Source organism: Balaenoptera musculus, chromosome 19 (genome assembly GCF_009873245.2).
Source record: "Balaenoptera musculus isolate JJ_BM4_2016_0621 chromosome 19, mBalMus1.pri.v3, whole genome shotgun sequence".
In the NCBI taxonomy this organism is placed as follows: domain Eukaryota; kingdom Metazoa; phylum Chordata; class Mammalia; order Artiodactyla; family Balaenopteridae; genus Balaenoptera; species Balaenoptera musculus.
This window is the reverse complement of record NC_045803.1, coordinates 19,540,503-19,684,681: the sequence shown is the minus strand read 5'-3', so window position 1 is coordinate 19,684,681 and position 144,179 is coordinate 19,540,503. Positions and strand designations below refer to the sequence as shown.

Genomic DNA, 144,179 nt, shown 5'->3' with positions numbered 1-144,179 from the left:
TAAATAAACTTCTGAAAGTGAAAGACGAAGACAAAATCTTGAAAGCAGCCAGAGAAAAACAATATGTTAATACTGGGGGAAAGCAATGAGAATAATAGTAGATTTCTCATCAGAAACTATGGAGGCCAGTGGAAGTGACACAATGTTCTTCAAGTGCTGAAAAAAAGGCTGCCTAACCCAAAATTTTATACCCAGCAAAAATGCCCTTCATTAATTAAAGGGAAATGAAGACATTCTCCAGTGAAAATAAACTAAGAGAACTTGTCCCCAGCAGACCTACCCTAAAAGAAAGGCTTAAAAATTTCTGTAAACAGAAAGGATGCTATTAAAGAAAAAAAACCTTCGAACATGAGGAAAGAAGAAAGAATACAATGAGCAAAAATGTGGATAAATACTATAAGTTTCCCTTCTCTTGAGTTTTCCAAACATGTTTGATGATCAAAGCAAAAATTACAACACTGTTTGATGTAGTTCTAAATGTACGTAGAGAAAATATTTTAAACAACAATATTATAAGTGGGGAAAATAAAGGTAGTTAAAGGGAGGTAATGTTTCTATACTTTATTCAAACTGGTGAAATGATGATACCAGTAGACTCTGATAAGTTATATATCAAGAATGTAATGCCTAGAGCAACCACTAAAAAAGTTACACAAAGAGATACACTCAAAAAGATTACAGATAAATCAAAGTGGAATTTTTTAAATGTTCAAAGTAACCCACAGGCACACAGGAAAAAGAAAACAGAGAAACAAACCACAGAAAACAAATGAAAGACAATGGCGGAATTAAGCTCTAATATATCAATAATTATATTAAATATAAATGGTCTAAGTATACCAATTAAAAGAGGTGGCAGAAATGGATTAACAAACATGACCCAACTACATGTTGTCAACAAGAAACTCATTTCAAATACAACAACATAGGCAGGTTGAAAGCAAAGGGATGGAAAAAAATATATCATGCAAACATTAAATAAATAAAAGGAGAATATTAATATCAGATTACATAGACTTCAGAGAAAATTACTATAGATAGAAAAGGATAATAGTGATAAAATGATCAGTCCACCAAGAATGCATTCTTTTTTTGTTTTTTGTTTTTTTTTTGGCTGTGTGGCACAGCATGTGGGATCCTAGTTCCCTGACCAGGGATTGAACCAGTGGGCTCTGCAGTGGAAGAGTGGAATCTTAACCACTGGACCACCAGGGAAGTCCCAAGAATGCATTCTTATATACATTATTCTTGTATACTTGCATATACACTTAGAATATGTATATATCCTAAATGTGTTTATACCAAACAAAAGAGTTGCAAAATATAAGAAGTAAAAACTGACAAAACTGAAAGGAAAAAGATATAAATCCACAATTATAGTTGAGTGCTTTAAGTCTCCTCTCTCAGAAACTAGACAGAAAAGCAACAAGGATATGGAAGAGCTCAACACCATCAACCAAGAATGAATTGACATTTAAAGAACAAACCACACAACAGCAGAATACACATTTCTTTCAAGTGTCCATGGAACATATACAAAAATAAGGTATATCCTAGGCCATGAAAAATATCTCAACAAATTTGAAGGAATTTAAGTCATTCAGAGTGTGCTCTTCAACCACAATAAAGCCAAATGGAAATCAATAACAGAAAGATAACAGAAAATTTTCCAAACACTTGGAAACTAAACAACACACTTCTAAACAACCCATGGATTAAGAAAAAAGTCTCAAGGGAAATTTTTTTAATGAAACAATGAAAATGAGAATACAACAATCAGAAGTTGTAGGACACAGCTAAAGCAGTGCTGAGAGGGAAATTTATAGTACTACATGCATACATTAGAAAAGAGGAAAGGTCTCAAATAAATAATCTAAGCCCCCACATATAAAAGAAGAGCAGAATAAACCCAGAGGAAACATACAGATGGAAGGAAATAATAAGGTAAGAACAGAAATAAATGAAATTAAAACAGAAAAACAATAGAGAAGATCAATGAAACAAAAAACTACTTCTTTGGAAAGATAAATAAAATTGACAAATCTCTGGCAAACTGACCAAAAAAAAAAAAAAAAAAAAAAAAATTAGGAAAACACAAATTGTCCTAATAGGAATAAAACAGAGGATATCACCACAAACTCTGCAGATATAAAAAGAATGATAAGGCAATACTGTAAATAACTCTATACCCATAAATATGACAACTAAAACAAAGTGGGTTGATTCCTCAAAAAACGCAAGCTACCATAATTCACCCAATATGAAAACAAGAATGTGAATAGCCCTATAATGATTAAGAAATTTGAATTTGTTATTTAAAATTTCCAAAAAGGAAACCTCCAGGCCCAGATAGTGTTACTGATGAATCCTATCAAGTGTTTAAAGAAAAATTAATGCTATTCTATAGGATTTCTTCCAGAAAATAAAGAGAAGGGAACACTTCCCAATTCATATGATGAAGCTTGTATTACTCTGATGCCAAAACCAAAGACTGTGAAAGAAAGAAAGAGAGGAGGGAGGGAGGGAGGGGGGGGGAGGGAGGGAGAGAGAGGGGAAAGGAGGGAGTGAGAAGGGGAGAGAGGGAGAGAGGGAGGAAGGAAAGAAAGAAACTACATGAATGTAGATGCAAAAGTCCTTCACAAATATTAGCAAATAGAATTCAGCAATATATATAAAGAATTACACACAGTAACCAAGTGGGATATGTTCCATGGATGCAAAGCTGGTTCAGTATTAACAAGCTAAAAAATAAAAATCATATGATGATATTAATTGATGTTGAAAGAGTATTTGATAAAATTCAACATCTATTTATGATATTTTAAAAAAGAATGATGCTCTCAAAAAACTAGGAATAGTGGGGAACTTACTTGACTTGATAAAGGGCATCTATAAACAACCTACAGCTAACATTGCAGTTAATGGTGAAAGACTGAATGTTTTTCCCCTGAAATCTGGAACAAGGCAAGGTGTCACTCTCACCACTCTTATTTAACATATTGGTGAAAGTTCTAGCTAGTGCAATAATGTAACAAAAAGGGAAATAAAAGACTGCAAATCAGAAGAGAAGAAACAAAACTGTTTCTATTAGTATTTGTAGATGACATGATTATCTATGTAGAAATCTACAAAAATTCTCTTAAAAATAACAAGTGAATTCAGCAAGGTTGCAAGATACAAGAAAACATGCAAAAATTAGCTGCATTTCTATATACTAGCAGTAAACATGTGAACACCAAAATTTTTAATATAATACATTTATAATTGCTCAGAAATAACATATTAAGATGTAAATCAAACAAAACATGTGCAAGGCTTGTGCAGACAACTACACAATGCTGATGAAAGAAATCAAAGAAGATCTAAATAATCGTTCAAGGATTAGAAGACTCAACAAAGAGATCAATTCTCCTCAAATTGATACACAGTTTTAATGCAATTTCTATCAAAATTCTAGAAAGACAAAGACATATATAATACACACACAATGGCATTCTAAAATTAATTTCAAAAGCAAAGGAATTAGCATAGCTAAAACAATTTTGGAAAAAAGGAATAAAGTGAATGGAATTGGTCTACCCAAGTTCAACATTATTATACAGCTACAGTGATAATATGGTGTATTGGCAGAGAGATAGAACTGTATATCAATGGAATAGAATAGAGAGTCCAAAAGTAACTCACACAAATATGCCCAGCTGATTTTTTTTATTGAAATATAGTTGATGCACAATATTATATGTTACAGGTTTTCAATGTGGTGACTTGCAATTATTAAAGGTTATACTCCATTTATAGCTATTATAAAATATTGGCTGTATTCCCTATATTGTACAATATATCATTGTAGCTTATTTTATACATAATAGTTTGTAACTCTTAATCCGTTACCCCAGAGTCCCTCTCCCATTCCCTCTTCCCACTAATTAGTAGTGACCACTAATTTGTTCTCCGTATCTGTGAGTCTGTTTCTTTTTTGTTATATTCACTAGTTTGTTGTATTTTTTAGATTCCACATATAAGTGATAACATACGGTATTTGTCTTTCTCTGTCTGACTTATTTCACTTAGCATAATACCCTCCAAGTCCATCCATTGTTGCAAATGGCAAGGTTTCATTCTTTTTTATTGCTGAGTAGTATTCCATTGCATATATATATATACCACATCTTCTTTTTCCATTCATCTGTTGATGGGCACTTAGGTTGCTTCCATATCTTGTATGCGCAGCTGATTTTTTACAAAGGCACAAAAGCAATCTAATGAAGGAAAGATACAGCCTTTTCAATCAGTGGTTCTGGAGCAACTGGACATCCATAGGCAAAAACAAAAAACAACAAAAAAAAGAACATTGATCTAAGTTTAACACTTATAAAATAAACTCAAATTGATCACAGACTTAAATGTAAAATGTAAAACTACAAAACTAGTAAAAGGCATGGGGAAAAAAATCTTAGAATCTAGGGCTAGGCATAGAGTCCTTAGACTTGATAGGAAATCATAATCCATAAAAGGAAAAATTGATAAAGTATACTTCATCAAAATTAAAAGGTTTTGCTCTTCAAAAGACCATGTGAAGAAGATGAAAAGACAAGTTCCAGAAAATATTGTATATCTTAAAAAAGACTAGTATCTAGACTATAGAAAGAACTCTCAAAACTCATCAGTTTAAAAAAAAAATCAGTCGAATTTTTTAAATGGGCAAAACCCAAAATATCATTATATGTGCATATTCATTTGCTTATCAAATAACAAGGTCTAATGACAGATCCAATAATTTCTAAATAGAGATGAATACAAATTATAGTTCGAGGCACCTACAATAGCTATAATGCTACATGGAAATATCTCTGGTTTCTATTGGTGACAAAGTCACAGGATATACAAGAGACATAGGAACATAAGTGACCCAAAAACAAAGCAATCAGCAAAATCAAGTCTGTAGGAAATAGTACAATTCATCCAGTTCCTTCAATAAATTCCAAGGGTAAAAAAATAAAAATAAAAATAAATTCCAAGGAAAAAAGAGAAAGAGAAGGTGGGGACTTAGAGATGAAAAAAGATGAGTTATGTCAACCAATTGCAATGGATGGAAATTATCTGATTCAAACCCCCCAAAAAACAGCTTAAAAGAAAAAAAAAAGATTATGAGACAAAACTGACCATTGCCTGGATGTTTGACAATATGAAGGAATTTTTGTTAAAGTGAGATAAAGTTATTGTGCTTATGTTTTTCTAAGGAGTCCTTATCTGTTAGAGATGCATTCTGAATCATCGATGGAGGAAGTAACCTGAGATTTGCTTCAGTAAACCAGGGGACAGGAGGGGGCCCGGGAGTTGGATCTGGGGAATGGGTACATGGGGGTCTGTTTTTCTGTTCATGCTACTTTTGTACATTTTTTAGTTTTCTATAATAAAAAGTCAAAAATAAAGTTGCAGTAAACATCATTGTACATGATTCTTTGTTTTCATTTAAGATTATTCCCCGCAGACATTTCCTAAAAGTAGAATTGTGGCATTCAAGGCTGTGCACACCAAAATGCTTTTGAAATGCACTGCTTGAGTGAATTAGCGGAACATGAAAAACCAGGAGTAGCCCAGGACCACTCCCTGCAGGGAACCAGGGAACAATCTCAGAGGTGACGATTGCCTTCCTCCGCCCTACCTCTCCTCATTGCCCGGATGTGTCCTTTCTCTATGAAAGAAACCAAATTTTAGTCAGCTCTTGACTCCTGGTTCTCACCATTCCAGCTTCCCTGGCTCCTGCACCCATCTGCTGCATTTAAATCATTCATTCATCTAGTCTGGTGGTTAAACATATATGTTTCATCAGTACCTTTCTTTTATACTAGATGCTGTAACAACACACCTATAGTAAATTGCTATGCTCATTTGTAATAATGTCCTCAGGATAAACCCCTAGAGGGGTCTCCCTAGGTCAGAAGAAAGCGTACTTTACCCTCCTGGTAACTTCTCCTGTTCCTCCCCCACCCCCGGCAGCCAGCAGTGCTGCTGGTTCCTTGCCTCTGACAAGTCCACAAACAACACTGACAAATTTGGTGGGTTAAAATAAGACCACTTTGCTGTTAACATTAGCATCTTTTATTACTGGGAGGTTGAATCTTCTAATTGTGGTAAACCCTTAGGGGCACCGGAGAAAATTTAATTCCTTAGACTCCCGAGGAAAATAAGGTCTAGCATGGATCCTTCCTCTGGAGAGTGGATTTTCTCTTACCAACCCCTCCACAGCCAAAGCCCCCATGTTCCCTGAGCTGTGATCCCAGCGTGGGTCCCCAGCCCCTGGCATGGGAACCGCTGGAGAGGAGGTCCCCAGGGAAAACTCCAGGAGCAGAGCCTTTGGGAGTGGAGACCGAGCATCTACTGAGGAACTCTGATGAAGACTTCTGACCAGCGCCACATCCCTAAAAACTTAGCGGGGCGCTCTTTCCCAGGAGGCAGCCAGAAACACTTCTTACTAAATGAACCAACAAGGAATTAGAGAAGGAAGGAAGGGAGGGAGGGAGGGAGGGAATTGCTAAATTAACTGACCAATAAATTCATTAATGAACAAATGAGTTGATTCATTAACAAATGAATAAATGAGGGAGTTGGTGGGCTAATAAATGAACATCTATGAGAGAGTTGGGGAACCCGGCAGAGATGGAAGGCTGCCAGCCTGCCCTCTGTCACAGGCAGCCAGGTTGGAGGAAGAGCCAACAGTCCACCACCAACCTCCCTTTAGGCACCCGGGGATGCCTACTGGTGCGCCCCAGGACCAGAGCACCAAACTGCACCCATGATGCTTCTCATAAAATGACAGAGGTTTACGTTTTCTACACACTTTTTCAAGGAAATTTTGTATGTGTCCTCACTACTAATGAAATAATTATTTCGGGGCGAGGGGGGAGGAAAACTTTCAATACCTGAAATAAAATAACACAAGCTGCTGAGAAAATGAACACTTGCCTTCTGAGTAAGCAGAATGGATTCTCCAAATTTCCACCAGGGAAAAGAGATCTGAGCAGCTTGGGAGCTGGAAGCTCCTCTCTCCCTTCTCTCCTGCCTAGCCCCCACCTCCACCTTTTCCTTCTTTGTCTTCCTAAGAAGGATTAGCACAGGTGAGAATAAAGCTGCTCAACTTCCCCTAGGGCTCCCCGATCCCCTCCATGCAGCGTGCAAGAGGCAGGCCTGCACCCCTTGCGAATCCCCGCCCAGAGGCCAGAGGAACAAGGACATGTCTGAGGTCCCAGGGCAGCTCACAGGCACTGAGGTCTGGGGTCTCTGCTGTCTGTGTTCAAAACCTGACCCCAGCTTCTTCAGGGACCCACAGGCACCTGGGGTGGGGTGAGACCCCAGACTCGGGAATGAGGGATAGGCCAATGGCCACGGGCGGGCAGGGCATACACTGCTTCATGTTTTCAGCAGCCCTTGGCTAGAGCAGACTGCTCTCCATAGAAAACCCAGGAATTACTCATTTTTATTGCTTGTTCCTCCAAGTTCTTGAAAATGAGTGGCCCAAAACTTGGGCAGGTTTTCCCAAGGGGTTTCTTTTGCTCCTCTGCTCTGCCTTCTGGAATACACCTCCTCCCCCTCCTAGCAAAGCAGTGGGGCCTCTGCACCCTGGGAAAGCAAGAAAGGCTCAGCCAGTGCTTCATTGCTATTTCCATAGTCTGAGCACCACCACCTTTGGGTGCATCACTGTCTACTTCTGTGGCAAAGACTACACCTGCCCCTGTCTCCACCCCGGGAGGCGAGCCAGGGTGGCAAAGGTGAGGCTCTCCCCCTCGGCGCCCAGGATGCTCATCGCCTCTCAGCCCCGCTGTCCCCACTCCAGCCTCTGCCTTTGCTGCCTCCCTCACCTTCAGGGGACCCGTCCGGCCATGCACCTCTTCCCTCCAATGTTACTTCAACTTCTCATCATAAAACGAAATGATTCCACTGTTTGTGCTGTTAGCTACATTTATCTCTAAGAGCAAAATGTTGAGTTTAGTTTAATGATGAAAAAAACCTTTCAAAGGATAACTCATTGGAACTCATTATGTACCATAAAGGCCACTATTGAAAGATTCAGTAATTCCAGTGATGATCTTTTTAAAGCAGATTTATAGCAGAAAATAGTTAGATTCTTTGACTTCGGTTATAATTTTCCATTTTGTAATTTAATACTCCTTTAGTTTATATTTGCACATTAAAAATATAGCATCTAAAAGTCCATCATTAAATACTTTTAATAAGTGCAATAAATAAGTTTTACAGTGTGCATAAATCTAAAAACAAAACCCAACATAAATTGTTAATCTTACACTTTTTCTCATTAATTGCAATACGTAAACATATGTTTTATACAAAGATATTTGCTACAAAATAAGTATAATAAATACAGTTTACCACACGTATTAATCTTAATAGTTACAAGCTGTTAATCTTATATATTAGGTAATAATTTGCAATAAATAATTGTTTATTATCTTGATGTTTGCTTGTCTTGGGTTTTAGCAAGATGCAATAAAGAAATGCAATTTTGAATAATTTGATCGTAAGAGTGCTGGGGAAATACTGTATGTTATAATTAGCTGGGAGACGATTCTGTTCACAAGAAGAACAGTGGAAATGGGGTGAAATAACCAAAACATACGTTAGTGAGTCCATAAATAATTTAAGAAAAGTTCAGTTTCAAATAATATATTATTTTGAACACTTACATGCAAATGCAATTAGTGAAACATGTCACATTCTTTCGTGCTTTCATCCTTACATATTCAAGGAAGATGGAGAAAGTGGTAAGCCTCATGGAAACTGCCCAGTTCCAAGCTGGGATGCAAGTACGGTTGCCTTTGGTGAAAAGAGCGAACTGCCCGCCCCAGCGGCCAGAGGCTCCCCGCAGCCTGTAAATGCAGCTTCTGGAACAGCCCGCAGAGCATGCACAGATGCAGCACCCTCCAGACCCAACCTTCCACCAGCACTTGTCCAATTCCACGTGAAAACCACACACCCATTTTCAGGGAGGGGTTGTCACCTTTACCGAACTTAACAGAAACGGTTCATCTTATATGTAAAGGTAATAATTTGTCATAAATAATTGTTCATTATCTGGGTATTTGCTTATCTTGGAGTTTAGCAATGTGCCATAAAGCTGTGCAATTTTGAGTAATTTGATTGTAAGACTGCTGGGAAAATGAGGTGGATTGTAATGAGCTGAGGGAGGGTCCTGTGGGTGAGAGACATCAAGACAGAACCAGACCACTGTCTACCAGCGAATGTAAAATCAGGGTCCTCGCCGATGACAACCTGGGGTCTTTGCATATTCACTCAAAGACAGAGAGTGAATCAGTTTCCCTTTCTTCCCTTTTGGAGGCAACCAGCTCTGGCTGAATGAAGACTTGATCCCTCAGTGATGATGCAGAGATAGCCCCAGGGATACTCAGGTCCTACTTACGGGTGCTGGGGGTGCAGCTGCAGAGGTATGCCTTGGCCAAGGCCCCACAAGGCCCTTGTGCTGGCCAGTTGGTGTCAAAGGCTCACCTGTTGGTCTGGTGCTTCTCACTGCAGCACCCACACACTGTCACACCCCTGCAGGCACAGAGCCAGAGGGGTCCCAGCCACGAGGAGGCTGTACTGGCCGGGCGCTAAGACCCTGCGAGCTCTGCCCTCATGGGATCCCAAGGGCACAGTCACTTTAGGAAAACCTCCCCCAGCCAAGAAAGGAAAGGAGGAAGGGAGGAGGGAAGGGAGGGAGGAAGGGAGGAAAGAAGGGAGGGAGGGAGGAAACGGAGAAAAAGAAAGAAACAGAATCCCAGATCCCTTATAACCATGAACAACTTTTCCAACTGTAGACAATATTAGCAACCCCACAAAGACACACACACACACACATACACGCACACGCACGCACGTGCATCAAGTGATGCAAAAGTCTCCACATCAAAGCTCACTAGTAATGTGCTCATGTCAGTAGTTCCTGTGGCTTTAACACCTCCTTCTTCTACGCTTCTGTTACTACGGGTCCCTGGTACAGCCAGCCTGGCTTCTTTTTTTACACCCAGCTCCTTGGACAGCCCTCCCGGCCTCACCTGGAGGGCAAGCCCCTGGCACCCTCTGGCCAGGCTGGGTGTGGCCCACAGGCTGCGAGGAGGCTATTCATCAGGGCGACAGATCAGCTCAGTCCCTGGACGTTCCTGCCTCCGGTAGGGCTTCAGGCAGAGCTGGTTCCAGGTTCCTAGGAGCAAGTTCCATGAGCCTGAGACTCAAGGGATCTGAAGACATCACAGACTCACTGACTTGTCCTCTCCTTGGTCACAGCCAGCAGCTTCCATCCCGCCGCCCTGCTCTCTGCTGGACAGGGAGGAAGCCTACCCCACCCCCAACCGTCCCACCTCCGCCCAGGCACAGTCCTCAGTTCTCAGGTGTCACTACCCCAGGCTCCCCAGCCTCCACGCTGGATATGAGATAACAGGTCTCAGGATGCAGCTAGCACTATGGGGGCAGGGACTGGCCCACTCCCACCCCATCCCCCCATACCATGACTTTGGAGAGACTTCCTAAGGTTCGTGAGGGGTCGGCAGAGCCGCACCCCAGCTCGTTGAGGGGAAGGAATTTTAGAACATCCCTGGATAGTCGGAAAATCCTGACTAATCTGGACTTCTGGTGGAGGGCCCGGCTTGAAGTGGGGACCACTCTGATACCCCAGAAGATGATGTGAGAGCCCCAAAGGGGGGAACCTTGGGCTCCTCTCAAACTCAAGCGGAAGGAAAAGGAGTCAGGAAAAGTCTGCTGCTCAGAGGCAACTGCCTCTAAAACCCAAGATGACGAACACTAAAGCTCGTTTCGGCAGATGGAAACGCGCCTGCCTCCTCGCCTGAAGATGCGAAAAGCAATCCGAGTCCCTGGGCGGCGCAGGGCAACTGCGGAAATCTCGCAGCCAGATGAAGCTCATAAATTTCCCCTATGAACAATTGTTTTCATTTCCCTCCCATGCCACTAGATATTATAAGTGGAAAGCAAAACACAAGTAAATATGTTCATTCCACTCTTGTGATCAGTGATAAACGAGAGGCCGCCGAGGCTGACAAAGGTCAGCGGGCCGCGCGCTGGGTCTGCGGGCAGACACTGCCACCCTCCGGCCGCGTGCGGGACTGCACTTGTCGGCGCCGCCCGACTCGCCTGCCTGCCCGCCAGAGCCGCAAGCGCGGTCTGCAGGCTCACTTCCCATAAACGTTCATTTTGCTCGTTAGGGCATCAATACATACGAAGTGCAGAAAAGTGAGAAAGTACAGAAAACCCCAAATTAAGAATAGACATCATCCATAACCCTTCTCCTAAATCTAACCGCTCCTATTAACATTTTAGTACATTTTTCTCTTATTCTGTGACCATCCTACAAGGCATGTAGAAGCTATACATATAACATTTTAAAGTGTCCATATAATGTTCATTCCTGATTTTCTATGTAACGTTTCAACTAGAACAATTTCCATAAATATCTCATGAATATCTTTTTAGGGGCTGCATAGTATTTCAACTTGTGACTGTATGAAAAGTTATTTAACCATCCCCCAATTATTGCTCATTTTAAATGTTTCTGATTTTAAATCTTTGTAGATAATGCTGTGACTGAAATCTTTATGCACAGACTTTTGTTCACATTGTTAAGACTGATCACTAAAGGTGGAATTATTAAGGGAATTAATTTTTAAGGCTCTTAATGACATTATTTCTAGACGTGTAATACCTGTATGAAGAATATTACAGGAAATGATGGGTGAGCATAAAACAGTGCCCAAGTGAATAATGAAAGGTGATACACTAGCTCCTGGACAGAAAGGCTCTGTACTGTCAACAATGTCGATCTTCCCCCACCTAATCTTGCAATTTAATGCAAGTCCAATCCAAATTCCATCAAAACTTTTTTGAGATTTTGTCACAATGATTTCCAATTTCATTTGAAAGCATGAATAAGTAAAAAAAACTGTCCAGGAAACATTTTTTTTAAAAAAAGGAAAAGAGAGATGGAGAAATGAAAAGAAAGTTTCTCAACCAGGTATTAAAATATGTTGCAGGAAACAACAATAATTAAAATAGCGAACAAATATGCGTACATTTATAAAGGTATTTATATCAGTGAGAAAAGGATGGCTAATTGATGAAGTTGTAAGTACATTCTACCACTCATTCAAAAATCAAACTAAATCAGTGCCCTGCTTCACACCACATATCAAAACAGATCCTATAAGAATTAAAGATTTTAATTTTTAAGTGAAACTACAGAAGTATCATTTATATACATTGTAATGGGGAAGCTCTTTCTAAGACCAATTCCAAAGGCAGAAACTAGAAAGATAAAAGATAGCTAGATTTGAATTGTGCATTTAAAATATCCATATGTGAAAAATGCAACTTTGAAATTGAAAGGTAAACCAAAACCAGGAAAAAAATATTTTCAACATATATAACAGAGAGAAGTTTAATGATGCCCCTAATGTAGAAAGCTTTCTCACAAATGAATAACAAAGACCAATATTTCAACAGGAAAAAAATGTATGGAGGACATGAGCAGCAATTCACAAAAGAATAAATACAAACGACAAACACATAAAAGATATTCAGCCTTATTAGTAATCAAAGACATTGCATATTGAAACAAAAATGAGAGATCATTTTTGCTCCTATATTGGTAAAGATAAAAACAATTGATAATATATGGTGTTTTCAACGAGGGAAGAAATGACTCGTTTCAACACCACTGATGATAGGGTAAATTGGGTAACCTTTATGAAGGGTAATTTGGTAATACTATCAAAACCCTTAAAAGTGCATGACCCAAAGAGTCTACTTCCAAAGGAGTCAATTATGGATGTGTATAAAGATTTAGCTGTAAGTTGTTCATTGCTATTGGAAACAAATCCAACGCCCAACAATGGACGAGTAGAGAATTATATATATTCTCCATACAATAGAGTGCTTAAAAATAATGTTATACAAATGTACCTAATAACATTTAGGGATGTTCATAACATAATGCTAAGTAATAAAAAGCAAGTTACAAACAATGTAACTATGTTTTCTACACACATAGGAAAACAACTATAGGGGTGTACCTCCAAAAAATAATGGCAGGTGAGACTACAAGTAATTTTTTTTTGCATCCATAGTACTGAATTTGTGTGGATAATCGATACAGATAAACAGGTATACCTCATATACAGTTACCAATACTTTTTTTTTGTTTTATTGAAGTATAGTTCATTTACAATGTTGTGTTAATGTCTGCTGTACAGCAAAGTGATTCAGTTATACATATATATGTCCTTTTTCATATTCTTTTCCATTATGGTTTATCACAGGATATTGAATATAGTTCCCTTTGCTATACAGGAGGACCTTGTTGTTTATCCATCCTATACATACTAGTTTGCATCTGCTAGTTTGAGAGTTTGAGATTAGCAGATGCAAACCAATACTTCCTTATACAGTTCATGTTTCAGTACTTCGACACTATTCTATTCACACTCTGTTTATGCACGTTAGAGTCTTTCTAAAGTCAGTGCATTGTCAACACATTTTATACAGTAATTTATGAGGCGAATGTAGTTAATAGTTAATTTCATATATAAGTAATTTTTAATATTTTTTGCTGATTGGTATTTGCTAATTTTCTCCATTTAACGATTTCTTATCGATCGTTAATGAGAAAAACCGTTTTTAGGGATTTCTAGAAAGGTCAGAGAAGAATCTGTGATCTCCATCATCCTCACCCAAAGTTGGATCTGCCTGCTCTGTATCTAGAGGACCATGTGCTCGGGATAGGGGCAGGGGAGTTCTTTTGTGCAAGGCAGATCAGGAGTTCAATCAGCGCCCTAATGCCCAGAGGCATCACCTGGTTGAGTAGATGCAAAGGCACCAGAGAAGGAGGTGCCTGTGTGGACACAGATACTGGGACTCTAGTTTGGGGTCCCCTCAACCACTTAACTGTAATCCATCTGTCCCAAGTAAGGTATGTGCTAAGAGAAGGGCATCCCCCAAAGAGTCCCCTGGGCGCAGTGCTATGAGAACCCACTGCATTGGCATGGAAAGGTCTCCTAGGAAGTGACACACAGAGCCCACCACGGACATCTTAGGACCAGCAGTCTCTGACATGTCCCAAGGTATCACAATTGACCAAAAGCCACAGCCCAGCCTGGACGACATCACCACACCCAGGCAGCCACGGCATGAAGTCAGAAGGCCTTTCCTTTCCACTCGGGCTGCATCAACAAAGGAGCTCACCTAAAAGACGCCTTAAGAACACACATTTCATCTGTGAGCATCTCAATCCACTGCTCGGCCCCGGCGCTCAGTGCAATGCCTGGCACATGGTAGACGCTGAACAAGTGTTTACTAAACATAGGAAGGCACAGGGGAGAGTGGAAGGGAGGTGCAAACACAATCCAATGGCTTGTTTCTCTCCCAGTTTCGTATCCAAAGGCAACACTGCACTTCCGGGTCGAATTCAAGTGCCGTCATCAATTTCATACTGAGCATCTGCTGTGAAAGAGAAGACCATGCCCACAGTCTGGGTGGCTCTTACCTCCATGACAAATCACCTTGCGAAAGACACTCCCCAAGTGCTGCTGGGGAAAAACATGACAGAGTCAGAGGCTGCCCTCGGGGACGGCTGCAGCGCAGAGGCAGGTGGGCGGGAAGTTGAGCACATGCTACTCACCTGGCAGTGGGGAAACTTGGACAAAGCTGGGTCTCTGCTTCCCCATCTGTGAGAGGGTGTTAATTACCCAGGCTTGTCCCAAGACTCTAATGACGTAATGAGCACAAAAGCCCCTCATTAACCAGGGCTAAAGACATCGCTGTGCCCTGTTTGAGAGAAGCTCTGTTTGCCACTGGCCAGAGCAGGAAGGGGGACGAAGGGGTGAGTACCCCTATCTGCAACACACTGAGCCCAGAATTTTAGCCCTGGGGCTCCTGCCCCTCCTTTTGGGGACCAGAACTGCCTGATGGCCGAGTCCCTGCTGAATGCTCAGGTGTACGTCACTCTGCCCTGGAGGATGGGGAGGGCTCACGGTTGGGGGGCAAGGGAAGGCAGCCCCCCATTTAAGGGTCTGTGCTCCAAGTACCTCCTTTCCCTTGTGCAAGGAGGCGGGGGTGGGAGCATAGGGTGGGTACAAGGCTGCCCCCAGTTCGAAAGGCCTCTCCACTGGCTCATCCCAGGGTCCTCGCAGGGAGCCCACGGGTCCCCACACAGCGCTCAGGCGGCTCCACCATCACCGGACGTGGCAATAGAATGTCCAGCAGGTAGGATGGATAAACAACAGGGACCTACTGTATAGCACAGGGAACTATATTCAATATCCTAGGATAAACCATCATGGAAAAGAATATTAAAAAAAGAATGTCTGTATGCGCATAACTGGGTCACTTGCTGTACAGCAGAGATTGGCACACCACTGTAAATCAACTATATTTCAATCAAATAAAATTAAATTAAAAAAAAAAAAGAATGTCCAGCAAGGACTCCTCAACTCTCTCTGTCTCAAAATGGCTAAGGGATGAGAGGTGACACAGATTAGGAAGTAGATAAGCACATTTAATGGACACTGAGATGATAGACTCATATTTTTTTTTACCCCGGCGTGAGATTCCTAAACCGACACAGCCACGCCCACTCGCCAGGATTAGTGTAGGATGTTCCCACCAGGCCACGTGCTCTGGGAAGGGTCTGCGTCCTGCTGCTTCCACGACCAGGGACGAGCCCCCAAGCTGGAAACACAAGGATGAGGCCTGCACCAACACTAAGCCTGCCAAAAAACCACAAAGGCGGTGCCCCTCCTGCAGCCACTGCCATGAGGGTGCCCCTGCAGTGACCTTCACCACACTCGGGCTCACCGAGGAGACACGCACGTTTTAATCCAGAACGCTCCCCTTCAAGCTGTTCCACTAAAGGACCCAAGGACAAAACCGGGAAGCTGGAGATTGGCAGGTGTATCCAGACAGCCTGCAGCACCCTCACCCTCCTCAGGCCTGAGGAGGTCACCAGAAAAGGAAAAGAGGCAGTTCCGGCCCGGGGAGTTCACAGTGCGCCCGGGGAAGAAGACCCGAGCTAGGAGGCAACACCGGAGGATGCCTCAAGCGGGGCACCGCCCCGCGCTGTGTAGCTCCACGCAGACCAGCAGAGCTGAGCGGGCAGCAGAGGCCCACCCAGACTGGGCAGTCAGGGCCTCTCCCAAGCAGTGTCAGGTCAAAAGTGGGCTTGGAGGAACGTGCTTAATTGGACTCCCTGGCCTGGACGTGCCTGGTGGCCCAGAGGAGCTGGCTGGGCCTCTCCGTGTCTGTCCTCGCATGGGGACCACAGAGCAGATCTTGTTTTGTGCAAGGCCACACCTGCTGCCCAGCACGTTCTACTCATACCTCCAAAGACCAGGCATCGGTGAGGGACGAGGGGCAGTGTGTCACTCACAGGAAGCCACGGACAGAGGGCACAGGGCATTTTGCTGGGAGGTAAGTACCCTGAAAGTCTGGGGGCTCACCCAGCCCCCCATTCTGCCTTTGCTTCCACCTCACATTGAGCACACCAAGCCCTCTTCCATCTACAACTGAGTGCATGTGTCCCGTCTCTCTGGAATGTTCTCCTTGGTCACGTGATAGCCATGCGTCTGGTTGCAGGTCAACCCCCCTTCCTCGGGGGCACCTTCTCCACCCACCCCAGGCCTGGTCTAGTCGCCCCGATTCACAGGGACAGGGACAGGGTGAGGAGAGTAAGGCACTCACCTCAGAGTTTAAGGGGGCACCAGAACATGCAACAATTAGGGTAAGTACAATATTCTGAAAAATCAAAATTAATGAGAAAAAATCCATATGAGCACAATCGCAAATTCTAAAATAAAGATGACCCCGCCTCAGCGGCCTCCCCCTGGCCCCAGCCCTGCCGTTTCACATGTCACAATGCCCAGTGCTTTGTCCTCATTGCCCTCACCACGGCCATAAGTCAGTATTCACAGGGTGACAGCTGGATTCATCTCTGATCCCACATGGGCAAGGGCAGCGTGCTTCACCAACCCTGGTGTCCCAGGCACCCAGCTGAGAGCTTGGCACATAGTAAAGACGTACCTGGGAATCCCAGAGTGAACATCACAGGTGGAAAAGAGCCCTGACAGCTGTGTGGCATCTGCTCAGATGCCACGACCCGCTAGAGGCTTCGTCCCCCAGCCCTGGGAGACTCCCCTGCTGGACCAGTCACTGCCACCCAACAAGCCCCTATCTTCCCGCAGGAAGGAGCCGGGGCTGGGCTCTGACAACCACTTTGCTGTCATTTGTGAAATGACACATTAAGGGCAGAGCCGATGGGATGCAAAAGCCGGTAAGACTCGCAAAACAATCAGGCAGATCCTGAGAAAATAGATCACCTATTCATTCCCTACGGATCCCGTGACTTTTTTCCACCTTTCTCCCGAGGGCCACCACGAAATGGCGTAGGAGGGTGTGTCCTGCCGGTCCAGGCACTTGGGTACCTGGGCTTCCGCTGCTGGGGACCCAGGTTGGCTCCATTCCAAGGCAGTTGCTCCCTGTCCTCTTCTTCACAGAGAACATTTCTATTCTGAAGAAGCGTAATTTGAGGCCGGCCGGAATCACAGTGGATAGGTTTGCCTGAAACATGCTAAAATGCAGGCAACTGCTAAATAAAAATCCCCAAATAACCATGCTCTATTTTTGTGCTTTTATAAATTCTTTGAAAGGAAAAAGAGAAAGATATTAAGAAATGCAGCATTTTTCCATTTTCTTACCTGATGTCCCAGTTGCAGGAAAAATCGGAAGTGGTGGGGGGGGGGGCGAAAGCAGGGGAGGTCCCACATGGGCCGGCACTCCTGCTCTGCGGGTGGGCACTGCCTCAGCCCTCCGGATGCACCTGCCTTGTCCCTCTGGTTTGGAGGGGCGACTGTGCTGAGGATAGAAAAGGGGAGAAGAACCCTAATTTTTATCATTCGCTCCCAAGTTCCTCAAAAGATGCCCAGCTGGAGAGGTGCCCGTGCACAGCCCCCAATGCCAGCTCCTGGGGACCCAGGCCAAGCCAGAGACCAGCCTGGGCTCATTGTTGAGGAGACATGGATGAAGAGGGAAAAGCAACACGCTGTTTTGATTCTTTGTTAAAAACTCACAAGCCCTGGCGAAGGGTCAGTCTCGCTTTCAGAAAGGACATTAGGTGCCGTTTTCCTCCTGGAAGCCCCATAAATCCCCACGTCTCCTCAATATACAATGCAAAAAAGGCCTCAGAACTGCCACTGCTGTCATGCTAAGCACTGGAAAGTTCTGCTTGACCTTTTATTAACATTTTTCTAAACCAATATGCTTTTTTTTTTTTTGCTACAGGCACCCTGAGGAATTATGAAAAATACTTTTTTCTGTAGTTTATCCCATATGCACTTAATAGGCTCACAAATATAATACCATTATAAAAAAGAAAAACTGCCAACTCTGCTAAAAAAATTGTCATAACACTAAATTATTATATAAATATAAAAAGAGTGTGTCTGTAAAATATTCACTCAATGAACATCCCAAGGTGATGGTTTTGCTATGTTGTTTTTATTCCTGAGAGATCCATAACGCATTTGGATATGCCACATGTCACCACATGAATCAGGCAGTTAATGCATGTGCTTTTTAGAAGCAGGGATGTCTTCCCAATAGAATGTGCTATAAAAAAATGTAGAGATCCGGCTGCTTTGTCTGATAGGCATAATTTAATGTCTTGCTTATAATACTGCATCTTAAGGAAAAATACACACTGTCCTATGTAGTTATTTACAATATATTGCTAAGTCTATGCAAATATGTTTCCCCGAGCCCGGGATTATATAACAAAGGTCAACAATGTTTGAAATATTTTGAAGCATATTCCCAATATGCTTAGTGTATGGTGCTAATGTCCAATATATGCACATATATCTTAATATATTTCCAGATATTTCTGTTCATTGTTCTCGCCGTAGATTCCCACAGAATACTATTAGAGGAAGGTTTTCTTCTGAAGAAAGCCAAACATCGCCTATCCATCTTGGAAAAATTTATTAAGGTGGCTAATTATGCGGTCCTTAATATTGCATTAGTATGGAGGTTGCTCAGTGCCACTGCGGGAGAGAAAAAGAAGCCAGTTCGATAATTCTGGAACCAGAGATTCAACGTATGCAGAACAAGCACACACCTATGTGATCCTATTTTTCGGTCACAAATTTCCAAATCTGGCAATTACACAGAGGCATCACACTCATGCATACACACATACAAACACACACACAAACACACACACACACACACATTCGTGTTTGTGATTTGGTGTACACAAAACAAAGATGACAAGTCACACAGTCTAAATCTCATTTCTAAATATTGCAAATTCTGTCCTTATTTTTCTGAGGGGAATTTTGTGATCACTTGTAAATTTCATTCAGATCACTTTCTTAAGGAAAGAAAGTCTGATTAGTTGCACAAAGGTAAGGGAAGGAGTTGCAAAAACCATACTTCCAGTATCCAAGCTATGCCCAGAAGAGATTTGTATCAAAGGTATCTGAGATCTGGGCCCTCAACTCCATCCTCCGTTCCAAACATGCTGTTCTCTTACCATTCCCCAATCACTGGGGGATTTTTTTCGGCCGCGCCCACGTCTTTCGGGATCTTAGTTCCCCAACCAGGGATTGAACCTGGGCCACGGCAATGAAAGCCCTGAGTCCTAGCCACTGGACTGCCAGGGAACTCCCTGGACCAAATTTTAAAAACCTACACAGTCACCCAGACACCAAAACAAGCAGCTGGTGCCTTTAAGAAGAAGTCAATTCTAGGAAGATCCTCATCCCCTGTGTCAGTGGGCTTCTCATTTCTACGCTGTTGTGACACTGTGCAGCTGTCACCAACCCTGGGCCACGTCACTGCAGAGGTTCACTCTGCCAGCTTCACACCCCCTTAGTCCTTAAGGTCCTCAAAATCCCCAAGGTAAAACCCTTCCAAACAATCCACCATTTAAGAAACTACAAACATTACCTGCTTCCAAGGACTATGAAATATGTCTAAGATGCTTTATTAGAATCCTTTTCCATATGATCAATCCAGCCAACCACACAGCCCACCTGATGAGGCCTCCGAAAAGGGCCAAAGCTATGAAATTAGCTTTCCTCCACCCAAAGCTTTGCATCCCCACCATCAGCAGAAATGAGTAACCCAGAGTGGCCTTGAGCATGGAGTTCTCACAGGAGCTCAATCACAGACACAGCGCAGGCTCCTGGTGAGAAGGCACTCTCTCCTTTTTCTCCAGAAGGAAACTTCATTAACAGACTTTGTTCCAGATGACCTTCTTGTCTGACTCTGGCCATGGGATCCCCTGCACCCCAGTAGTGATCCCACTTGTGTGGGGGAGATTGGAAGATAGGACAACATGCAAACACATGTGTGCCAAGGACAGCCCCTAGCCCTGCTAAACCGTACACTGGTTTCATGGAGCATTCCAGAAGGTTTTCAGGAAGAGTCTCACAAAGGCCAAGAGAGCTGTGAGCATCTTTGTCCTCCCACTGGAAGCTCAACTGTATATAAGGAAGAGCAAATGTTAAATCATTTAAAGAGAGCTATTTTTCATAGTTTCCAGTACATAAATGTGTTTCAGGACATGTTATTGTAAAATAGTGTTTCTACTTACGTTCTTATATATCTGTTGTGTTTACTCATGCTCTAGTTCTGACTTTTAGAAATAGCAATAAATCTATTTTTTAATCCCCTCTCCTGATGACTGATTATTCATCGCTGAAAGGGATGGAGGGAGGCCCGTGTGAGGAGTGGTCCACCCTCTGGAGCAAGCTCCACTTTCGCAAGATAAACAGGGTCCAGGGAGATTCCTCTTCTGTCCTGGGTAGTTTATGCAAACGAAATAAGGAGTTGGTGGCAGCTCACATAAATATAAATTACCCTCTGGTGGGAACTCCAACCACTTGTTTCAGTCAGTTTCAGCAAGGAGGAGCCAATGGTGACATCTACACAAGCAATACAATTCATTTTTATACCGCGTCCCTAATACAAAGATCACAAATGGCTTCGTGGAAAGTCAGTCATCCCTGAGCGAAAGCGAAGAGGATGGGAAGCCAACCAGGTAGAGGCAGGAGGAAGGGGAGCCTCCACTTCTGCGCCCTGAGAAGAGGGGAGGAGTTGCCAAAGCCAGTGCCTAGAGAGCTCTGTAAGCCAGGATAGGATAGGCTTGTGCTGCTGTAACAAACAACCCACAAAGCTCAGTAGCTTAACACAACAATGGTACTTTCTTGCTCTCACAAAACCCGCTGAGCTTCTGGGAGGCTCACAGGACAGCTGTCTACATTCCACGTGACTCAGGGATCCAGGTTGTATTGATCCTGTGGCTCCCACCTCTTAACAGAGGCCTACGTGAGCAGAGGAAGTGAGCCATGGGTAGCCAGACAGGCACTTCGATGCTTTCACCTGGAAGATGCCCTTTGACCAGAATAAGGCGCACCCTCTGTATTTGCAAGGAAGCTGGGAAATTTGGCAGAACAGAGGGGAATGTTTGGTGAACACCCCTATCTCTGCCACTGGTGACAAACCATTCCACAGAGAGTCAATCACGGCAGAAGGAAGTCAGTTCCCAAGCAGGACACATAATAAAGGACGTTCCAAGCACTTTTGCTAAAAAACTGTTTTCTCCCTTTGTCTCTAACTAAACTGTGCTTTGTTTAACTGGATCTCTTGGGCTAAGAGATCAAAGAAATGTAATTTCCTCATCTGTAAAATGCGGGTACCAATGCCAGTCTAACAGGTTATTATAAAGTATAAGACTTCATGTATTTGTAAAGCTCACTCTGTTAGTGTACACATGTGGGTTAGTAGAAGTAACAACTATAGCCATTTGGCCAGCATTTCAGCATGTTAGAACATGCTCTGGTTCAATGGCTAGAACCGTGGCATCCAGAGTGGTCACCAAATGGTGACACCCATCTGGTTCTATGTGATGTTTAGCCTTCGGCTTTTCATGCCTTTCATTGTCATATTTGCTTTAACACCTCTGCCAAGAATATACACTTCCATATTTTTTGTATACACATTCCTATCAAGTGTCAGAAGTTCACGGTTCCATGTACTTGATCCCACAGCAGAATGCCTAGATTACTGGCTAGAATTTTGTTTTTTTAAATGAATTCCAAATATGTCCCAGGATATCTAGCAGGTTCCTGGATTTGCACTTAGTACATGCTTAATCTTGTCAGTTTTCCCACACTGGAAATTTAATTCTAATGGATATATGAGGGGGTTGTGGACCCAGGTATTTTTCCAATGGTCTCATACTGATTTTCTTGGTTTTTGGTTAGATATATATTGCAAACTATTCTTCCTAAAAGCTTCTTGACACCTTCTCATCTCTGAGTCACATATGAAATGACCAACTGCAGACAAAACCACCTTGAGACTTGACAAGAGGGAAGAGATGAGGTGGAATCTTTCTCACTGGGCTCAGCAGAGATGGCATGGCATGGTAAAGTGGAAGAATCTTGACCCTGAACTTGGGTTCCAATCTCAACTCTGCCATTTGCTAACTTGGCCTTGAGCAGATGGGATCCTCTCTTTGGCCTCTGCTGGCAGGAGAGGAGGGCAATACAAGGTGGATTCAATAAGACAACATGCCCAAGACTGTGGTTTGGGGAGTGCTGAGTGCTCAGGGAAGTCTAGTCCTTTTCCTCAAACCTCTGGTGACACCGTCATTGCTGGGCATCCAAAGTGCAGTAAGACTCTGGCCACGTAGGTGTCATGAGCACACTGGTTCAGGGAGTGCATGGGAATAGTCTCCTCTTTATAACTCTGCTGGTAAAATGGAGCCACTTCCAGAAAGTAGCATGTGAGACCCTCCTCGTGGCTTGAACTGGGATCCCCTAGAAGCCCCCAATAATGCGGCCATCCAACCATGGGTTTTCCTACTCAAACTCACAGGGCAGAGTCTAACCTTTGCCATTGCCGCCGCCTCCAACATCATGGATTGGAATTCGCGTTGAAATTATCTGTCCGTTCTCAGACTGCACCAACCCATGCCCAGTTCAGCTTTCTTAACCAATCTATTGGCTATTTCAACCAGATTACCAAAACACAAAGATAAAATAATCAGAAATGCTAATTCGTTGCTGAAAATCTGGCCAGCAGGGCCTAGATGGTGCAAGCAGTTTTAATATTATACTTTTGTGCTTTCCTAAACTAATTTAGCCTACTAATTTTCTATAATTACCTGAATGCTCTTAGGTTCCGCTGGTCAGATGAGTTCTGAGACACTTATATAACCAGCATTAAAAAGATGCATTTAGCAGCTCGGATTGTTAAAGTAACAAAGCCTATAGAATCCGGAGGTTATTGTATTCTCCCAAAAGTACTTAAATAATAGCCTAAAATCTGAAGAATTACTTTAATACTTCAATAAAAATAACCCAATTCAAAACATTTTCAAGGAAACAGAGTTCTTTGCTCTAGGCTACCAAGTAATGGCTGAGAGAAAGTATATAGCCTGTCACTTCTGATTAGAGAACTGTGCCTCTGTGCTTTGAATGAGGGGCATGTCTGGTAATAGGAAGTGCAGATATTAAAGTTAATAAAATAATGTGGAATACGATATATATGAAACTTGACCAAGTATAGCACAGAATATAACATACATTACCCTGTTCAGTCAACTCCTGTGGCCCGGCATCTAATGACAAGCTTAATTTCTGTTTCCAGTGAGAGTACAGCTAAAAATACAATTTCCAGATTAGACAAATATTTTATCCGACTCCCTAACAAATGTAACCAAGGATGGCTGACATGTCTACACAGATGCCCGGCGACCATGAGAGGGAATTACTAGGATTGCAAACTGCTCAGCCTGAAAAGTCCATGAAACCTCATCAACTTTGAGGTCATTGTAAATAATTAGTTGCAAACCTGGCAACGTCGAAGCTTCACCGCTGGAAAAGGACTGGGGCGCCTCCATTTCTCTCCTACCCTGCGAGACTCCCGGCTCCCTCTCGGCACAATTAGGCCTCCCCGGACAACTCGGCATCAAGGCCCCTGCACACCCGTTATTGCATCTTTAATCTAAAACCCCAACGCCAACCGTAATGGTTTTGTTTTTCGATACATTAACCTTCAACTCGTATTTTCACTATTAAATAACCAGCTTGAGAACCTCCTAGAATTTTTTTTTCCCCCAGTCACCTACATGAAACCATATGGTACCCATGATGTGACCCTCTTAAGGGATTTAAAAGCAATTCAATGAGCTAATCTCGGTAAGCCCAGAATCAAAGTTCTTGTTTCCATATTTCACTTTCAAAATATTTAGAACTTTGACAGATATGACATTATGTTTTCATTAAAACAGCTGATTTCAAAATGCTGCACTGTGCAGAAACGCCATAAACAGTTTATGATGAACTGCCACGCTCTTAATTAAAACAATAAATCCAGCACACAATATTTGTGCAGCCTCCGGTCTGACCTTTGCCTCTTGCTATCCACCACCAAGCCGCGGCTGCGTTCCCAACGCCAGACGGGGAAGGTTTTAAAACATGATCTGAAAGGCACTAAAGATAAAATAAGAGAAAACGTACCATTAGTCTTCGCCGTTATGATTAATTCAGTTCATATTTTACAATCTGGTTATGGAGTAAAACTGCAGACTTTACATCAAGTATTTGCCATTCACTATACCTAATGTATAAAAATGCTTGATATTTTAGAAAATGGCACCAAGCTAATTCACCACAACCCCACGAAGGACAGGAATTGAAATCATAGACACAGAGAGTGATTAGCTGTCCGTCTGAAGTGACGAGCAGAACTCGCTCTTTGGATGGTCAGCCTCGGACGATAAATATGTCGATTGCAGCCCAGCCTCACCACGCCACTCTTATCTCTCTGCCGCTAGATTTCAGATTAAAATATTCCCTTAAATCTCTCTCACGTCGGCTGCTGGAGCAGGCAGCAAGAGTGTTAATTACCAAGCAGGAATAACAGTAAATTTGTTGTACTGGCCCAGAGTCACCTAGTTAACCTGGGTCCCTGCCAGCTTGGGGTGGAAACTGTTCTGAGCTGGGTCTCACATGCACCCAGCATTAAGAGGGCAGCAGGTGGCTAGAAGAGTCCATTCTGCAGCCTCTGACTTAATGGACAGACAGACAGACAGCAGCTGTGCTCTGGAAGAAACGGCTCCAGCCATGGGAGAAGCAGACTTCCTGCAGGAAGGGGAGAGGGTGGCCAAGCTCCTTTGGGGGAATGGGAACCAACTCCACGGTGCCTGCAGCAGACTGGTCCCCAGGTACCTCCCATCACACCTGATGTGAGCGTATGTGTCCAGGCCTTTCCTCTGGGCTTGGTCCCAGCTCCAATTTCCTGTCTTTCCAACCCTCCGTCATCCCCCTCCCGCCCACTGCACATTCACGCGACATGCTCACAGCACTTGGCCATGCTGACAGCTGCAGACAGCAAAGCCTCAGAGGCTGGAGAACTGGAGGGTGACAGCGAGAGGCGGGACACCCCCTTCAGGTCCTTGTTGGAGCTGCAGGCAGAGCCCACCAGAGTTCCAGAAGACGGAGGAGGGGGAAGAAGTGCCCGTCACAGGAGGCCAGGCAGGCTCTCCGTTCAGGACCTGCATCCCTCCTATCCACGCTGGGAAGAGTGGAACGCAAGGGGACCACCTCCCACTGCGAGGGCAAGACCCCCACCTTAGCCTACCTGGCTCTGGCCTTCACTCATCTCTGCAGCCTCATCTTGCCTTGTTCGCTCCCCACTCCAGGCACCTGACTTAACTCCAAGGGCTCCTCCCAATCCACGCAGCTGTGAACTCACAGCTCTCACCCGTGTCCAGGTCCTGGAGGAGACTGCTTTCCCTTGCATGTCATGGGGCCTCCAAAGGTGGCCTCCAGGGAGAGATGCGTAGCTGAGCCCCCGGAGCCTTCCTTCTGCCCTAAAGACAGGCCTCAACCCTTGTTTAGTTGGGGAATTCTGTCCCAGGTTATCCTAGCAAGGAACGCCCCCTCCAGGAAGGCTGGGCTCTGGGGTCTCTGAGCACCACGCAGGCTTCCTGTGCCCACCCAGCATGGTCCTCTGCAGGAGCCATCACTCAGTGTCCTCGCCCTTAAAGTCAAACATCATAGTTGGGATACATTCCATTCACCTCCCCCTCATCACAGAAGAAGGCGCCCCAACGGGAGTCAGACCCCCTGCCCCCTCCAGCTGTTCCCCTTGCCAGACCCTGGGACGGGAGGACCAGCCCCCGGCACTGCACACCTGTGGTCCCCTCCACAGTGCCCCGTACCACACCGTCCACTGGTGTACCCCACCCTGGCTGACAAAGGTCACTCTAATGTGTCCTTGGGGTCACATTTGCCCCCTCCCCGCCATTTTGTGCGTACCACTATTTTTCAGAAAACTGAGAACCAGAGGATTGAAGTTTCAATCCTGAAGTCACCCAGCCAGTGAACGGCCCCACGAAATTAAAATCCACTCCCTCTATCTTTGAGGCTAGTGTTCCCTCATGGTAACGACCCTCCTTTAGGCAAACTCTGAGACTCCCAAACTGAGGTCCGTGGATATAGTCTCAAGGGTCCATAACTCTTTTTGGTAATTTTTATTTATTTATTTATTTATTAGTATTTTCACATCAGCGAAAATCCATCTAAAAGACACAATGAAAATATCCTATGATAAACCATAATGGAAAAGAATATTTTATTTTTTAACACTTTTATTTTATACTATTTATCACAGAAATAATTATTAGTTTTGTTAACATTGTTATTGTCTAGAGACTGTAAATTTTTTTTTTTTGGCCACACCACGTGGCATGTGGGACTTAGTCCTCCTACCAGGGATGGAACCCGTGCCCCGTGCCGAGGAAGTGTGGAAGCTTGACCACTGGACCGCCAGGGAATTCCCAAGAATGTATATAGATGTATAACTGAATCACTTTGCTGTACAGCAGTAATTAACACAACACTGTAAATCAACCATATTTCAATTAAACAAAAAAAGACACAATGAATACATATTCTGGATCATCTGGGGAACCAACTATCGTATGATTTCCATCCCAAGTTTGTGTTTTCCATTGTGGGTGTAGAAAAGCACACTCTTCAAATCAGCAAAGACTAAAAAGTGGGGGCAGAGTGAATGGGTCCTGGGGCTGAGGGAAGGCCAAAAAGAATTATAGGATTCTGTTCATGGAAGTGTCAGCCTTGTGTTACTCCAAACACGGAGTGGGGAGGGGGACGTGTGCCCTGAAAGACTGACCTGGGACCCATCAGAAGAGTAGAGAAGATAGCATATTACACGTCCACTCTTTTCTCCACTGAGTCACCCCTCAGTCCATACGGCGTCCACCCAGGTGGACACCTGGAGTATTCACCTTCTGTTCTTCTCTCTTCTCTCCTACTTTCTTGGTCTCTTTCCATCCCTATCTCTTCCCTCTGGATCCACATCCCATGCTGGAGGAGCGGGGTCACATCTTCAGATTCCGTATTGCCGTGAAATTTTAGATATCTCAGGTTCTTCAGACTGTATCAATGACATTTTCTTGTTAAGCTCGACAGCTCCTCAAGCTTAACTTTCATGTATTGTTGTGAAATTATCTTGTCTTAACTAGTTCTTTAGCAAGGAATGAGGGAGGTCGAGGAAGAAGGGAGCAAGGAAAGAAGAACCCCCTGACCAGTCACCAGTGATGCTTCAAGCAGAACACAAGTGGTAGAAAAACTGAATCAGCGATGTCCCCACCCCATCCCACCCTCAATATATGTAATCTTAACAATCTGGGAAAAATCTGGGTCACATTTTCAGTTCCATAATCATGTTATAAGCTGTGATTTCATTTCAGCAAAACAATATTATCCTTTCCATTAAAGAATATTTCTATTTTAAAATTTGTTGGTTTTATAATTTTGTTTGTATTTAATTTGTAAATGAGACCTGGTTTTAGAGTTGTCTAAAAGCTATAAGGACGAGGAGTTTAAATCTACTTTTGTAAGATCTTTAGTCAAGAATATTACTATCTTTCTCCTTGAGTGGTTATAAGGATAAAAGAAATCACGCAGGGAACATGGTTACCGCAGTGCCTGGCATATGGGAAGAACTTAGTGTTATTAAATTTTTTAATTAAAGTATCGTTGATGTACAATACTGTATTATGTAAATTACAGGTGTACAGTATAGTGATTCACAATTTTTAAAGGTTATACTCCATTTATAGTTATCATAAAACATTTGCTTTGTTCCCAGTGTTGTACAATATATCCTTGTAGCTTATTTTATCCCTAATAGTTTGTACCTCTTACTCCCCTACCCCTATATTGCCCCTCCCCACTCCCCACTGGCAACCACTAGTTTGTTCTCTATATCTGTGAGTCTGCTTCTTTTCTGTTATATTCACTAGATTTTGTATTTTTTAGATTCCACATGTAAGTGATATCATACAATATTTTTCTTCCTTTGTCTGACTTATTTCAGTAAGCATAATGCCCTCCAGATCCATCCATGTTGCTGCAAATAGCAAAATGTCATTCTTTTTTATGGCTGAGTACTATTCCATTGTTATATATAGACCACATCTTCTTTATCATTCATCTGTTGATGGACACTTAGGTTGCTTCCATATCTTAGCAATTGTAAATAATGCTGCTATGAACATGGGAGTGCATGTATCTTTTCAAATTAGTGTTTTTGGTTTTTTCAGATATATACCCAGCAGTGGAATTGCTGGATCATATGGTAGTTCTATTTTTACTTTTTTAAGAAACCTCCATACTGTTTCCCACAGTGGCTGCACGAATTTACACTCCCACCAACAGTGTACAAGGGTTCCCTTTTCTCCACATAAGTGTTAATAAATTTTGTTATTTTATAGTAATAAATATTACAGCAAAAATAAATCAAGTTACTATTAAGGGTTTCCAATATTTTTTTCTTAATAAGCTACATCAATCAAGCTTTTTGTACCTCTCAAAATTCATATGTTGAAGTCCTAACCCCCAGTACCTCAGAATGTGACTATTTAGAGAAAGGGCCTTTAAAGAGGTAATTAAGTTAAAATGAGCTCATTAGGGTGGACCCTAATCCAATATGACTGGAATCCTTATAGGAAGAGATTAGGACTCAGATACACACTGAGGGAAGACCATGTGAGGACACAGGGAGAGGATGACCATCTACAAGCCAAGGAGAGAGGCCTCAGAAGAAACCAACCCCTTGATGTTGGACTTCCAGCCTCCAGAATTGTGAGGAAATAAATTTCTGTTGTTTAAGCCCCCTAGTCAGTGATATTTTGTTATGGCAGCCCAAGCGAACTAATAGACATTTGAACGTCGAATGTCAGGAACAGACTTACGTTTCCCTGTGCTCTGCTGGGCCATCACTTCCACAAGAAGAATCCTGTCCAGTCAGTGTGAAGAAGGTGGGGAAAACGATGAATATGAGAGCTTGATTCCACACCCCAGCCGCCATCCCCCCCCCACTAGGCTTGCCTGCCAGGCCATGAGACCCTGAGCTGAGCTATGTCTTGTCCACCAGGGTCTCCCCTCAGGGCCAGTGTCAGCAGGAAGGAGCCTGTGGTCCCCCACCATCTGCACCAAATTGGACACTTCTTGGCATGCATCTCACTGGCCCTGTGCCTCCTGGCGGCAGGGTGGGGAGTGGAGAGCGGCAGGGAGCAGTGCTGGGGGATGGCCCCTGGGTGGATGCAAGTTCATACAGGGTGGCCGCCCCCAGGCTCTGGGGCCCCGGGAGCAGCCTGGCATGCTTCTCACTGCTCCCCATACATCCTAGGGGCACCCCGCAGGGCGGGAGGGCCAGAGACACAGGCAGGGCCACAGAGGGCTCCCAGGACTCAACTCAGCTTTACAAGGGGACAAATGGACTGTTTCATTTCTCAAAATAGCTTTCCAGGAACACTTCCATCCAGGGCGATAAAAGAAGATTTCGAACCAAGAACTTTCACAGGTTTGTTTTTTTTTTTATCTCCGTGAGTGTCTATTGAGTTTTACACCCCTTCAGGGTATCCGTTGGCTGTGGGCAGAGTAGGAAAAGGCCTTTCATCAAGTGCAGGAAGGAAGGACAGTCAGAAACAAGTTGGACTCTTCGCTCTCTGGTTTTAAGGTAATTCTTCTAAAACCCCACGTTCACGCCTGAGCTCGCATCTGAGAGCAGCCCGCGGACTGAAAGGTAGCGCCCTCTGGTGGTTGGTTGCATTCTGCGTCCTAGCCTGAGGTCCAGTGGAGCCATGGTCAAGGGCTAGCTCAGCATGCAAGCCTCCTGAGGGCGACCAGGGCCAGGGATCATGAGGGACAGCTGAGCCGCCAGACAGGGAGTGTCCAGGTACCCACGTCCACTGGGCCCTGGAGCAGAGGGGCAGCCAGCTACACGATGTGCCCAAGGAGTCCTCAGGTCTCCCTGCATGTCATGACCCACCTCAGAACATCCCATCCTGCCATCGGGAATCTCAGCGCTGCAGGGTTAGCCTGTGCGTTAGAGACAAACTGTGGGCTCCAAGGCCCCAGGTGAAGGAAGCAAGGAAAGGCTTAAAGAGGCAAGGGCAGGCCAAGGAGTCACCAGGTCTGCATGCCCCCCATCACACCTGCTGGAGCAAGGAATAGAGCATGCTGTTGGTAACACGGGCTTGAGAGGTCTTACGCCAGCTCCAGCACTGCTGGCTAACTGAATCTAAGCCTCAGCTTACTCATCTGTACAATGGCAGATTCACAGAACTTGTTCCAAGAGTAAAGGACACACTGCACAGAAATGCTGAGCACCAGCCTGGCCCAGAACATGGCTCTCAATGTAAACCGTACTCATCTTTACCAAGATCATGGCCATTACCTTCTTACTAACACTACATAGCCTAGCCAATATAAACAACGGCCAGGAGACCCACAAGGGACCCAGACCTTCCCCAGAGGCAACACTCTATATTTTCCACCAACTCGTGGAGAAAGGGGGTGGCAGAAACTTTGGCCTAGGATCACCTACATATCCCCCAGCCCCAGGACTCAAGCAGCATCAGACACTGGCCCCTGTCTCTCTGTGAGTCTTACCTGTTCCTTCTCTCACTCCAAACACCTGCTGCCCAGCTTCACCATCAGATAACAATGGAGGCCAAGACAGCCAGAGCTGAGCTCAAGGAAAAGTTCAAGGGTGACTAGGAAGGACACTGGCGTCCCCAAGTCTATTTCCATCTCGAGACTCAAAGATTCTCCAGACACCCTTGGATCTGCCGTGAAGGCAGGTCTCTGCCAGAACTGCACCCACATCCACTGCTCCCCAAACCCTACGTCCAAAGCACCCAGCAAACGCAGGTTGTAACTTTAAAAGTATGAAAATCAGGAAACAGAACATTGCTAATTCTCACGGCAGCATTAACTCATTCGCTTGCACATATGGGGTATTTGGATCCCAGTAGGTCTTCTATATATATAACTTATTATACAGTAGGTGCAACTTGGAGAATTAATGTTGCTATAGGAACATTCGGATCAAGGCTGGCTTCCAGAGTGAAGAGAGAAAAAATAAGTTTTCCTCCACAGTGTACTTCTCTGTTTTGAGTTTCAAAGAGGAAGAAGCAATGTAATCGAGTCAAATGAGGCGAGGAGGGGCTTCCCCTAGTGGTTTGGGGAAGGTGAGAATTCCTGGAAGCAGCTCACTGAGGAGAGAAGGGGGAGGCTCAGGCTGGGCCCAGTGCCCACGTGGCTGGGAGGGCTGGAGAGAGAGACACCTCGGGGGCGGGGGGCGGGGGGGGACGAGGTAAACACCTGCTCTGGCCAGGAGCAAGACCGGTGCCAAAGCTGGAGCATTGCCTTGGGGTGATTCCAGAAACTCCCCTGAGGAAGGTAGAAAGCCCTATAAACCCTAGAACATGATGTGCTCGCCTCCCCCAGCCCCATGCCCCTGTGTCCTATTCCTACAACTTTCCATCCTTCCAGGGGATAAGGTCAAGCGAAAGGGGAGATCATGGGTGAGCTTAGTGGTCTGCACTGGTCCCTGCATGGACACTGCAGAGACCCAACTCTGGCTGAACTATGCTGGAACTTTGTGTCAACCATGGTATGAGAACTCCGATCTCTTGTTTGGACCTTGTGTCCACCCACAAATCCCCTTCCTAAACTAAACTCTATCTGTTAAAAATCTGAGCCTTTGGCTCACCCATTACAGGTTTTCCTGACTAGTAAATCTGGATATGCACTGAATCCCCTAAGTGCTCCAAAATGTGTAAGCCTACTGTCTCCTTTGGGGAGAGGCAGGGGTCCTAAATATCCCTCCCCACTACCTTTCCTACCCTATCTGGGGGGTCTTAGCAGCCCACAGCCACAGAGACAGAGCCAGAAATTCTACCCATGGTGAGGGCAGCCCCAGGACACCCCAACACACACACCCAGGTTGACCGCATCACCCAGCCTCAGCATCTGGCAACGTGCTGGGCACAGAGAGGCAGCCCAGAAATGCGCTGGCTGAGGAGTATATGCTGAGTCCAAGATGGCAGCAAAGCAAAGAGGGAAAGAGGAAAGAAAAGAGGTCAGCATTCCCAACATCACTTCCAACTCCATGTTCTGCAGGTGCCCACAGATAGTGCCAGGCACTAAATTATGCCCAGGGGATACCCAGGTAAATAAGACATTACCTCTGCCCTCAAGATGCTCACAGCCCACCTAGGGGAGGGTGACAGAGAGACATGGAAATAAACAGCAAAGGACCATGTCTCACTTCTGGTCTCCCCAGGAACTGTGCACAGGCACTTGCAAGTGCCCGTGGGATGAACGTGGAGATGGCAGAGTGGCAGGGACCCGCCCTAGGAGAAGCATCAAGTGTCCAAAGGGGCCCAGAGTGAGGGAGATTCATTCCAGACAAGGAGGTAGCAGCCCACAGGCTGATAAAACCCTCCAAGTCCACTGGTGACTAAGGCCTCTCTTTCCATTAGGTATTTCAGACACGTTCCAAATACTGGGACAGGGAAAAGAGGCTGCCGCTACCCTGAGCTGCTGTTTTGCATTTCATTTGAAGCTGTGTCTACTTTTAAATATATATGTAAGAGTCAAGTGGAATATCTAAATGCTTCCCGGTCCACTCCACTTGGAACTTCGTGCTGAACATCTTAACCAGTGGGAGGGGCTGAGTCCTAGAGACGAAGGGGAAACCGGAGCACCTCCGTCCTCAGGGAAGGCAGGCGGAACAGGCAACAGCATTCCCCTCCCTGCCCTCTCACATCTTCTACACGGTTAAAATAAATGTGGATTTGCAGCATCCCCGAGTCAACAATTGGCCAAATTTCACATGACAGACCAGCAAGGGAAAAGATGAGTAAAATACACCCGAAGATATTGGTTACTCTAAGATGAGGGTGGGCAAGCGGTTAAGGGTTATCTGTTTGTTTAATAGACCCAGTAGGCCTCCCGGGCATCACTGAGAGAGACCCTGTTCCAGGGATCCCAGGGCCCACAGAGCTTCCTACATATTGTCACTCTGTTCTGTGTCGAAAATGCTTCTCTTTGTTCCTTTAGCTCACTTTAACTCAAGTGTCGTGTTTTTAATTCTGTCTGTGGCATGATTCTGAAATTAAGCAGTTTGGGTGCTGACAGCTGGTGTTACAACTGGCCTATTCCTTTCCACCCCCATAAGAGCCAACTCAGTGGGTGTGCAGTCTCGGAGGAGCTCACACACGTCCCAATGCCCACCTTCTCTCTCGGGGAGGGGGGAGAGCGCTGGGGACCCAAAATGCCAACAACCTCGCACAGCCCTGGGTGCATCCTGGGGTGGCACGGGACGCACCCCTAAAACATTACCCCCACTTTCCAACACAGCTTTGGGACACTGTCAGGGTCCAAAACACGCTCTACAACAACAGAGGCCTTCCAGCACCTCACAGGTCAGGCCACAGGCCCAGGCTAAGTGTCTGTGCCACTAAAGCATAGGAAGGTGTACATCCCCCGCCTGTTACAGGTGAGAATTTTGGGCACACGGTATGCCTTGAGAGCCCTTTATATTCGTTACTCTTGTCCTTTTGTCTCGACACAGCCCTAAGACTGCTATTAGCCAGGCTACCCGAGACAGGTGGGGGGAGCGAGTTCCCAGGAGGTGGGCGTTTGCAAAATTTTGCTTAGTTCAAGGTGCTAAGAAATGGTCCCCAAACACAGAAGCAAATTTGAGAAGGCGACCCCACAAAGACCCAGTAACCATGTGCACTTCCAAACCTCATCTGTGCCAACCTGCTGTCCACAGCCAGACCCCCCTCCCACACTCCACCTCCCACCTCAGCCTTAACCCTCCCCCATGTGCACAGCAGGTCCTAGCATTAGACATCAACCAACAGAAGCAGTCCAGCCCCTGATTCCTGTGCCCACGAAACCTCAGGCCTCGGCCATCCTTGACGTCATCTAACTTATAGGAGGCTGCCAGAGCTGCTTTTTCATTTTCCTCCAGGCATCTGTATCTCCCTCATAACTTAGACCATTTTGCATAACATGAAATTATTAACCTCTAGAAAGTGAAATTTCTAGAGTGATTTTTTTAAGTACGGAGTATTCTAGACCTCAGGATCTGTAAATAAGTCAACAGCTAATCTAAGTATCCAACTTCCTCTTCACATGAATGCAGAGTTGAGATTTCTGTAAAACAAAGAATGTGATGCTGTTCCTTGCAAAGTTCAGTAAGTGGTTCACAAGGTCCTTCATCCTCTGAAACCTTTCACTGGCCCCTGCCGTTCTCAGGATAAAGTCCCAACTGCCACCAAGACCCACAAAGCCTGCCTGCTTGGTCCATGCCTCCCACCAGCCACGTCTGCTGTCCTATGCCTCAAACACGCCAAGCGCCTTCCACTCCAAGGCTGGTCCCCGAGCCCATGCCTCTTTCTCTGTCTGGCCAACTCTTCCTCATTCTTCTCATTCTATGTAAATGATGCTTTTATCAGAGAAGCAGGTCTTTTCAGACTCTGTTTCATCCTCTCCGAATCCCTACTCTTTTTTTTTTTGAGAGCATTTTTCCCCAGTACAATTATATAAGTACTTGTGAAATTATATTTTTACTATATATCTAACTGCATACAAGCAAGCACAGTACATTTTTCTCACCACAGTATCTCCCACCCTAAACAAGTGCTTGGGGCTTATTCGGTCCTCAGGAAATATATATATTTTAATGAAGCATTGATTCTCATTATTAAGTCACACATACAGTTAGGTTTAAAAGAAAAGTACTTGAAATTGACAAATTGGACCTCATCAAAATTAAAAATTTTGGAGTCTGCAAAAGCCATGTGAAAGATGATTAAAAAGAGAAGCTACACATTAGGAGAAAAATAGTTGCCAACCACATACCCAACAAAGGACTAGGATCTAGAACATATAAAGAATCCTCAAAACCCAACAGTTAAAAGAATACAATCCAATCTGAAAATGGGCAAAAAACAAACAAACAAACAAAAAACATTAGCAGACACTTCACTGACAAGAACATACAAATGGCAAATAATCACATGAAAAGTAAAGTGGATGTGTCAACAGGCTTTGAAGGGCCCCTTTCCTTATGTCCAGAGAGTCTATTTCTAGGGATTTCTCCAAAGGAAATAGAAATGTGCAAAGGATGTCAGGATCCAGAATGCTGGTTGCAGCATTATTTACTTACAATAACAAAAAATTTTGAACCCTGTAAATCTCCAACCACAAAGGATTAGTTGAATGGTTGTGCTTCTTCCAAACGTATCAGAATGTAAACTCCTCCAGGCTGGGGTGTTTGTTTGAGCACCGGCATATCTCAAATGCATAGAATGAGCTTCAATAAATAGTATCAGACTGACTTGAACTCAAAAGTGAAACACCTGGCACCACAGAAAATTGTGACATGGGAAAATGTATGTGAAAAAAGAGAAACAGATTGACAGACTATACGTACACTGTAACCATAGTTTTGTTTAAAGGAAAAGAAATTTATGTATGTTTGCATGCCTAAAGACAAAAGGAAAATAAAGCAAGACATTAGCAATGGCTGTCTCTGGCAAATGGGCTCTTAGGGGATTTTTCCCTTCCTTACTTTCCCTTCTTTTATTTCCTTTGTATTTTGTGTGTGTGTTTTCTATATATTCCAAATTTTCTACAAAGAATATTGATTCCTTTTTCAAACCGAAAATAAGACAGTGGTATTTTTAAAGTAGTTTTGAATCTGCACTGACTTACAGTGAATTCTGGTGCAATGATAGAGTTCCAGGGGGGCGGTACCCCGCCCTTTTGCCACCAGCACCTCACAGTAATATGGCAGTTTCCCAGACTACTACCATTCACATGACACCTTCAGGATATTCCCCATAAACCAGCATCACTTGGATTCGTATATACTTAATGTAATTCTTAAATAAACTCTTGTTATTTAAAGAAACATATTTAGAAGGAATCTTTATCATTACCACAAAGGGAAATCAGTATCTTTTGTCACGCATGGAACATAACTATAAAATAAATAACATTTTTTTCAAAGTGGCATTTTTTAGCTGCAGCTGGATACTGTCCCATGAAGAATTTTCTGAGTCCAAGGCCCGTTCTCCTTTTTTTCGTAAAAGGAGGTTAGCAAATATAAGAGAGTCAGGTATTAAAGACATTTTCACACCAAATAAGCCTTTCTCTTTGACATAATCAGAAACCTTGAAAATGGGTTGAAAGAGGAATGATATTTGGTTCAATATCAGTTATTGCCATGTCTCTGTAGCAACCAAAATATGTCACATACCACTAGCGGTCCCCATCCCACTCCGGAGGGCACTGGGCTTCGCTGATGAGCCCAAACGAAGCCCTGGAGCAACCCAGCTCTGTTAGCCCTTTGGGCTCCAAGCCAGCCTTCCCCAGATGTGGGTCAGAGGAAGGAGAGCAGTGCAGGCCCAGAGACTAATGAGGGACCCTGGCCTTCGTCAGGCCCTGGGGGGCTCAGCAGGCCACTCTTAGACCTCAGGGAGGGTCTTCTCCCACCCAGGGAGGAGTCGTGGGTAGGGGAAGCAGGAGCGCCTCTCTCCAGCCCAGTAAATCTATGAGATGTACTCTTCTGGGACGCCAGACAGGAAGAACTGGAGTGAATGATCTGCAGTCAAGTTTGCTGGTTACAGAGCTAGGAAAAATGATCTTTTTTCTGCCCAGAGCATTATCAAGTGAACTGCACCAGCTTTATTAGTGTTGGAAGCAACCATATGAAATTATGGAACTCATGATGGCTTTGTCGGGGAAACTGCTCATTTCTGATCAGAAGTTCTATTACACATGAATTTAATTCTAAACAGTGTTACCAACAGATCTAAATGATTTACATTTTAAGCAATCTTCCTTCATTATCTCATACCTTGTCGGATAGCAAAAGATGGATTTTTATGAGCTTCTATGATGAGAAATGATGAATGCCCCTAAATGGGAGTCTTTCAGACTCCGGCTGTTCTGGTGTGGGATCGCATCCCTCAGTCCTGCTTCAGTGGGCCCATCTGAGAACTGAGATCAAAGAAAGGGCATGCAGAAGCTGCATCCCAAACTTTCCTTAAGTTGGATCTAAACAAGGTAAATGTTTCCAGGTAGGGCATCGAACACCATTTGGTACCAAATATTCTCTTCCATTCAGAGAGAAGGAAAGAGAGAGAAAAGGAGAGGGGGGTATCCACTAGTAATGTCAAAAACTGTTACACAAGCTTGAACATTTATAAAAGAAATAACATGGTTTTAACCTGCCAGGACATGGCTATGTGAGTGGGGAAAGTGGACATTGATTCCCAAACAGAAGCAAATGGGGAATTTTGAATCTCGTTGGTGCTTTGAGTCATCTCAGTGCTAGAGGATAAATGAGGCAAGCTGGGTCTCTTGCTTGCTTTGCATTTGCCTTTGCGTTCATTCCATCCAGGGGAGACCTGGACAACCAGCCCAGAGACACCGTGAAGATGGGATGAAGATGAGGTTGCTGAGTGAACTTTTCTAGAAACTTCTGTCCACACGCCAGATTCAGATGAGACATTCCTTGAGGGGCAGATTCTCTTCCCCAGTTTCCTGCAGTTAATTCCTCCCCCACCTTTGGTCCAAGGAAGGGTCCTCTGACTCTGAATGGCTTGGGTGAGCCCTTTGGATTCAATGGTTGAATTAGAGGCGGCGTCACCTGGAAGGAAAACAGAATGAGGTATGCCTGGGGCTGCCCCACAGCTAAGTGGCAACTTCAGACTTCACCCTAATCATAGCACAAGTTTAAACCCAGAAGTTTAAAAAGTGAACAAAATAAAATGCAAGCAACTCCAAGCTCTGATTTCCAAATTTTAGAAAATATGCAAAAAAAGCCTCTGAGAAATCATCTTTGCATCTTTGGGAATCCTGCTGCCCTCTGGGCTTGGGTAACCTCAGAAGACTACTCCAAAATGACCAACAACAAATAGAGGGGCAGGAAAGCAAACTGCACGACAAAACGTGAACTACCCTCCACTCGGGGAAGGGGTCATATCCTTGAAGCAGGGCCCACGGTTACCCGGAGCCCCCTAGAAAGTCTCCCCTTCCCCCTACCATTCATGGTATCTTTAGAATCAAGGCTACACACTGCATGAATAGCGAGTAATTCAATTAACTCTATAGTCTGAGATGAAAAAAGGGCCATTTTGCTAGCTCGAGTGGAGCACAAGTTTAACCCTGGTGCTCAGGAAATTCCCAGGCCAGGCAGCATATTAAACCAGCTCTTCAACTTAAGAACAATTACTGTCATTTATCAGCCTGAAGAGCAATAATGCACAAATCGACAGCTTTCAGGAGGCAAGAAGCTAGCTAGGTATAATGATATGCAAAGCCACAGCACTCTACATTTTGAACTGTCTCCATCCCATCAATACATCTCCTACCACCTACAATTTATCAATACAAATGTGGTGCCCAATGAAGGCAAGACCAAGAAGATAAATATGAATGGGGTGAGGGAAAAAAAGGCTCAGGGATGTTTGAATTTTAAAATGATGAAGTACAGATCACGTTCTTAAAGCCTTTTACATGCAATGACCCGATCACATCAAGTTCTCTTCTGAAAGAGGAAAGAGAATAAGGAGATTTTTCTACTCCAAAGTTGCAGGTAGATGCAGCTTTTATCTTCTCTTTCTGTTCCCAGATCATGTCTTGAACAGAAGGGTGTGATCATTTAGGGACCTAATATTAAAAGGAATAGTGAGAATGCTAGTCACAGTGGTGAATTTGCATAGAACCTTTTTCCTGATTCCTTTCACATCTATCATTTCAATTTTATAATGTCTGTAAGAGGTAAGAAGATAAATATAATTATATCCCTTTTGAAAGAAGGGGGAACTGAGGCATGGTGTGAGTTTGAGATAGCCTCCACATCACTCACTCAGGGCTAGAATCAGGGTCTGAACTCCCAGCCCACCCTTGTGAAGTCACAGCACACCCAGGGCAAGACCAGTCTGCCCAGAAGTGATGGGGAGGGTTCGAGAACTCTAGCACCCAAAGAGAGCAGATGCCGATAGAAGTGGGAGCCGTGGAGGTGGGCAGGGTAAAGATGAACAGAATTTCAAATTTCAAAACCAGACAAGTGGAATCCCAGGGCTGCAGCACACAGTGATTGAGCCCCTACTCTGTGCCAGGCCTCGGGGGGTGGTAGGAACAAGGCCACTGCTGACCCAGGCCTTGCTTGTGGCCCCTGCTGCCCCCACAGCCACCACACACTGATTTTTTGTTGAACAGCATCACTTAACCTGATAGAATAAATTTACCTTATGTCTAGAGAAGCCGGGGAGGGTGGTCCCCAAGGTGGACAACATGCCTACAAAGACGATGGGGGCCGTTTCCCCCGGGGAGCTTTGGATGCAAGTCAGGCAAGTAAGGCCCACCTAGCCCTGTGCCGGGGAAGTTCTGGGGGTTGTTTACCGCTGTAGCCACTTTCACCCTTCACTTTCCAATTATTCCACAGACGCATCCAAGCCTCCCAGTGGCCCCATCACAGGTGCTCATCATCTCAGCCCTACTATTGTGCAACGGCCTCTAACTCTGGCATGCAAACTCTTGGCCTTTAGGTAATAGTTTTAACCAATTTAAAAGGGGAAAAAGTGATTGGTGATAAGATTTAAGGGATTTGTTTGCTTGGTTGTTTGTTTGAAAGGTTGGGTTTTTTATTCTGGTTATCTTTCTTTCCTAATGTAATACCTACCTAATTTAAACTCCCACTCAGAAATAAAATGATCATCTCTTATAAAACACTGAGATAATCATTTGGTGAAATGACATATTATGTCTTAATTTTTAAAAGGGTGGCAAAAATCTTGAACAGTCTAATATTCTGACATCAAATAAGCATGCGGGTGCATTTCCCTCCCTTTATAAGAAATTACACCTTGCTCTTACTATTAAATTAGAATCTCCTCTCCTCTCTCTGAAATTTGGCTGCTTTACAATAAATACATAAATCAAAAAGGCATGGGATCCAGATGCCAATTTGCAGACGGCACTATGATATAAGCACCGGGACACGGGCGTGCGGAAGTGTTACAACCTGTTCCAATCTGCTCCCTGTTCTTCCTCATAACAAAAGAGGAAGAGAGTCCAAACCCTCCTACATGTGCATGTACACACACACACACACACACACACACACACACACACAGAGCAAAGTTTGGGAGGCTTAAATAGAGCTAAGCCTGCTAAGAAGAGCCACCCAACTGGTTGGGACATGGGTTTCTCACTCTTACTGCCGAGCTGCAATATTTGCCACATCTTGCCAACAGAAGATGGTGTGAACTTGCCATGTGACTGCTGAGAAGTTTGGAAAAGCCTGGGGTTTTGCCAATATTGTTATCACCATTGTCGTTGTTGTCTTCAGGCCAAAGAAATTTTCCAAGCACTTGAGCTTAGGATTGTTCTCAACAGCCATGAGAGGGTGATCAGGAGAATTATTTCTATCATTCCTGTGACAAAACCCATCCAGAGAGAATAAAGTGGGCGTAGCAATTAGGACACCTTTGGTGGCCAGTGACAGAAAATCCAACCCAAATTGACTTGAAACAAAAGAGAATGCATTGGCTCACATGAGTGAAAAGTCCAAAGGGTGAGTTGGCTTTGGGCAGGAATGAATCAGAGACCTACCACTCCCAACTTCCACCTCTGCTTCCTGGGGTAACCTTCTTCCCCAGCTCAGTGGAGTACCCTGGCAGCCTAAGGCTCAGGTCTACATAACACAATGGCCTACAGATGAGTCCAAACCAAAGCTCAGAACTGAAACTGATTGGTCCAGATTGACTTCGGTCCTGTGCACATGCCTGAGCCAATCACTGCAGCCAGAGGGATGGAGCGCACTGATTGGCTTAGACAGGGTCACATGCCTCTCCCTTGGCAAAAGCTTCACCAAATCATGTGGACTCAGAGAAGTGAAGTGGGAGCCCCACCCAGTAAAACCAGGGGAAGTGGATGTTGGGAGGTAAAATGCAGCAAATGTCCACTTCAAAGCATCATGAAATTCAATCTCTGGTTGGACCAAAAATCTCCAATTCCAATGACCAAGACATGATGCCCAGAGTTCACTAACAGCTTGAGTAGAGAGTATAGCCACTTACCTATGTCAAATGCCTTGTTTCTTTCAGCATCCAGACTACATATGGCCACTGCATCTCCAGAACCTGATAGGTTCACAAAAAGGATTCCTAGAGGTGAGTTTTTCATACACTAGTGTCCAGAATTTTAATAATTGCCACTCTCAAGTTATAAAGCTTACACCAGATGATTAAAAACCCCCTAGTTAAGAACTAGAGCAATGAGGTGAACTGCAGGACCAAGTCACTTGTGCTTTATATATTTTCTAAAATTTTAATTAAGATTACAAGTCAGATTAAGTAATTGCTTTCTATAAGATAGATAAACCCAGAAAGGCATCTACACCAAGATTTTTTTAAAGAAACCATTTAGTTTCAACTTTGATATCTTCTTTTTTTGTGTTCATTAAACTCCCTTTGTTGAAATACAACATACATATGGGACTTCCCTGGTGGCGCAGTGGTTAAGAATCTGCCTGCCAATGCGGGGGACACGGGTTCGAGTCCTGGTCCGGGAAGATCCCACGTGCCGTGGAGCAACTAAGCCCATGAGCCACAACTACTGAGCCCACATGCCACGACTACTGAAGCCCAAGCACCTAGAGCCCGTGCTTCGCAACAAGAGAAGTCACTGCCATGAGAAGCCCGCACACCGCAACGAAGAGTAGCCCCCGCTCGCCGCAACTAGGGAAAGCCCGCATGCAGCAACAAAGACCCAATACAGCCAAAATAAATAAATAAAATAATTTTTTTTAAAAAATACATAAGGACAAATGCACAAGTCATCAGTGTACACCTCAATTCATTATCCCAAAGTAAACTTACATTCAAGCAACTACTACTGAGGTCAAGAAAGCCCCAGAAGCCCCGTTTGGGCCCCTTACCAGTCAGTACCTCACCCTTCCACCAAAAGGTAACTACTGTCTGATGTCTAACAACATAGATAATATTTGCCTATTTCTTGAACTTTATATAAATGGAGTCATACAGTGTGTACTCTTTTGTGCCTGGATTCTTTCTTTCAAAAGAGAGTCACCCAGAGAAAGATAAATACTGTATGATATCACTTATATGTGGAACCTAAAAAATACAACAAACTAGTGAATAAAACAAAAAAGAAGCAGACTCACAGATAGAGAGAACAAACTAGTGGTTACCAGTGGGGAGAGGAAAGCGAGATAGGGCAATATAGAGGTGGGGATTTAAAAAAGGGTTACTATGGGATTATATGAAATCATGCTTTACTTCTGAAAATCGTAAAGCACTATAGGATTTTTTAAACATAAAAGAAAATAATAAAATAAAAAATTTTTAATTAAAAAACAGTCACCCAAGGTGTTACAAGTAATAGTAGTTCATTCACTTTTCTTCCTGTTTAATAACCCATTATATGAATATTCTGCAATCTATGTGCAATGGACTAAATGTTTACATCCCCCCAAAACTCCTATGTTGAAATCCTAACACCCAAAGCGATGGTATTAAGAAGTGGGGACTTTCAGAGGTAATTAAGTCATGAGGTGGAACCCTCATGAATGGGATCAGTGCCTTTTTAAAAGGGACTCCAGAGAGTTTTCTTGCCCTCTTTCACCATGTAAAAACATAACTGGAAGTTGGCAGTCTGCAATCTGGAAAAGGGCTCTCACCAGAACCTGACCATGCTCACACCCTGATCTCAGACTTCCAGCCTCCAGAACTGTGAGAGATAAATTTTTGTCATTTATGAGCCATCCAGTCTATGGTAATTTGTTACAGCAGTTCAAACTAATATGCTATGTATTCAATCTATTCATGGTGGTCATTTTGGTTACTGTTGTGCACGTTCTTATGCATATACAGACATTTTTGTTGGGTTTATATCTAGGAGAGGAACTGTTAGGTTACATGTTCATCTTTAGTAGATAAAGGCAAACAGTCTTCCAAAGTGGATGTACCAATTTACTCTCCCAGAAGCAGTAATACCTCCTGAACACCTTCGACCAGTCGTTATTACTGCCTTGATCAGTTCAGCTCTGTTCCTAACCATGACCCAACTAAAGGAGATCATATGTAGAGCTTGGGAGGCAGCCAGAGCTCAATTTAAATCCTGGCTTCACCACTTACTGAACAATGAGTGTTTCTTTGGAGAATTTCACTTAGCCTCAGATTCCTGATTTGTGAAGGGACCATAATCATAATGTTCTTGTAAAAATCAAATTGCATTTTATACACAAAATTGCTTTGCCAACTGTAAAACTATATACCTATGTTAGGGATTAGAAAGAAGCTGTGGGTTCTTTCAGCTAATATTATAGTCAACTGGTATCAAAACAGAAATCCCCCAGTAGTATTAGGAGAGCAGTGGTTAGCAAGTTAGAAAAACCTGGGTTAAAATCCTGTCCACAGCACTTACCACGTGACCTTCAAGGAGTTGCTAAATCCCCCTGATCCTCGGGTTTTTCATCCATGAAATAAGAACAGTAAGACTTCCCTGATAGTTGTTATGAGGGAAAAAAGGACCTAAAGTATCCCCAAAAAAGTGAGAGTGAGAGCAAGATTGAAAGAAAGAGAGAATCTAAGTATTGATTCCAGCTCCTGGAACACAACAGGTGCTCAAAAAATGACAACCATCACTCGTTAAAGGTTTAGAAAATATGGTAGACATCTGGTTCCATGAATCCTTTTTATTGATGCTCTTATCTTTCATAATGAAGGTTGGTTTATGCAAAATTGTCAATTGATAAAATTTGGCTTTTCTACCTCAAGAGCCACTTTTTTTGTTTTTTGCCTGTTCCAAACATTCGGGGGCTCAGTATACCCAGGATCTCTGCCATCCATCCCGCTAAGAAAAGCTTGCTATCAGGAAAGAGTGAAATTTCAGAATTCTATATGACAGTCCCAAGATATCAGAGCTAGAAGGGACCTGAAGGCATACAACTCACTCAATTCATTTTACAGATAGGGGCACTGAGGCCAGAAATCCAAGGTAACACCTCTGGATAGTGGCAAAGCCAGGGAAAAGGCTCAGCTTTCCTGACAACCCACCCAGGGCTCACTCTTTAATAGCTTAATATAAATGTTAATCTGTATCTCCAATGGTAAATAAAAGAGTTGGTTCTTTATTAAAGGCCTTTCAAGTATCAGAGAAAGAGTTAAGTCACATCTAATCTATTCATAAATTAAACAGGCCCTGCTAAAATTTAAAGCACTGACATAGACAAAAACCAGCAGCATTTATATTTTAAATAACTCTTCTCTTTTAAAAAAAATTGGAGAACTTCTGCTTCTAACCATGACAGAATAACTGATATGAGACATGCCCTCCTGCCAAAAAACAACTATAAAACTAGACAAATATATGAGGCAACTGTTTTCAGACATTGTACAACAGACAGTGCAGGACTGTAATTTTGAGAAAAGGCATACACACGAGGTGAATCCCATTATTTCTCTGGCTTTTTGCCTGGGAGTACCTTTCTGCCATGGCACAAGGATGAGTGGTACAAATGGAACAGTAGTTGCACTAGCCTAAGGAGGTAGAGATCAGAGTTCTAGGCTGTTGAAGTGGCTGAATAGTGTAGAGCAGAATAATAGAAAAGAGGGTGCTTCACAAAGAGAGGTCCTGTAAATCTAGTGGAGGGTTCACCATGGGACCTTGGCTGAGGGCTGTAATGTGATTGCACAGGGTGACATTCCAGGAAGCCTAGCAGATGTCTCCTGTTATGGAGCTGAGAGTGGTATGGTGATACTAGAAGTTGTGCACCGCTGTAGGATATTAAAGTTTCAGCCAAGCCAAGGTAGAGAAACTTCACTGAATACTCCAAGCCTCCAGCTGAGATCTTTCAAAGCTCATGTCTTTCAATTAAGGAACACAATCCAAAGTGAAGGCAAGTTCAAAATTAAAATAGATCCTAATAACAAGTTAAACCAACTCTAATGGGCAGAAAGGATCCACTTGCAATGTTACTACCTGACAGAAAAAGCTAAAACTCTTTAACAAAAGATGACATAATCTGGAATCCCAACAGTGTACCATTCACAATGTCCACTATTCACTCAAAAATTACTAGACATGGAAAGAAGCAGCAAAATGTGTCCATAATTTTAAAATAATACTACTAATAATAATTCAATAGAAACTGACCCAAGGATGACACACAGGTTAAAATTAACAGGAAAAAGTCTTTCAAGAAACTTTATAAATATGTGTTCAGGAACTTAAAAGAAAAGATAATCATAATGAGTGAATAGCAGATATATCCCCCCAAAATTATATGTGTGTGTGTGTGTGTGTATGTACCAAAACAAGCCAAATGAAAATTTTGGAAATGAAAAATACAATGACTGAAATGAAAGCTCTGTTGGTATAAGCTTAACAGAAAATTGGAGGTTGCAGACAAGTTAGTAAACTTGAAGACAGATCAATAGAAAGTATTCAATCTGAGAACAGAGAGAAAAATATTTGGGGGAAAAATGAATGAAGCTTCAAGGACTTGTGGCAAAAATGTCAAGTAGTCCAACATATATGTAATCAGAGTCCAAGGTGGAAAGGCAGGGGATAGAAAACTGTATGAAAGAATAACAACCAAATTTTTCACAAATTTTGTGGCAAGTGTGAGCTTAAAGAGCCAAGAAGCTCAGTGAATCCCAAATGGCATAAATACAAGGAGAACTACACCTAGATCAGATCAAAGTAAAACTGCTAAAAACTAAAGATAAAGAGTCAGTCTTAAAGCAGCCAATTAATAAAGGCTCACGGCATACAGAGGAGCAATGATATATATGAATGACAGCTGACTTCTCATCAGATTGGAACTCAGATCTACAAGAAAGAATGAACAACATCAGAATGGTAAATATGTGGGTAAGTATAAAAGACTTTTTATTCCTCTTTTAATTTATTTGTAAGACAACTCTCTAAGCAAAAAAAAAAATAGTAACACAAGGTTGGGGGTTTATTAAGTATTATTAAAAATATGACACTAGGATTTCCCTGTAGGTTCAGTGGTTAAGACTCCACACTTCCACAGCAGGGGGCATAGGTTCGATCCCTGGTCTGGGAACTAAGATCCCACATACTGTGGCGCAGCCAAAAAATATATATATAAAAATGATATTAATAGCACAAAGGATGGTGGAGTAAGTGGACTTTACTGTTATTAAAGTCTTACACTTCACATGAAGAGGTACAAGATTAATTCAAAATAGACTGTGGTGAGTTAAGAATGCACAGTGTAATTGCTAGCTTGGTCAATTAACACAAAACAAAACAAACAAAGAGATAGGTTTCTTTGTATTAAAATGTATAAAAAGAAGAATTAAAATGCAATGCTAAAAAATAGTACAATAATGCAAAGGTATCCAGGAAAGAAAGAACAAATAAATACAAGTTAGATGGAACAACTAGAAACAAATTGCAAGATGGCAGACTTGCAGACTATTGATCATTAAATTAAATATAATGGACTAAACTCTCTAATCAAAAAGAACAGATGGGATTCAAAAATCAAGATCCAGCTATATACTATCTATAAGAGACATTGTCAATGAAAAGAAATAGCTAGGTTAAATGTGAAAGGACGGGAAAATGACAATAAATCAACTGGAAAGGTAATTTGACTATATTAATATCAGTCAAATAGACCTCAAAATAAAGAATATAACCACAGATAAGGATCTTTCACAGTGATAAAGAGACAATTTATCAGAAAAACATAACAATCCAAAGTATGAGGGAATTCCCTCACGGTCCAGTGGTTAGGACTCGGCACTTTCACTGCCATGGCCTGAGTTCAATCCCTGGTTGGGGAACTAAGATCCCACAAGCTGCATGGCGTGGCCAAAGAAAAAACAAAAAACAAAAAAAAAAACTGAGTGTAATAAATACCAGGGCTTCAAAATACATGAAGCAAAACTCAACTAAACTAAAAGAAGAGTAGAGAAATCCATAATCATTACTGGAGATTTTAACATCCATTTTTTGGTAATTGATAAAACAACTAGACAAAAAAATCAACAAATATATAGAATATGTGAAAAACAATTATCAACAAACTTAACCTAATTGACATTTTTAGAACATGGTGCCCAACAACTGTAGAATGCACATCGTTTTCAAGTGTACCTGGAATGTTCACCAAGATAAATCATACGTTAGGTCAAATTCAAGTGTCAATACATTTCAAAATATTGAAATTTTAAACAGTGTATTTTCTGACCACAGTGGAAAAGCTGCAAATATTTGGAAATTCACAACACACATCTAAATAATCCTTGGGTTAAAGAAAAAATTAAAACAGAAATTGCAAACTATTTTAAACTAAATGATAATAAAAACACAATGTATCAGAATTTGTGGGATGCAGCTAGAGCAGTACTTTGAGAGGATTTTTAGCTTTTAATGGGTATGTTAGAAGGAAAAAAGATTTAAAATCAATGATTAAAGTTTCCATCTTAAGAGGCTAGAAAAATTAAATCAAATTTAACCTAATGTAATTATAAGGAAGGCAGTAATAAAGATGAGACATTGATGAAATAAAAAACAGACAAATAATTGGGAAACTAACAAAACCAAAATTTATATTTTAAGAAGATTAACAAAGTTGATGTTAGAAAGACTAAGAAAGAAAAAACAGAGTAAACACAAGTTATCAATATCAGAATTGAAAAGGGGGACATCACTACAGTTTCTACAGACTCTAAAATGATAACAAGGCAGTATTATGAACAATTTTACTGCAAGAAAATTTGACAGCTTATATGAAATGGACAAATTCCTTGAAAGCTTCTACTTACCGAAACTGATATTAGAAGAAATAGAAAATCTGCAAAGTCTTACTCCCATTAAAGAAGTTGAATTCATAATGAAAAACAAACTTGAGGCCAAATGGTTTCACTGTGAATTCTATCCAATATTTAAGACAAGGACAATAATCAACCTTACATAAACTCTCTCAGAAAATAGAGCATAAGAGAATATCTCATAACTAGTTTTATAAAGACAGAAAAACACTGATTCTAAATCTGAAAGAGAAAAGAAGGAAAATTACCAATCAATATCCTTCATGAACTAACACAAAAATTGTTCACAAAATATTAGCAAATAAAATCCAGTAATATATTAAAAAATAATACATCATGACCAAGTAGACTTTTTCACAGAATGCTGTTTGGTTCAATAGTCATAAATAAATCAGTATAATGCACTATATTAACAGAAATAGGGAACTAAAACTATCATCTAAGTACATATGCAAAAAAAATTTATGAAGATTCTACACCCATTTTTACAAGAAAAAATTTTAAACCAGGAATAAAAAGGAACTTCATCAATCTGGTAAAAGGCCTCTATGAAAAATCTACAGCTAACATCATACTTACTGGTAAAATATTTAATGCTTCCCCCTAATATTGGAAACAAGGCAAGGAAGTCCTCTCTCAGCATATCTATTCAGCATCCTGGATATCCTAGCCAATATAATAAGACGAAAAAAGCAGAGATCAAAGAAGAAGGAATAAGATTGGATGCATTTAGAGATAGTAGGGTGGTTTATATTATAAAACCTAAGGAATCTACAGAGAAATTGCTAGAACATAAGTAAATTTAGCAAGGTTGCAGTATAAGTCAGTATACAAAAATAAATGGTATTTCTGTATACTGGCAGCAGCAAAAAATTGGAAATAAAAAATTTTAAATGCTATTTAAAATATAAACAGCATCAAAAATATAAAACACTTAGAAATACATTAACAGAGCACACGCAAGATCCTTTCTCTGAAAACCTCTACAACAGAAATTAAAGACCTAAGTAAATGGAAAAGTATACCATGTTCGTGGGTTGAAAGATTCAATACTGATTGATTTCTAATACTAGAAGACTCAATATTGAAGACTAGGTATTGATCCATAGATTCAATACAGTCTCATTCAAAATCCACACTTTTTGTAGGACTTTATAAATTCTAAAAATTTTATGGGAATGAAAAGAACCTATAAAAAGCCAAAACAATATTAAAAAAGAATAACAACGTTGGAAGACTCATGTTACCTAACTAATGGTTAAGCTAGAGCAGTCAAGACCTAATTTGATATTAATTAGGATCATAATCGACAATTAGACCAATGAGACGGAATAGAGTCCAAAAATAGACCCACACATATTGATTTTCAATAAAGGCACCAATGTAATTCAATTGGGGAAATAAAAGCCTTTCCAACAAATAGTGCTGGAAGAACTGAATAAACATATGGGGGGAAATGAACCTCAATTCCTATCTCAAGCTATACAAAAAATTAACTTGACATAGATCATAGACCTAACTATAAAAGCTAACACTATAAAACTTCCAGAAGAAAACATAGAAGAATATCTTCATGACCTCTGGTAGGTAAAGGTCTCTACAAAAAGCACTCCCTCTGGAAGAAAAATGATTGATAAATTGGGCTTCATCAAAGTTAAAAATTCCCACTCATCAAAAGTCACTGTTAAGAAAATGAAAAGACAAGCTACACACTGGAAGAAAATATTCACAATTCATATGTCTGACAAAGTACTTGCATACAAAATACATAAAGAACTCATATAAATCAACAATGAAAAGTTAAATAATTCTATTTTTAGAATGAACAAAAGACTTGAATAGACTTTTCACAAAAGACTGGCCAAAAAAAACACATGTGAGGTACTCAAAACCATGAACCATCAGGAAACACAAATTAAAATCACAATGAGATACCACTTCACAACCAATAGAGTGGCTACAATTTAGAAAACTAACACCACCAAATGCTGGTGAGGATGTAAAACAACATACATTGCTTGTGGGGGTTAAAAAGGTACAATCACTTCTGAAAACTAGCAGTTTCGTAGGAACGTAAACGTACACTTTCTATATGACCCAGCAACTCCACTTTCAGATTTTTACCCAAGAGAAATGAAATTTATGTCCACACAAAACTTGTCCACAAATGTTCATAGCATCTTTATTCATAATAGCTAAAAGCTAAGTGCAACCCCAAATATTCACCAACAGAAGAATGGATAAACGAACTGTTTACACAATGTTATACAATGGAATACTAATTCACCAACACATACAATAAAGTGAATGAATCTCAAAAACATGTTGAATGAAAGATGCCAGACACAAAAGTGTACATTCTATATGATTTTTTTTTTTGAAGTGTAAGATCAAATTAATCTACAGTGATAGAAATCCGAGCAATATTTGGCTATGAATGGTGAAGATTCACTGCAATGGGACACAAGGGAACTTTCTGGGGTAATGGAAATGTTCCATATCTTGACTGTGGTGTTGGTTCCAGGTGTATATTTTTGTCAAAACTTACAGAATGGTACACTGAAGACATGTGCATTTCACTGAATGCAAGTCTTACCCCAATTTTTTTGATGTAAATAGAGATACCATTTTCACTGAATCTTGCTAATGTAGTACTCCAGAACCTTCCTAAGTCTCCCCAACTTTTTCTGAAGTTCCCACAGAGTACATGTGTGCTCATCAACAAGTCTGTTTGGCTTCCTTGCAGCACCTGTTAACCGTTATTGTGGTTTTGCAGGCTCTGGGGCTCCCCAAGCATCCCTGCCTGTCCTGGGTTTGCTCTCTTTCCCTCCCTCCCACTGCAGTCTCCCACTGTGTGTTGGATCCCTACACACTGCCTGGCCCCTCGAGCTGTGAAAACTGTGTGGTTATCTGTGGTGATGACCCCTATCTGGTAACTCATCAGTAGAAGGCTCCAGAACAGTGCTGCCTGGGGAGTGCTACCACAATGTCCTCTGAGGTTTCTTTGTTGTTTAGGCCCCAGTGATTTTGCTCTTTTACAGGTTTCGCCATTGTTAGTGTTGTTTTCCTGAAAAACTCTTCTTTCAGGTCTTGCTTAGATCCACCTTCCTCCCTACAACGTATGGGAGCTGGACCAGGACCAAATCTGAGCAGGAGATAACCTACTGTCCTTGGGAGCACATCTCCCTCCAGAGACTACAAGAGCTCATGTGACCTTGTTCTCAGCCTTCCAAGGTCTTCTTTTGCTACGATATCCATGCCCTGCCCCCATCTCATGAGAAGTCAGGCAATCCTGGATCCTTCCCTCCTCCCATGTTAGGCTGTGGACATCCAGGGAGAGCTGACATGTTCTTATCCGGTGTTTGTTGCCTTTTCCACTGGCCATTGCCATGAGCTTCTCTGTTCTTGCCTAAGGAACTCTTATGTTCCCTCCTATTGTCCCCAGTTTTTACTAGTTTATTAAACACTAAGTCCAGGTTGGTAGGGCCTCGGGAACTGAAGGAAGGGCTGGAGCCCCTTCATTCCCAGCCCACTTTGCCCCAGGTGTGGACTCCAGCCCTCACCTCATTCTCAAAGCTCTACTCACCAGAACTTAGTGTTTAACAAACTTTCTAAAGACTGGAGATAACAGGAAGAAATGGAAGGAAGAAAAAAAAAATTTAACCCTGGAATCTCTTAATTCCCTCAGCCAAATCCCTTCCCTAGGAGCCCCTGGCTCCCAGACTGATAGCACACTGCTAAGACTCTCTGTAATCCTCTCTCTCCCCTGCCCCTAGGTCCGGTTAGAGGGATCAGAAAGTAATAATCTTATAAATAAATAAATAAGTAAAAAAGTAAATATATAAAATATATATATGTAAATAAATCATTTACTCTCGCGGTAATCTCAGTAAGAGGGGGCCCAGTCTGAAGTCGGTGCATCTCAGTTAAACTCAGTGCTTAGAACCACCTCCTGGACAAATCTCTGCCTTGGCGTCACAGATGCAAGCTGCTAGGAGGCGTACATAGACACACCCACACTGAGTCTCCTCCCCACTTCTCTAAGTCCTCACCTCAACAGCAGGGTGGGGGACCAGGGTCCTCTCAGACCCCACTCTCAACCTACCACCTGCACTTAGTTCCCCAAGTCAGACAGGCAGGCAGAGCTGCACTACCTCCCCTCTCAGTGATTCTTCTCCAGGGGAACCCCTCACTCCAAGCTGCCCAGACTTCTTCAGCTCAACCTCGGACAACCAGCGTCCAATTACAATAACCAGTTGGTCGGTGGTTGGGCTATTCTTGCTGTTTTCATTCTCAATCCACTTAAGATAATTGCAACGCCGGAACCAAAGCAGATGATTTTTTTTTTTTTCTTTTGGCTGTGCCGCGGGCGTGCGGGATCTTAGTTCCCCGACCAGAGATCGAACCCGTGCCCCCTGCAGTGGGCACGTGGAGTCTTAACCCCTGGACCACCAGGGAAGTCCCCCAAAGCAAATGATTTGAACTAGACTCAGAGTTAGAAACTTGCTTTGGGTTCTGGAATTATCATCAATAGTTGGGTTTCCACTTAATAGCTAGGTGACCTTGGGCAAGTTACTGCAAGTTACCTTGACATTACTTGGACAGGTGACCTCTCTGTGCCTCATTTTTCTCTTTGAAAAATAGGGTTAATAACAGGACCTACATGGGAAAGGCTTAGAACAGTGCCTGGACCAAAGTAAGTACTACTGAAATGTTAAACCAGTTATAAACAATTATATAAAATTGTCCTTATGGACTTCAAAAGGAGGACATTACCTAGGGGGAGAAAATTAGTCGAAGAAGCCAAAACTCATGCACATTTCTTTAAAGTACACCACTCGTGCAACATTTTTAATTCAGCTGAGGGGGAAACTATATACATATATACAAAGGTTGGTTTTAGCTTAGTCAACAAGGGCAGAATCTTCAACATGGCAACATAAAATAACTTCAAAGATAATGTTGAAAGAAAGGTGGATGATAAAATTGGGGTCAAGCAGTCTTAAATTGAGGGCAATTTCTTGGCTCAACTTCCCTCACAGTAAGAAATACAGCTGGAGGACGGTGGCCCCGGAGCTGCCTGAGTGGTCCAAGCAAAGACACTGCCAAGGCTGGCTTGTAGGCAGCTGCTCTGCGGTCTGCACAGGGCAGGGCAGGAGAGGGACCTTCGTTGGTGTCATCTCATGAGGCAGAGAGGACCAGACTATCCATCACAGAATCATAATGCAGCATGAAGTCATCAAGTCAGCTGCTGCCACCAGCTCACACTCTCCCTCCACATCCCCCAATTGCTCCCAGCTCAATGACGGAGGCAGGAGGCCCTGTGTTCTTCAGATCTTTACTCTTTAGCCCTGTCACTAGCAGGAGAAACCTCCTGTGGATGGGCTGTCTATCCTGCCTGCCTGACAAGGCTACAAGGGCCAGAGCACGGCAGTGTTATTCATTCATTCATTCATTCATTCATTCAACAAACATTGAGTACCTACCACGTGTTGAGCCCTGCCCTAGGCACTGCAGACATCAGAGGATCAAACCAAGGAAGATCGCTGCCATAGTGGTGTTGACTTTCCAGTGAAGGGAGCCAGACAAGAGCAATAAATATAATAAATATTATATAGTCTGCTAAAAGATGCTGAGTGCTTTGGAAAACACAGAGCTGAGGAAGGGGAGCAGGATTGCCAGGTGGGGGAGAGAATGGGCTGCAGAATTTAAAAGGATAACAGTAGGGAAGGGCAGGGACTAAGGCGAGGAGAGCAAGGAGGTGCCCAGGATACAGCATCTAAGGAGGTCTCACTCTCTGGGACATGCAAGTGCAGGGTCGGCATCTGAGAGTGAGCACCTCCTTATATTTTGTGCCCTAGGCACCTCTTTACTCACCCTTGTTCAGGCTCTGAGTATAGCCCTCTTTGAGAAGGTGAGGCATTAGCCAAAACAACCTTGAAAAAGAGGAACAAAGTTGGAGGTCTCTCACTCCCTGATTTCAAAACTTACTACAAAGCTACACTAATCAAAAGAGTGTGGTGCTGGCGTAAAGACAGACATATAGGCCAATGGAATAGAAAAGAGAGCCCAGAAATAAACCCTCGTATATATGGTCAAATGATTTTCAACAAGGGTGCCAAAACATTCAATGGGAAAAGGGTGGTTTTTTCAACAAACGGTGCTGGGAAAACTGGATAGCCACATGCAAAAGAATGACATTGGGCCCTTACTTTACACCACATACAAGAAATAACTCCAAATGGACCAAATACGTAATCATAAGACCTAAAACTAAAAAATATCTTAGAAGAAAACATAGGAAAAATTTTATGACATTTGATTTGGCAATGATTTCTTGGATATGACACCAAAACTCTAGGTAACAAAAGAAAAAGTAGATAAATTGTACAACATCAGATTTAAAACTTCAGTTCATCTATGGATACAATCAACAGAATGAAAAAGCAACCCATGGAACGGGGGAAAATATTTGAAAATCATATATCTGATAAGGGGTTAATACCTAGAATAAACAAAGACCTCCTACAACTCAACAACAAAGAAACAAATCCAATTTTAAAAATAGGCAAAGGACTCAAATAGACCTTCCTTTCAAAGAAGCTATACAAATGATCAATAAGAACATGAAAAGATGCTCAATATCACTAATAATTAACAAAATGCAAATCAAAACCACAGTGAAATACCACTTCACACCCAGGAGGATGGCTACTATGGAAAAAAAAAAAAACCAGAAAGTAACAAGTATTGGAACATGTAGAGAAAAGGAATCTTGTGCACTGCTGGTGGGAATGAAAACTGGTGCAGCTACTATGGAAAAGTGTACAAACGTCCAGTACAGAGGTTTAATTTAAAAATTAAAAATTAAATTGCCATATGATCCAGCAATTCCACATGTATGATTCCACTTATATGGGATACCTACAGTAGTCAAATTCATAGAGACAGAAGGTAGAATGGAAGTCATCAGGGGCGAGGGGAGGGAATGGGGAATTGCTGTTTGATGGGCACAGTTTCAGTTTTGCAAGGTGAAAAGAGTTCTGCAGATGATGGTGGTGATGGTTGCACAACAATGTGAATGTATTTAATGCCGCTGAACAGCAGACTTAAAACCGGTTAAGATGACAAATTTTATGTTATGTGTATTTTACCAAAATTAAAAATAATTACAAAAAAACTAGGCAAGGTTTGAGCATGCACTGGAAATTGGTGAGGAATTTAGCCAAGTGGACACCTGGGGGAAGAACAGACCTGGCAGAGGGCAACACAGAGGCAACAGCCCTGGTGGGAGAGGGTACTTGGCGTGGTTGAATCATAGCCTCCCCCAGACCTCATGCCCATGGGTGACGTTGTACGTGACCAATAATGTCTTCAAACTTCGTTCCTTGTGAGCAGGACTCAGTTTACTGCCTGCGTGTTTAAGCCCCTGCCAGTCAGGTTTTTGGGCATAAGCACCTTGTGAAGGGCTTTCTTCTGGGTAACACATGTGTCTGCAGATGACGTCGTAGACCACAAGCCCCACGAGGCACCCTGGGAACACTGAGCTGGCCCCAGATTGAGCTGCTTGTTGATAAGCTACATGCTGGAGACAAGAGCACGAGGAGGGGGAGAGAGAATGGCATTTCATGCTCCACAGAGGACTAAGGACCTCGAGATATCAGACCCCGGAGGCTTAATGGGTATGTTGATTCACCAGCTTTGGCGATAAATAAACTTCATCATTCCCCGGTCTGCTGATAATTAGCTCTCAGACAAATCAGTGATCAAACTTAAAAAGGTGGTCTGTGAACCACTAATCTCACAGAAGAACAATTGCACAAAAGTTTACTGTAGCCATATGAAGGGAATTTTTATGAACCTTTTAAATCTGCTGATATACTTGGGGAGTGAGTGCATCAGTGGTGCATTTAAAAGTCTATGTGGAAGTAAACATTTTACTGCATGTTTGGGAAGAAGGGAAAAGTTAGCCAAGATTCATATTTTTCTAGGGCAAATGAGGTCATGCACTGGTTTGCAGCTGGTTTTTCCTTCCACCAGGTCTGTAAAGATTCAAGAAGGCCCCAAGCACTGCTGCTCTGTTATTCCTAGAGATTTATAGGGTTTTAATTAAATGCAATAGTAAACATTCTACCCAAGATTACCACGAGGCAACAGCTGGAAGATGGCATCGTGGCCCCACCAGCCAAGACAACAGTGCCCACCCACGTCCTCCCACGGCCTGAGGATGGGGACCCAGGAGCTGGGGCAGACATGTCCAGGACCAGACTGGGCCTTCACCCCTGACCTGGGCCCAGGGGAGGACAAAAGAGAGGCCCCTTCTTCTCCTCCTGCTCCCCAGGCCCTTCTGGAGCTCACAGCAGGGGTGTGATGGAGGAGTGACCCAGTGGCCCTGGGTTTCTCAGCAGGAAGGGGCGGTTGTTCAAGGGCACGTTTGCCACTGTGGCTTCTGAGCCTCCAGTGCCCTTCCTCTCAGGTCCCCAGTTTTCTTCGAGACTTCTCTTTCCCTCGAGTGTCCTGCCATCTCCCAGCCAAGAGGTGACCCATTGTCCAGGTTCGCCAATCAGGCTGCTTAACCCAGGCCCTGAGTTTTGAGGGAAGTGATGCAGGCAGGGAGCCCTTAGCTCCAGCTCTGGTGCCCGGATTTGCAGAAGCTGCTACACGATGCCGACGTCTTGGGCCACCTGACTCCGCTCCTTTTCTGAGCCTTGTTTTCCAGCTTTCCCATCCTCTCTAGAGCTGTCTGGGAGGCTTCCAGTAAATTCCTGATGTGCTGATAATCACTAGAGTTAGTTTCACGTGCCTGTTAGCAAGGAATCCTGATGGGTACAGATGGGTATTGTCCCAGGGCACGCTACTAAGCCTAACCAAAAAAGTGCACCTTACATCTCTGTGCAAACACTCACTTTGCCTTCAGAGACCCTACCTTAGCAGGACCAGTGTGCCTCCCTAGGGGTTCAAATGAAGGCCCCAGTGGCTATGAGTTCATTAGTTGAACAACCAGAAGTAAGCCTTGGAATTCATAGTCTTCATGGAGACAGGGCTAGACTCACTCTCTCCAGCACCCTTTCCTAAGCAGGATTCTTAGGTTGTAAGGGTCAGGAGCTATCACACACCAGGATGCCACAATGTAGAATCCTGAGTTTACTGTTTTTATGAGGGTAAAATGTACATAGCGCAACATGTACCATTTTAACCATTTTTAAGGGCCCAGGTCAGGGGCATTAAATACATTCATTGTTGTTCAACCATCACCACCACCCACCTCCAGAATATTTTCATCTTCCCACACTAAATCTCTGTACCCATTAAAGAGTAACTCCCCATCCCCCTCTCCCCCAGCTTCTGGAAACCACCATTCGACTTTCCATCTCTATAAATTTGACAACTCTAGGTATCTCATATAAATGGAATCATACAGTACTTGTCTTTTTGTGACTGGCTTATTTCTCTTAGCATAGGTTCAACCATGTTGTAGCTTGTGTCAGAATTTCCTTGCCTCTTAAGGCTGAATAATATTCCATTGTAAATCTATACCACATTTTGTTTATCCATTCATCCACTGATGGACACTTGGGTTGCTTCCACCTTTTGGCTATTGTGAATAATGCTGCCATGAACACAGGTGTACAAATATCTGTTCAAGTCCCTGCTTTCAAATCTTTTGGCTGAATTTACTTTTGAAGACTGCCAAATGTGGGTTGCATGGCCTTGTCTTTTTATACAGGTGATTTACATGAATAATGTCTTTCTGAGCGCTTGCTAGATGCAGGATGCTGTGTCAGATTCAAGAGACACAAAGATGGATAAGCTGAGGGCCTTCTCCAGCACCCACCAGGAAGACAAAAGGCTCCAGGACGGAAATACCAGGAATAACAGCTATGTCACTCCCATGAGGTGCAGACAGGAGTGCCAATAACTCTTCCAGGAGGCCCAGGAGGGAAAGGCCAGTGAGGGTTGGTGGGGCACTGGGAATGCGTCATCAAGGGTGCTAGCACACGGAGCAGCATCAGGGACCACCATGGCTGGGCCTACCCATCTTGTGGTCAGAGCCTGTTGGTACCTCGTTAAAAAAGGCCCAAGGAAATTCCCTGGTGGTCCAGTCTTTAGGACTCAGTGCTCTCACTGCCAGGGCCCCAGGTTCAATCCCTGGTTGGGGATCTAATATCCCACAAGGCACGCAGCACAGCCAAAAAAAAAAAAAAACAGAAAAGTCCAAGACAGGTCTTTCAAAGGCTCCTCCCTTGGGATGGCAAATAAAAGCCCTGTCCCACACTCACACAGCAAGGACTTCACATGAATTCTCAAGGGATGGCAGTGAATCTCTCAGTGCATGTGATGTTGGGTAAGTTACTTATTTCAGGATAAGCTTCCTGAGCCCCTGTTACTTCAGTTGAAAACTCATCAAGGGCTTCTCTGGTGGCACAGTGGTTAAGAATCTGCCTGCCAATGCAGAGGACACGGGTTCGAGTCCTGGTCCGGGAATATCCCACATGCCGCGGAGCAACTAAGTCTGTGCGCCACTACTACTGAGCCTATGCTCTAGAGCCCGCGAGCCACAACTACTGAAGCCCACGCACCTAGAGCCCGTGCTCCGCAGCAAGAGAAGCCACCGCAATGAGAAGCCCGCGCACCGCAAGAAAGAGTAGCCCCAGCTCGCCACAACTAGAGAAAGCCCGCGCACAGCAGCAAAGACCCAAGGCAGCCAAAAATAATAAATAAATTAAATAAATAAACTTATTTTAAAAAAAAGAAAACTCATCGAGTTGTTGTCAGAACTAAATGGGATAATCCATGTAGATCCTGGGCTCAGTCCCTGACCATAGGAACGCCCTCACAGTGTTGACTATTTCTCCCCAGCCCGTGAGATTCATCTGAACAGGAATCCTCATCACTGCATCTCCACGACCTAGCATAGTGCCTGGCGCTTAGTAGGTGTATAGTAAATTTTTTTTTTTTTTGTATTCTCTAATCTTCAACTTTTAAGCCACAAAGAAGAACAAGACGGGCATAAGTGAATGGGTAGCACAGTGAATACTGTCTCTCGGTAAAAGTCACCCTCCTGGCACACCTCCCTAGCGCTGGAGCTGGAGGCCTGCAAATTGCACTTTCCACACTCCTGTGCTGGCTGGCCCACTTCGGACTAGGCTCTGTGATCTGGAAGCTCTAGAAGAAAAGTAGCAGGCATGAGGGAGGGAGGAGCCATTGCCCCAGCTTTGGAGGCCCCTCCAGCAGAAGTAGCAGCCCCAGTAGTGGAGGAGGGCCAGCAGGGAAGTGGACACCAGCCAAGGCAGTAAAAGTGGCGGTGGCAGAGACCCAGAAAGTACAGGCCTGGCTTCCTCATCAAGCCGCTCGTTTGCAACTGCAGCCGCGCGCAGGAGGGGTTTACTGATTAGACTACAACCGATGCAGTCAACCGATTCTGGAAGCAAGAGTCTAGGGGCCCTTCTCCCGGAGCCCCTCTAGATGTGGTGCCTCCTCTCCATCTCTGCCCAGCAAAGGTGGTTACAATGAAGCCCCACCTGAGACACCGACCACTTCATACAGTTGCGCTGGTTGTTCAGTGCACAAAGGTGCCCTGCTAAGGGCACTTATGCAGCTGAGCTCTGCGCACCAAGCCCTGTGTCCAGTGATGCTGTGCTCACCTGCAGGAGGCCTTTTTTTTTTTTTAAAGATTGCACAATTTTATTAATTAATTAATTTATCTTTGGCTTTGTTGGGTCTTCGTTTCTGTGCGAGGGCTTTCTCTAGTTGCGGCGAGCGGGGGCCACCCTTCATCGCAGTGTGCGGGCCTCTCACTATTGCAGCCTCTCTTGTTGCGGAGCACAGGCTCCAGACGCGCAGGCTCAGTAGTTGTGGCTCACGGGCCCAGTTGCTCCGCGGCATGTGGGATCTTCCCAGACCAGGGCTCGAACTCCTGTCCCCTGCATTGGCAGGCAGATTCTCAACCACTGCGCCACCAGGGAAGCCCAGGAGGCCTTTTTTTAACTTATACATAGGCTGATGATGATCTCGCTGAGATGCTTCCGGGCCCAAGCGGGTCTGGTGGGGCAGGCTCTTTCCCCAAAACCCCAAAGGCCCTAACCTCCTGTCAGGTAGTCCCCAGGGCTGTTTTCTGGGCTGCCTGGAGCACTTCAGAGGAGAAGAATTTCAGTTAGGATTGATGGGCATTTCCACTCAAGTGGAGGCCAGGCCAGAAGAGAACAGACTCAGGACTCAGCAGAGCTTCTGAAGCTGCCTGGAACTTGGTCTTACATCGCTCAACCCATCCCCAGGCCTCCTTTCCATTTTGTATGACTCTGAGCTGGGTGCAGAGAGAAAACAAGACATGACAGCTGCTCTCGTGGGGCTCCTGGACATTGGGACCCCAGCAAGGCACAAATCTCTCTCCATGCCTTCTCCCATGACGTGACGCACCCAGAAGGCTGCTCCAAGCTCTCCCCAAACCACGTGCTCCCCAGGCCAGGCCTTGATGCTACCAGCTCTTCCCAGGCATCTGTGCCAACATGACATTTCTGAAGGGTTTCAGGTACTCTGATGAATGCAATAAAATGAAGCAAGCCCCCCTCTCAGCCCCCTAACCCTTGTAGAGTTTACCACTTCTTTTCCTGTTGTTCAGAAAAAAACATGGGGGCCGGGAGACCATACCACCCACCAAGTTCACTGGAACCGAGGCATCCTATTCCTGCGGGAGAGTGAGTGCACGTATATGCTTGAAACCCTCCAACAATCCCTCGCCATATGTGTCGATTTAAATGGAAACCTAACGGCAGAGGATTCTGACGACAGTCTGTCACTGACAGCACTACTTCCTCCAGTTAATTTATGTCTTCCGTAATCAAGCTGATGCTTTTTAAAAGGCTCCACCTGTGATGGCACTTTTTTGCCCATACGTTCACATTCAAAGGTCTCCAGCCTGGGCGCTAATAGTCATTTGAAGACACTGCACTCTGCTAGTACTTTATCTTCCTCGCTCTTTACCTGTATTAATTAATTAGTGCTATAAATACAACCAGCACATGACTCTTCTAGAGCTAATCAGTCACTGACTCAGCTCAGGACCTGGAGGGAAATTAGGAAAATTGAATCTTTCAAAAGTTGGACCCATACAAGGCAACTTAGTCGATTCTGGCCTGAGGGTCAGTGGGGACTGACTGATTTAGGCTCCAACTGGGTAGAAACGCAATTTCCTTAACAGCAAGCCAGCAACCCCGGTTAAGGTGATACTGACTTGTTCCAAATAAAACACAGATGATGTTTTCTTGCAGGTTGAGTGTACTGGCATTAATTGAGGGCCTACTATATGCCTTGTGCTGGGCTATATGGTAAGTGTCGGGGGACAGGCTTAGGCCTTTCCTACAAAATTGTTTTGGTGGTTTCAACAAAGCCAGAATACAGTCCAGGGTCAGAAACATCAACCCCCAAAATCAAGCAAGGGAAATCAGGGCACTTGGAGTTGATGTAAAATAATATAAATTCACCGAGTCATTCAGAAAAATAGTCATTGGACATCTACTATGTGTTGCATGCGAGATACTAGGAATAAGACTCGGTCTCCACTCGAGGGGCTGACAGCCACTGAGACATGAAAACCACAGAAAACCCAGGAATCCACGATGCCCAGAATCGAGGGGAGTGGAGGGGTACAACACAGGATATTCTAAACTGCCCAACCCACCTGGTCATTGGTTTGTCTAGGAAAAAGACTAAAGAAGGAAAGTTCTGTTGATTCAACCATGGGCCTTGGGGACTATTCTTACTGCTGGTCCACAACTACCTCTACTGAGTCTGGACCTTACCTCTGAGTTTCTGGGTCCAAATTTGCTTCTGATTCCGTGTTTGGCCCACTGGATCCTGCACACCAACCCTTGGCCTCACACTGCAGGCCTCTGCCCTGAGTCTGGCCTCCATCTGGGTCGCGGGTAGATAGGGCACCCTGAACCGCTATGGCCGACCCAAGAGCATCATTTCTCCAGCTCAGTTCTCTTCCACTAACTGCAAAATAAAGAACTCATCCCATCCAGGGTCTTTCCCTGGGCCAGGAGCCACCGGCTGGTATTTATATCTGTGAGTAGAAGCATTACTTTGATCTCCTCTGATTTGCTTTTGGTTTTGCCCACCTTGACAATTAAATCCAGCAATGCTGTTACACACAGGCTCCGGGCTGGGTGCTGGGGGATCAGGGATGCAAGAGCCTGAGACATGAGCCTGACAAAGGAGACAGGCTGCCTGGGGCTCTGACTGGAAGCCCAGACCCTGGGGAGATGCCTGGGTACATAGCAGTGTCAAGTGCACAAGAAGTCCTGAAGGTAGAGAGTGGGAGAGATGGACTCGGCCTGCTTCTTCGTGTGGGGAGTGGAGAAAGCAGGCAGGAGGTCAGGAGGCATTTTGGAAGAGGGCCCCTCCCAAGAGGGAGGATTTAGCAGCAACAGGGGAGAAAAGCATCACGGGACAAGGGAAGCCTGTGGGCAAGGACAGGAATGCACGGGGCATGCGCAGGCTGCCTCCCAGCCCGTCAGGCATCTTCTGACAGTAGTGAAAGCAGAGACAGTTTCCCCTCAGAGCCAGCCTGTAGGGAAATGATCTGCTTGTGTCTCCCGTGCTTTGCCACCCCCTCTTGCAACCCCATGGTCCAGCTCTATTCTGAGGCAGTCCCTCTGCACAGAAAGAGGTGATTTTTCTCCTCGTTTCCTTGCAGCAACAAACCACCCCCAGATATTTTGCTTCTGCTCCTCACTGAAGGGTCCAAAATGTCCAAACAGAGATGCTTTGCCTGCCCACGTAGAAAAGGGAAAGTCCTACAATTGGGCAAAGTCATTCTGAGTGGCTACAGGTTGAAGTCTGTGAAACTGGCAAAGAAAAGTACCAATTCCCATTTTCTTAAGATTTTTCACTCAACCCTAACAATGAACCCTCAGGCTGGAGGGGGCCTGGGACACCATCGGGAGCCCATGAGAGGCTCATACTGAGGCTGTCCAGGGACAGATGCCACCACGTGCCAATGGACACTTGCTCATATTTTACCTGCCTGGTGAAAGCCACAGTTTTGCTGGTGCCCAGCCAAGGCAACCTCCGCTTTCAGGAAGGTGACAGATCCTCTGTCAAGGATCTTCCGGAACACCAAGTCACTGTCTGGTGCAGGCGTGGAACCCTACATCCACCAACAGATGGAAATCCTTCTACCTCCTAGCCACTTCCTCGCCTGGCTAAAAAGTCTTTTGTGCCTCCCAAGGGTGCCTCTCAAAGCCACCTACTCCTTCCATCGGTGCCCTTCTCTGAACTTCCAAAGGCAGAGGGGCTTCCCCCAAGATCACCCATGAAATAGCATGAAACTCAGCTCCCCAAATAAATGAATGAGTGAATAAATTAATGAATCATTACACTATACCTCAACCTGCCCTCTCAGAACAGAAGACCTAGAAGAATAATAAACATACAAGATTTAAGCCCAGGATCCTGTACCACTTTAGTAGCATTCAGATCTTCCAACTAAGGAAAGCTAATGATCTGCACCCACTCTTGCGTGAAACAGCAACATTCAAAAAGGAGTGAGCAACATCCAAAAATGTGTAAGCAGAGGCGCAGGGACTATCTGTTCTGTGCCAGAGATATTCTAGCCTTGCGCTACTACCAGTGTGGTCCACGGACCCGCTGCATCAGCATCACCTGGGAGTGGCTAGGAACACAGAACATTGTTAGAAACACCTACCCCAGATCTACTGAACCAGACACTGTACTTTAGCAAGATCCCAGGTGATCCGTGTGCACGTTAAAGTTTGAGAAGTGGCTCTTCCCATCACCGGCTGCATATTAGAATCACCTGGGCAAGTTTCGTTTTTAAATACCAATGCAATAGAATACTATTGCATTGCAACAGACATTGCTGCAATGTTGCATTGCAACATATTGCAACAGATTTCCATCTGTTGGTGGATGTAGGGTTCCACGCCTGCCCCCAGGTCCATCTACAAGCAAGCGAATCAGAATCTCTGAGGGTGGGGCCCAGTTACTTGTATTTTTTTTAATTTATTCAAGGGATTCTAATGTGGCCTGAGTGAGAACCGCTGCCCTAGAAGATTCCTGCACTTCATATCCGGCTGGACTTGAGATATTTTCTTTCTCTTCCCTATTGTTATTTTTTTAACAGGTAATATATTTACACAGCTTTTTAAAAATCAACAAATACAAACTAGTTACACAGTGAAGACCAAGTCTTCCTCCATCCCTAATCTTCAGTATCCCAATTTCCCCCTCCAAATGCAACCACTGCTACCAGATTTTTATGTCCTTTCAGAGCTTTTCTGTGCCTGGCCAAACACGCCCATGTATATACACCCTTCTTCTTTATATACACAGTGGTGTCAAACTACACATACTGTCCTGCATCTTGCTCTTTTCACTTAGTATATCTTAGAGATTGTTCCATAGCAGTAAACATAATTCTGTCTCATTGTTTTTGACAGCGACGTAGTATTCTATTGCATGAATGCAACAATTTATTAATGTCTCCAATTGATGGACATCCAGGTTGTTTCTAATTTTTTGCTAATACAAACCATCTGCAGTGAACAATACATAAAATAACACCCACTGCAGTCACTCCTTCCCTCTTTTTCTAACATTATTTTTTTTCATAGCACATGTCAGCATCCCCTCAGGGTGACCATATCATTCATCATGCAGACCGGGACACTTCCGAGAGCAGGAGCGGGTGCTATTGACAGTTATAATGAGGACGTAAATGTGACCATCCCAGGCAACTGGGATGCATGGTCTTCCTACCTGACTTACTACGTATGCGTTACTTGCGTGCTTTGTTTATCATCTGCCTAGAATATAAGCTCCTGGAGGGTAAAAGCTAGTCTGTTTTGTTCACTGCTGTTTCTCCACTGCCTACAACAGGACCTGGAATGCAGCAAGAGCTCATTAAATATGTGGAGAATGAATAAATGAATAATAATAAATAAATATTTTGAATAGTCATCATTGGCACATGTGTGAGTATATCTTTAAGATAAATTCCTAGAAGATGAAGAATTGTGTCAAAGGGTATGTGCATCTTATAATTGGGTGGATGTGACTGTCTTGTACTCTATGGAGTAGGTACTAATTAACACTCCCACCAACACTGACAGTGGAACCACTCTGCCCCTCTTGATCCTCATGGCAGCATCTGGGTGGGCATGTGTGTGCACAAATACACGTGGACGTGCGCATCTGTATACTCAATATCCCCCCATACAGAGACCCGCTGCTACAGCACAGCCATGGCCATGGCCAAGCACGGAACATTCTGACTTCCCAAAGGCACACGTTTTGGTGCAGAAGTAGATGAGGAAGAGGCCCTCCTCACATCAGCTGACAAGGGTGTGTGGTGCATCCTCTCTTCTCCCCGCTACTCCCCCCACAGGATCAACATTTGCAAATTACCTTCCAGGCCCCTGACTATCAGAGACAGCATGACAGCACCTAGCTCAGGCCTGGCTCAATAAATGTTTAATTAATTAATTAATCAATAAGCCAAATCAAAGATTAGGTTGATTATCTAGATCTTTTTATCTATACAACGCTAGGCAACTGGTTAATTGCTTTTTCTTCTTTTTTTTTTCAAGCTTTATCCTGAAATGACAATATGTTTTGGAATTACGCAGATATAGCCTCAGAGGTCAAAAACCTGAGCAGACTGCTGCGGAAGCAATTGTCATTATCCTAGAAGTCAGTGTCTTAATGTTACCCTAGTGCTGAGGTATAGAATACCCTGGCTTATGATAGGATAGCTAAAATCCGCAAATATGGTTCCGTGAAAATAAAAAGCCAAACTCAGAAAACCGACTTCAGCACTATTTTCCCCACTGTGGATGTCCATACATATGCTGATCATAGAGACAAAGGAATGTGTTATTGCATAACAGTCTTAATTGTGCCTCTCCCTGTGGGATTCCGTCAGAATCTCGGCATGGCGTAGCGCTGTAAGAAAATAGCATGGGTAAAGTGTAGGAAAGTGAAAACCTGGTAATCAAATAACCACAATGAGGAGAAATGCTATGTGGTTCCTGTGTTTAATAAGCTTCCCATGGATTGTGGAGATTTCTAGGAAACCCCATCCAGTAGTCTCATGGAGCCCCACGTTAGGTTCCATAAGTGTCTTCATATATTCAATTAAGAGTTCTAAATTATCTGCCTTAGTTTCACTTATAGATCACAAGATGCTGAGATTTTTGCACTGTTTATTTTTAGCTATAAATATTAGACTAGGCCTTTCTGGCTATTAATCTCAGTGGAATTGTGTTCTGGGTGGATTTGGGGCAAAATAAAGTAATGGTGTCCCGAGGCCCTTATCTGTCCATGGCCACAACCAGGCACCCAGGGCAGAAACATCCAGAACCTGCCACTTCTCTGTCACCGGCAGCAGCTTGGCCCAAACAGGCCCAGGACCTCAGGAAGGGGCAGAACTCAGAGCAGGAAATCCTAGCGGGTTCGATTCAACTGGAAATTTCGGATCACTCCCAGGAGCTGAAAAAAATAATTCACAAAACATCTTCCCCTTACTTTCTAAAGATTTGCCTTTGATTTTTTAAAAAGCTCTTTTGGGTTGAGTTAGAGCACTCACTCACACATTCGTCTGGGAGCGGTGATCTGGCAGCAGCCCATGCCTCAGAGACTGCCAGGAGGACTCCAGTGGCTGGTTGAGGCCTCGGATTCCTCGCAGTCTGAGCCTGAGCGCAGAGACGCGTAATCCCGACCATAAGCGCTGCCTTCACAGGCTGTCGGGGAGTGTGAACCTGGGACAGCAGAGCTGGCTGGCAGCCTTGCAGTGGCCACTTCCTCCTCCACCCACAGTGAGTCGATAGCTGTGGCTTCAGAACTTCCCTCTTTTCAACGCTGTTAACACACGTGCAGCCGCACACTGTATACATGTTAAGTCCATAAAGACACATGTCGATGCACACTTCTGTCACATGTTGATCTTCATGGTCAACTCAACATCTTTAAATGATGCAACTCACCATTCAGGAGTGGCAACCCGGGCCTGGCTAAAGACTGATGTCCACTGGCTCTCAAGGGGTCCAAGGTCCAATCAAGGTCTACCAAGGCTTCAGGGACTGTAGTCTGGGGACCTGGCAACCATGCAGGGACATTTGTGCCTTCTTCAAGCCTGAATCACCTGTGAGGGGACATGCATCCAGGGTCTGAATGATAGACTATGTATCAGAAAGCACGGAAGTGGTGCCCAGAGGGGCAGCAGCTTGAGGTGTGGACCCCAGAGCAGGCACTGCTCCTCCTGGGGGACCCACATTTTCTTCCACAACTCATCTTCCAGCAAGTGCCATGGTACGACCTCTTAACAGATGGCAGCTCTGAACAACTCGGTTCCAAATTGCCTGTGTCTGTCTGTTTTTAAAAGAAGAGGAAGAGCTTTCTTTCCTGGGGGCTCTCACTATGAGCCATGTGGGTCCTTAGCAGCAGGCAGGCTTGGGTTCAGTCTCTGGCTCCGCCATCAATGGCTGGGTGACCTCCAGCCAGTATCAGAACCCCTCAGACCTTTGCTTTCTTAATCTTTAAAATGGGGATGATAGCATCCACACCCTGGGGTTCATTGTGGAGGATTAAAGATAAGATATATAAAACACTTTGCACCCAATAGGAGTGTGGCATGTAGAGGGGGAGGCGGGGGCCATGGTCACCCCCTGCGTAGGAAAACTCAATCTACATGTGGTCTTTCCTCTGCTGCAGGGTAAACTTCTCCAGACCCTCCAGGAAACAGAGATCAGATCATTGTGCTTCTATATAAAGGAGCATAGCTTTGGGATTGACCACAGGAAAGAAGAGTCGAGAATGTTTGGAGTGGGAATGGGTGACAGAGTGGTATGTGGGCAGGAAGCAGAGGCCTGGCTTAAGGGAAAAGGGAGGAAAACCTTGTACTAAGTGGGCCCTCCCACACCCCTGATAGAAGAGAGAGGAATTGCTGGGTGACACCGGAGGGATGATACTGAGACACCTAGGAGCCTCACCAGGCAGAGTCCTCACCAGCAGGTCCCCACCCCATGATCTTCATGCCCAAATGATGTGTCTTCAGTAGTAGACACCTCCACCCCCCACACACACAGAGTCACCAAGAGGGTGGGGACCAGCAAGTCACCAGCCAGCTCCCCCTAAAGAACAACTCCCTGCAGTATCTTCTAAGACTACTGTAAAACCAAAGGAGACCCTTGGGCACCTAGCAGGGTCATGGGGAGGAGCCCCACCCACACGTGGGTATGAAGAGAGAGGACTTTGGCATACCAACGGGGGGGGGGGCAGTCACACCTTGTCACAAAGGCAGTGGAGAATGTGGTCCATCATTATCATCGTTCTGGTCCAGGAGGTCAGATACACAACAGGGAAGCTGCCAATAAGCTTCCCTGAGCAGAAAAGAGAGATTGAAAGAGGCCCCTGGGAAGCCAGCTTAAGAGTCTCCACGATGTGATAGGAATATAGGACAAGAGGGAAATGTTTCATTTCAGATTTTCTCCTGGAGAAAAACTTGATCTGTTTAGAGGAAATACTTTGATAAGCTGCCTGTGGTTTGGGGGTAAAACTCCAGGAGCATGCTCAGGTAATAAAGATGGCAAGCACACTGCCCTCTAAAGCGTATCCTGTCAACTGGAGAATGCTTTGTTGCATTGGATTTGGGTTTGTGAGTTTGAGGGTAGGACTGAGGAAAGATCTGAGCAGTCTGGCATAAAGAGGAGAGAAATTTTGGATCCTGATATGATGAAGAGCCAGGTGCTGGGCACTGCACATAGGACAATTGGGAATGACCAACAGTGGTCATTGGTAACCAGAACTTTCTATTGAGGATGCTAGAAGGTCATCGTGCTATGACTCTCTCTGCCATCCCAGTGCTCATGAGTGCCTTTGGGGGTAAGGACTTGTGGAGTGCAAGGGCCATGTCCAAGTCGACATGTGAGCAAAACACAAGCCCAGGGATGAGGTAGAGCTGGCATCAGGGCTGCAGAGAGAACACAGGGTAGGAGACAGAGGCTTGTGTGCAGGTACAGCTCTGTAGCTAATGATTTTTGAGACCCTAGAAAAGCTCCTTCCCCCTCTGGGCTTTATTTACTCAACCCTAAAATGGGCTCATGGCCTTCCAGCCCTAACATTCTATGACTGAGATTTTAGTTCAACCCTCTCCACAACACACCGGGGGATGGTGGTGGCTATTAGCAGAGCATTTGTGCATTTATATGGAATGTGTTTGCTGCCACCATGACATAATGAATTTTCTCACAAATTACATGTGCAAAGAACTGCTCAGATTGAACTGTAAGATCACTTCAGATGCACTATTGATTTTCATTATTTTTGTTTTCTCCATCCCTGAGTTCCCTGCAGCCATCTCCCCATTTGATTTTACCCAGCAGAAAAATCTCTGCCTCCTCTTTCTAATAATCAGTTCATAAAACCTCAGAACTTGGGAGTCTGAGGAAATAGCCTGCTTTGGATAGAATGTTTATCCTTCCAGAGGGATGATGGTTTCTGACCTCCTAGGGCCAGTAGGAATTTCTCTGGCTAGAGCAGTAGGTATCCTTCAGTGGCAATGTGAAGGGCCAGTCATGTATACATATCTACTCTTCTTATAAAATTTTTTTTAAAAAAGCAACTTATATTATGAAAAATTATCCTGCTAAAGCACAAGTGCTTTTTTGCCTCTACCGTGGCTGTCCACCTGGGAGTGCTGGGCAGCCCTTCTCCATGGAAGCTCTTCCAGTGCCCACTTTCCCACCCTTTGCACCTTGTTTCCTTGCAGTGACTGAGCTGTGCAGCTTCTAGGCAGCACCAGTTCCCCAGAAGGGCAAGCAAGCTGGTTTTCCAGCAAAGGGGGCCTCTCCTGACTTTGCAAGGGCCGTCCAAGGGACTAAGATCCCTCGAGTGTGTTTTTCAGCATTTCCCCTCTGATTCATTGTCATCCTAGGACAGATTAGTTCTGCATACAAACACTGGGATATTAACATTGGACACTGCTCTGATATTGAGGAACAGTCACAGATGGCTTTGCATGAAATGACTTCAATGACAGAGCAACAAGATGCACAACTCCAAGGCTATTTTTTGTAAAGAATAAAAAGTAAAACTGGGGACTTCCCTGGTGGCACAGTGGTTAAGAATCCGCCTGCCAATGCAGGGGACACGGGTTCGATCCCTGGTCTGGGAAGATCCCACATGTCATGGAGCAACTAAGCCCAGGCGCCACAACTACTGAGCCCATGCTCTACAGCCCAAGAGCCACAACTACTGAGCCCACGCGCCACAACTACTGAAGCCCGTGAGCCCTAGAGCTCGCATGCTGTAACTACTGAAGCTCATGCACCTAGAGCTCGTGCTCCGCAACAAGAGAAGCCACCACAATGAGAAGCCAGCGCACTGCAACAAAGAGTAGCCCCCACTTGCCACAACTAGAGAAAGTCTGCATGTAGCAACGAAGACCCAACACAGCCGGTGGGGACAAAGTAAAACTGGAAGGACTGGCTCAGCTAAAAACTTACAGGAGAGTGGGATATAAATCAACAGGCCATTGTGGAGAAAAAGACCACAAAGAAAGAGAACTCAAGGCCTTAATGTGTTGGCCTTGGGGACTGGAGATGACTAATTCATTCATTGGGTGTACAAAGGCTCAGGCACTGTCCTAGGTGCTGAATTTCTACACAGCCAAGAACATCAACAAGGTCCCTGCTCTCCTGGCACTTACATTCTAGTAAAGGAAGACCAACAATTAAGTTGTAAATATATCATAGACAAGATGACTCAGAAAATTGTAAATGCTGTGAAGAAAACAAAACAGGATGGAGTGATTGAGAGACCTGACAAGTCGAAAAGGCCTCTAGTGTAGCCTGAGTGGTTAGCGAAGGTCTCTCTGCAGAGGTGATATTTAATAAGAGACCTGCAGGCTGAGATCAAGCTAGCCATGCAAAGATCAGAAAAAGAACATTCTGAGCATCCATAACAGCCTGTGAAAAGGTCCATCAGTGACTTTGGGGCAGAAAGGAGGTCTGCATGGCTAAAGCACAGGGGGAGAAAGGTACCAGACAAAATTGGTAAGAGGAAGGAGCCTTGACAAGAAATTTGGGTTTTATTCTAAGGGCATCAGGAAACCCTGAGGGATTTTAAGCAGAGCAGTGATAGGAACTGACTTTTGCTTTTTAAAGATGACTCTGGCCACTGTCCGGAAAGTGGATTCCAGGGGGCAGGTGTGGCAGCTGGGAGACTAAAGAGGAAGTTCTCACAGACGCTAGGTAAGTGATGATGGTGACCTGGAATGATGGCAGTCGAGGTGGAAAGAAGTAGCTGGACTTGGGATTTTTTTTAAGATTGAGCCAACAAGACTTGTTAATGGGTTACGTGGGAGGCATAGAAACAAAGAAATTCAGGGTGACTTCTGGAGTTTTTTGGCTTAAACAACTCTTTGATGGAAATGAGTTATCAGTGCATCAGGAGTAATGATAAACCCTGTCCCATCATTCTTTGGAGAGAGGCAAGGGGTTTTTGTTTGTTTGTTTGTTTGTTTTTGTTGTTTTTGGAGTTTAGGAGCCAACTCATAAGAAATATAAGTGCCAGTAGCACTCAACTCTGCAAATGTTTTAGCTTTTGTTTGCACATGATGATTTTTCCCCTACTTTTTCAGAAAAACAAATGCTGAGCAGAGGTTAGGAACAAATCTTGGCATAAATGTAAACATCCACTCTGTGGAGACTCAACCAAAGGCAGGTCCTTTCTCTGTCAGATATGTGTTTGTTTCTAATGTGCAAAGGGCAGGAGAGGCCTTAACTCAACTGTTTGGTGGGGGATCCAGACTTTATACTTATGCCAGTGCATCTTAAAGCCAACTTCACAGAGTGTCTTTGTTGAGGATTCTAGTGTATTTGGTGGAAGTGTGTGAGCAAAAATAAACTGAGGGTTCAGAGGGGGAATGAGATTTTAGAAGAGGCAAAATATCTAAGAAGAGAAACTGCCAACAGATTCGAGGGGATCGATTGGCTGCCCAGTAGCAAATATCACTTCTGTGATTCCTGTGAAGGAATCACGTGACTATTTGCAAGTACATTAGCTTGCTGTGTGGATGGCCTCGAATGAGACACGGTTTCTAGCCAGTTAGATTTCACAGTGCTCAGTGCCAGCTCGGTGATTTGTTTTGCATGAAACACTGCAGCCTGTTAACCTGGTGAGTTACATTTCTAGGTGGGCTGCCAGAATCCCTCACAGCATTTAAACACTTTTTTCTTAAAATAAAAAGAAGATTGTCACGGTGATCATGATGATGATGATAAAGAAAATGAGTTCAATCAGGTTACCATCTTGAAATCTTGAATTCATCTTGCTAAAATGACCCAGATAATGGGCCTTTTTTTAATCTTTTCTGGATCATTCCAGGGAAGAGCTCAATCCATTTTTCAACCTTTCTCTGCCCTCTGCTCTTTTTGGGAAAACTAGGCCTGTCTATTTCTTTCCTTTCAGGCTCAAGATAATTTAGAGTCCTGAAAGAAGCAGTACACTTTGGGAGTTTGGCCTAGGGCAGACTGAACCTGAGGAGTAAGAATTTAGGACCAAAGGCATCAGACTTCATTCATCTCAACTGTAAATGGAAAAGTCCTCCTGTGTGTGACAATACCAGGAAAGTAGGTATTTTCTTCTTTAGGGGACTGAAAACGAACCATCCCCAGCAGGAGTCTGTGCGTGGGCTCTCCCTTATTGACTCAGATGAACTTAAAACCTTGGGCTGAGCCAAGTCTGATCTCTGAGCATGCTCACTGAGCTGCATTAGAGTTTGCCACTTACCTTGAAAAGTCTGTGGTTACCCTCTCCATGTTCCTCCTCTTCTTTCCAGAACAGAAGGGAAAAGGGTGTGCCAGCTTTGATACCAGGAAGTTTTCAGAAATGCATGTCCCTGCTCCCTTTACAAGGGGACATTTGATGGGTAGAATAGCTCACTTCCAAACTTCCTTCCCACAAGGTCAGGGCAAGACAACTCTGGTGGTCACAGTCTCAATGGAGGGTGAACCTTGGTTTGCTGAGGTTCAGCTGCAACTGCTACCTCAATGAAAACTGCACAGAGCTAATCAGAACATCCGGCTGCTGACAGGAGATAATGAAAGCTACCTTCCATCAATGTATGAAATTAAATGACAATTTTAAAAAAGTTTAATTAAAGATAATACAAACAGATGGAGAGATATACCATGTTCTTGGATTGGAAGAATCAACATTGTGAAAATGACTATACTACCCAAAGAAATCTACAGATTCAATGCAATCCCAATCAAACTACCAAGGGCATTTTTCACAGAACTAGAACCAAAAATTTCACAATTTGTATGGAAACACAAAAGACCCTGAATAGCCAAAGCAATCTTGAGAAAGAAAAATGGAGCTGGAGGAATCAGGCTCCTGGACTTCAGACTATACTACAAAGCTACAGTAATCAAGACAGTATGATACTGGCACAAAAACAGAGATATAGATCAATGGAACAGGATAGAAAGCCCAGAGGTAAACCCACGCACATATGGTCAGCTTATTTTTGATAAAGGAGGCAAGAATATACAATGGAGAAAAGACAGCCTCTTCAATAAGTGGTGCTGGGAAAACTGGACAGCTACATGTAAAAGAATGAAATTAGAACACTTCCTAACACCACACACAAAAATAAACTCAAAATGGATTAAGGACCTAAATGTAAGGCCAGACACTATCAAACTCTTAGAGGAAAACATAGGCAGAACACTCTATGACATAAATCACAGCAAGATCCTTTTTGACCCACCTCTTAGAGAAATGGAAATAAAAACAAAAATAAACAAATGGGACCTAATGAAACTTAAAACTTTTGCACAGCAAAGGAAACCATAAACAAGATGAAGACAACCCTCAGAATGGGAGAAAATATTTGCAAACAAAGCAATTGACAAAGGATTAATCTCCAAAATATATAAGCAGCTCATGTAGCTCAATAACAAAAAAACAAACCCAATCCAAAAATGGGCAGAAGACCTAAATAGACGTTTCTCCAAAGAAGATATACAGATTTCCAACAAACACATGAAAGGATGCTCAACATCACTAATCATTAGAGAAATGCAAATCAAAACTACAATGAGGTATCACCTCACACCAGTCAGAATGGCCATCATCAAAAAATCTACAAACAATAAATGCTGGAGAGGGTGTGGAGAAAGGGGGACCCTCCTGCACTGTTGGCGGGATTGTAAGTTGATACAGCCACTATGGAGAACAGTATGGAGGTTCCTTAAAAAACTAAAAATAGAACTACCATACGACCCAGCAATCCCACTACTGGGCATATACCCTGAGAAAACCATAGGTCAAAAAGAGTCATGTACCACAATGTTCATTGCAGCTCTATTTACAATAGCCAGGACATGGAAGCAACCTAAGTGTCCATTGACAGATGAATGGATAAAGAAGATGTGGCACATATATACAATGGAATATTACTCAGCCATAAAAGGAAACGAAATTCAGTTATTTGTAGTGAGGTGGATGGACCTAGACTCTGTCATACAGAGTGAAGTAAGTCAGAAGGAGAAAAACAAATACCATATGCTAACACATATATATGGAATCTAAGGGAAAAAAAAAAAAAGGTCATGAAGAACCTAGTGGCAAGATGGGAATAAAGACACAGACCTACTAGAGAATGGACTTGAGGATATGGGGAGGGGGAAGGGTAAGCTGTGACAAAGTGAGAGAGTGGCATGGACATATATACACTACCAAACGTAAAATAGATAGCTAGTGGGAAGCAGCTGCATAGCACAGGGAGATCAGCTCTGTGCTTTGTGACCACCTAGAGGGGTGGGATGGGGGGGGGGAGACACAAGAAAGAGGGAGGGGATATGTGGATATATGTATGCACATAGCTGATTCACTTTGTTATACAGCAGAAACTAACACAACATTGTAAAACAATTATACTCTAATAAAGATGTTAAAAAAAAAGGTTTGGGTGGCAATAACATGGTTTTGACTCATGATGAGAATGAAAGGCTTTCTTAGCTTAGAGGAGAAGTCAGGAAAGAATGTGAGTGCACACATATGCACATGTGTTTGTGAGTGTTATGTGCATAAGTGTACATGAGTGTGTGTGTCTGAGTATGTGTGTGGGTGCAAGAGACACTCCCTCAAAGTACCAGAAGCCAAACTGTCCACTGATTTTCTTTTTTTTTTTTTTAATATATTTATTTATTTTATTTATTTATTTTTGACTGTGTTGGGTCTTTGTTGCCGCACACGGGCTTTCTCTGGTTGCGGTGCGTGAGCTTCTCATTGCGGTGGATTCTCTTGTTGTGGGGCACTAGGAGCACGGGCTTCAGTAGTTGTGGCTCGCGGGCTCTAGAGTGCAGGCTCAGCCGTTGTGGCGCACGGGCTTAGTTGCTCTGCGGCACGTGGGATCTTCCTGGACCAGGGCTGGAACCCATGACCCCTGCATTGACAGGAGGGTTCTTAACCACTGCGCCACCAGGGAAGCCCTCCATTGGTTTTCTGACAAGCTGTATGGTCCCTCTCAACTACCAAAAACAGAAAGATGACTATAAGCTGACAAATATCGTCAGGAGGCTTGGGAAGTGTACACCAGGCCACCCTGAGCATCTGATTCAATGCACATTGGCAACTGATCACAGTGGAACTTCTGCTCCTGGCCCTGTGGCCCTGTAGGCCAAGGCCAGAAGTTGCAGGGCTCATTGGTTTCACACCAACATGGGCACATTGAAAGGTTGTGCCCTGGAGAGCCATGAATTGCTTTTACGTGTTTTGTGATCTAAACTTTGTGGTCTAATATTTCAAGCAAATACAGTCACTTTCCAAAAGAGGGTATTTCTCCTGTGCCTCTCTCAAAGAACCCAGTGTGAGAAAGCCATGTGGGACTTTTCTTTGGTGATGTGTTTGTGAGGTGCTTCCATAACAAGTAAATAAGCTTTATCAAGGCAATATGTGGCTTTGTGACAACTGACAGACAAGAGTTGCTCTAGAATCCAATACAGACAGAGGATTGGGTTATGGCCAAACTCTCAGCTCCAAGAGGGTGAAACACATATCAGCACACAAAGGAGCAGGCAGAAGGCAGGTCCATTCTGAACTATATGAAGACATGCAGCTGTTAGTGCAATTCACAGAACTTGTCTTGTTAGACCATTTTACACAAACATTTTCCAACATATTCAATCAGCCCCCTCAAATTGACACTGTCACCAAAATTCAATCAATACTTCTTGTGAGAGAGGAATAGTATCTTATCTAATAATCAACTTATCTGAGATTCACAATGCTGGTTGCCATTACCAAAAGGCATTTCTCTATTATTTACATTTAACTATACATTACTTTGACCTTTGTATCAGTTGCACTGAGATAAAATGTGAGCTTCTAATTTAATTTTGTTTTGGATTTCCTTTGACATATCTATTTATGCCGATTGCCCAGGAGGAAAAGACCATCAGTAATAATAACAGTTATGGAAAATACTTATTGAGCACTTCTACCATGCAGACTCTGGGCTCGAGCCATCACCGAGATTGTCTACTTTAATCTTCGGGCAAATCTACAAGGGAGCCGTGATTGATATTTCCATTTTAGGGCTGATGAACCGAGGCTGAGACATTAACTGTCTTATTCCCGGGATTGACCCAGGCAGTCTGGCTTGAGAGGTCTCCTCCTAACCACTGCATGACTCCACTTCTTAGTGGTATGAATCATTCCAAAAGGAGATGCCCAAGACTCCTTTACACTCTGAGTTAGCAAAGAATCAGAGGGCCATGCAGATGCCATGCAACTAACAGATGACCCAGGCTCTGAATAAGGTCCAAGTCACTTCTGTTTACTGTTCTCTGTGCTTCAGTTTCCTTCTGTCTAAGTTGTTTGCCCCTCCCCTAGGAGTATCATCCAAGAGATGGAGTAGCAGGCCATTACATTCTTCAGACAAAAGGCATTTTCTGAGTGAGATAAAAGGGAAGAAAAGGAACACGTGGATATGTATGGCACGTGGATGAAGAGTGCCTGTGTAAAAATCCCAGCTCATCATCTATTAACTGATAAGTGTCCTGATAAGGGTCAATTCTCTGCACGTCTGTTTTCTCATCTGTAATACAGGGATAGTCATATAATTCCTCTGCAACATGAGGTTAGGGAGAGGGTTATAAGAAACAGCTCATGTAAAGCACTCACCACACGCCTGGTATAGAGTAAGTGTTCAGTTCTGTTATGTGAGCCATGATCACCTGCCATGACCCCCATCACTACACCCTACATGGCGCATGCTCTGAGACTTTGCTTATACACCTTCCTTCTCCACTGCACTGTGAGTTCCTCGGGGCCTGAGTTGTGTTCATTCATCTTAGGATCTCCAACCGTCAACACAGTTCCCAGCCCATAGCTGGCACTCGTGGATGTCTGCTGAGTGAGTGAACAATTGCATATATGCACTTACTCCAAGGCCAGCTCACCGAACAGACAAAAGAACTGAAGCTCAGAGATGCCAAGCCACTAACTGAGACCACAGAACTTGATGGTGGCAGAGCTGGAAGGGGGATGCAAGCTTCCTGACTTCCCGTCCAATGTCTTCACGTTACAGCAGAGTGCCTTAACTTTGCATTTTCTGAAAAACGTTTAATCAAGACCAAGGCCAAAGTGATAACCAGAACATCATTAATATTATCAAACTAGGGACACGTTCAGAATCCATTTTTCCAACTTCCTATAACTTACATGTCAGCAATCCATCACATAAAATGCAAAAAAAAAAAAAAGTCGCAAAAATATAGGCCTAAACATTTTTAGTGTCTTGCATCTTAAGTAATTACACAGCAATACTATGATAATCTAATAGCAATTAACAAGACAAAAATGCATAGTAATCATGTATTGTACCTGATATAAGCAATATTACATCACCTAATACCCTGCCTTTTACACAACTATTTCATTACTTGGAAGCTCCCTGGTAATGAATATGCTATTAAGCAGGGTTTTTTTAATTTGTGTGTCTCTCTTATAGAGATTCTTCGATAAATTTTTCAGACTTCCTTCATAAATAAGTTTCATTATTCCTCATTATTTAAAAAAACCCCACATTCTCCTTTCCTGAAAGGATACGCTATATTAGATGACCCTCCTATATAAAATCATAAATGAAAAAGGACCAGACAGCCTTCAGGAGAATAAGTTATCAGACAATAGGACACTAAATGCAGTTGGGCAGATATAAGGCATTATGGTATAGTTAAAAGTCTGCAAAAAGAATATTTTACAATGTAAAGAATCAAAAGAGAATTTAGTTTTACTACAGCGCAAGACAAATCCCAGCTTTTCTACAATTTATCACCGATTTCTTCATTTTGTTGTTTTAAACATGCTTTTAAGACATACTGGATAACTAGTAAAAATTGTATACAATGCAAATGACATTTCATATAAGTTTTATTGACTTAATGCTCTGATAATAAAATTATAACAATCAGTGTTATTCTGATTTATTGCAATTTTTACTTTCACTTTGTAATGGACTTGGTGCCTCACAGAATTGAATGTAATGTTGCTGCCACCTCAAGGTCACTCACTGAAAATGAGACGGCTCACTTCGGTCTAATGAACTAAAGCACGTGAGTAACTGAGGGCTTTATGGATGAAAATATCACATTGTGGTCACGTCACAGTAAATCTAAACTTTTATTTGCAATGAAACAATGGGTTTTATATGCAATTTGCAATGAAAACATACTCCAGTAATGCTAGGACGGCATGGCGAGTACCAGGTCTGTGAGAAGAAAGGCTCTTATATCACAGTCCAGGGGAAGAAATGTCAATCCATCAAACTAAAGAGCCATCTGTGCATAACTGGCATATTGACAGGGCATAATCCAGATACAGTGGTTTCTTTAGAAAAAGAAATAGTCCCTGAGTTTATTTTTCTTTCATAAAGCTCACTTGGCTCTTTTCCTCTCCTTCTTAAATCTTTCCCAGTTGGTGACCTCTCTGAACCTGACTCTCTTCCAAATGGATTTATCGAAACTACCCTTAACACGAAGGAACAGTTTACAGAGAAGGAAATGCCAAGGAGCCGACTCACTCAAAGAGATACATGTTTTGCCTAACAGATTGTCAAAGATCAACTTTTGATCCCACTGGTTTGGCAAGGTGGTACTGTAAATTAGAAAAGAGGGAAATGTGGTGATATTTTTCAAATTTTAAAATGCATATACCCTCTGACCAGCAATCTCATATCTAAAGATTTGTTTTTCAGATATATACATACAAGCGCACCAAATGTCTGTACAAGGAAATGTATTACAGCCAAAGATTGGAAACAAACTAAATGTCCATCAACAGAAGACTTGTAAATTACAGTAAGTGCATAAAATGGAATACTGTGCAGCCTTTGAAATCAACAAGGCAGATTTCTACGAACCAATATGGCACAATCTCCAAGATCATGTGGGGAAGCAGGGGAAAAAAAGCAATGTGCAAAACAGTGTATACAGTATGCTTTGGATGTATGTATTTGCATAGAATCTCTTTGCAAAAAATACAATAAACTGTTAACAATGGTTCCTTTGTAGAAGAACTGGGGGAATAGTAATCTAGGTGGGGGAGACAGTTTTCCCTGTATACCCACTTTTGTCTTGAATTTTATACTGTATGTATGTGTTAACTACTTGAAATGTGTAAATAAAAATAAAACATTAGACTGTAATTCAAGGGGAAAGCCAAAATTATGAAGAAGAGATAAAGAAGTTCCTGAGGGGGGAAGGGAGGAGGGACAGAGGAGGAAGGGTAGTCAAGGGAAGGTGCTGGAAGCACACCTCCCCCTGGATGCTTCCTCTGCTCTGATCCAGCCTGAACTTGTATTTCTTTTCTGGTCTCCACATTCCTTTCATTCTCCTCTGACTCTTTCCCTAGCTGTCAGTTCTCATTTCAATTCCTCTGCAACTCCTTGTGTTCTGTCTCTCTCTCTAGGGATCCTCACTCACGATAGTCCCAAACGTGGGGAGGACGAGAGCCAGCCCTCCTGTTCCTGGTGCCAGCATGTGGCCAGGCTAGCCAGGGACACGCCAAGTGCACTCTGGACATACACAGCATGGCGGTGGACAGCCCCATCGGCCATTGGCCAACTGCCCTCGACTGGAACTCAAAGTTCAGCAGAGATTGTGTGCATTTCGCTTCTTCTCTAAGCCTAGATACCACAAGGATGACCACTAGATCTGCCCACTGAACAGCACTAGCCAGGATGCAGAAGAAATGCATTTGGAACAGAATCTAGAAACCTGGAGCTATTCGCAATTTGGGAGAAGGCGATGGGTGAGGAGTCCTCCCACCATTTCTCAGAAATGGACCAGGATCACTGGGCACTCATTGGCTGTCTGTGTGGAATACCTCAGTAGGGGTGGTGAGGAGCACCCAGCAGAGAGAAAAGGGAGGTGAAGAAAGGACATGGGTGCTTCCAGCTGTTCATCTTCATTGGTTTACTGGATTTCATTTGACTTTCCGTTTTCCCTTTTACTAAAACAAATCTCTTGCTATTTTTATAGCTCCTTCAATGCCACATCATTAACAGTGAAGCCAAAATTCTGTTTGACATTGCTTAATGATTCAAATTCCATCAAACATCCACCAAAATACTAAGCCACGGATAGGCAGCATTTTAAAAGCACATGCATTTTGAAACTTTTGAAAACTGTAAAGCACTATAGAATTTAAAGAATCTTTCATTCAATAAAAAAATTTTAATAAAAATGGGAAATAAAAGCACATGCATTTCCCACTGAACCCACACTTGGGCTGGTTAGTTTCCTCTTGGTTATTAATTTGAAATGTTACAGTTGAAAAGATTGAGTGTTCCTGCACTGACCCAGGGAATTTTACAAACTTTGTCCATTTGGAAAACAGACACCATCATTTTTATTATACTTGGAGGTCACTGAAAAAGTCAGAGGCAAAACAATAAACCGGGACTACTTAGTCTTAGAGGGATACCTTTGCAGATTTCTGGCGTATGTAAACTCCTCTCCCTTTTTCTCATAGAAAGGCACCAAGGGAAGGTAACGTGCTAAGCCCTGCCTCACCATGTGAGGGGGACCCCCCAGAAAGGAGGGTGGTGCAGAAACTGGGCCCACGGCAGGACTGCTGAGTCCCCGCCTCTGCTCTCCGGGCCCCTCGGTCACACAATGTCACTGCTCTTCCCATTCCCTAAGATCCTTCCAGCCTTAAAATCCTATGACATTCATTCTGAGATAAACAGTGAAGGAAGAGAAAGAAGGCAAAAATGGGGAGCAACAAAAATGGAGTTTGGAAAACTTAAATCAAGCCTTGCACCTAGCCAGAGTCAGGAAATAAGCTTCCATTGTCTTTCCTCCCCCCACCCAGGGTTTTACACAGATATAAATTAAGATAGACTATTTTACCAAGTACTTCTGCCCCCAGATCCCTTCTTCTACCTTCTGTGTAATTACCTGCAATCATCTCAAACATATAAATAGACACATTTAAAAATACCCCCACCTCATTAGGTGTTCCCAACTTGGTTTTGATATGGCACCCTAGAAATCCAAGATCTCCTGAAACACTAGGCCTGCCATGAGTTGAGGAGGAAAAGGGCCAGATCGGGTCTCTGAAGTAGTGGCTGGAGCCTCAGAAATCCAAGCCCTTAACCAAACAAGCCAACATGATGGCTGCAGAATAATGGCCCACAGGAGAAAGGAAAGGCCCCTAAAGACAGAACTTCGGGCTGGGGGAAGGAATTCTCTAGAACAGAGGCACTGAAGACAAGGACTGCATGGTGAGGTTCTGACCTCGTCAGCAGGGATGCTGAGGTGAGGCCTGCCGTGAATAATACCCGTGATCACAGATCTGATGGGTGGTCTCCCGCTAACTACATCCCAGCATTGTACAAAAGTGGGTTGGGCAGGATTAATTACTACAACTGTTGACGTTATAGAGTTTCAAAGATTTTTATTTCGCATTTAAAAGATTTACAGGAAATCTCCAAGCAGTTAAGGCAAGGGGCTGAGCTTGTCTCTCAGCTGGCTTGAAGCCAGTCATTCGGAGGATAACTTTAATTCCTGGGATAGGAGTCATACAGTCAGGAAGCAGCCCTGACCCCTGTAAGGTCAGTGTCGTGGCCAACTACCCCGGGCTCAATTTAGAGACATAACTATGGCAACAACTGTGCCCAATCAGTTATTAGAGGAGATTTATTGACGGATATGCTTGAATAGCAGAGCCATTAATTGCAATTACCAGACAAGACACTTTGTTCATCTCGGGGAACTAGATGCCAAAATGCCCTAACAACTTTAAAATCCCATTTGCTCTTGAGCTCCTGGCTGGCATCACTGCACCTGCCTCAGCTTCCCAGTACTGGGAGGGAGAGGAGAAGGGGTTTAGCTTGACCTGGCACCAGCCGCAGAAAATGGCAAGTGCTGGGCTATGGGGCACAAGCTACAGGAACCTCACAGAGTCCCAACACCCTTCACAACAGTGAGGGAGGAATAAGCAGCACTGCCCCTTCTGGTGTCCCTTCTCTGGGTCCCATCAACAGAATAGAGAAATGCCTTCCTCCTTCACTCCCCTGGTCCACGCCCATCATTTTCTTCAAGACTCTCTGGGTTGCTTCTTGGCCTTCCTGTGCTTGGTGTAGCTCAGCCCAGGCTCTGTCCACCTTGTGGTCCCCCAAGCCTGGAACAATCAATTCCCAGATTTCATCCTTCTGGTCTACCTCCAGGCAGCCTTGCCTGAACACTCCATTTCTCTACAACAGTGACTGACTCTCCCCTCCTCCTGTACTTTGTAACCTCTCATTTGCTCTTGTTTCTTCATAGATTGCAGTCATGCTATTTATTGGTCTGCCTGTTTACCTGTTTATTTCTATCTTCCCTCAGTAGATTCTAAGGTCCACGAGGGCAGAGATTTGGTCTGTTCTTTCCACCGCAGTATTCCTCGTGCCTAGAATAACACCTGGCATACAGTAGGTGCTCAAGAAATATTTGTTGACTGAATAAATGGATTCAGTACATTCTGCAATTGTGCTTAAAGGGCCCTTCTCTCTCCAACTAGGTCATAACTTTCCTGAAAGTAGGGATGCTCCCTATAGCATCTTATTTAGCACCGCACATACCTTAGGTGCTTTAAAACAAAGCAGTGGGTGAGAGAGATTGCAAACCACAAATTCTATCCGTGCATTGGAATAGGCAAAAGCACATCTCCCTCCACTTCTCACGGAAGAATAATAGCTAAGGCTGAAATATGCTTTCTACAGGGGCATGCTCGAAGCACTCTCTAGAGTATTCAGTCATAAAACCCACATGATACGACTGACTGTGAAATCTGGAATGTTATTCTCTGCATGTTAAAGGCAAGGAATTAGGATACAATGAAGCAAAGTGATGTGCCCAAGATTATACAGCTAGTGAGTGATGGAGCCAGGAAATAAACCCAGGCATGGCCCAGAATCTGTGCCCTTAACCTCTATGCTTGCCATTTTTCTTGACTTAGAAATCTAGAATAAATACAAAAACAATTAGAAAATGCCCCAAGAAAAGCCTTTGGGCGCTAACACTACGTCTCCTTGAGTTTATTCCTATTTTTTTCAAAGTAGATTATAAGCAACAAATCTCTGCTCCAAATTAAGATGTTACCTGATCATCTTTCCCTTATAAATAAAATATCAAGACTATACCTACCTGAGGTTAGTGAGGCAAAGGATTTTTAGAAAATTCTTTCCAAGAGAGAGTGGAATGTATTATAGTTCTTCCCTAGAGCTGTGAGAATGCAACTCCCATTCTTGGACTCCGCCTGGGTTTGGATCACAAGAATTCTCAGCTAACATAGATGAACTTCATCAATGCAAAACTGGCCATACCAGGTGTCTCTTTATTCTACAGCATCTCAGTGTTAATAAGCAGGAGGACCTTTGATCAGTGAAGCTACTCAAGTAATTGGTATTTTCTATACTCAACACTGAGACCCCGTGATGTGAAGTATTCATTTAAATCAAATTTTCCTCAGTGGGTCTTAGAACTCACATAAATTTAACCCATATTGTCTATCATCTAGTTCTCTATTTTGCACAACCAAATGGAGTGCTATAGACTGAATATTATGTTCCCCCAACATCCATATGTTGAAACCTATTCCCAGTGTGATGGTATTTGGAGGTGGGATTCTTGGGAGGTACTTAGATTATGTGGGTGGAACCCTCGTGAATGGAATTAGTGCTCTTATAAAAGAGACCCCAGAGAGCTCCCTCGACCCTTCTGCAGTGTGAGGACACAGAAAGAAGATGGCTGTCTATGAACCAGGAAGTGGGTGCTCACCAGATACCGAATCTGCTGGCACCTTGATCTTTGACCTCCCAGCGTCTAGAACTGTGAGAAATCAATTTCTATTGTTTATAAGTCCCCAGTCTATGGTTTTCTGTGATAATAGCCCGGATGGACTAAATCAGAGTGATTTGATATTGGACTGATGAATCTGAAGCACTACAAGAATCTCAGTCACTTAAGACAAACTCCACCATATTTATCATTCATTCATTCAACGTTTGTTTCTTCATCAGCATCTACTAGTGCCAGGCACTACACTAACACAGCATATTGGCCGACATCACAAAATCCATCCGTTCTGATATGGATGCAATAACCATACAGATAAACTACAGCGATGGCAAGAGCTGTGACCAAAGGGCACAAGGCTCTAAGAAAGGGTAAAGGGATTTAACCTGGTCGTGAAAGTCAGGGAAGGCCTCCCTGAGAAGACAGCACTTTTCTGAGACCTAAGGAAGAGTAAGAGATAATCACGTGAAGAGGAGTGGGAGGAGGTAGGAGGACACCAGGCTCGGTGCAGCTGGGAAACAAAAAAAACACCTAAGGATGGGCGGTTGTGATGGGGCCGACGCTGGGGCAGTGGCCAGGGACATCAGGCCAGACATCGAAGGCTGGGTAAAGGTCTGGATCTTTATTAGAAGCGTTGGAGATTTTTAGGCACCACCAGAAAGGGAAAGATTTGAGGATTATTTGGAAGGTGAAACTGACAGCCTGGTGATGCATCGGTTCTATACACTCAGCTTGCTATGGCAGAAAACTGGACAAAGAGAGAAAAGGAAAGGTCAACAGCAAGGGTTGGAACAAAAGGATTTCCCAGCCCATCTTAAGATAATCAAAAAGTTAAACGATCAGGGTGTGCATTTCCAGAGTGGTACCCAACACTCAGCTCATTCTGTACAGTTCTGCAAACCAGAAATGAGCCTCACAGCTTGATAACACTGAGGGTCAACTCATACCCACCAATGGAGATGAGTCCTATTTTGCATTGCTCTCACTAGAACATTTAAAAAAAAAAAAACTATAATTCTTGTGCTGCTACCAACATTATTATGCATCAGTATAACAGGGTACTAATTTTAATCTGCACAAAAATCAGAGAATTTTCATGCTGTGAGGAACCTTAAACATTATCTGAATATTTGTGAATTTTTCCAGTATGTTCATAGATGTTTTCATGTATAATTTATTTCCTACTAACATGTATGTTTGGTGTCCTCTAAATAAACTATGTTTTTCATGGACTTAACCCAGGTGTATTGCCTTTGGGGCCCCTATCAATCCCACCTGAACCCCATGGGACACACACACACACACACACACACACACACACACAAAAATGTGCACATGCACATGGATAAGACTGTACCCAGAAGATGCTCAATCACCACTGTTAGTTGACTATCTGACAACAGACCAAAAGCTCCCTCTGAGTCAGACAGTCAAAGCCACAAAGTCAAGAGAATGGCCCATTTAAAAGAATCTGGTAAAATCATAGGGTAGAGAAGAGGTGAACAGTCAGACTCCCTCCACTGGCTCATCAAAGAATGGAAAAACCTGAAAGGAGCTAGAACCTGTGGTCCCAGCCCTTCTCCATGCAGGGAAGACAGTTCTGTCACCCATAGGAAGAGTGGTCGAGGCTCAAACAGGAGAGCTGAGAAGGATGCCATATCGCTGGTTAAAAAGCCAGTGGGGGTGCTTCCCTGGTGGCGCAGTGGTTGAGAATCCGCCTGCCAATGCAGGGGACACGGGTTCGAGCCCTGGTGTGGGAAGATCCCACATGCCGCGGAGCAGCTGGGCCCGTGAGCCACAACTACTGAGCCTGCGCGTCTGGAGCCTGTGCTCCACAACAAGAGAGGCCACGACAGTGAGAGGCCCGCGCACCGCGATGAAGAGTGGCCTCCGCTCGCCGCAACTAGAGAAAGCCCTCACGCAGAAACGAGGACCCAACACAGCCAAAAATAAATAAATTAATTAATTAGTTTAAAAAAAAAAAAGTCAGGGGGGAAATAAGTATATTCAGCAAACTGAGAAGTGCTGCAATTTTAGAAAGAAAGTCGCTTTCTTAGATGACAGCAGAAGTTACTTCCAGCTTTTTCCTTACTTTGATCCATCAGTGTTGCCCTGGCCACCAACCAAGTTCACACGGTCCAGACATTTTAAATGGAATCAATGTGTTAGCACCCCTATTTTTCAAAATGTAGAGGACATATATCTAAGATTAAACCTGTACAAACCAACCCCTAGATGTCATTGTTGCTGCTAAAATATCAAATCTTGAGTCTTTGAAATTCTAAATCTGAAGAGATAGCAGTGTTAATCTGAATAAGCCACTTAAATAATGCAAATTCAATTCACTTTCAATTTTTCAAAGCCAAGTCCAAAGTCTTCTGGACTTCTTAACCAAAATGTAACTAAATCTTAGGGTGTTAGCACGCATTCTGTTGCCAAAAAAAATCCACGTTTAGGAAAAATAGGCTGGAAACGCACGTAGTCGTATGTAACATGACTAACTGGGCTCACATCAAATTCCACGACTGATGAGCTTATTGTAGCGTAGCTCGGTGATCCTGGCCTCTTCTTTTCCATGTGTCCTCTGACTTCCGTGCTTGCCTCTGCCATTGGTGTTGGAGCCCAGAGCTGTCTGTCCTTCCCACCCAGGGCACGCTGAAAGAACAGAGGTGCTCCTTGGCCCTCCACCGCACACCCTAGTTCCAATTAGCCTCAAATGCTACTTGTTCTCCGATCGCAGTCTCACCTCCATCTCTTCCTTCCATTTCATATCATTCCAGTCTGAACCTTTGCAATAATAATACTTGTTGTTTATCGATCGGGCATATCAGTGCTTCCTATACATTATGTCCTTTAAATTTTTCAGTAGCCCTGCAAGATAGGTATCACTATCCCCATTTTACAGATGAAGTAGCAGAGGCACAGCGAGGTTAAGTACTTTGCCCCAGATCACATAGCCAGTGAGTGCTAATAGGTTTTGAAGCTCAGGTGAGAGCCAGTCCACAGCCTGGATTCTTAGAGCCTCTCTGGAGTCAACTCCCAGGTCCCTAAGCGGCCACCATCTTTATTCTCTCTCCCAAGCCCCCAGCTCTCAATCAAATTGCTGCGCTTCCCCAAAACGGCTTTCAAGTAGCTCCTCAAATAAAGCCCAGATCTGGGAGCATGTCTGCTGAATGAAATCACTTCTTCATTCAGTCAACGAGTGTTTACTGAGTGTAACTGCATTCGGGGTCCTATTCTAGGCCAGGGGGAATATTGATGAACAAAACTGGCAAGCTCCCTGGGTTCTTGGAGCTCATTCTCTGCCAGGGTAGACAGTTGCTGAGGCAGGGATTACACACGTAATTAATGACTGCAGAGCCGAGTCCACAAAGATGTGTGAAACAAGAGAAGCAGAGTCCCTAACACAGGGCCCTACACCACGAGGGCCCCCAGTAGATGCTTGCTGCCTGTCTCTGCTAGGTCAGCCTCAGCCCCAGCGTGCCTTTCAGGGCAAATCTCTCCCTACTCCCCACTCCAAGCCCTCCATGCCAGGCAGAAGCACCTTCACAATCCAGACAAATGCCTTGTGTTCACTCTTACCGCACACTTCCATTCATGTTGGTCCATATTCTTCCACGTACCAAGCTGATTTATTCAAGACCTTAGCTCAGGCTTCTCCCCTCCCATCAGCTGGGCACAGGGTTCTCCCTCCATGGGACCCAGACGTGTGAGCTGAGGGAGAGGTGCTAGTGCTAGAGGGCTAGATGATGTGGGAGCCTGGCCACCTGCTCATGAAGCTCACATGTGCCCTCCAGCAGCCCCACGCATACCTGATTCTGGATATACCACTTCCATCTCACAATAGACCTCAGCTGGATCCTCCCAATCTTATGTCTTGCTGGAGCCACTGAAGACTAGTTTCGGCCTCATGGCCAGAAAAGGCATGACAATTGCAGTACGGACCATCTCTGGGTGCCATATGCATTTTCCCTTCCCTTTCTCACTCATGTCTCTTTCTCAATGAAAGAAACACCCCAGAAGATCAAACAATGCTCCTCATGCCTGGTCTTCCATAGTATAAGAAGAGCTCAGACTGGAGGACCTTAGAAGGTAGTCTACTTACTGTCTGTGGTTATCCATTTACTGATGTCTTAAGGAAGCAAGAGGTGGAACTCCCAGCCGGCTGATGGTGATGCCAGCAGCTTCTCCTAGTCTATCACCTCAAGAGGAGCTGTCGAAATAACAAACGACACATTTGGAGGTCACAGGATTACCCTTCAGCCAGGCCCTCTTGGTTTGATTAGCAGTTACTTTTCCTCTTAGTGTCTTTCTTCATCTTCTCCTTCTTCTTTTCATTTTCTTCCTCTGCCCCTCTCATCAATAAAGGTCACTGCGTTAAGGAAACCGTTTCAGTGAGAAGAATTTAACGGTACCCTATTAGAATCACACTGTCTTGTTCAGAAGCAGGTGGTATTACCTGTCAACAGGATTTTGGACACAGCAAATAGCTGCCACCCAACTCAGCTGAGGATCCTGGGCAGATAAAGTGGCCCAAGGAGACAGCCCTCTGGCGGCCTCAAAATCTCATTTTCATTCCCTTGGTAGAAAAGAGTCTGACTTTATTGACAAAGACGACTGAAAATTGCTTGAGCGCTCCAATAACCAGTCTGCGTTGAAGCAGAGAGACAGTCTGGCGGAGGCCAGCTCCCTGCTCCTCCGTGCAGCTCTGCCCAGCCCTGAGTCTGTGGCACACGCAGACCAGACTGAAGGGAGCCTCCTGACACCCTCACGAGCAGCCCCGCTCCACCTCCACACCCAGCCTGCTGGTGCCTTTCCTGGACCCCAACCATAAATCAACATGAATTCAGGACAGCTCTGCCAGAAAGCAAACTCTTAGACTGATTCAGGGAACCAGGGGTCAGGCCTGGGTTAGCTGGAGAAGGCAAATGTCCTGCTTCCCACTGGAGTGTTCTGTGGCTTGACTGCACATCCCAGGTAGGCCACTAGATGTCGCCACCATTGATTCTTGTCCTTACTCCCAGGTGCTGGTATAAGACAGAGTCCAGGGACCAAGGGAACTCTACAGAATTCCATCACCGCCAGGACTGCAGGGCTGCTTTAGGTCCTCTGACAGTCTGAGCTCCTCGTGGGCCTCTCCTAAACCAGTTAGAGGCTCAGACCCAAAAACAGCTGAGCTGAAAGTTAAGCAAACCCCAACTCTGAGAATAGATGCCCCCTGCTCTTTTTCCAATTCTTCCTGGTCATTATCAGTGTATCCTTCTAGTTTATTCTGGCCCTCAATAAGAAACAAATTAATATGTGTGCCTCGTAGCACCAGAGATTTTAGATGTCAATGTGCTGCTGAAATGATGTAGGTCTGTGGCTTTTAGCAGAGAATGAATGACAGATGGATAATTTATGATGATTCTTGAGACCTGAACTATAATTATGAAGTATTTCTAGGTGTACATTCAGATGCAAAGTGTAAGGAACCTAGCGCTAATATTAATTTATTACTGACAGCAGTATATATAATAATATATCACGTCTTTTAATCTTACATTCCTTCTAACTTACATCAAGCAATCTTTTCATTCATTAATAAAATCAAGCCTTGCCATTATTCTTAATGATGAAGTCCCATTTTGAACCCAGAGGACTCCTATAATTAAACTCTGTACTTCCATGTACCAGACATCTGAAGCTAAAAAAAGAGGATAAATTGAACTTCTTGTCTTACAGGCAGGATGAAAACATCAGAAAGATGCAGCCTACCTGCTCACAGCCCCACAGGAGCTAAATAGAAAGTCAGGAAAAATTTTTGTGTTTATCTTCTCCACTCACACCACCACATCCCTTTCATTTCCCCTTTTAGTCCCCTGCCTTTTCTGACCCTTCCACAATCTTTCCTTTTGTGTGTGTGTTTTTTTTAATTGAAGTATAGTTGATTTACAACGTCATGTTAGTCTCAGGTGTACAGCACAGTGATTCAGTTATACATATATACATACATATATTCTTTTCCCTTTTCCCTTATAAGTTATTACAAAATATTGAGTATAGTTTGCTGTGCTATACAGTAGGTCCTTGATGGTTATCTACTTTATATATTGTAGTGAGTATATGTTAATCCCATCCTCCTGATTTATCCCTCCCCCCCCCCACCTTCTTCTTTGGGAACTATAAGTTTGTTTTCTATGTCTGTGGGTGTATTAATCTTTCTTTTTTTGAGGCAGTATATCCAAAGAATATTTTTTAAAGGTCACGATAAAAATTACAACTAAAAGAAATGCAGGCTAACATGTCTCCTCCAATTCTCTGTGCTGTGCCAAAAACGTACATGATTAATCCCTTCAAAAGAAATCTAACCTAATCCTATTATGCCAAAGACGAGGTGTCCTTCATGAGTATCCTGTCCGGGAACAAGTTGGCCTTCTCCACAAGTTTCAACTGGTTAATGTCTCATTCAGTTTATAACCAGTCATTGCCTTGGCAACTTATTCACTGCACTGTACTGAATGTTCCCCAAATTTAAACAGTGCTCTGGTTTAAGCTGTCAAGCACACACCATGTATTATCAGGCAACCTGGTCACTTTAGAAGATACAGATCTGTGACACTTGTAGAAGTGAAACCTTTAAGCTCATCAGCTAATTAGTGATCCCAAAGTAGAATAATGAGATGTGTGGAGATAAGGATTCAGTTATCTGGGTCATCTCTCATCTGGAGAGAAAATCCGATTCCACTGAGTAGGTACTAGATAACTGAGTAAGCAAGTTTCCTATCTATAACACTAAATCTTAATATGATTGGTTAATTAAATCATGACAAATGACATTCCGTGGCAAGTGGAAGGTGCTTAAAAGAGATTCGGTGAGATGTCCCCAAGTTCAGTGGAACTATACCTGAATGTCTTTGTATTCCCCTGACCTAAAAACGTTTACCGTAATTTTCTGGAGAGCTTCTGTGTAGGAAAGAGAAATACTGAAGTTTTGCTACACTGGCTTTTTGAAGTTGCCTAGGTTTTTCTATTGGATTCTGTGTCTTATACCTTCTCTGTCTTCAGGAATGAAGGTCCTAATTCTTTTATTAACATTCCTATCTGCCTGTAATGGTTTCTTCTTATTGATTCTGTCTCTTCCAGTTACTTCAGTGTAGGGAAGAGGAGTGTCAGTCAGCAGTGGTTATGTCGTGGTGTGGTAACAAACAGCTCCAAAACCTCAGTGACTTCTCCATTCTATATATTCATTGTGGGTCAGCTAGGGGCTCAGCTCATCACCTCCACTCTAAAATGTGGGCTGACAGGGTGGCCACCATTTCAAACATTGCTGGTCATCAAGCCAGCAGGGAAAGGGCACTCTGGAGGGAACTGCCCTGGCAACTAAACGTTCCAGGATGGAAGCGGCAGCCCTCACTTCTGCACACAATTCATTAGCCAACACCAGTCAGAGGCCACACCTCTGAGCCAGGAAGAGGGCCAAGAAGTTTTGTCTAACCTTGTGCTGGAAGAGGTACATTGCAAAATAGCTGGTGAATATTAGAAAAGACAACCACAGGAAGTTCAGACAGAGATATACTTAACCTCTCACTTGTTTTAGAATTCCCTTATTTTCCCTAGATTATAGTTTCTCCACTTTGTTTTTGCACTCTGCTCTGGTAAAATAATTCTCTGATTCCTGTTCTGTCAACTTTCATATTCATGGACATTACAGTTAAGACAGTACTAAAGAAAAGCCTCTCTTCAGATAGTTATAAACAAGTATTGTTTGTGTCAGTAGCTCAAGAAGAAAAAAGAAATTTGCACATTGTTTGTTCTCACATTCTTCCTTTTATGTATTTCTGGTTTTCCTCAAATTTTTTTCCTTCCACCCTTCCATGCTAGTCTCCTGCTCAGTCTCTTTTATTGAAAAAAATTACTCAACCCTTTATTTTTCCTTCTTCTTAGCTATTTGGTCCAATTGGCAAAGAATTCTGTGGAATAGCAGAATTCTAAATTTGCTGGTTTCCCAACCCCCCAAATTCAGGTGAATTTGTATCCTGAGATATTTACTGTATCTCAGGAATTACTGAACTCTCTGAACAATGACAAGGTTTTGTTGGATCTTTCTCCCACTTGATAATTGAGAGTCCAGCCTGCTGCAAAGGTCTCTAAGTACATCTGGAAGTCCCCAAGAGATACAGGCATAACTCATTTTATTGTGCTTCATTTTTTCTTTTTAATGAGCTTTGCAGATATTGCATTTTTTGCAGATTGAAGGTTTGTGACAACCCTGCATCAAGCCAGTCTATCAGTGCCATTTTTTTCAACAGCATTTGCTCATTTCATGTCTCCGCATCCCATTTTGGTAGTTCTCAAAATACTTCGAAACTTTTCATTATGTTTGTTATAGTGACCTATGACCTTTGATGTTATTATTGCAAAAAGATTATGAATGTGAAGGCTCACATGATGGTTAGCATGTTTTAGCAATGAAGTATTTTTTAATTAAGGCATGTATGCTGTTTTTTAGACATAATGCTATTACACACTTAAGAGATTACAGTAGGGTGTAAACAAAACTTTTATATGCACTGGGCAACCAATTGAGGTCAAATTCATGTGACTCGCTTTATGGCAGTGGTCAGAGAACCAAATCCACAATCTCTCCCAGGTATGCCCGTATCTCAATGAACAAGTTCATTACTATGACTGGAATCTTCAGTTTTACTTCCTTCCTACTGTTCACAGCCCACCTGCTCAGTCTGGATCCAAGCACCCTGCTGTGTAGTTCCCAATACACCAAACCTGTCCAGCATTCCTGAAGCTGGGTGGAACGCTTAACTAACATTGCATTTTACTGTCAGCAGGGGGATGGAAACAGGACTGCTTATAAAGCTGGCATGTATGTCATAAAACAGATCCAAATGACCAACACCATGGTGCCCTCAGAGGACTGAGGTTGTGCTACCAGGTGAAGCAAGCTACCAAGTCTGGTGTTACAACTCTCAGGATGAGTTCTTTCCCTCAAAATCCTCAATCTCTCCAGCAAATAGATTTCCCAGGGCCAGCTCTGCCCCTCACCAGGCACACTTGAAGTCCAGCCATGAACCTAGGTAGCACCTCTACATTTTAGCCAAGAACACCACAAAAAAGTATAGCCCAACCAAAAGCTGTAACAAATTCAGAAGCATAGGGCTGTAAAGAATGTCCACGCCCACTGCTGAGAGCCAGTGAGGGAAAGGAAACCTAGCCCACAGCAGGTTTGGGCGACGTGGGGAGACTCCAAAGTGAGCACTCACTTACTTCTAGACCCAACGACCACTGAGAAGGCCACGCTTGGGCCGTGGGAGCCCGGCAACCCGCGCCTTAACCGCACCCAGGAGCCGGGGATTGCAGTGAGCGGGCAGGGTATCCTCCTCGCGCCTGCCCAGCCCGGCGCCCCGGGATGCCCATGGGCGGGGCCTGAGCATCGCCCCGCCCCCTCCGCCCGCCACTCGGGTCACCTGATCTGCCCGCGGCTCACGTGATCCGTCCCCAGCGCCGCCATTTTGGAGCTCCGGATGAGGAGGGGAAAAGCGGGGGAAAAGAGGGAGAAGAGCAGGGAGAGAGGTGGGCGAGGACGAGGGCGAGGGCACGGCCGGGCTCCTGGCCGGCCAAAGGAGGCTCGCGGAAGCAGCAGCCGCCGCCCGACCGCAGGTACCGCGCCCCGGGGCCACCCCTCCGCCCGCTGTTAGCGCCGCCGCCGGCCATGTGCGTCCTCCCCTCAGGCCTCTACCGGCTCCGGCTTCCTCAGCCGGCAGACACCCGCCCGATGCTGGCCACATGCCCCAAGTTCCGTGTCCCTTTTCAGTCCTCTGTGCCGCCCACAGCAAGGCCTGTGGAGACCCCGGGCTTGCCCTGCACCTGGGGGTGGGGGGGAACCTGCCGCTGCCCGCGTACTCTCACCAGCCTGGCCCGCAGGCAGGCCCGCCGGGTGTCGCTTCCCTCCCCTTTACACGTGTGAAACCCCTTAGGCCTGTCGGGATGGAGCGAACAACGGTGTCCTCACCGCGTCTGTTGATTTCTTTTCTCAACCCGCATCTCCCAAGCCACTGCTTGGTGGAGGAAAAGCTAGTACATAGACGCCGTTCTGGTGTTCTGCACCTATTTCGAGCCTCCTCCATGAAGTGGTCTCCCCAGAGATCGCTGAGATCATTGGGAAAAGCTCCCACCGTGTAAGACCTGGGGGCATCCGTAGTGAATGGTTTGTGTGTGGAAGGCCTGGATGATTAATTAGGCAGAGGCCACCATCCCAGCCCGTAGGCGATCTTTTTAGTACTGCAGTGGGCTGTAATTTGCTGTCAGTCTGCATCGCTCCTATCCGGCAATTACTGGATTTATCAGTAATTGCATTTGTTCTTTGAGTTTGTACTTTCTTCAGTACTCTGCTCTGATTCAATGTATGGGTTGCATTACTGATTAAAAGAGAAAGCCTGGCTCTTCATTTCTTTACTTCACTAACTCGTTTAAAATTAATTTCAGGGGAAAGCCAAATACGTGCTTTCTGCCCTGGCAGTAAACTGTTTACTTAACCATAATCGATAAAGTTGCATTCTAGGTGAAATGAATACCATTCTTTGATCTTTTAGATTCATTCTAGGTAGTATAAGAAACAGTAGCAAAGAAATGTAGGACCAGCGCAGGAAAGTGCCTTAGAAGATATATAGGTCAGTACCCTGCGTTTTATCTTTCATGATGCCGTTCAGTTGTAGAACTGCTGGAAGTTTGCAGTCACCCTTTAGATTGTAGTTTTGGTTAAGATTAAAATGGCAATAAACAATTTATAGTTTCTTATTTATTAGAAAGTGTTATCAGTAAAACCAATAGTATTTTGAGTTAATTAGATAAATTCTGAGCTAAAACATAAAATACACAATTATTGGAGAAGTTTCCAGAGCTATTTTTTCTAACTGGTGCAAAATCCTGGAATCTGCTTGTTAGGTAAATTATGTAAATTTGCGTCACGTAATGGGTTGCGTGAACATTTCCTCTGAATTTCTTTTTGACATGCAATATTGGGCAATTTTTCACTGCCGGAAAAAAAAATCATTACTTTGTTTCACCAAGAAAGAGAAATGTTTGATACTATGTACTTTCGTTCTTGGCCACAGCTGGATTTTGAAGATCGATCCAGGGGACTGTATTAATTTCAGGAATTGATTTGAAAGACACAGGCTCTGCCACTTAACAGCCATGTAACCTTGGGTAAGTCACTTAAACTGCACTGAGTGTTTCCTTATTTGTAGAATTGTGTAACACCCACCTAGCCTGTCCCAAAGACTTAATGAAGCTCAGACATAACATGTTTGATACTGCCTAGCTGTAAGGGGCTGTTGCTCTTTTCAGTATTTATACTTAATACATTTTTTTGTTCACACTGAGTATTAAGAGGAAAATTGGTGTATTGAGAAAGGATGGATTTAGAATCAGATAGGCCTGGATTCCAATTCTTAAACTAGCTATTACTTTGCATCTGTGAACCTCAGATTCCTTATCTGCAAATAAAGAGGCCAGTATTACCAGGAATTTCATGAGTAATACACAGAATCTACACTGGCACTACTCTCTGGTCTGTGAGCACCTCAAGGGCAAGGGTTCCCTCTTACTTATTTTGGTAGTCTCCCGCACATTGCTTGGCACATTATAGGTGCTCAGTAAATGTTAAATCTGAATATTGGTTAACATTAGTTAGACCTTATGTGTTAATTGCAGCTGCCAAATTCAAATATTCTCTCAGGCTCGATGCCAGCTAAGAAATTTTATACTATGAAATTCATATACTTTGATATTTACACTTGGTTTTTTCTTTGTGGGCAATTAATAATTAAGCTAAGGAGATTTTAATTCAAGTAAATTATAGCTGATGTTAGTAAGGTAAATCTATAAATAACGTGTAAGCAGTTTCAAGGTAGCTTTTTATAGGCAGTTTATAGGACAGGAACATGAAAGTTCATCCAGCACAACTCTTGTTTTACATCTGCAGAATGTAAAATGCTCAGAAACAGTGACTTGCCTACGGTCACACAGCTGAGGTTCCTCTAGGAGAGGGACCCACGAGCTATGTCCCCTGCCTTCTTTTGGCTGGAGCAAAATGGATATATTTTACAATTACGATAATGTGGAAGAACAAGGAATTGGCCATTACTTCTATAACACAATTTTTTTCTAATTGGAAAGAACAAATTCTTAGTCTGAAAGAAAAGATTCTTTATATAACAAACTGAACTGTCTTTGTATGTTCACAGAAAATTACAGCCTTTCTCTAGCTCCACCCAAGCCCCCATGAATTGTTCAACTTGATTTTACGTATGATAACCATACGGCCATAACTGAAAGGAACTAATTAGATGTACAAATAAACCAAATAGCAAATTGTAAGGAAATAAAGACAACTGAAATAATTTGGCTTTATTTTTGGGAAAGACATTAATTATTAGCTTTTGCCTATGGGATTCCGTTGTTTAGGGAAGACTTGAGACTCAGTGGAGAAGGTTGTAGAACTTTTCTGGCTTGGGATACAACTTTTATTTATTTATTTATTTATTTATTTATAACAATTTGATATATTTGGTCGAATGTTATGTCTAAAGATTCCAAATGAGAAAAACCTGTGTTTTGTTGACGTCTATAGTCTTTCCTCATCCTAGTAAACCTTATTGTTCAGCCATATTGATCTTTTCACTAATCCCTAGATAGCATGCTTATTCTCGCTTCTGAAAATCTAATGTTATGGCTGCTTTCTTGTCAACAAATTTCCAAGAAAGCAAAATGGCACACTCAAATTAGGATAATTCAAGGAGGATGTATTTACAAAGATACTTATAAAGTTGTAGGATTTGTATAGGCAAACCACAGGAATAATTCTGTCATACGGAGCTCGCAGCATCAGGAGAAGGGAGAGTCCTGTAGAATAGCCTGCCTGGAGAGAATGGCCTTTTGTTGAGGAACACAGCCACTTCAGGGTGACCTAGAGGGAGGGAACCAGGGAAATGAATGTCTTGATCTCCCTTTGCTGCCTTCTTCTGATCTCCTCTCATGGCTCTCCATTGACATAACTCAACCAGAGGGCGTGGGAGCCTAATGATGTAATCCCTCCTGGGATAGAGAGCAGAGTGGAAAAGAGGAGACAGTCCAGAGGGGCAAATGGGTAACGTCCAGCATGCTCTTCTTTTGGAATACAGTGTACATCTTACCTCTTCAAGAAGCCTTTTCTTCCCTTCCTAGACCAAAATGAGCTCTTCAGTCTCTGTTAGGATTTGGTCATTGGGTGTTGCCTTCTGACTATTTCATCTTGTATACTGCTGGGTTATTTTAAAGCTGTTAATTCTTTTTAACTTCTAAATATGTTAGTCTTATCCACTTAACTCAGTTTTAAACTCTGTGAGTACTATAAATTTAAAATTTTCTCCATTCTTCTTGGTACTTGGCTTGGTGGCTTGTACATAATGTTGTGTTTTTTTTATAAATTTATTTATTTGTTTGTTTATTTTTGGTTGCGTTGGTTCTTCATTGATGCACGGGGGCATTCTCTAGTTGCGGCGAGCGGGGGCTACTCTTCATTGTGGTGCACAGACTTCTCATTGCGGTGGCTTCTCTTGTTGCGGAGCACGGGCTCTAGACACGCAGGCTTCAGTAGTTGTGGCACGCAGACTCAGCAGTTGTGGCTCACAGGCTCAGTAGCTGTGGTGCACGGGCTTAGTTGCTCCGCGGCATGTGGGCTCTTCCCGGACCAGGGATCGAACCCGTGTCCCCTGCATTAGCAGGCAGATTCTTAACCACTGTGCCATCAGGGAAGTCCTTTAACTTTTTATTTTTAAAAATTTTAAACATTTACACAAGTAGAAAGAATATTATAATGAACTCCTAGATACTCATGATTCCAGCTAGAAAATTTGCCGTTCTTACTTTATATCCTCAACCTCTTCACTCGCCCCCACTCCCCGTTGGTATTTTTTTTTTTTTTTTTAGGTTTCATTCAGCTTGATCTCTTCTTGGAGGTCATGGATAGTATGCGGATTATCATAATCCAGGTTGTCGGCAATCTTGAGCCACTAGGATTGAATCTGTACTCCTTATTTTTATCTCTTTTATTATTCAAATTTTACTTCACAACATGTAATCCCATATGTATTCAGCACACACGCACATTGGTGGCCTAAGTGAAATTTTGGTGAAAATTTTGAGTTGGCCAATATTCAACTTAACTTCCTCTCTGTGTATACTTTATTATGAGCTGTTTATCTAACCTTTTTTAACAAAGCCTTTTGTTTTAATGAGACTTGTGCATCGACTTTGCCATGTGGACCCCAAATGGTTTTTCAGGTGTTTCTTGATGTATTTTATGTTGTCATATCTGTTTTATAGGTGCCATTTCTGTACTTATCCCCAAATGTATGCAGCCTCTAAAATGAGATACTTACATAAATGTTCAGGGAAAATTGGAGCATCTGCTGCAAATTTCCATTAGCTCTTAATGCCTGAGCAGACACAGCTTTAAAATCTGAATGTTTTGTCAGATTCTTTTGTATTAGTCTTTTTCTTGAGATAAGATGAACTCCTCCTCTTCTTCATTTTGCTTTCTTTTTAAGGTACACACTGAAATATCCACAGGGAGCAAGTTTGCACTGCTCTGTCTCCCTCCTATTATGTCATTAAATAGAAGAAGGATAATGAGTCACCTTTGTAACCCGGTGGGTGTGCAAAGTCTGTTGAGCAAATATTCACTGGTTAACCTCCAGATTATCAGTCAGCCTACATGGATGTCACATTTCATGGGAAGGAGACCTTCCATCTATAGTAGTGCACCAAATCTTATGTAAGAAATTAAATGTTCAGGGATTCCTATTAGCTATTATTTAAGACATTTGCATTTAACAATTGAATTGAAAGAAATAAAGCCTTAAGTGAATGACCCTAGAGGGAAATCAGTAATCACATGAAGAGCCAAAGCTTCCCTTGGCCTAAAAATGTGGAATTCTCGGGCAATAAGGTGACTTATGAAGTCACAAAGGGTTTTTCTAAAGAAACAAATTGTTTCCCCCACCAGTCCCTTCTTTAGTGACTTAAGGTTGAGTGTAGAGATTTAAAAACATTTCTGTTCTTTCTACTTGAGAAAGATGTAAAGGAGCTAGTCTTTTGAGAGGTAATGCCCTCAGGTTGTTTAGGGGAGACAGTGGCTAAAGGGCCACTGGCCTTGGGGAGCTGGCATAGCTGTCATTGTTGTAATGGCTGTGGAATGCATTCCCTGCTGGGAGTGCAGCTAGAAGTGGAAGAGAAAAAAGCTGATCGCACAGAGCAGAGTATCAGGACAGAGGGAAGAAGTAGTACTGAAGAAGCTGAGAGTAAAATGTTTACCTTTTTGCATGACATGGGTCTGGGTATAGAAAGTTAGTGTGCCACGAAGAGTAGAAAATGAGAGGAAAAGCCATAACTGCTGTCAGTTGATGGGGGAGAACTGGGCCTGCAGCTGGTCAGAGCACTGGTGAGGTCTTGTGGGAGTTTAGGTATGATCTTGGCAGTGGCTAAAGGGCCCCTATATGTTGATTCAGCCATTCGAGGGAAGAGGAGCCATGATTCACCTCCTGAAAAGAATTCAGAGCCTGTGACTGAGGTTTAAGAATAGTATGATCTTTGGTCTATAGCTAGTGCCACTAGAAATTTTGCTGGCATTTATTGAATGTTGTGAGTAAGATTCCAGAATGCACCTAAAATGTGGAAAAACAAAACTTGTTGCTGGAAAAAAGCCTAAACTTAAAAATGTGATCCAAGTCAACAAATTAATCTCACTTTAAGCCAAAGGAAATGTTTGAAATGAAAGTACTGCCAGGAAATAGAGTATTCAAGATTTAGGCTGAAAGATAAGCATTTTATGTTAATGACTTCCTCGGCCATAACACATTACTAGAACCTACAGATAACCTGTAGGAAATGACTTTTTTAAGGCCTCTGTGCTTTTTTTAGACCTAAAACACGACTAGAATATCAATTTTTTCCTTCTCCGATGCCCCTTTCCCTTTCAGAAAAAAAAAATGTATGTGTGTATGAGTAATAGTTGACCGCTAATATGACCTCTAGAAAAAACCACAGCATAGTTTGTGGTTTATCTTCAGGAAAATAAATCAAAGGAAGTAAAAGAAGGAACTGGATCATTGCTTTTATTTAGTTTCATTTGCATGATACTTCTCAAAATACTCTGTGCCCTTTACAATAGGTTACATGCCCATATTTTCACAATTCCAAAGATCTAGGGAGAAAAAATAAAAACAAAAACAAAAACATGCTTTTAGTAATAAAACCACAATTATATTTGGTGTAAGAAGTTGTCTCCCAAGAATTGTATCAATCACGTGTTGACTTTACAGAATAGTATTTCATAATAACTTGAGGTGGTTCCACATGCCCTGGGAATGGCTGTATTCCTTTGATAATGGAATAGCAGTCTTTTTTTTTTTTTCTGGCATTGTGCAAAAGAGAAGGAGTACTGATTAGGTCCAGCTAGATGTCTAGGGGAAAGAAAGTGAAGAAAAAAGGAGATGTAGATTGTTAAAGTCATTTCCAAAGAAAGAAATGAAGGGTGGAAACATCTCAATCATCAGTCTTGATAGGGGACAGCATTCCAAAGAAAAATTCTAAGCAATTTAAGTCTCTGTTGAGGATAGCCAGGTATATTGATATGGAACTCCCAGGTTAGAAAATACTTAGATTAGCTTAAATCTAAGAGTAGTTTAGATTTCCTGAATTATATGCCTGTAATGATCCTGTAACCTGGTGATTCTTTCTGTCATATATTCTCCTTTTTAGCTATGGAAGAAAGCAGTAGTGTCGCCATGTTGGTGCCAGATATCGGGAAACAGGAAGCTATGTTGACTGCCAAAACTGTCATCAGTTCATCACTGGAAATTGATGAAAAAAGAAAAACTAAAACAGATCCATTAATCCATGTTATTCAGAAGTTAAGCAAGATAGTGGAACATGAAAAGTCACAAAAATGTCTTTTAATTGGCAAAAAACGGTCACGTTCAAGTGCTGCAACACACTCTCTTGAAAGTCAAGAATCTGGTGAGATTCCAGCTAAAGTAACCCAGTCACCTGCTGCTGATAATAGAAGGGCTGAGATGTCACAAATACATTTTACCCCTGACTCTCTTGCCCAGAACGATGGGAAGGCTATGTCTTACCAGTGTAGCCTTTGTAAGTTTCTGTCATCATCTTTTTCTGTGTTAAAAGATCATATCAAGCAACACGGTCAGCAGAATGAAGTGATATTAATGTGCGCAGAGTGCCATATTACATCTAAAAGCCAAGAGGAACTTGAAGCTCATGTGGTAAATGACCACGAAAACGATGCCAACAGTCACACTCAATCCAAAGCCCAACAGTGCGTAAGCCCCACCAACTCTTTGTGTCAGGGAACCTCAGGAAGAAATAATGAAACCATTCCTGACATCCCAGTAAGTGTGGACGGCCCACAGACTCATACCATCCAAACGGCGTCTGTGGCAGAAATGGGTAGGAGGAAGTGGTATGCCTACGAACAGTATGGCATGTATCGATGCTTGTTTTGTAGTTACACTTGTGGCCAGCAGAGAATGTTGAAAACACATGCTTGGAAACATGCTGGGGAGGTTGATTGCTCCTATCCAATCTTTGAAAATGAAAATGAACCCCTAGGCTTGCTGGATTCTTCAGTGGCCGCTGCACCTGGTGGGGTCCACGCAGTAGTCATTGCAATTGGAGACAATGAACTGAGTATCCATAACGGGCCATCAGTACAAGTGCAGATTTGCAGCTCAGAACCATTATCATCTTCGTCTCCTTTAGAACAGAGCGTGGAAGGGGGCGTTCATCTAAGTCAGTCAGTTACCCTCGACCCTAACGAGGAAGAAATGCTGGAGGTGATTTCGGATGCAGAGGAGAATGTGGTTGCTGATAGCTTACTTTCATCAGCACAGAAAATCATTAGCAGTAGCCCAAATAAAAAAGGTCATGTTAATGTGATAGTGGAGCGTCTGCCAAGTGCTGAAGAGACTCTTTCGCAGAAACATTTCCTCATGAATGCTGAAATTGAAGAGGGGAAAAACCTGAGCCAGACAGAAGCCAAGATTGGATGTGAAGGAAGAGATGAAGTCTATCATGCTGATAAATGTACTGTCGATATTGGGGGGCTGATCATAGGCTGGAGCAATACAGAGAAGAAAGACAGCGAGTTAATAAATAAAGGACTGGCTACTGATGAGAATGCCCCACCAGGCCGAAGAAGGACAAATTCTGAGTCTCTCAGACTACACTCATTAGCTGCAGAAGCCCTGGTCACCATGCCTATAAGAGCTGCAGAGCTAACACGAGCCAACCTTGGGCACTACGGGAATATAAAGCTTTTAGATCCAGACACTGGACAAAGGCAAGTAGATGGTACGTTGGCAGCATATTCTAAAATGATGTCACCACTTAAAAACTCTTCAGAGGGATTGACTAGTTTCAACCAGAGCAACTCTACCTTAGTAGCACTCCCAGAGGGTAGGCAGGAATTGTCAGACGGGCAAGTTAAGACAGGCATCAGCATGTCCTTACTCACCGTGATTGAAAAATTAAGGGAAAGGACAGACCAAAACGCTTCCGATGATGACATTTTGAAAGAGTTGCAGGATAATGCCCAGTGCCAACCCAACAGTGATACAAGTTTGTCAGGAAGCAACGTCGTGGAGTACATCCCAAACGCTGACCGGCCCTACCGCTGCCGCCTGTGTCACTACACCAGCGGAAACAAGGGCTACATCAAGCAGCACTTGCGAGTCCATCGACAGAGACAGCCCTATCAGTGTCCTATCTGTGAGCACATAGCTGACAATAGCAAAGACCTGGAGAGCCACATGATCAACCACTGTAAAACAAGAATATACCAGTGCAAGCAGTGTGAAGAATCCTTCCATTATAAGGTAAGCATTGGTTCATGAAATCATTCGGAGAACCTTAGAATTTTAGAGCATGGAGGGAGCTTGGTAGATACAGTCCACCCACCTCATTTTATAGGTAAGGAAACTGAGCCCCAGAAAAGTTTGGTAATCTGCCCATGGGATCCCAACTAATTAGTATTAAAGTTGGGACTGAAATCTGGGTCGTCTGGTGTAGGACTTTTTCCCCCTGCCTGCCACCTCCTTAACAGGCCCTGTGTTTATTGGTTTAGTGTTTCCATGTGTATATCTTTTTTTAAAGTGTGTTGATTTTAAAGTGCAAGGGAGGGCTTCCCTGGTGGCGCAGTGGTTGAGAATCCGCCTGCCAATGCAGGGGACACGGGTTCGAGCCCTGGTCTGGGAAGATCCCACATGCCGCGGAGCAACTAGGCCCGTGAGCCACAATTACTGAGCCTGTGCGTCTGGAGCCTGTGCTCCGCAACAAGAGAGGCCGCGATAGTGAGAGGCCCGCGCACCGCGATGAAGAGTGGCCCCCGCTTGCCACAACTAGAGAAAGCCCTCGCACAGAAACGAAGACCCAACACAGCCATAAATAAATAAATAAATAAATATTTTTAAAAAAAAAAAAAGTGCAAGGGAATTACAAGGGGATGTACAGTGGAGGGACATTGTACACACATTTGACTTACACAAATTTAACCCTATGTCATCGATGCAAAAAAATACCTATTTTTCATCTTACGTGGCCCCAAAATGCAAGTCATTCACTTCTGCTGCTACACAACCAACCAACAGTGATTTATATCCTTGCACAAGCAAACATGGACTATGGGACTTAATGAAAGACAGCGCAGTGGAAATAGAGCCATGTATGTTATATTTTATGGGAAGTTTACAGTACTTTCAAGGATTACTTAGACCGTGATTTTCATTTTAAGTGCTACCTAAAACCAACAACCAGTATGAAAATACTGTTTTTGTAAAGGCAACTTGTGTTCATTGAATCATTGGTTTAGAACTTTTCTTCAATATGCCAGTTGACTGTTTGTGTGTGGGGGGGTGGGGAGTGTATTGTAAAGGGCTAACTGGGATGTCGACTTTTTTCTCAGATTAGCCAGAATTGGGGTCCAGCTGGTAGTAAACAGGTAAGCAGGAATTAAAAAGCCTTTGAGTCTGAGATTCACTGCCTCTTGGATTGCTCTCATGAAATTCTGAAATGACCTCTGGCCACTGGACAAGTAGCCATCCAAATAGGCTGCAAAGGCAAGTTCCAGGAGCTTCTTTTGCTGCTGCACTCTTGATTCATGGGTGTGGGCATAAGGAGGAAGATGTCCTTGGAGTCTCAGTTCCAACTAAGTCTCTTTTACAAATTTAGTGGATATTTAAAGGCAGAAATCAGCTGAAGCGCAGAAGTTAACTGATTGGATTTGTTTTTGTGCAAGTGCTGAGTTATCCTGAACACTCTGCCCTTCCCTCTGGGCTCGCCAGTGTCTCAGGAAGCACACACATGCCATGCATGAGCACTCCCTCGGACAGTGGTGGCTTCCTTTCAGAGAATGTGAAAAGAGGAACTGCCTTTTTGATAAGATTGTGTTTTCCCTAGTGTATTTCTTTCCATAAACTGTCAAATGTTTCAAGTAATCTTTTAACACGTTTGATTTTTAAATATTGGTAGTAGTGTGTTCTAGGTACTAGGCCACGAAAGCAGTTAACTCCTTCTACAGCCTCCTAGTAACTGTATAAGTATGTTTATTGAAAATTACATATTAATTTCTCTCAATTTTTTAGAGTCAACTGAGGAACCATGAGAGAGAGCAACACAGTCTTCCAGATACCTTGTCAATAGCAACTTCTAATGAGTCAAGAATTTCCAGTGATAAAACTGATGGAAAATGTGTTCAGGAAGGTATCTGCATTTTTTTGTATAGATGATATTGACTAGCATATGAAGTAAAAAATGCCCTTCGTTGTCATGTGGGTTATTTTCAGGACTAAAGCTCCATCTATTCGCCTCTATTTTTAAACTGTGTGAGTGAATCTTATCTCTGAGTACTAAATGAAGTACTATATTAGTAAGTACTCAGCCTCAACTGTATAGGTAGATATACTCTGCAATGTGTGCTGTCCTATAAGAGCCAAAGTACAGCAGAAACCCTGAGATGACATGCCAGCAAGCCAGGGAGGCTGCAGCACAGAAAGAAAGCCTCCTTTCCTCTCTCAGTACCAGTTGACCCACTGAGAACGTAGCTTTTGCAGATGGTAGACCCCCACCTCAATCTTTAACTGAGGCTTCCTGCTGTGATCTTAGTCTTATCCAAGTGTAACTGCCAGATTTCATCTGCGTTATTTAAAAACACAACACAGGCTGTTTTTATGTACTGGTTAGGTACCAGTCGGCCGAGTTTCTGCTAATAGGAATATTAGAATCAAAAGATTTAATTAGAGTTCCATGAAAAGGCGGATGCCACATCCGGAGAATTAAAGTGTAATAAGCTGTGCTTCCTTGCATCAGCTCACTTAAACTGATATACTTTAAATGTCTCAAGTGTAGTACATAGTGTTTATGAGAAGTAAAACATACTGGGGTGACTTTCCTTTTTAGATTTCCTAAGAATTAAAGTTAGGAACAACTGCAGAGTAAAATGCTTTACCATAATGTTTCATTAAATTATACCCCAGAAAGCAAAACTGATTCTAGAATGTTTCTGAAAGAACTGATTTTGATACCACTGTAGCACCAAAATTCCCTTGTCAAACAGATGTCATCCCTGTAAAACTATCCAAAGCAAAAGGAGTTTATGACATAGCATCTGTTCCTGCCATAGATGGCTGAGCTAAAACTGTTTTGTTTCCTTTTTACAAAATAGCCCTAAATGCCTCCTTTTATTTTAATTCATTATGTTTCCATATCCCCTTTAAAGGAGACATTAAAACATTTGATATCTTTGGGCCATAAATCTCTAATGAAGGAATAAAGTAAGTACTACTCACTCAGTGGCACCACCTGTGGTTACTACCAGCGGTAGAATATGTCTTTTCTAGCACCGTCTCTAAAAACAATAATTTAAAACTGGCCAAATGGGTTAACAAATTAAAACGCACAATTTGAATTAAAAAGATTGAAATGTCAGCTCAAAATTAAAATAACCAATTTGAGCTTCGTGGCATTAGCGTCTATCCACCACATTCCATTTTGCAGCCTCCTTTCTTTGTGGCTCATGCTCTGTTTCTTAGGGCTACACGTATGGATTTTAAATTGCTTGCCATGCCTCTCCTCCCCACCCTCACACCCCCACTTGGCTCTATTTGCTGTTCGCTATCGTGGTAGTGTAACAACTCAGACGGCTGATAACCTCCTGTGTACTTACATCTATACTGATACTTTATTGATTTGGTATTAGAGCTTTCAAAATCTTGTTTTCAGGCCGAAGAACAAGTTTTTAGCTCACAAAGAAGATAAAAATAATTCATGTTTATCAAAACTTTTTTAACCCTTTAATAAACTAATTAAACAAGAGGGGAGATGCATGCTTCTGTGGCTCCCAGTCTGCGTCCATCACAATAGCACAGATAACTTGTGGCACGTTTTTGACTCAGAGATCCAATGTAATGGTACCTCAGACATTTGTTCTGCCAGAAGGCGCGGAGTGCCCATCTTGAGCTGGATACTGTGCTAGGTGCTTGGAGTGCAGTGGACGTGTCACTGCCTTCGAGGTACCCAGCCCAGTGAGGAACACAAAACTGTACTGACAGGTATGTCAGCAAACACCACAGGTGCTCTGAGAGCTCTGGGCAAAGCACTTTCATATGATGCTTCTTCATGAAATTTAATTAAATTGTTCTTTATTGTAAATCTATAATTTGCCAAGCCCTGGGGATTCTGTGTAAGCAAAACAGGCAGATCCCTACCCTCAGGGAGTCTCCAGCTAGTGATGGGTCGGACTTGACACAGACATGCAGGTAACATACAGACTGCGGTGAAGGAGGAGTACAGCATGCTCCTGGGCTTACCAAACCATGCTGGGAGGTTCCAGTATTTCCATTTTGTAGATGAATAAACTGAGTCCTCAAGAGGTGAAATAATTTGCCCATGATCACATTGGTACTAAGTGGCAGAGCAGAGACTAAGCCCAAGTTTTTGAAATTTAAATCCAATATTCTTTCCATTGGAAACAGTTGCTTGAAGTAGCACAGGCTCGCATTCTGTGCTATATTAAGTTTTTCCATCTGTCATTTTTATTAGTTGTCATTGATCTGTAATATTCCTCACACAAAACCATTATCCAATATTTCACACTTCATTTTTTCAGAGTTTTTTTTTTTTTTTTAACTGTATCTGGAGCAGTGCCACTTATAATCAAGTCCAAGTTTTTAACCTACCAATTAAGAGTGATACTTAGATTATAATTATGATTAGTGTGTGTATTAATGTTACAGATTTATACCAGGAAATCAGGACATTTTGTTCTGCCTGGCAAAAGTAGTTATTAGCAAAAGAAATTTTCAATTTTAGAAAGCTTAAATTTAACCTAAGGATTTTCTTTGTTTTGTTAAAATTTCCATGTGGGTTTTCTTTTGTATCACCAATTTTACTTTTATGCAGTGTGTGCTAGTGTTCTACCTAAGCTTTCTTCCTGTCGTGCCTTGTTCTTCAGCTTCTATGCTTGCTTTGTTTCTGAATATAAAGCAGTCAGGCTATGAATAGGCTGTGGACTTTGTGCTGACAGAAGCGTAAATAAATCACTGAGTATCTTCAGGAACAGTTTCCTATGATCAACTCATTCTGCTTGTATTGCCTCAAGCTTACCCTGATTTGAATTCCCTAGCCCTGTTGTTGCAGAGTGAGTTAAGTGACAAGGCCTGTTCCCATGGATCCATGTTTCCTGGATTTCAGAGAGCTGCATATTCATGTTAGTCCTTGTAACCTGTCGTTTACTAGGTATAATTATACTACATTATATAGCACTTAATACTTTGCCATTGCTTTCCCTTGTGTTGTTGCTTTGATAGCTGACAGTTATAAACAAAGGAAACCTACAGAGTGAAAAAGCTTTGGGCTTTTTATATTGAGTTTGTTAGATATGCTTTGTAGCCATACTTTATAATGTTGTATTATAGTATTAAATTACAGCTTGTTGACAAATCAATGTTTCCTTAAGACAATATATCCAATATTGATTAGACTAACACCTTTCAAATTAACTGTGTATCTCTGGTTAATTCACCTGCTACACAATCAGCAGGGCAGCTGGCATCAGGTTCATTATATTTTAGAATTTTGTACAAGGTTATGTAGAAGCTAACCCAATGTATCTATGTTTACAGATCAGATGATATTCACTTTATATTCACTGATAGTGCAGATGTAGGAGAACCTGTAAAGCTACATTCAAACTTGTTAACTTTATTAAACAGTGAGAAAGCCTTCATTGAAATGTTAGTACTGTGTGGTATATATTGTTTACAATGGAATGTAAATGCTGTCATTTTAATCTAATCAAAGCACGTCACTAAAACTGTGAAATACTTTGTCCAGGGAATAAGTCTTCGGTCCAGAAACAGTATAGATGTGATGTATGTGATTATACAAGTACAACGTACGTTGGTGTCAGAAACCACAGACGAATCCATAACTCTGATAAGCCTTATAGGTAAGTGTGATGATCCTAGAGTTTTAATACTTGTGTTACAATACTCTATAGTAAAGAAAAAAGTAGAAGTAATTAAAAATTCATAGCAGTTGTTTAAACATAAGTTAAGCACGAAGAAACTTTCACTTCCTGGTTTCATGAGTATTGCTTACTTTGTTAAAGAATGTGAATTTTAAGCTTGAGTCTTAGGATGATAGGCTTATTTTTGACTAGATTTTGTCTAGTTGCAATATAAGAAGATGTCTATATCCGTCAGTTTCATGTGGGTATAAACTACCATAGTAATTTTCAGTGCTTAGAGTACATTTCAATAATTTGGCAGTTAAGTACTCAATATTCCAGCAAAAGATTCTTAAAACTTAAAAGCAATAAAATTCCCTATGAAAGATTCTGTTTTTGAAAATAAATCTATCATGTGTAGAGTAAGGTCATTTAATTTAATTTTGTTACTTGATTTTTTACAAAAGCCAATTCTAATATGTATTCAGAAAATATAGGCATTCTCAGTTGATCAAGATAGGCTGATAAATAGAAATAATTACTTCTTAAATAAACTTTGCCCCTTGAGAATAAACTGCTTGTTGTTTAAGTATAGTAAAGATGCAGATATTTTTGCATAGTTTGTCCAGCTGTCACAGAGCAATTTGTTCTACTTGCAGCTGTGAGGGAACATCAAGCTTCCACTCAGAGTTAAGCCAGTCACCATGACCAATAGTGAGTGCTAGGCAGTGGCATGAGCTCTTTTAACCCCTTAACAAAACTTGATTCGTGTTTTAACACTCTCCCCAGGTTTTATAGGTGTGACACAGATCACTGTGGGAAAGTTACTGTATTAATATCTAAATGAAAACCTGACAGACTATGCCTTAAAATGCCATTGTTTGATCGCATAGTGTGGCTCTCTCTATATATATATGTATATGGTTTTAAATATTTAATACACACTTAATTCGCTAACCAGCAAACTTATTTATAATCACTTTGCAGGCAGTGTATCTCTTTGCAAAAAGTTTTGTAGCTCCATGGAAGGTGTTTGATGTTGTGTCATTGTCTCTATTTTTATTTCAAATATTTTTAAAACTGGGATTGCTAAGAAAGATTTTTTCCCCTGAGTATAATTAAGGCCATTAACCATTATTAACAATAGCTCAGTGCCATACACTGTAGATGAAGAGTGCTAGGTAGTATTTAACATGTATCATTTATCATTTACACTAGAAAATATTTAGGAGAGCATGATGGAAATGGAGGACACTAGTTCATCTGATATGAGGAGAAAGCCTTATCTTTATATTTCAGGTGTCTGTTCTTAAATTTAATGACATACCATGTAATCCAGGCAAGAATAAGATAACATTCTCTGGGTCTAGAACTAGACTGTTCGTTGAAATTCACTGAGAAATATTTATTGAGCAAATATTATGTTCCAGGGGCTGTGTTAGACTCTTAGACTGTAGTCCCAATAAAAAGGTATCATCCCATCCTGACGGTGGCCCAGATTTCACAGAGGACAAAAAGAAAAAAGGTATCATCCCTGCCATCTTGAAGCTTTAGACAATAAACAAGTAAACTCTCAAATATACAATTATGATAAATTTATGAAAGAGGTTAATGATTGATTCTGGTTCTGTAGAAGAGAGTTTCACATCTACCTGAATAGATTAGTCTTAAGCTAAAAGACTCATTTTGATAGCTTTTGCTATTTTAGGGATTATGTTTTCTCATGTTCTTAAAATATTCACACTCATAGGATTGGTTGCAAGTTGTCCTAGGGGCTTCCTTCCAGTGGGCAACATCCTGTGAGAATCTTCTTCCTGTTACATCAGAGAAGTCTCAGTATGTTATTTTCCAGATTTGTTCACACTGTCTCACTGGGTTTGGCCTGAGTGCCTTAGAAAAAATGTTGTCATACCAACCCCTCCATGTAATTATTACCTTTTACGTAAGACTTATTTTCCAACCTTCGAATCTTGTGACTCTTCTTTTAACCTTCTTTAAATACTTTAAATACTTATACTTCTTTGTCTTCGTGGGATTTGCAGTCTACACAGCATTATGGATTAACATGTTCTATTCCAGTATGTTTCTGGGACTTTCTCTTCATTGTCACATACTGTTTGCCTTAAGCTTAGTTAGCTAGGATGCACAGCGTTCTTGATATCTAATTTAATCACAGTAGTTTTTCTGGCTTATTTCATTTGTGCTTCACTCAGTTCTGCTGCCTAGTACACTTATGGTCAGAGTTGAGACTTGTTTTCTCAGGGTGCCTACCCTGTGCATTTCTGATTCCCTACTTTTTGTAAAGAGACGTGCTCACAAGTAGCAGTGATAAATTTCTTATAGAGTGAGAGTGCTTCGCTACACCACGTGTAGTCTTTGCATGAGGGCAGAACAGGTTGATTGTGTGTGTTTAACGTGCCTGTTATGTAATAGACTTTCTGCAGTATTGATAACTATTCTTTTCTCTTGCCTTTGCTTTTATGTTGCCATTCTGGTCCTTCACTGAGCCCATTCGTGTGATCTGGGCAGTATAGCTGCATGTATCAGAGCCCTGGGAGCACATAGTCCTGGGACTGAATCTGAGCTCTCTGACTTATGGCATTTGTCCCCTTGGGCAAACTGTCTCACTTCTCTATGCTTGGCCTTGTCATTTCTAAAATGAGGATAATTAAGACACCTGCTTTACAGGACTGTTGTAAGGACTAAATTAAACACCATATGTAAGATCCTGGCACATAATAAGCACCCCATAAATGGTAGCTGTCTAATAGCCATTGGGCCCAGTTTTTATCCTTATCCCTTCTCACCGATTCATTGTCTAACCATACACACAAAAAACGTTGGCCTCTCATCATTTGGGAAACAGAGTAATTCTTTTCCTGGACAGGAAGCTTATTCGTTTTTTTTGTTTTTTTTAACAAGAGAGGTGCTGTACCCAGGCAGAAATACTGTCACAGCTGAGGTCCCCGTGCTGTGATGACTGCCTTGCAAGGCGACTCAGCGTCTTGGGGAGCACTCGTGCTCTAGTCTCAGGCCTGGACCATACACCACCTCTGCCCAACCGGGTGACCCTGGGGATGTTATTCTAAGCTAACCCTCCTTTCCCATATGAACCTGGTGAGAATACTGCCCAGCTCATAAATTTGGGGGAGGATTGAATGAGATTATATGTATTAAGCACCGAGCATGTTACTTGGAGCATTGAAGGGCCTGGTTCCTTTCTTCTGCTCATGAAGTCATGAGGTCATCTCAGAAACCCTGTCCTCAATGCAGAAGGAAGAGAGCTGTTTTTCATTCCCATGTTAGGACAGGGAAAGATGAAAAAGGCATCATCCCATCCCAGTCCTACCAAATGCAGCAGACTTTGTTTTTCAGTGCTTTATTATGGAACATTCTGAGTAAACCACATACCAGTTACTATTATACTTGATATTTATAACACTGACCCCAAAAGTTACTAAAAGGTCCATTCAGAATTTTCAAGTATTGGATTGTCTTCGGTTTAGTTTAATATTGCAGTCCTAGAGTTCCCCCTGCTTTCCTTCCCCCAATACCACCTTTGTGAATGACTGGCTAGAGATGGAAGATGGGACAACAAAACGTTTTCCTCAGGTTCCCAAGTTTCCTCCTGATTATGTGGCATTGAACCCATTTTCCCTTAGAAACATAATTGTATTGGTACTTAGGTTCCAAAAGTACTTGGCGAGGCGGAGGGTAGGAGGGACAACATGACAGAGGGAAGTACATGGTCTTTGGACTGAAGTACTCAGCACACTACCTGGCACATAATAGGTACTCAGTAAATGACTAGTAATTATCTGTATACCTCAGTTTTTTTAATCTGTAAAATGGCTCTGGTTCTATAAGTTTATTATATTTTGAAAATAAATATGTAGTAATATTCTTCCTTAAGTAGAAGAGCTACCCAGATATGTATGTTGATTTTTTAATACAAATCCTATTTTAATACCCAGTCCAAAAATACCCAATATTTCCTTAAATGTTTCAAAAGTATCCTCTTAGGGTTATTTTGTTTATATTAGGAGGTCTAAACATTGCATTTGATTGATAAGTCTCTGTCTCTCTTTAAAATTTTGAAATAGACTTTATAACTTACAGCAGTATATATCGTGAAAATTGCGTAAGTTAAAAACATACAGTTTGATGCATAAATTAAAAGCATACAGCTTGATGAATGGTCACAAAGTAAACCCATCCTTTTAACTCCTCAGACCAAGAAATAAACCATTGCCAATTCCTCAGCCGCACCCTCTTCTTGGCCCTTCCACTCACTAACTTGCCCCTATTCCCCACCAGGTAATCACCATCTTGACTTCTAACATCATAAATTAGTTTTGCCTGTTTGTGAACTTAATATAAATGAAACCATACAGTACATATTCTTTTATGTCTACCTTCTTTTTTTTTTATGAATTTATTTTATTTTTGGCTATGTTGGGTCTTCGTTGATGCATGCAGACCTTCTCTAGTTGTGGTGAGCGGGGGCTACTCTTCATTGCAGTGCACGGGCTTCTCATTGCGGTGGCTTCTCTTGTGGCGGAGCACAGGCTCTAGGCGAGTGGGCTTCAGTAGTTGTGGCACGTGGGCTCAGTAGTTGTGGCTCGTGGGCTTCAGTAGTTGCGGCTCGCAGGCTTCAGTAGTTGCAGCATGTGGGCTCAGTAGTTGTAGCGCATGGGCTTAGTTGCTCCGTGACATGTGGGATCTTCCCGGACCAGGGATCGAACCCGTGTCCCCTGCATTGGCAGGCAGATTCTTAACCACTGCTCCACCAGGGAAGTCCCTATTTCTAGCTTCTTTCACTCAACGTCACTGTGTGTAATTCAGTGTAGAACTAATGCATTCCTTTTTATTACTGTGTAGTATTCCATTGTAAGATTATACCACAATTTATTTTTTTATTGTACTACTGATGGATATTTGGATTATTGCCAGATGTTCCCCCATTGTGAATAACACCATTTTGAATATTCTTTTACATATGTTTTGGTGCATATATGAAATGGTTCCTTTTCCATTGGTTTATACCTAGGAGTGTAATATGTGGGTAATAGGGTGTGCTATGTTCAGGTTTGGTGGATATTGTCAACAGTTATCCAAAATGGTTATACCAATTTACAGTGGTTGTACCAGTTCATACCCTCATCAACACTTTGTATTATCAGTCTTGAATTTTGATCATTCGGGTAGGTGTGTATGTTGTGGTTCTCATTTGCATTTCCTGATGATTTATGAGGTTGAGCATCTTTTCATTTGTTAATTGCACATTTCTTTATTGGGTGGTCTGCCTTTTACTGACCGATTTGCAGCAGTTCTTTATGTGTTCTGAATACAAGTTTTTTTGTTTATTATGTATATTGCACATATCTTCTAAACTGTGGCTTGCCTTTCTACTCTCAGTGGTGTCTTTTGAAGAACAGAGATTTCTAGTTTTAATGTAATCAGATTTATTAATCTTTTTCTTTGTAGTTAGGGCTTCTATGTCTTTATACTCTGAAGTTGATGCTGATTTTTCTAAATAGCCTTGTGAGTAAGGTAGATGATGAAGGGAGGGGTAAAAATGTGTGCTTATAAAATAAATGACCCTGATTTTAAGGGATTCACATCAACTGGGTCAAAAAACCTGTGTGCTTATGTGTTAGTGACCCTGATTTTCTAATATGACACAAAAAGTGAAAGAAAAATCTTTAAAAAAAAAAAAATCCAGGGACTTCCCTGGTGGTCCAGTGGTTAAGACTTTGCCTTCCAGTGCAGGGGGTGCGGGTTCGAGCCCTGGTCGGGGAACTAAGATCCCACATGCCTCGCAGCCGAAAAACCAAAACATAAAACAGAAGCAATATTGTAACAAATTCAATAAAGACTTTAAAAAATGGTCCACATCAAAAAAAAAAAAAAAATCCAGAAAGGTTTTAAGCAATGGAACTGACATTTGGAATGACAGTGTTGCCTCCTGTGTGTGGTCAGTCATTGTAAAAAGTCTGGTCTTTATATAAATATAAATATATTACAAACAGTAATAATAATAGCTAACATTTTTTTAGAACATTTTTCATGGACCAGGCAATGTGCTAAGTACTCAATATGTGTCAGCTCACTTAATCCTCATGACAGCCCAGTACTTAGGAATGTTACTACCCCAGTGTTGTAGATATGGAAACAGAGGCTGGAAGGACTGAACAATTTTCCATGGTCTCAGAAGTGGAAGAGCCAGGGCTTAAACCCTTGCTCCTGTCAGCTATGCTGCTCTGCCTGTACCTGCTTGGCCAGAGAGAACTCTTTGTGGGCCATACTGCTGCTGCATGCCAAACCACCTCCAACTTAGTGGTGTGAAACAACAGCTCTTTTATTTTGCTCAGGGATTCTGTGGGTCAGGAATTCAGAAAGGGCACTATAGGGGTGGCTTGTGTCTGCTCCATTTGAGGTCTGGGGCTCGGGAGGGAAGGCTTGAAGGCTGGAGGTGACTGAGACGGCTGGGGTTGCAGGCATCTGAAGGCTCCCTCACCAGTCTGGGGGTTGATGCTGGCTGTCGGCTGGGGCCTCAGCTGGAACACGTACATGATTTCTCCACGTGGACTTGCCAGGTGTGCTAGTTCCAAAAGTGAATGCTTAGGTAAGAAGTAGGCAAAAGCTGTATTACCTTTTATGACCTACCCTTGGAAGTCACATACTATCACTTCCACCATACTTGCAGACTTCTTAAATCTCTTTTAATCGGAAGGCATGTTGAATCGGTAGTCAATTGTGTTGGCTTGGGGAAAATCTCAAGTCTTTGAAAAACTTCAATTTGTCTTAAGGAAAACAGTTTAGCTGATAGTTTAATTTGGAGGGAAAAAATATGTTTTGTTTGGAAGGAATGAACTAAAGGAGTTTGTTTTTCTCAGTGGCATAAAGAGTTCTTGGGTTCATCACAAAATTTGAAGTGGCTACTTCTCTGGGCCTTAGTTATTTATTCCTTTAAAAGCATAGAAAACTAATTGAATGTGGTAAGACAAACCCTACTGCAAAATTTCTACTGCAGTCTTTTCATGTATGTTCAAGTCACACCTCGAATACTGCAGGACATCCACGTTCTGCTTTCCTCTGCCTGACCTCTCAAAACAGTTGTTCCTAATTGAATCAGACCTGGAGTAATGTCCAAGTAAGGCCCCAGGCCAGGGAAATAGGGTAGTTTAACCACATCCTTATCTCTGTGGGGTTCTGGGATTAAAGTAACTGACCCTTTATCGATGGGAGAAAGCCTATAGAAAAATTCAGTCGGTTTTTTAGCCAGATTGAGAAACCTTGGGTTTTCCGATGTCAGATGTTTTCCACACCACCAAGCAACTCAATTCTCATCAGATATTAGCTGAGTGTTCTGCAAATTTAATTCAGTTCTGACACTTTTCTACCTGGAGATAGTATCAGATCCCACCAGTTAAGGGTTCAGTCCCACAAGACTGCCGTTACTTCAGATGCCAATCACAAGTCTAGGTTGTTACCTGTGCTTCTGACTGGCTGACTGTAAATCAGGTTTTAAATCCACTGTAAATGAGGTTCTTGTGACTCCCTCCTCAGGTTTGATTAATTTGCTAGAGAGGCTATTATAAAGGATACAGATGTACAGCCGGATGAAGACGTACAGAGGGCAAACTCTGGAGAGGTGGAACTTCCATGCCCTCTCTGGACATGCCACTCTGCCAGCCCTTCCATGTGTTCACCAGCCCGGAAGCTCTCTGAACCATCCTTTAGGTTTTTATGGAGACTTCATTACATAAGCACCATTGATTAAATCATTGGCCTTGATGGTTGAACTCAATCTCCAGTCTCTCCTCTGGACTCAAAGTTCCTACCCTCTAATCACATGGTTGGTTCCTCTGGCAGTCAGCCCCAATCCTTAGTTTACCTAGGAGCTTTCCAAAAGTCACCTCATTAACATAACAAAAAACTTTACTGCTCTCATCACTTAGGCAATTCCTAGGGTTATAGGAGCCCTGTGCCAAGAACTGGGACTAAGACCAAATATATATTATTATAAATCACAATATCACAGGTTTCTACATTGACTTCCTGTTCTTTTTCTGACTCAACAAAACACGTGGTCATAGAATTTACACCTTCATGAAAGAATATAGATAATAAAAAAGTAAACTATAATTTCAGAAAATAAGTGCAGCAAAGTGAATAAAACAAGATAGTAGTATAATAGTGGTTTGTTCTAATTTTTTTTTAACTAAGAGAATTTGGTTTGCTCCATGGAATTGTATAGGAAAAGTGGAGAAGGAATGAAAATGAGAAAATAATATTTTAGCTAACGGAAATATATTCTTAAAAAGGGAGTAAAAATATATTTTAAGCCACCTTTACATAACTTCGAAGTTGAGGTTCTCTTATAGTATCCCTTCTCTAATCAGTTAAAAATCATTTTAGTGAATGCTTACCCTTATCAGATTGTTCCTACTTTTTTTTTTCATACTTAGATCTTTTTTTTTTTTTTTTTTTTTTAAAAGTCATTTATTTTTATTTATTTATTTATTTTTATTTTTGGCTGTGCATACTTAGATCTTTTAATGAATATTCACCATTATAAGTGTCCCTTCAGAATAACCTTTGTACCAGGCTAAGGTAAGTACTCATAGAATTAGGACTTAGTTGTTCAGCACACTGCTCTTGCTTTATCTCTCTTTTCCTCTCCTTAAAAAAAAATTTTAAGGCCTTCATATTAAGGGATGTTGATGAACAGCAAATTTTACAGAAATAAGTCTTTGTCCAATAGAATGAGAGAGAGAAATTTGGAAAGTAAAAAGCTTCATCTATACGCATTGTTTACTTAAGAAAGCTAATGAAAGTGGTAGATTCTAGGTTAGCTCATAGATTACATTGAATTGTTAGAAAAGAGCATTTCTGACCATGCATAATATTTCACCATAAATTTTAGCTTTTCTCAAAAACTCTAAGGTGTACTTGTCCTCCACACACTATTCTAAAAATAATTTGAGTGTTTACTTCTGGAATATGTGATTCACTACTTCTATAAATATCCATTATTTATTTATTTATTTTAATTTTTATTTTTGGCCATGCCACACAGCTTGCGGGATCTTAGTTCCCCAACCAGGATTGAACCTGTGCCCCCTGCAGTGGAAAGTGCGGAGTCCTAACCACTGGACCACCAGGGAATTCCCTCCATTGTTAATTTAAATGTGCTTATTTCATCATACCTGGTGTCTCCCTAATGTAGTAAATGCTGACAGGTCAAAAGCCTTAAAAATGGCAATGTCCCACAGTTCAGGAACATTCTTACCTCTCGGAAAGTAAGAGGGGGCAATCAATATGGGGCACACAGGGAGTTTCAAAGGTATACTGGTAATATTCTATATCTTAACTATGAGTGTTCATTTTTTCTTTATTATTCTTAAAGATTATGGGGGTGGGGGGAATGGACTTCATCCTACAGAATAATCAGCAATACATATAGATATAGAACATATTTGTTACAGGATTGTTTATAATGTTTAAAAGATCAAAAACATTCTCTGTACTAATAGTAGAATGATTAAGTGATGACACTTTCATAGGGTGGAACATTAAACCCCGTTGAAAATATATAACTTTTAACTTGAGAAAGTACTATGTAACGTTGTCAAAAATAGGATTAAAAATCTGTAGTATGCTTCCACTTTTGCTTCAGATCTATGTATGTACCTTAAAAAGACTGGGAAATTATGCAAGTGATTCTTTAGAATCTGTACTTAACTTGCCTGTATATTGCTTTTTTTTTTTTTTTTTAATTTATTTATTTTTGGCTGAGTTGGGTCTTCATTGCTGGGCGTGGGCTTTCTCTAGTTATGAAGAGCAGGGACTATTGTTTGTTGCAGTGTGTGGGCTTCTCATTGTGATGACTTCTCTTGCTGCAGAGCACGGGCTCTAGGTGCACGGGCTTCAGTAGTTGCAGCACGCAGGCTCAGTAGTTGTGGCTCGCAGGCTTAGTTGCTCCGTGGCATGTGGGCTCTTCCCGGACCAGGGATTGAACCCATGTCCCCTTCATTGGCAGGCAGATTCTTAACCACTGCGCCACCAGGGAAGTCCTATATTGCATTTTTGTATAAGGGAAATAGATTATATAATCAGGGAAATGTTTAAATAAAGACCGCATTTGCTGACCAGTTGAGTTAGGACAGAAATTGGCTTAGCAATTTTAACTAAACATCCAAAAGCAGGGGCTCTCATTTTAGACAATATACCAAACTAGATAAAGTGAACAACTCTCCCAATGACGATAACTAAAATGCTAGGTAAATATTTAAAACAATGTTTATATGTATAGTTCATCTATCAGGGAAACTGAGAAACTGCAGAGGTAAAAATCAAAGTAAAGCAGGTAGCCTGTGAGGTAAATGAGCTATATCTATTAACATGAATGAATCTCAGAAACATTGAGCTAAGACAAAGAAACAAGTCACACAAGAATACATAAAGTGTGATTCTATTTATATGCTCAAAAATATGTGAATAAACAATATGTTAGGGATACATATAGGTAAAACTAAGAAAAAGTAAACAAATCATATAATACAAAATTCAGAGAAGTGATGCCTCTTTTGAGGAGGAACAGGTATGAGATCTTGGAGGAACCCACAAAGAGCTCTTAAGTTAGAGGTAATTTTCTCCCTTAAGCAAGTATTATGAACCCAGTGTTTATCATTTTTTTAATTGCATATACATGTTATACCACTCTTTTACATGTTTCACCAAAAATCATTTGTTTCAATCATATACGTAAAGTATTACAAATTCTGTGGGAGAAATGCTGATAAGGAAATGAAGTTAAGTATGTGGATTTTGTGGGTAGTTCAGTTTCTTGTTTGAGGTTTTGATTGGGTAATACATACGTGCACAGATGAACTTTAGAATCAGCTTGTCATAGTTTCCTCTTAAAATAATTCTGTTGCTGTTTGTATTGGGATCATGTTAAGCTTCTAGATTAATTTAGAAAGAATTAACAACTTGATACAAACAAGGTATGGGCTTTTCCATTTTTTCAGGTCATCTGTTCTGTCCCTTTAAAGTTTTTTCCATGTATATTATTGTGTACATTTCTTGTTTTGCCTGTGTGTATATCCACACACACATATATGTATGTATTAAGTACACAGATAGTCCTCGGTTTGCAATAGCATGGGACTTTAAAAATGACTGTGCAAGCTGGAACCATGCAAAGCCATCTTAATTAATGGTGAAAATTACAGTTGTTCGATTACCTTTAAACATTTTTCTTAAAACATTAAAAACTTTTCTGTCAGTTATATAGGGAAATGAAAAATACTAAAAGTAATATTAACCTAGTACACTGTAACTTAAAACTTAGAAACATTGAGAATTAAAGTGTTTTATCTCTTGTAAGAAACTTCTCAAGAGTAGTTTGCGCAGTGCTTGCCTTCTCATTGTAGGCGTTACAGCACGGGGTGAGCAGCTTTTCTGTGCGTTGGACAGTTGTCATACTCCTTTCTAAGTATGGGTCAACTTTCAAAGACATTTTATCCTTTGCTCTTTAAATATCATGAAACATCTCCGAGAGTTTCTGTAATACGAAATTTTTCACTGGCATAACCTCCCTGAACAACTTTCCTTATTTATGTCATTAAGTTCATCTTCATGGAGATCCTCTGGCTGCATATCCAGAGTTTCTTCAGTGGTGGCAGTGTCAGCATTCCTGTGGTCAGCTATTTGTTCTCTAACTCCATTTACATTTGAGTCTAATTTTACTTCCAGTGTTACCACTTTTCTGTTTCTTGCTCTATGTACTTCCATTTTGTTTGGCCAGTTCTCTCTTTTGGATTATCCATTTTTGTAAAATGTTACATGGGTTTATCACTGGGATATAAGGAGGCAATGTAACTACATACTTTGCTGTCAGTGAGTGACTTAATAGAAGTGAGTGACTAATCACTGACAGACTTTGAAAGAAACGACATAATTAGTCACTGATCATAAAGCACCTTTGTTTTCATAGAGGACCAAAGAGTTCCCGGTGAAGTTTGTACTCTGCAGTTACTCACAGTTAATGTACTATGACATTTGAACGGTGTTGTTAGGAGACTCATTTAACTAAGCCATAGCAACCAAAATCCATGCATATCAGAACCATACACAGCAAGGACTGCCTGCATACACACAAGCACACACATAACACGCATACTTACTGCTAGGCTTATTCCTATGTATTTTTTTTTCCCATTGCTCTTATAACTTGGATCTTTTTCTTCCTTTCCTAGCTTTCAGTGTTGTTACGTGGGAAAGCTGTTGATCTATACAGGATGTTAGCTTTACACACTTATTGAATTATCTTATTACTTGTAAAAGTTTTTAATTCCTGTTGGATTGCCAGGTATATAATTGTATTATCTGCAAATAATTTTCTCAACCTTTCCTTTATGATATTTGTGCCTTTTCTTTTATTACCTAATTGTACTGACTAGTAGCTCCACAACACTAAGTAATAGTGGGGATAGTGACCATCCTTATTTTGTTCTTGGGCTTAATGGGAATGATTCTGGTGTTCCCTCATTAAGCTTTATACTAGTTTTGGGGTTGAAAGAGATATATTTTTGAAGATAGATAGATAGATAGATATTTGTAGAATTATTCACCTACTGTATTTTGGTGAGAAATTTTATTGAGTGTTAACTGGGTGTAAGTGTTGTCAGCCTGATCCAAGTGCCTCCTAAAATGTGGTAGGGAACACAGCTGTACCCATGAAGTATATTTGCAAAAAAAAAATAGAAATGAAAAAAACTAACCCTGAATCTAATGAAACCTCTACATCAGTAGTTCTCACCAGGTGAGACATTTGGCAGTGTCTGGAGACATTTTTGGTTGTCGCAACAGGGAGAGAAGGTGCTAGTAGCCAGTGATGCTGCTAAAAACATCCTACAATGCCCAGAGCAGCCCCCACAGTAAAGAATTATCTAGCCCACTGTCAAGTGCTAAGGTTTAGAACCCTTTTCTAGATCTCACTACCAGTTTACAAAAAATGTGGGGAATACAGGAACATAACACTAACAGAAAGTAATCAGTACTGTTCATAATATGAGAAATTCTAGAAGGCAGATGACCTGGTTTCTTCAACATATGAATGGCATGAGGGGGATGGGGGAAAGGAAGAAGAATTATTACAGATTAAAAGAGACTTAAGATATATGCCAACCAAATGCAATATAGTACTACACCATTTTATATGAGGGACTTGAGCATCTCAGATTTTGGTATCTGTGGGAGGTCTTGGAACCAGTTCCCTGCAGATACCCAGGGACAGCTGTATAGATCTTGTTTGGAGCCTCATTCAAATAAGACATTTCTGCAAAAATCAGGGAAATTTAAGTTGGGGGAATACATGAAACAAGACTGGCAGAATGTCGATAATTATTGGAGCAGGGTGGTGGAGATTCATTATTCTTTCCTACTTTAGTTTTTTGCTTAAAGATTTCCATAATAAAACGTTTTGTTAAGATGGATACTGAATTTCTTTAGATTCACTTTCAGTGACAACAGTGAAAATATGACTTTTCTCTTCTGATCCTTTCAAATAGTGAATTATAATAATACTTTTCCTAATATTAAATTCTCTGTATTCCTAAAATAAGTGTCCCTTCTTCATGGTATTATTGTTGTTTTAATGTACTGGAAGATTCTGTTTGCCAGCATTTTATTCAGTATATATGCATTGATAGTCATAAGTGAGATTGGTGTGTAGTTTTCTTTTTTCTGCTGCCCTTGCCAAATTTTAGTATCAGTGTTATTCTAACTTCATAGAAAGACTTTGAAAGCCTTTTTTAACTCTCTGGAACTTTTAAAGGTTCAAGCTAATTTAAATACAAAGAAGCTGGCTACTCTATTGACTTCAGCCACTGGAATGGTAGGCCTTTAGAAAAAAAAATTGGTATCTTATTTCTTTTTCTTCTTTCTCTGTTTCCTAAAAGAATGAACATATACTGGTGCAAACATCACAGCTTATGGGCTGTGTTCTGTGTTCTCAATGACTTTTTTTTTTTGGCCACACCACGCGGCATGCAGGATCTTAGTTCCCTGACCAGAGATCAAACCCTGCAGTGGAAGCGTGGAGTCTTAACCACTGGACCGCCAGGGAAGTCCCAACTGTCAACTCTTTTCAATAGGCTGTTTTTTAGAGGCAATTTAGGTTCATTGCAGTATTAAGCAGAAGTACAAAGATTTCCTATATACTCTCTGCCCCACACATCCATAGCCTCCCCCATTATCAGCATTCCCCACCAGAGTAGGCCATTTATTAGAATCGATGAGCCAATATTTACACATCATTATCATCCTAAGTCTGTAGTTTATATTAGGGTTCACTCTTGGTGCTGTACACTATATGCATTTGAACAAATTTATAATGACATGTATCCACCATTACAGTATTAGAGTATCATACAGAGTAGTTTCACTGCCCTAAAAATCCCCTGAATCCCACCTATTCATTCCCCTTCAGTGGCCCAAACCCTGGTGACCACTGATCTTTTACTGATTCCATGGATGTGTAGTGTCACACCTTCAACTTTGTCCTTCTCCTTCAATATTGTGTTGGCTATTCGGAATCTTTTGTCTATCCATATAAACTTTAGAAACGGCTTGTCAGTATCCACAAATAACTTGCTGGGATTTTTATTGGAATCATATTGAATCTATAGATCAAGTTGGGAAGAACTGACATCTTGACAATATTGAGTCTTCCTATCCATGAATATAGAATCTCTCCACATTTATAGTTCTTTGATTTATCAGGGTTTTGTAGTTTTCCTCATATAGACGTTGTATATATTTTATTAGTTTTATACCCAAGTACTTCATTTTCAGGACTGCTAATGTAAATGGTATTATGTTTTAATTTCAAATACCACTTGTTCATGGCTGGAATATAGGAAAGCAATTGACTTCTGTATATTAACCTTGTGTCCTGCAACCTTGCTATAATCGCTTATTAGTTCCAGGAGTGTCTTGGTGTATTCTTTCAGATTTTCTGCGTAGACAGTCATATCATCTGTGAACAAAAAAGTATATATATATTTAGCTAAGACTTCAGTTATGATGTTGAAAAGGAATGGTGAGGGAGGACATCTGTGCTTCGTTCCTAAACTTACCAGGAAAGCTTCTAGTTTCTTATCAAGTATGATGTTACCTATAGATTTACTGTAGATATTCTTTGTCCATTTGAGGAAATTCCCCTCTGTTCCTAGTTTGCTGAGAGTTTCTGTCATGAATGAGTGTTGGATTTTGTCAAATGCTTTTTCTGCTTCTGTTGATGTGTTTAGTATGTTTTTTCTTTACCTGTTAATGTGATGATTATGTTGATTGATTTTCAAATGTTGAACCAGCATACCTGGGATAAATTACACTTGGTTATGGTATATAATTCTTTTTATGAATTGTTGGATTCAATTTACTGATATTTCATTAAGGATTTTGCATCTATGTTCATGAAAGCTATTGGGCTATAGGTTTTTCTTTTTTTTCTTGTAATGTCTTTGTGTAGTTTTGGTATTAGAGTAATGCTGGCCTCATAGAATGAGTTAGGAAGTATTGCCTCTGCTCCTATATTCTGAAAGAAATTGTAGAGAATTGGTATAATTTCTTCCTAAATGTCTGGTAGAATCCACCAGTGAACCCATCTGGACCTGGAACTTCCTGTTTTGGACCTGATTCAATTGCTTTAATAGATACAGCCCTCTTCAGATTGTCTGTTTCTTCTTGTGTGAGTTTTGGCAGATTGTGTCTTTCAAGGAATTGGTCCATTTCATGTAGGTTATCAAATTTGTGGGTGCAGACTTGTTCATATTATTCCTTGATTATCCTTTTAGTGTCGGTGGGGTTTATAGTGATGTCCCCTCTTTCATTTCTGGTACTAGTAATTTTTGTCCCTCTTTTGTCTTAAGTATCCTGTTTACTTGCTGGCTTATTGATTTTATTCTTCTTTTCAAAGAACCAGATTTTGATTTTGTTGATATTCTCTGTTGATTTCCTGATTTCAATTTCATTGATTTCTGCTCTGATTTTTATTATTTCTTTTCTTCTACTGACTTTGGATTTAATTTGCTCTTTTTTTCTAGTTTACTAAGGTAGAGACTTAGATGATTGATTTTAGATCTTTCTTCTTTTCTAATACATGCATTTAATGCTACAAATTTCTCTCCAAGCACTGCTTTTGGTACATCCCACACATTTTGATAAGTTGTATTTTTATTAGTTCAAAATATTGTAAATTTTTTTGTGTGATTTCTTCCTTGACCCATGTGTTATGTATAAGTGTGTTGTTTAATCTCCAAGTATTTTGAGATTTTCCAATTATCCTTCTGTTATGGATTTCTAGTTTCATTTTGGTCTGAGAGCAGACACTGCATGATTTCTATTCTTTTAAATCTGTTAAGGTGTGTTTTGTGGCCCGGAATGTGGTCTGTCTTGGTGAATATTTCATGTGTGTTTGAGCAGAATGTGTATTCTGCTGTTGTTGAATGAAGTAGTCTGTAGATGTCTATTATATCCAGTTGATTGATGGGGGTGAGTTCAGATATGTCCTTACTGATTTTTCTGCCTGCTGGATCTGTCCATTCCTGATAGAGGGGTGTTTAATACTCTAAATACAATAGTAGTTCATTTATTTCTCCTTGCAGTTCTGTCAGTTTTTTGCCTTACATATTTTTACACTCTATTGTTAGACACATTCATGCTAAGGATCATTATGCCTTCTTGGAGAAATGACCCCTTTGTCATTATGTAATGCACCTTTTTTTTTCCCCTGATAACTTCCCTTACTCTCAAGTCTGCTCTGTCTGAAATGAATATAGCTATTCCTGCTTTCTTTTGAAGAGTGTTAATGTGGTATATCTATGTCAATCCATTTACTTTTCATTGATACGTGTCTTTATAAAGTGGGTTTCTTATAGACAACATATACTTGGGTCTTGTTCTTTATTCACTCTGACAATCTCCATCTTTTAATTGGTGTATTCAGACCATTGACATTTAAAATGATGATTGATATAGCTGAATTTATAGCTACCATATTTATTACTGTTTTCTATTTGTTTTCTATTGTTCTTTGTTCTATTTTTTTCTACTCCTTTTCTGCCTTTTGTGGTTTTCACTGAGCATGTTATATGATTCCATTTTCTCTCCGTTCTTAGCATATCAGGTATACGTCATTTTAACTTTTTATTAATGGTTTCCCTAGCATTTGGCGTATACATTTAAAGCTAATCAAAATCCACCTTCAAGTAACAATATACTGGCTTCATGGGTAGTCCAGGTACATTATAATAAAATAACCTAATTCTTCTCTTCCATCCCTTGCATCACTTCTTTCATTCATTTCACTTATACATAAGCGTGTGTGTGTGCACATACATAATCATACATAAGCATACATAATCGGATACATTGTTGCCATTATTATTTTGAACAAACTGTTATCTCTCAGATTAATTAAAAATAGGGACTTCCCTGGTGGTCCAGTGGTTAAGACTTCGCCTTCCAATGCAGGGGGTGCGGGTTCGATCCCTGGTTGGGGAGCTAAGATCCCACATGCCTCCTGGCCAAAAAACCAAAACATAAAACAGAAGCAATATTGTAACAAGTTCAATAAAGACTTTAAAAATGGTCCACATTAAAAAAAAAAAATCTGAAAGAAATGGGAGAGAGGAGCTTCAAGATGATGGAAGAGTAAGATGGGAGATCACCTTCCTCCCCACAGATACATCAGAAATACATCTACATGTGGAACAACCCCTACAGAACACCTACTGAACACTGGCAGAAGACGTCAGACCTTCCAAAAGGCAAGAAACTCCCCACGTACCTGGGTAGGGTAAAAGAAAAAACAGAGACAAAAGAATAGGGATGGGACCTGCACCACTGGGAGGGAGCTGTGAAGGAGGAAAGGTTTCCACACACTAGGAATCTCCTTCGCAGGCAGAGACTGTGGGTGGCGGAGGGGGGAAGCTTTGGAGCCACGGAGGAGAGCGCAGCAACAGGGGTGCGGACGGCAAAGCAGAGAGATTCCCGCACAGAGGATTGGTGCCGGCCAGCTCTCACCAGCCCGAGAGGCTTGTCTGCTCACCCGCTGGGACGGGTCCGGGCTGGGAGCTGAGGCTCTGGCTTCAGAGGTCGGATCACAGGGAGAGGACTGGGGTTGGCTGCGTGAACACAGCCTGAAGGGGGCTAGTGCGCCACAGCTAGCCGGGAGGGAGTCCAGGAAAAGGTCTGGAGCTGCCGAAGAGGCAAGAGACTTTTTCTTGCCTCTTTGTTTCCTGGTGCGCGAGGAGAGGGGATTAAGAGCACCGCTTAAACGAGCTCCAGAGACGGGCGCGAGCCGTGGCGATCAGCGCGGACCCCAGAGACGGGCATGAGACACTAAAGCTGCCGCTGCAGCCACCAAGAAGCCGGTGTGCAAGCACAGGTCACTCTCCACACCGCCCCTCCCGGGAGCCTGTGCAGCCTGCCGCTGCCAGGGCCCCGTGATCCAGGGACAACTTCCCCGGGAGAACACATGGCGCCTCAGGCTGTTGCAACGTCAGGCTGGCCTCTGCCGCCGCAGGCTCGCCCCATATTCCGTACCCCTCCCTCCCGCCGGCCTGAGTGAGCCAGAGCCCCCAAATCAGCTGCTCCTTCAACCCCGTCCTCTCTGAGCGGGAACAGATGCCCTCAGGCGACCTACACACAGAGACGGGGCCAAATCCAAAGCTGAAACCCAGGAGCTGTGCGAACAAAGAAGAGAAAGGGAAATCTCTCCCAGCAGCCTCAGGAGCAGTGGATTAAATCTCCACAATCAACTTGATATACCCTGCATCTGTCTAATAACTGAATAGACAACGAGTCATCCCAAATTGAGGCAGTGGACTTTGGGAGCAACGATATATATTTTTTGTTCCCTTTTTCTCTTTTTGTGAGTGTGTATGCGTATGCTTCTGTGTGTGATTTTGTCTGTATAGCTTTGCTTTTACCAGTTGTCCTAGGGTTCTGTCTGTCCAGTTTTTTTGTTTGTTTGTTTTATACTTTTTAGTGCTTGTTATCATTGGTGAATTTATTTTTTGGTTTGGTTGCTCTCCTCTTTCTTTCTTTCATTTTTTTTTTATTTTTAAATTTTTAATAATTTTTTATTTTAATAACTTTATTTTATTTTATTTTATTTTTTTCTTTCTTCCTTTTTTTTTCTCCCTTTTATTCTGAGCCGTGTGGATGACAGGGTCTTGGTGCTTCGGCCAGGTGTCAGGGCTGTGCCTCTGAGGCAGGAGAGCCAAGATCAGGACATTGGTCCACCAGAGACCTCCCAACTCCACATGATACCAACCGGCGAAAATCTCCCAGAGATCTCCATCTCAACGCCAAGACCCAGCTCCACTCAGCAACCAGCAAGCTACAGTGCTGGACATCCTATGCCAAACAACTAGCAAGACAGGAACACAACCCCACCCATTAGCAGAGAGGCTGCCTAAAATCATAATAAGGTCACAGACACCCCAAAACACACCACCAGACGCTGACCTGCCCACCAGAAAGACAAGTTCCAGCCTCATCCACCAGAACACAGGCACTAGTCCCTTCCACCAGGAAGCCTACACAACCCACTGAACCAACTTTAGCCACTGGGGTCAGACTCGAAAAACAATGGGAACTACGAACCTGCAGCCTGCGAAAAGGGGACCCCAAACACAGTAAGTTAAGCAAAATGAGAAGACAGAGAAACACACAGCAGATGAAGGAGCAAGGTAAAAACCCACCAGACCTAACAAATGAAGAGGAAATAGTCAGTCTACCTGAAAAAGAATTCAGAATAATGATAGTAAAGATGATCCAAAATCTTGGAAATAGAATGGAGAAAATACAAGAAACTTTTAACAAGGACCTAGAAGAACTAAAGACCAAACAAACAATGATGAACAGCACAATAAATGAAATTTAAAATTCTCTAGAAGGGATCAATAGCAGAATAACTGAGGCAGAAGAATGGATAAGTGACCTGGAAGATAAAATAGTGGAAATAACTACTGCAGAGCAGAATAAAAAAGAATGAAAAGAATTGAGGACAGTCTCAGAGACCTCTGGGACAACATTAAATGCACCAACATTCGAAGAAGGGTCCCAGAAGAAGAAGAGAAGAAAGGGACTGTGAAAATATTTGAAGAGATTACAGTTGAAAACTTCCCTAATATGGGAAAGGAAATAATTAATCAAGTCCAGGAAGCACAGAGTCCCATATAGGATAAATCCAAGGAGAAACACGCCAAGACACATATTAGTCAAACTATCAAAAATTAAACACAAGGAAAAAATATTAAAAGCAGCAAGGGAAAAACAACAAATAACATACAAGGGAATCCCCATAAGGTTAACAGCTGATCTTTCAGCAAAAACTCTGCAAGCAAGAAGGGAGTGGCAGGACATATTTAAAGTGATGAAAGGGAAAAAACCTACAACCAAGATTACTCTACCCAGCAAGGATCTCATTCAGATTTGATGGAGAAATGAAAACCTTTACAGACAACCAAAGCTAAGAGAATTCAGCACCACCAAACCAGCTTTACAGCAAATACTAAAGGAACTTCTCTAGGCAGGAAACACAAGAGAAGGAAAAGACCTACAATAACAAACCCAAAACAATTAAGAAAATGGTAATAGGAACATACATAGTGATAATTACCTTAAATGTACATGGATTAAATGCTCCAACCAAAAGACATAGACTGGCTGAATGGATACAAAAACAAGACCCGTATATATGCTGTCTACAAGAGACTCACTTCAGACCTAGGGACACATGCAGACTGAAAGTGAGGGGATGGAAAAAGATACTCCATGCAAATGGAAATCAAAAGAAAGCTGGAGTAGCACTTTTCCTATCAGACAAAATAGACTTTAAAACAAAGACTATTAAGAGACAAAGAAGGACACTACATAATGATCAAGGGATCAATCCAAGAAGAAGATATAACAATTGTAAACATTTATGCACCCAACATAGGAGCATCTCAATACATAAGGCAAATGCTAACAGCCATAAAAGGGGAAATCGACAGTAACACAATCATAGTGGGGGACTTTTACAGCCCACTTTCACCAATGGACAGATCATCCAAAATGAAAATAAATAAGGAAACACAAGCTTTAAATGATACATTAAACAAGATGGACTTAATTGATATTTATAGGACATTCTACCCAAAAACAACAATACACTTTCTTCTCAAGTGCTCATGGAACATTCTCCAAGATAGATCATATCTTGGGTCACAAATCAAGCCCTGGTAAATTTTAAAAAATTGAAATCATATCAAGTATCTTTTCTGGCCACAACACTATGAGACTAGATATCAGTTACAGGAAAAAAATCTGTAAACAATGCAAACACATGGAGGCTAAACAATACACTATGTAATAACCAAGAGATCACTGAAGAGATCAAAGAGGAAATCAAAAACTACCTAGAAACAAATGACAATGAAAACACGACAACCCAAAACTTATGGGATGCAACAAAAGCAGTCCTAAGAGGGAAGTTTATAGCAATACAATCCTACCTTAAGAAACAAGAAACATCTCAAATAAACAACCTAACCTTACACCTAAAGCAATTAGAGAAAGAAGAACAAAAAATCCCCAAAGTTAGCAGAAGGAAAGAAATCATAAAGATCAGATCATAAAAAATGAAAAACAAATGAAGGAAATGATAGCAATGATCAATAAAACTAAAAGCTGGTTCTTTGAGAAGATAAACAAAACTGATAAACCATTAGCCAGACTCATCAAGAAAAAAAGGGAGAAGACTCAAATCAATAGAATTAGAAATGAAAAAGGAGAAGTAACAAGTGACACTGCAGAAATACAAAGGCTCATGAGAGATAACTACAAGCAACTATACGCCAATAAAATGGACAACCTAGAAGAAATGGACAAATTCTTAGAAAAGCACAACCTTCCAAGACTGAACCAGGAAGAACTAGAAAATATAAACAGACCAATCACAAGCACTGTAATTGAAACTGTGATTAAAAATCTTCCAACAAACCAAAGCCCAGGACCAGATGGCTTCACAGGCAAATTCTATCAAACATTTAGAGAAGAGCTGACACCTATCCTTCTCAAACTCTTCCAAAATATAGCAGTGGGAGGAACACTCCCAAACTCATTCTACGAGGCCACCATCACCCTGATGCCAAAACCAGACAAAGATGTCACAAAGAAAGAAAACTACAGGCCAATATCACTGATGAACATAGATGCAAAACTCCTCAACAAAATACTATCAAAGAGAATCCAACAGCACATTAAAAGGATCATACACCATGATCAAGTGGGGTTTACCCCAGGAATGCAAGAATTCTTCAATATACGCAAATCAATCAATGTGATACACCATATTAACAAATTGAAGAATAAAAACCATATGATCATCTCAATAGATGCAGAAAAAGCTTTCAACAAAATTCAACACCCATTTATGATAAAAACCCTCCAGAAAGTAGGCATAGAGGGAACTTACCTCAGCATAATAAAGGCCTTATATGACAAACCCACAGCCAACATCGTCCTCGATGGTGAAAAACTGAAACCATTTCCACTAAGATAAGGAACAAGACAAGGTTGCCCACTCTCACCACTATTATTCAGCATTGTTTTGCAAGTTTTAGCCACAGCAGTCAGAGAAGAAAAAGAAATAAAAGGAATCCAAATCAGAAAAGAAGTGAAGCAGTCACTGTTTGCAGATGACATGATACTATACATAGAGAATCCTAAAGATGCTACCAGAAAACTACTAGAGCTAATCAGTGAATTTGGTAAAGTAGCAGGATACAAAATTAATGCACAGAAATCTCTTGCATTCCTATACACTAATGATGAAAAATCTGAAAGTGAAATTAAGGAAACACTCCCATTTACCATTGCAACAAAAAGAATGAAATACCTAGGAATAAACCTACCTAAGGAGAGAAAAGACCTGTATGCAGAAAACTATAAGACACTGATGAAAGAAATTAAAGACGATACAGATAGGTGGAGAGGTATACCATGATCTTGGATTGGAAGAATCAACATTGTGAAAATGACTCTACTACCCAAATTAATCTACAGATTCAGTGCAGTCCCTATCAAACTACCACTGGCATTATTCACAGAACTAGAGCAAAAAAATTCACAATTTGTATGGAAACACAAAAGACCCTGAATAGCCAAAGCAATCTTGAGAAAGAAAAACGGAGCTGGAGGAATCAGGCTCCCTGACTTCAGACTATACTACAAAGCTACAGTAATCAAGACAGTATGGTACTGGCACCAAAACAGAAATATAGGTCAATGGAACAGGATAGAAAGCCCAGAGATAAACCCACGCACATATGGTCACCTTATCTTTGATAAAGGAGGCAAGAATATACAATGGAGAAAAGAGAGCCTCTTCAGTAAGTGGTGCTGGGAAAAATGGACAGCTACATGTAAAAGAATGAAATGAGAACACTCCCTAACACCATACACAAAAATAAACTCAAAATGGATTAAAGACCTAAATGTAAGGCCAGACACTATATAACTCTTAGAGGAAAACATAGGCAGAACACTCTATGGCATAAATCACAGCAAGATCCTTTTTGACCCCCCTCCTAGAGTAATGGAAGTAAAAGCAAAAATAAACAAATGGGACCTAATGAAACTTAAAAGCTTTTGCACAGCAAAGGAAACTATAAACAAAACAAAAAGACAGCCCTCAGAATGGGAGAAAATATTTGCAAATGAAGCAACTGACAAAGGATTAATCTCCAAAATTTACAAGCAGCTCATGCAGCTCAACATCAAAAAAACAAACAACCCAATCAAAAACTGGACAGAAGACCTAAATAGACATTTCTCCAAAGAAGATATACACATTGCCAGCAAACACATGAAAGAATGCTCAACATCACTAATCATCAGAGAAATGCAAATCAAAACTACAGTGAGGTATCACCTCACACCAGTCAGAATGGCCATCATCAAAAAATCTACAAACTATAAATGCTAGAGAGGGTGTGGAGAAAAAGGAACCCTCTTGCACTGTTGGTGGGAATGTAAATTGATACAGCCACTATGGAGAACAGTATGGAGGTTCCTTAAAAAACTAAAAATAGAACTACCATACGACCCAGCAATCCCACTACTGGACATATACCCTGAGAAAAACATAATTCAGAAAGAGTCATGTACCACAATGTTCATTGCAGCACTATTTACAATAGCCAGGACATGGAAGCAACCTAAGTGTCCATTGACAGATGAATGGATAAAGAAGATGTGGCACATATATACAGTGGAATATTACTCAGTCATAAAAAGAAACGAAATTGCGTGATTTGTAGTGAGGTGGATGGACCTAGAGTCTGTCATACAAAGTGAAGTCAGAAAGGGAAAAACAAATACCATATGCTAACACATATACATGGAATCTTAAAAAAATAAATAAATAATGGTCATGAAGAACCTAGTGGCAAGACGGGAATAAAGACACAGACCTACTAGAGAATGGACTTGAGGACACGGGGAGGGGGAAGGGTAAGCTGGGACAAAGTAAGAGAGTGGCATGGACATATATACACTACCAAATGTAAAACAGATAGCTAGTGGGAAGCAGCCACATAGCACAGGGAGATCAGCTTGGTGCTTTGTGACCACCTAGAGGCGTGGGATAGGGAGGGTGGGAGGGATGGAGATGCAAGAGGGAGGAGATATGGGGATATATGTATATGTATAGCGGATTCACTTTGTTATAAAGCAGAAACTAACACACCATTGTAAAGCAATTATACTCCAATAAAGATGTTAAAAAAATAAAAACTTAATAAATAAATATAAATAAAAGCTTTTATTTTATCCTTCTTATACCTTATCTGATGTTTTTCCTTTCTTTGTGTGGATCCAAGTTTTTTTTTTTAATTAATTAATTAATTAATTTGTTTATTTATTTATTTTTGGCTGCGTTGGGTCTTCATTGCTGCGTGTGGACCTTCTCTAGTTTTGCCAGCGGGGGCCGCTCTTCGTTGCAGTATGTGGGCTTCTCATTGCAGTGGCTTCTCTGTTGCCGAGCATGGGCTGGAGGTGCGTGGGCTTCAGTAGTTGTGGCTCACGGGCTTAGTTGCTCTGTGGCATGTGGGATCTTCCTGGACCAGAGATCAAACCCGTGTCCCCTGCATTGGCAGGCGGATTCTTAACCACTGCGCCACCAAGGAAGTCCCCAAGTTTCTTGATCTATAACATTTACCTTCTTTCTAAAGAACTTCTTTAACATTTCTTACAAGACAGATCTACTAGCAACAAATTTCTTCAATTTTTGTTTGTCTGAGAAGGTCTTATTTCTGCTCACTTTTTTTTTTTTAATTTTTATTTATTTATTTATTTATTTATTTATTTGGTTACACCGGGTGTTGGTTGCAGCACATGGGCTCCTTAGTTGCAGCATGTGGACTCTTAATTGTGTCCTGCATGTGGAATCTAGTCATTATTGTTTAAAGCATTTCTTCTGTTCCTTTCTCTCTTCTTCTAGTATTCCCATTACACATAGATTACACCTTTTGTAATTGTCCCTTTTGTGGTTGTATATTCTGTTCTGTTTTTTCCAGTCCTTTTTTTTTGTTTGCTTTCTAGTTTTGGAGGTTTCTATCTATTGAGATATCCTCAAGCTTAGAGATTCTTTCCTTAGATGTATCCAGTCCACTAACAGGCCCCATCATAGGCACTCTTCATTTCTCTTATGTATTTTTTATCACTTTTTGGTTCTGATCTCTTTGATTTCTTTTTGGTTCTTTCTTAGAATTTCCATCTCTCTGCTTTCATTGCTCATCTGTTTTCCCAGGCTGTGTATTTTATTCATTGGAGCTCTTAGGATATTAATCGTAATTGTTTTAAATCACCAGTCTGATGATTCCATCATCCTGCTATATCTGACTCTTGTTTCTTTGCTTGCTCTGTCTCTTCAACTTTGGTTTTTGCCTTTTAGTATGTCTTGTAATTTTTTCTTGATAGTCAGGCATGATGTACTGGGTAAAAGGCACTGCTGTAGATAGGCCTTTAGAAATGTGGTTGTTAAAAGTGGGGGGGAGGGGAAATGTTCTGTAGTCCATAACTAGGTCTCAGTTTTTTAGTAAGCCTTTGTGTCTGGGCTGTGAACTGTACTTGCAGTCCCCTCCCTCCCCAACCCTTGGTGGACAAGATAGCTGGAGTGGGCTGGAGTTGGGTATTTCCTTCCCTCCGGTCAGATATGCTCTGATAAAACTCCAGTAGGTTAGGCTCTGGTTAAATAATTTCTCCTGAGACTAGACCTTGCTAAGAACAGAATGTTCTGGGACTTCCGTGACGTCCAGCAGTTAAGACTCCATGCTTCCACTGCAGGGGGCACAGGTTTGATCTCTGGTGGGGGAACTAAGATCCCACATGCTGCGTGGTGTGCCCCCCACCCCCACCAAAACAAGCAAACAAACAAAAGAACAGAATGCTCTGGCATATCCCAAAGTGGTTCTTTTACTCATCTGCTGACTGTCTTTTTGTGAAGAAGAGTTCAGGTAACTTACCTGATTTTTGTTAAGTTTGTAATTAAGTATTTAATAAAAATGTCTTTCTAAAAGTATGTTTTCAGTTTCCTAAAAAGATAAACATAATTCTGCTCTTAGGTATTTACCCAAATGATGAAAACTTATATTCACACGAAAACCACACATAAATGTTTAATAGAAGCTTTATTCATAATTGTCAAAACTTAGAAGCAACTAGATGTCCTTCGGTAGAGAAATGGATAAACAAACTGGTACATTCATACAGTGGAATATTATTTAGTGATAGGAGGGGGAAAAAAGAGCTCTCAAGCCATGAAAAGACATGGAGGAACTTTAAATGCAAATGGAAAAGGGAAAGAAACCAGTCTGAAAAGGCTATATACTGTATGATTCCAACTATTATGTGACTTTCTAGAAAAGGCAAAACTATGGAGACAGTAAAAGAATCAGTGATTCCCAGGGATTGGGGGAAGGGAGAGATGAATAGGTGGAGCACAGAGGATATTTAGGGTTGGGAAATTATTCAGCATGATATTATAATGATAGATTCATGGCATAATGCATTTATTAAAATACATAGAACTATACAACACAGTGAGCCCTAATGTAAACTGTAGACTCTAGTTAACATTAATGTATCAATATTGTTTCATCAGATGTAACAAATATTCCACACTGATGCAAGATGTTAATAATAGGAGGAACTGTATGCAGGGGAGAGAGTGGGTAAACCTTAAACATGCTGTAAAAAACAGTCTGTTAATTTTTTTTTTTTAATTTTTTTTCCCTTGGTTTTTTCTTTTTTTTTTTTTAATAGTAATCTTTTATTTATTTTTATATTTATTTTTGGCTGTGTTGGGTCTTCGTTTCTGTGCAAGGGCTTTCTCTAGCTGCGGCAAGCGGGGGCCACTCTTCATCGCGGTGCGCGGGCCTCTCACTATCACGGCCTCTCTTGTTGTGGAGCACAGGCTCCAGACGCACAGGCTCAGTAGTTGTGGCTCACGGGCCCAGTTGCTCCGCGGCATGTGGGATCTCCCCAGACCTGGGCTCGAACCCGTGTCCCCTGCATTGGCAGGCGGATTCTCAACCACTGCGCCACCAGGGAAGCCCAGTCTGTTAATTTTTTTTTAACTACTTCATTCAGTTCAGATTTTACAAAGTATACCCAATTATGTGAAACAATTACTATTTTGAATAGAAACTTTAAGATTATTAATTATGTTTTACTTATGAAATCTAAATTGTTGAAGCATTTCAGGACTACTTACATTTTCTGTGAATCTGTAAGTTAGCACAGAGTTCATGTTGAAAATTATTTAATTCTTTTCTGCTTTTTTAAGAAATAGAGTGGTATAGAGTATTGATTTTGTGTATTTGTGTATGTGGGTGTGGTTAAATAATATAGAGCAAAGATTTTTCTTATTACTAAATTAGAAATCTTTCCAAATACTGTAATAGCTAAAGTAATTTGGGATGTTTGTCCTGATTCTTATAAATTCTTTATAATGTAAAATACTTTGTTTCATTGATTCTGAGATATCCACCCTAGGACATTTTAGCCTCTGAAATCAATATCTCTTATAATCAGTGGCATCTTAGATTCAGTGAAATGTGATGTCTAATAAGTCTTCAGGAGAATAAATTTAGTAATTGTTACAGAATCATTGTAATTACTAAAAATGATACGGGATCGTCTGATTTACTTCGTATCTTTCAGATGCTCTTTGTGTGGGTATGTATGCAGCCATCCTCCTTCTTTGAAGTCTCATATGTGGAAGCATGCCAGTGACCAAAATTATAACTATGAACAAGTAAACAAGGCTATTAACGATGCAATTTCACAAAGTGGCAGGTATTTGGTCTTACTGTTATATATAAATAGGTTATTATTTATAATTATATATGCATTATATATAAAGTTAGGATTAAATCTGCTAGTCTACATTATAAGCAACTCAAGGTTTGATGTGTTTTCTTTTGTTTTTAAGAGTTCAGGGGAAATCCTCCGGAAAGACTGTATTAAACAGCAGTGAAGAAAGAGCCGATTCTCTCACTGGAAGTTCAGAAAATTTGGTGTCATCCTCAGAGCTGATTTCCCAGGCTCCCAGTGAAGTCGTAGGTACCAATGAGAATGAGAAACTAAACCCTACAAGTAATACCTCATATAGTTTAGAAAAAAACTCCAGTCTGGCCCCTCCTGGCGTGGAATATTGCGTTTTACTCTTCTGTTGTTGTATTTGTGGTTTCGAGTCTACCAGCAAAGAAAATCTTTTGGATCATATGAAGGAGCATGAGGGTGAAATTGTAAACATCATCCTAAATAAGGACCACAACACAACTCTAAACACAAATTAGGTGGAATAGTTATCTGAAGAGGAAAACAGCAGAAGAGGAATCCTTTAAACCACAGTTTGCCCTTTGTGCTGTCCAGTAACTTACTAGGCACAGAAGAAATAGTTGGTGTGATTTTTGAAGAAATGACAGATGTGACTTTGGAACAAAATTTGTAATGTAATAAAAGGAATTCCAAATGGATAAGGGGTAATAATATTTAAGCGTTTTGAGTGAGGAGAAGTGGGTTGAGGAGGCAGCAAAGATGTACTCTCATAATAACCCTCTGTTACCTCTTAGTTTGAGTGTATTTATTATTAAAAGCTTGTTATAGTGTAGAAATGCAAGCAAAAGAGTTAAGAAAGGGCTTTTCAGGAACTATTCTAAAACTTACTGTTATGAAAGTGTCACAATCTTAAGCGGAGCTTAAGATTTTTCATTCTCAATTTTGACATGAATGACAACCCTCTTGTGAGAAATGGGAGGCACGTGTCTGAGGGTTTTCTGGTATCAACAAGGAAAGAAAAGATCATTACAGGGCTTTGAGATGATCAACCTAAATCTTTAGCCAGATTGATAGGAACAAATCATATACTCAACCTGAGATATATTACTTTACTCTTTAGAAAGAAAAAAAAGAAAAGAGACCTCTAAATCCAAATCTAGATTGTAAATAGGCGTTTACAAAGTAAATTATTGTCTCAAATTTACAGTGAATGTCTTGTGGGCAAAGGAGGAAAGAGGTGAATTCCCACCAGCCTCAAACCAAATCTCAAGGTTCATAAAAAAGGTGACTGGTTGAGCACAGTGCACTTCTCAGAGGTTCTTTTCAGAGTGTTGATGGAATACCCCAGCTTCTCAGTAGTTACATAGGCCTTCTAATCCACTCTTCTAAACTAGACCGAGCTTGTTGTCTAAAAACAACAAAGTAGGAAAAATTGCATTTGCTCATCAGACCTCGGAAGTAGTTTGAACTGTTAAATAAAAATCATTTGTGGGAAGAGGAATGAAATTCAAAAGCCCCTTAAAATGAGTACTACTATTGAGATTTTACTTCCTGGAGCTTTTTATTTAGTTATTCTTAGCATAAGAGATACAACCAAATGTGGCTAAAATATAGTAAAAATTCAGGTTGTTTATAAAACGTTTAATAACAAACAAAAACTATTTGGGTTTCTCCTATCCAGGAAATTGTATTTTGTTGGTGTGCAATAGGACACATGGGAAGCCAACTAAAACTCGCCATCAAATAGATGTAATCTTCTCATTAATTACGCATTTGTATTACAGTGCATTTCAAAGAGTGAAGAGAACGGGGGTTTTTTGGTTTTGCTTTTGTAGTTGTGATCATTTACGTATGCATTGTTCTGTTAATGTCAGTTCTGCCTACAAGTCAAAAGGCGGCCGGTGCACCATGCGGTGCACCGTCTTCACGGTGCTCTTTCTGAACTTGACTCTAACATCTTCTAGAGCTGAGGCTGTGACTCTCATAAAGCTTAGAAAACATCAAAAACAGAATTTCTTGAATAGGATACTCTGTAGACACATTTTAGGAAAGAATTCTCTTCCCAAAGTCCAGGTATGAATCGAATGAATTAACATTTTTCAGATAGCATTAGGAACTATTTAAGTGGGGCCAAGTAACCTGAAATACTGTCTGATTTGCGTGGGGTTTTTTTGTGTTTTTTTTTTTTTTGATTTGCTTTTTAAAATCTAATTTGATGATGATATTTGAACAAACAGAGTTGATTGTAAGTTTGCAACTCTTTAATTTACATAGCTTTAGTTTATTTGTGAAAGTTAATCCACTTCTGATATCTGGTTTTTAAAAGAGAAAATGGATTCATATATACTAAACTATATCCCCCAAATCCACATGTAGTGGGTTTTCTCATTTTCTCCTGTTTTCAGAATTAAAACACAGTTGTATTTCATTTCAAATTCAAAAATAAACTAAAATATTTTAAATGGTTCCATTATTACTATATTGTTCCCACTTAGTTTTTTCATTACTGGTAGCTCTGACTCAATGTTTCTTTATAAAAATCTATTATTCTGAAAATTAACAACCTTAGAAGAGTTTTTGTTTTATAAATTTTCCTTGGCTTTAATTTTATATAATCATTTGGAAAATACTAATAACCAAAAAACATTCCCAAAATTTCAACAGTGTATTTTTAAATTAACTTTCTTCATTTCCTTAAACTACTTCCATTGATTGTTACTTAAATTTTCCATTTGGAATCATGAATTTAAAATTTCCCTAGCTCATGGGAAAAAATTAACCCAGAAGTTCAAAAGTCTTTAAATATTCATCTGCTTCCAGCCTAAAATATCTTCAAAAGCTTTCTCTTGGCCTATAGGAGGAACCATATACCAAGGATGTTGTGTACCTTCCCATTATGGTTTTGTGGCAAGCCTTAAGTTAACCCTCCCCACTAAGAACAATTGAATATGATGAAGACTAAATATGCAATTTTAATTATAGAATATATATTTTAAAAATCAGCAGGAATTCCCTTTATAGGAATAACATTTACTGGTACTAGATCTTTTGCCATGTAAAGCTCAGTATTTGTTTTCCACTCTGAACACTTACAATTCTAAGATTTGACAGTGAAAATAGTTTCTAAAACACTTACTGGATAAGGCAAAGGTGGGGAGGGGGAAGATGATGCATTCTGATCATTATAAATAATACTTTTTCAGGGCTCTATCATTTTCTCTCTTTCTCTAATAATCCAGAATGTGGTCGGTATCCCCAGTGTTCTAACAGTACCATGCCTGTATTCCAGGTGACCTGTAGACTTCAAGTTCTGTGTCCAGCCAGTGCAGTGTAGTGACACTGACGGAAGCCTTTATTCTAGATCTTTCATCTATTTGAGGTAGCTATCAGTGGCTTTGTTATTATTTTCTTTGTCTTTTCTCACAAAGCAAATGGTGGGCACCTATGTTTACATTGTATCTTCCTGCAGTGTACTTGGCTTGACAAAGACAAGCAGGCTTCTCTTTTGAGACTTATTATATTTTTAGTTTTCATAGACACTTATTTAATCTTTTTTTATTGTACAGCAAGGTGCTCTAAGTAATATTCTATAAAATATATTTAATAGAGATTTGAGTTTGATATTCATGGACATGAATACATGTATTTTTTTAAGAAATAAGTATTGTGTAACACTATGGCATTGCTTCTATAGCCAAAGTCTAAAAATTTCTGGAACACTGACATGTAAAGACTACAGTTAATTCTGACACTGTATCTTATTAAAATAGGATGATTTGCATTTTGTAAAATTATCCTGCACATCAAGCTGCATGCCTTAACGCCTAAAACTCTAGGATTGTTTTCATGGTAGAACAGTTCATCTGTTCAACAAACAGTGAAGCAAGGTCTTAGCGCTTCTTTAACTACCTTTGGAAATACTGTACAATGTTAGAATAATTTATTTTGCTTTACAGAAGTTTGTCATGTATTGACTTTAATATTGTATTTTGGTAATAAATTTTTTGTTAAAAACACTTGCCTCTAAGTTTTATTAACAAAAAGTTATATCCATTCTTATTTTGGAAATGTTGATTTAATCACTTGGAAATTTGGATTTAAATAATGAAGAACTTCCCCAGGCTTAAACTAAGGCTTATGATTACCCTTTGGTAACATGTTAAACTATTGATGACTAGCATTAAACTGTGTTACACAAAGGTAATTGAAAAAGCATTTAGATTGTTTTAATCTTCTTAAAAATTCAATCTAGGAACTCCCCTGGTGGCGCAGTGGTTACGAATCCACCTGCCAATGCAGGGGACACGGGTTCAACCCCTGGTCCGGGAAGATCCCACATGCCTCAGAGCAACTAAGGCCATGTGCCACAACTACTGAACTTGCGCTCTAGAGCCAACGAGCCACAACTACTGAGCTCGTGCCTAGAGCCCATGCTCCACAGCAAGAGAAGCCACTGCAATGAGAAGCCCACAAACCACAACGGAGCGTAGCCCCTGCTCACTGCAACTGGAGAAAGCCCACGCACAGCAATGAAGACCCAATGCAGTCAAAAATAAATAAATTTAAAAAATTTTTTTTAATTCAATCTAATTTTGTAGTTTTTTTCCTTGCTACACAGTTCTTCACTTTATCTTCCAAATCACATCCTTATACGCTTTAAATTCTGATGTAGTCAAAGTGCTAAAGTAGCTCTCTTAATGGCAGTTAGCATTTTGCACTTGCATTGATCTGTTGCATTGGCAAGTGAAGCTAACATCATCTGACTGTATCATTGGTCTAGTTACACATTTGTGCCCTAGAATCCTGGGCTACCTCGGCTGCAAGTGTCTGAGGCCAAATATTTCTCCCAAAAAGCTTTAATCCCTTGTCCTATCTCCCCAGGGGCAACATAATTATGTCCTATCTTTTAAGAGCCAAATCCCAACACTGTCGCTAACCTCCGGATAGTTGTAGAAATCTCAGCACGAAAGATCCAGAACATGTGCAACTTGGTAGCCACCAGCCACACGTGGCTATTGAGCACTTGTAATATGACTAGCACTTGTAATATGTTGTATGTATAATATACAACAGTTCTGAAGACATCGTTTTCTAAAAAAGTATCACATTAATAGTTTTTTATATTGATTACTTGTTGAAATGATATTTGGGATATTTTGGGTTAAATATTAAAATTAATTTCACCTGTTTTTCTATGTAGCTACTATAAAATTTTAAATTGCATATGTGGCTCACATCATATTTCTGTTGGACAGTGGTGGTACAGAAGGATTAGTAAACTGACAGCCCTTGTTTCAAATCTGGCCTGCCATCCATTTTTGTAAATAGTTTTATTGGAACACAGCCACACCCAGTCATTTACATACTGTATATGGCTATTTTTGAGGTACAACAGCAGCACTGAGTAGTTGTTACAAAGACTGTATGCACCACAAAGCCCAAATTATTTACCATCTGCTTAATAGTAAATCGTTTGATCGAGTTTGCTGATCTGTGACCTAGAACGATGGTATGATCTGTGCTTTAAAGCTCCCAGGAAAAAAAAGCTTATAAAGAAAGCTTTATATAGCATTATTTTATAAATATATTATTTCGTCTCCTGTTCTTCTACAGCCCTACCCATAATTTATGACTTCAACCTAACTATTTCATCATCTCCACTACTTAAAGCCAAACAATTTGTTGAAAATAACAACATAATTAAATAATAAATAATGCTGCTTTTAAAAAGTATTGTTTTCCTCCTGACGACCTTATGGTGCTGATGGTACCCTCTCTGCTTCACCCTTTCTGTGATGTGGTCATGCCACCGGCATATCTAACTGCAGTAGGAGGTAACCTTGGCAGCTAATCCACTCAGCTGCGGTGACCATTGACTTGCATAATCCAGGATATAAAGAAGAGTCTTAGACACACCTCTTTATAATGAATAACTTGTCTGACTCTAAAACCAGATTCTGGGGTTGGGTGGCGGTTGTAGTTGGCTTTGATGTAGAACTGTTGACTAAGTTGGCAGATTAAGAAAAAGTCACAGTATTCGCCTACATAGATTCTTCGAATCAAGCAGCAAAGATGTAAAATGAACATTTTTGGCCCTATAAATTCTCAGAGGAGTTTCTGTTTTTAATTGGTGCCATACAATAGATAGTATGTTTTGGTTTATATCTTAGAATCCAAATGACTGTAAGATGCTTAAACCATTTCCAGAGTCCTAGATGTGCAGCAAAATCTAGTTTGTGTGTTGTGTTGGGGGACTGTAGACCTCATTTTTCTGGTGGTACATTAATATACTGCATCCAGTTTTCTCATTTAGACCATAAAGTGTTTGTAAGATTATGACATACTTGGTTTTTATCTATTGATTTTTTTTCCCAGTATGAGTAATTCCTGTTTAAATTGTTTGCCTTACGAAAGTTGGTTCTAGTAGATCTTCCTTTGAATTAAAAGTTTAATTTTAGGCATCTAATATAAATTCTTACCATTATAGAACAAAATCATA

The 144,179-nt window shown here is 41.9% G+C and overlaps 1 protein-coding gene and 1 long non-coding RNA gene across 9 annotated transcripts; one reads left to right on the top strand and one right to left on the bottom strand.

Moving 5' to 3' along the window:
* Window positions 1–66,735: 66,735 nt before the first annotated feature.
* On the bottom strand, window positions 66,736–94,040 carry LOC118885872. 2 transcript variants are annotated; one of them, XR_005017573.1, is made up of 3 exons: window positions 93,970–94,040; window positions 88,811–88,918; window positions 66,736–66,841 (listed from the first exon to the last, which is right to left on the bottom strand). It is a non-coding gene; the product is annotated as an uncharacterized LOC118885872 (long non-coding RNA). The 2 variants fall into 2 exon arrangements; XR_005017574.1 differs by lacking the exon at window positions 66,736–66,841 and adding an exon at window positions 67,386–67,493.
* Window positions 94,041–94,187: 147 nt separating this feature from the next.
* ZNF507 (zinc finger protein 507) lies at window positions 94,188–141,925 on the top strand. Of its 7 annotated transcripts, none has more exons than XM_036833582.1 (9): window positions 94,213–94,362; window positions 101,506–103,640; window positions 105,405–105,522; window positions 109,153–109,267; window positions 110,698–110,792; window positions 111,163–111,169; window positions 137,561–137,695; window positions 137,832–137,958; window positions 140,970–141,925. In XM_036833582.1, exons 1-9 carry the CDS (start codon window positions 94,227–94,229, stop codon window positions 141,012–141,014), a joined length of 2,913 nt encoding a protein of 970 aa, XP_036689477.1. In that variant the 5' UTR covers window positions 94,213–94,226; the 3' UTR covers window positions 141,015–141,925. The 7 variants fall into 7 exon arrangements, 6 of the variants coding, with proteins under 6 accessions (XP_036689479.1, XP_036689477.1, XP_036689478.1 ...); XM_036833583.1 differs by having other exon boundaries at window positions 137,832–137,962; XM_036833581.1 differs by adding an exon at window positions 95,817–95,910 and having other exon boundaries at window positions 94,236–94,362; window positions 137,832–141,925.
* The last annotated feature ends 2,254 nt before the right edge of the window (window positions 141,926–144,179 follow it).

Bases quoted from the DNA above. Each gene is read 5' to 3' on its own strand.
- ZNF507 (XM_036833579.1), top strand. From the start codon at position 94,227: ATGAGGAGGGGAAAAGCGGGGGAAAAGAGGGAGAAGAGCAGGGAGAGA. The intron at 94,363-101,505 runs GTACCGCGCCCC...TCTCCTTTTTAG, and splicing joins CAGCCGCCGCCCGACCGCAG to CTATGGAAGAAAGCAGTAGT. The intron at 105,523-109,152 runs GTATCTGCATTT...TACTTTGTCCAG, and splicing joins TGGAAAATGTGTTCAGGAAG to GGAATAAGTCTTCGGTCCAG.